We start from the raw sequence: 143,492 nt of genomic DNA, 5'->3' as shown, positions 1-143,492 counted from the left end.
ACAGGGAAAACATGACAAGAAATTTTGAAGGAACATTATGTGCAAAGATCTGAAAAAATAAAAAATAAAAATAAAAAAGGTGTGTGCCACAAGATGCGTGAGGCTGTCTTTAGGAGGCCTTTTTTCTTTAATTTGTTGTTTTTTGTTTTAACTTTTAATAGGAACCACAAGAAAAACAAAAGGAAGAGGAAAAGCAAACAAACAATAACAAAAGTGACCACCAATGTGCTAGTTCGATTGGTATGAATTGATATGTTAAGATGATAGGAGTTTGGAAGGATATAAGTTTTATGATAGTAAAACTTGATATTTGAATTATGAGATGAGTTTTAGATTGATTGGATATTTTGAGAGTGTCGTGATGACGAGATCACCCTTAAGACAATAGTTATAACTTAAATCGGATATTTTATAGTGTGAATAAATTTCTATAATCACAGTTAAAAAAAATTATTACATTGGTCATCTCGACCTCTTGAAAAAATAATAATAATAATAATAATAATAATAAAATTAAAAAAATTGGTTGTTGGAGAAAAGCACATGATGATCCAGTTATAAGTTGAAAACCACTGCAAAAGTACTGAAATCAATGAGTCCTGATGGGGAATGTGAAAGTTTTCGAGTGTCAAAAGTCAACTCTTGATTGCATCGCAATTTCCCACATGTAGTAAGTTCCAAATCCTTTCGTCTCTACAAGGTTTGATGTTTTCCTGTAATTTAGAGCATGCGGTTTTTTAATTATTTTTTTCCTTTTAATAATCTTAACATTAAATGCTAATTTTAGGAATAAAGTATTCTTAAAATAAAACCTATCTCTCCTGTTAAAAATATAATTTAATTAATTAATTTAAATTTTTTAAACTAATAGTGATTCTACCGTGAAAAAAAAAAACAAATAGATGATTATTGATGAATAATAATAAATAACAAACCGAAATCCTATTTTTTTTTTCCATAAAAAAATATTATGATACTGATGATGATGATGATGAGTTGATTTTAAGCTCAACTTGCAAGTGTAATCCCTCGGCAATGTTGAAGTCATGCTTTGAGTAAGATATGATTGAAAACCTCATGCATGCAAGAGTTGAATAATAATGAAACAAAAAATTTACGTAACTTCTTATTATTTACACAATTTCTACATATCATATTTTTTTTAATTTTTATTATTTTTTTTTTATCAAATATTTAATATATGAATAATGAATAGAAAAATTGAATTAGTTTAAAAAGAATAAATTTAAAAAAATATTAAAAAATTTTAAAATTTTAAAAAAATTAGTGGATGGAGGTGGGAGGTTATGTAGCATTCCTTTGTTCTAGAGTAAAACATGATAGATTCTCATTTTTTTTTTTTACATAAATTTCTATACCTTTTTTCTACCGAGTAGTATAAATTTTTTTTTTCTATTTTTTTCAAACATTTTAAAATCCATTTAAACATTTTTTAAAATAAAAAAAAATCACAAAATCATTAAAAAATACTTTTTTAATCATTAAGTAAAAAAAAATAGGTATACACTTTTTCGGTGGAACTATCATTTCTTTCTCTTTTTTTAAGTGAGTACTCGAGATCTGTATACTTTAAGATTGCATGTAATATTACTCTTTTGCCATTACGTAATCCAGCATTCCACACAAAAACTTGAGACATTATTTCTAAGACAAAATTTATATTCTCTATTATAAAGATGAGAGAAAGTGAGTTTCTGATCAAATTCTAAGATCTACATTAAAAGAGAGATAGATATATAAAATAGATCTTATAATATTTATATGAATAATGAATTAAATGAGTATGAAGTTTTTTTTTGTTTTGTTTTTGTGATATTAATAAATCTTAAGTGGAGTGCATGATCATTGATGCCGAAAAGTGGGGCCGGGTTTGCTAAATTCGGTACACGTGGTTTCCGGTCTGGTTGAGAGGGACAGTAGGAATTTGTGCAGAAGTTGTAAATTACGTGATCCAGCTAGCTAGGGTTTATCTTCTTCTTCATCATCATCATCTGTAAACGCCTCCGCCCTTTATATATATACCACAAAGCTTGATCACACCATGCACGTGCCTTTAACTTTAAGTGGCTGTCCATTGAAATAAGCAAAAGGCCAAAAGGGATAGGAATTACGATACTCCTTTTCTGTTTTGGTTTCCATCAATCCAAACAAACAAACAAAAAAATATATATTTTTTTTAAAATTTTCTGAGTTTCAGAATTGTCCAATTGCTCTACAGCTCCTCTGAATTTGGCCTCTTTTGATAATATAATATAATATAAATAATTAAATTTATTTATTTTTATTATGATGATTTTAGATGATAAAAAAATATAAATCTTAAATTTGAACCATAACTCTACATTCTATTCTTATTTAATTAAATATTTCACGTCTTAAACTCACTCTTTAAAAGGAGAAATGATACTTACAGTTGTGAGTATGCAAGCGCCGTACAGTCGCTTTAAAAAAAGTGAAAAAAATATGAGACCCACATGAAAAGAAATTAATTTTTTAATAATAGACCTCATTTTTTTTAAAATAACTGCACGACGTTTATATATTTCACGACTGTATATAGCATTGCTCTTAAAAAAGAATATAACTGCTTAAGTTTTTGATACAAACAGTAACTTCGCATCTGATTTATTTTCTTTTTTATTCTATGGGATGTGTGGTAATTATTAGAAGCTAAAAATGGCTTTAGTGGCTTATTATTGAAAGGATAAAAGATAATCACGACAGTAATGGGTTCTGACATTGATGAATTTTATAAGATATGGTGGAGTGTTATTTTATTAGTGGAAATAATATGGTAAGGATGGATGGATTGTGACTTTATCTACTCCTAGATTTTATTATTTTCTTTTCCCTCTTGTCTTAAAATATATGTATTTTCTTTGTCTCTTTCTAATTTATTGTTTTCTTTTCTCTGATCCACAACTTCCGTTGGTCCACATTTTTAGGAATTTTTTTTAAAGATTTTTCCTATTTTTCTCTTTGATTTATTGTTTTTGTATTTATTAACTGTATTTAATTAGCATATTACAGATAAAAAAAAAAAGACTTTTGGATGGACTTGGTTGAACTCTTTAAGGATAGATCAGCTATGGCTAGATCCGTCCTAGAAAATGAATTTGTTTATAATCTTTAGGAAAATGAAGGTTTCTAGTAAGAATGATTACAATCTTTTTTATTTATTTATTATAATCAGTCGAATAATGTTATATACAGTCTTAGAATGAAGAAGTCATGTGCATTTTTAAAAAAAAAAAAAAACTTTACGCACTATAATATTATATGACTATAAATATCATTTTTCTAGTCCATAAACGTACATTGAGTGCAGCATGGATATTATTTTAAATAATTTCCTATTTTATTTTTATTTTCTATAACTTAATTAGTTTGCTTATATATTTTTAAAAAAAATAATTTTTATTAATCAAGTGTGACTAAAAGAATCATGTTTTGTAATTAGCAATATTTCTAGCCTTAAAAAAATAAGTGCCTTGTAAATAAATAAGTCCTAGAAAAGAAAAATGATACTTGAAAAAAATCTCATATATCAATATCCTTGCCCTTTTTCTTAGAGCATTGTTGATGGGCTAAACCTTTCGACTATACATATGACTTAAGACATTCCAATGAGGAAGAATCTGGGCCCAACAATACCTGCACGTAGTCCACCTTTGTAATTTGCAGGCCCTGGCGTTTAGATCCGAAAACTAAAAAACAAAAAAATTACCAATGAATATGGATCCTTGTTATTAGCTGTTTATAAAGCTATATTCATTCGTTACTTGTTTCAAAAGTTTAAATCGTTAATGGTCTCTGTTAGATGTAAAGGCCGCCTCGACACAAGGTACCAAAGAACTCGTCAAGGTTAGGAACGAAATGATTTATTGCTGGAGAAGTGCTACAGATACAAAACGATTTCATGAAAATAAACTCACAAATTGACTTGACTCTGTATGATACGTTAAATATATTTTAAAATAAAAATAGATTGTATTATATATATATATATATAGAAATTATATATACCACGATTAACATTGCTCTTTACTTTGAAAAAAAGCTAGATTTTTTTTTCCTTAAGCAAGCAAATTTCATTAGAAACAGAAAATATGATACATGACGAGGGGCTGGGGTTTCCCAAGAAATACCCCAATACAATAACCCCAGTATAAAAGTGATGGAAAGAAGGAAAATAAATTAGATTTTGAGACTAATTTCTTGGTCCCCACCCATGCCCTATAAAGAGGGCACCATCTTAAAAGATAGTTTTTAAGTAAGTTACCGCTGGAGATGGTGTAAACTGTGGATGCACTGTACTTTGTTGTCTTGAGATATTTTTTGAAAAGATCCGTAATCTATTTTTCAATATCATCAATTAGAAAAAACGATAACATAGTACAAAGACCAATATCGGTTGGATAGATCTGCGGTGGATCATCTGTCTTCCCGCTCCTCTGTGGTGGCGCGTGGTGGCCACGCGCCGATAGTTGGGAAATAAGGTGAGACAGATCTTAAAGATCATGATGTAGAGAATTTGCTGGTATGACGCATGTAGCCGACGGAGTCGTTGGGACGTGACGGCGCATGAGGACCACACGTGGAAGCAAGCCACGTGTGGATCACACATAGAGATTTTTTGCACAATTTTGTGTTGTCCCAGTAGATTGGGGGTAGCAGGGTTGGGTGATGGGATGCATGTCGACTGATGGTGGTCCAAATGCAATAGATCTAAAGAAAATTGAACTAATGGAGGGGAGGATAGAGAAAAAAATACTACTGAAGCATATTTACACATTAGCCGTGGAAATGAAACCGAGATAAAAAAAAATGGACATATCACAGCTAGAAGTTGCTAAGCCTGAGTATTGATTGCATGAAAGTAACAACTGAAGTACTAAGGTGACATCATAGTTCATACAAAGCACGCCAAATGTAGTACGTATCGATATGGGCACAAGAGGAAGCTCAGAAGAAAGTTTACCAAAAAGTGAAAGGAAACAGAGGAAGGTGGGAAGGGAGCAACCTCTCTTTTTGGGACCTGCGCAGGCTTTCAAATGCAGTGATCCTCAAGCAGAGATGGGTCCCAGCTGAGTATCCTTCCTAGCCACTCATCATCCAACTCCCCAACATCACACCCGTCCACATGGCTCTCCCCAAAACCTTTCTTTGCTCCCACCGGCCTGTAATTACACCCTCCACCTTCCTCTACTGAGCCCCCACGAAACCCATTCTCCGGCGAACCCATCTTGGCCGCTGGCCCAAAATACACAATGCCTGCCATCAGTGTGGACACCGGATCCGACACCGACGTCCCACAACTCTCACTCTTGCCGTTACAGTCGGCGAACGGAACTGTCAATGTAGACGACGACGAGGTCGACAAAAATGAAGAAGACAGTGTTGGTGGAGGGAAATCGTTCGCCCGTTTGTTGGGGTTGGTGGAAGTAGAGGGACACGTGATTTCCTTGTACAGCTCTTGCATGAACTTTGCTACCATTTCTTCTTTGATGAAGAACTCTGACGACAGGTCGTCATTGCCTTCAACCTCCGTCAGCAGTTCGTTGATCAACTTTCCGGCAAGGATGCCAGCTGTTGTTTCTGATTCGGGTGAGTCTGAATTTCCTTCCATGGAAGAGAGAGATAAAGATACTGATCGAGAGAATGGGCGACCGACCGACTGAAGATATAAGCACAGGCTGCGCACTGAGCGAGCTGTGCGAAGACTCAAGAGGACGTTATGAAGGGACTGAAGAGGACGTGCCACGTTCGCATGCTTGGAGGTTTGCCACGTAGGAGCGTAGCTAGGAGGATGATGACAAGTCAGATTAACGTTGGACCATATGGTCGTGAAGTAGACATAAAGCCAAAACTTAGACTGGAAGCGTTGCAGAAGATAAAAAGGTACGTTTTTTTAATCTGATTCCAAAAAAAAGAAGATTTCTTTGCAAGAAATGAGTGAGAAGTTACAGCCAAGAAAGCAATAGCTTGCCTTTTTGTAAACCTTTCTTTTAACTGATAAAATAGTTTTGGCTTTATATTCTATATAATGACAATGTTTTCAAGGGATTAAATGGAAACAAATAAAAAAATTATTCCTTTCAATAGTGGATACAAAAGGTATTATTAGAATATCTTATTATTATTTATTATTTTATTATTATTTTTTACTTACTTTTCACTATTATTTAATATTTTATTATTATTTTTTTACTATTATTCACATAATACCAGAGAATACCTCACTAATCAAACGTAACCTGATCATTAATCTTCAATAAGAAATCTTATAAAAATAGATCTTATAAAAAAAAAATTCACAAATCAAGTTTCTTTAATGCCATATAATAACTCAATAGATGCCTTATAAAGAGAACAATGCCACTTATTGTTGAAGGTAAAATGAGCATTTGTGCAAGCCCCCCCCAAAGGTCCATGAAAAACTGAAACCCACTATGTTAAAATATAAGGGAGGAAGAGGATCTAACAAAGACAAGAAGTTGATCGGACATAAAGTAAGAAAGGGACATAAAGCTGGAGGAGGGAGGACATAGGAGAGTTGTTGACTCCATTTGGATATTGAATGGAAGGGCACAACCAGAGAGAGTCCTAAACTTCTTTTTCTTGGAGAGAACTCTATAGGAGCAATTGTAGAGAGCTAGTGAGGATAGAGAGCTTGTATCAAACTCAGCTTAGAGTGGATTTCACACCACTGACTCATGGACGTAAGCCAGCTTAGTGCGAACCATGTAAATATTGATCATCTTTATTCTTGCAATATATTCTTAAGCAAGTCATGGATGAACATCTCAAACACACTACCACCAAGAACAACTATATGAGAGGAGAGGGTCATTTGACCATATCCTGTTGAGGCTGAAAAAAGCATCAACAGTACTCAGCTAGCTATGATTTCTTCGCATGCTTTTACATTTTCTACTGCATTTTACACGTAACACTCGAAGAAATTCATACATAAACATACCTCTACTGCATGCAATTGGTTACTTAGAACTAAGTTCATGCCCTTTGTAAAATATAGTACCTCAATAGATGTTCTACCTATGTGTTAGAAATCAGTACTTCGAGTAATTAGATCGCCATATCAACCAAGGCTTCAAAGCTTTCCATAGAGATGAACACTGAGATGACAGAATCTTGTGCAGGTAATTACACTATGATCTCATGCTAAAGTAAGGGCATTTAAGTTCAAAATAGGTTGTCTTGCACATACTCAGTCCATTACCAGTACATTTTGAAGGCAAAACTGAAATAAGAATGTGTGTGGTTAATTTATTCTTAGTCACCATATTCCTAGCAGTAATGTGCATCTGGAGGGCAGCAAGGGATCTATGGGGACAGAGCACCACTAGACAACAGATCATCACACTGATAGCCTCATCTTTAATTAGCATGTTCGACGTACATTAAATTAAAATGCAATTCAAAATCTGGGTTGTCATTACTGCTGTTTGTTAAGCAGAAATGTTTATCGATCAAAAGAAAGAGCGGCCTTTGTCAACCAAAATAAAATGATGCTGCATTGTTCTTGTTCTTCCGTTTGAGGATGAGACGTTATACGTACTTGGAGGCTGGAGCATCCGTATTGATGCTCTTGTCATCGTCATGAATTACAATAGGCGGCGCCAGTTTCACACAACAAACAGCAAGTTGATGAAGCAAGAGATTGTATTCTATCAGGCAAAGCAAGATGTAGCGCTCCAGATTGGAAACAATGTGGTAGCAGCCACCAACGGGGTCACGAACTAGCAAGCTCGTTGGCTTCGTAAATGAGGGCTTTCATGGCATTTGCTTTTGCTGCCGGATCAAGGTTCTTGGTCATCTTCAAGATGTTACGGATGCCAATTAATTCGTGGGCATTGAGAAAGTCATCTTGGCCATGACGCGAGGGGGAAAATGGGGCGAGAGGACAATGTGCTTCACATTTTCTGCGTTGGTATTTACATGAGGCGCATGCTTGGGTTATGGTGGGGCGATTGTGATTGCCACCACTACTGCTACTCATTTCCTTGTAGTTTTTCAAACACATCGCATGGAAAGATCGGGCCGTTTTCCGCCTCAAAGTTTGCTGGTGCTTCTGCTAAATCAGTAGCAAATCGATATGAGAAATTTGAGGGAGAGAGTGGGGAAGAAAGCATCATATGCTGCTTACATGGATATCATGCACCCAGAAAGATCAGGGACGACGTGTTGGAGACGTGTTTTTGGCAGTTCTGACTTCTGAATATATTGGAACCTACATGATTCAAAAATGGTTTTGTTTATCTTTAAAAAGTTTTCCTATCCCCTTATCAAGATTTTCTGATATGGTTTTAATTCTTGTAAACCAAGAAATCCATTCAACCAAAAAGTGTTAATTGATATGATATTCCAAGAGACTAATGAATGTATGACACCCTAAAAAATAAAAAGCTACAAACTTTGAATTTAATTGGTGGAAAATTGATATGATATCTCAAGAGATAGACTCATGATTGTTGCTCATTACCTTTTTTTTTTTAAAAAAAAGTATGATTTGATCAATTTCAAAACATATCAAATCCTTTTACTAGCTATTCATCAAACATATGTCAGTATGATATCTATAATTTTAGCACATCTTGTCCTATCGGGGTGGTTGTATTTTGTATGTTGTGTTACCTACATACATAAATACATAAATGCATATATAAATACATACACACGTGTGTGTGTGTGTGTGGCATGTAATCATGGCTTGCATTCAAGTTTTTGAGTTAAAGTTAAAAGATGCGACAATTGCATGTGATGTCAACAATTCAGAAGACAGGCGCGCATAGAGAGAACGATAAAATGAGGAGGTGTTTTTCATCTTGGGCAGATTTCAATGAAGTTGAGAGTCGAGACTATTCTCCTAAAATCCTTTTGTCATTTATCGTGCACGGCAATCATCATAGAATAAACACAAGTTAAAGTTGTGTAAAATTTGTAAAATAGTTGCGTCTATATCATTTGTGTTGTTCACATATAAGGGTCTTTTGGCTCTCCCTGCAGTTGTATGGAAAGCAAATTCAACTAAGGTCTACTTCACAATCATTCTCATTTCATCTCAGGACCATCATGCTCTCAGTACCCTCATGTTAGGATCAGTACCCTCATGTTAGGAAGTTACAGGGAAGGGTCCTTTTTTTGCAATAAGACAGGAAGCCACCACACCGTGAGCTGTAAACCTGAAGCACTTCCACTCGTTCAAGGACAGCATTAAGAACTCAACAAGGATAGTTTGGAAATTTCCAGTAGGTAGATATTTTTTGTAGAACCTAGGAAATGAAAAGCTTCAGAGTTGTCTCGATAAACAGGCTGTGTTTGGAGTGATCTCATCAATCCACTATTATTTAATATTTTATTAATATTTTTTACTATTCACTATTATTTACAGATCACCTCACTACCCGAGCCCCCTACAACAGAGCAATATCAAGTAAAGGAAGTCCAATGGTTTCTTTTTATATGACTGGAGAAATTGGATAGATCTCAGACCAAATAACAGGAAGGGGCAAATAATCAGGAACGTGGAATAACAGGATGGATAGCCTAACATGAAAGTAAAACTGATCTTAGAATGAGGTTGGAGATGAGAAATACAATATCAAGATATGCAAATCAGGAAAACAACAAAGGCCAATCTAATGATCAGATCATTGGTCTCAACGACAATGGAGTTCCAAACACAAACACAAAATAACATATTGGGAGAGACTCAAAGCCTCCTAAGAGTGATCAAATGCAAATACTTTATGAAAACACGATTACTTTTACATTCCACTAATCCCTACCTGTGGTGTTGAGAACAAACAAGGAGGGTGAGGAATAATATCGGTATTCATACAATTCCGAAAAGGGCATGAGCTGATCTCACAAACATGCAGACCGAATAATGATTGTTTGAAGCGTCTAAGAAATGATAAATATGACTATTATTCTTCCATTGAAACCAAGGATGACCAGCCTCAGATACCAATCGAAATGAAGTTATCGCACCTACTTAACACCGATGTCAAATAGGCATGAATACTGCAATGTCAAAATTCTTAGAATGCTTCAAAAGATGCCCATCTCAGATTCTCATCCTGTCATCCATGAGTGTTGACAGCTTCCCAGACCAAATTCTTTGGGACTGGATTGGCAAGATCACGAGCCTGCAGGGCTGCAGTCCGGAGCGTCCCAATTGTCATTACATTGGCCTCCCAGAATGACACACAGTTGTAAGGTAAATTATGCTTCTTGCATAGTTCCTTAACAAATGGCGAGGCTTTCCTGAGATTGCCTCGAGGTAAACGAGGAAACAGATGATGCTCAATCTGAAACTGGAGCCCACCATGAAACCAATCCATCCAAGACGCGCAAGATATATCCAGCGTGCCCATGGTCTGCTTCTCACACCAATCACTTCCACTCGGCGGGCCAACATAAACACAGGACGAGAAATGGTTCAAACAGAACTGAACATGTTGAATCCCCGTGACCGAGAAACTTGCAAGAACAAACATTATTCTCTCACCCCAATTGGGTAAGCATGAAACAAGAAAAGGGTACCAAATCCAAAACACAAGTATACCGAAGATCTCCTGACCCCTCTTGGACACCCTTCTCTTAGAAAACAACAACGAGAACGATTGCGCGAACAAGTTAAGCCTAGCAAGACACATCACAGGATAAAACGTCCAATGCTGGTAACTAACCAAGAACCTAGTAAATGAATCAAAATTCATCTTCCTTTCATAGTAGCAAGAAGTAATCGAGTTGAAGAATTTTGAAGATACCACAAAGAATGGCATGTGCTGCACATCCGGATCGAAATCAAGGCTGTTGCAAGCAATGTGATGTGCATTGTGGTTCCTCTTCCACCAGGCAATGCTAATCCCTGCAAGACAATTCCCAGTAAGAACCTGAGCGAAGCGATTGAACCGAGGGGTGGCCATTATCTGGTAGTGTCCAGAGTCATGCCCAAGCCAGCCACTCTGTATCCAGAGGAACCCCATCAAACCCCCGCAAACCAAATGCACCAACGTGCTATCAGAGCACAAAATACCGTAAACACTCGCAACAAACAATATTGCCATCAAACAAAGCGTAAAGAACACTCCGTGTCCCTTCTTTTCAAACAGACCCATCTTGGAGAATTCCGAGACAAGTTTCCTGTAATCTTTAGAAGCCTCTGAAACAGAGTAATCACGGAGGTAATACCCGGTAAAGAACTTGTCAAGATACTGCCATGCAGTACCCGGATGGTACGCAACGAACGCGTCCGTGGCATCTCGGCCAGCGAGACTGAGCAATGGAAGGTCACCGCCTGGGTGGTCTTTAAGCCAATCTGAAACATCGTAGATCTTGCCCTGGATTGAGATCCACAGATCTCCTGAATGGTCGTGCTTCCGAAGCTCTTCCTGAGAAATGTACCTCTTGGACTCTGCCATTAATGCTGAAATTGATGGGAATTGGGATAGAGAGATCTGCGAGCGAAGCCTATCCTATTTTCTCTTTCTCTTCCTTTCTGGGTTTTCGAAAGGAAGAGACTTTTTTGAAGAACGATTACAGCATGAGGGAAAAGAAGGGATCTTTCGATCTGGATATCTCTTCCAATATTTTCTCTTCTGTTTTGAATTGTTTGGTAATTGGGGACTACGAGAGGGTGGCATATATAAGGTTGAGGTTGAAAGGGGCGTGGTATTTACAGCCTGCAACATTCAAGATACGCCACATATACTTCAAAGTCCACACATTTTTCTTTCTTTCGTTTCTATCTGTATTTCCTTTTTTTGTGCCCTTTGGTTTTTCATATTTGGTAACAATGTTGTATTTTTTTACCACAACACCACTACCATTTTGGATAGAATTATTTTATTTAAAGTTTTTTATACCACACATTATTCGCGCGCCATAACACATAACACATTACACAATAATATTATAAAATAAAGATATTTTTATAAAATAATGTTACTTTTATAAGATATTTTATCAAAATACTCTTTATTTAAAATATAATTGTATAAATTATTGTGAAAAATATTATATGTAAATAATTTCCTTTATAAAAACATCAAACATCACTACTCGAAATATGTCACTTTCTTTAGGAATTATTACAAACTATGGTTATAAAAAAATCAAAAACACATTTCATGCCAACTCATGTGGTGAGTTTTCACGTCTAAAGATTGATGGATGTCTCAACTCGAATGTTGCACTTTATACTATCTATGTACACCTCGCACATGCTTAAGTCAGAGGACTTGAGGAAGATGAAGAAAGTGTGAACCATATTGAGGATACCTTCAAACAGTTTTAACTTTCCCCAAGGTATTTATACTAGGGTTGTGGACGTCATCGCGGTGGTGGTGGGGGTGGTTCTTCTCACATTGCTATTAAGTAGGCAAATTTTATGCAAGTTGCGTTATTGCTCTTCGTTAAGGTCTCGTTTGTTTTCATAAATGAAATGAGTTGAGTTAAAGATTGAATAAAATATTGTTAGAGAATTTATTTTTTTAATAAGAAATTCTATTTGTAATTTCTAAATGGAGACTGCATATGTAAACCTTTCATTAAATGAAAAAAATATATCATTTTGAAAATGATATTATTATAATTTTAAAAAATTTTAAAGAAAAAATTGACTAAGTTTACATATATAATTTTTAAATAGATATTATACGTAATATTGCTCTTTTTTAATATTATTTTTATTTTAAAATTTAAAAAAATTAAATTATTTATTTTATATAAAAATTTTAAAAAATTATAATAATTAGATAAAATGAAGTTAAACAAATTAAGTTGAACCGTTAAAAGCTAGCTCTGTATTGTCAATTCCCTGCTATCATGTGCGTTTGTTTGGTATTGCATTGTAAGCGGTCTTGTCATATTAATGTTCTGTCATATTTAATTTCTGCTTGGGAACCTTATGCAGTTAGTCAGTTATACACTCGTCCTTGTGAGATTTTGGCCTATTGCTTGCTTGCTTCCTCCCTCTCTCACCTTGTCTAGGCCTCCATCCTCCCTCCTTGCACATAGCTTTTTTTCCTTTGATTGGCTTGTCCATGGCTCGCCTCCCTCTAATTCTTCTTTGGCAAAAGGGGGAGTTGTAACTCCATTCCAAAAAACAAATAACAAATATAATATGAAGAAAAAAGGAAAGATGAAAAAAAAGTGATGGTCAGAATGTAGGGTAAATGTTAGATATGTAGAGTGTAGAGCGCAATAGAGTTGAAGGATAGAAATAAAACTCATGGCCAAGTGAGAAAGATGTGGATGAGCAGTGCATGGTTGAGAACTTGTGCATATGGATATGTAGGAAGAGAAAACTTTAGCACCGATCCGTCCAACCACTCCCAATTAACAGCCCACCAATAGTTAAGTGACATGTAGGCTTCACACCACAACTATCATGTGGATGCACAACATCATATTTACACCACCATTTAAGAACATGTGTGTGAGAGAGAGAGAGAGAGAGAGAGATTCGACCAATTGCTCACCAATGAGGGGTTAAGCGCAGTAGTGGATCTAGGTGGAGATCGAATGAGGCACAGCTAGGGTCGACGACAACGGAGCTCGAGAGAGCAACCTACGGTGGAGTCGACGGCGATGATTGAGTTAGAGGAAAGAGAACAATGTGCGTCGGAGTTGAGTTGAGAAAATGCAGATCTGAGTTTAGCATTGTTTTGGCTTCATGGCTGTGAAATCTGTGGTGTGTGGGGATCCTTTGGTGCGGTTTTTTTTGGTTATGAGAAACAAAAGAGATTTGTGTATTACGGTAGTGCTGGGTGCTATCGGTGGTGGTGTTAGAAGGTGCAGTGGTTCAACTATGGCAGTTTAATCATGCAACGAGGCCGTGGGGTTGTAGGTTTCCCGTGGGCTATAGGTAGCGGTGGCACTGTGGCAGAGAAAGCTTGCGGGATTGTCATGCATGGGAAGAAATTGTGCTCTATTTTTAAGGAGCAAAAATATAGGTTTGTTGGGCGGTTGGGACACGGCGTCTGACCTATTTTCATGGTGGTTCAAGGTTGGCTACGAAGGTTATACGTGGGGCTTCGCAGTGCACTTTCCTTGTGGTGCCATGCAGTGCTTAGTTATCTCATGGTGCAACGATTTTTTATTTTTTATTTTGTGGCAAGGGATGGTGGCGCACGGTGGGGCTTTGGGCTGCTATGATGGTGGTTATTGCTGGGTGGGTTAACGAAGGCTAAACGTAGTACACTAGTCTTTCTCTCTATGTGTGTGTGTGCACGCAATGGCTTTCGGATTCAAGATTGATGTGGAGGGGCTATTGTGGGTTCTATCATAGAAGATGAAACTCACGGCGTGGAGGAGTAGATATTGAGGGCTGGAATTGGTGTGAGTAAAGTGGCGGTTGGCAGCAGCGTTGAACAACAAATCACCATAAGGGAAAATAGAAGAGAAAGTGGTGAGAGAAGGGAACCAGAGAATCTGAGATGGTCGGCAACACCAAGGTAGGCAACGGATGGTCGGCGTCGGACTGGTGGCGGTAGAATTGAACTTACTATCGTGTGGTGGTGCAAAGAGACGAAAGTAAAGAGGGACAGATGGAAGTGTTATTGGCTTGGGCTATATTCCTTTTCTATTTTGAGAGTTATACCTTATGAATGAGGCTATTGTGGGTTTGGTGAAATTTTTGATGTGGCAGCAGATGAAATGGAGGTTGTTATATGCACAATATCGATCAGACTGCTTAGAAGCGGAACTGATATAGGAACTAACCAAAATGCAATTTTGTATGAATTTTTGTGTGAGAAAAATTCTTTATTTTTTGAATAAACACAAAAAAAAAAATATGGACCACATGTCCTTTGTTTTAATACTCTTGAGCCGCTTCGATAAAGTGATTAATGTGATGAGAATTTATATCCTACTAATTTTATTTTATTTTATTTTATTGAGGAATTGAGCATATTTAATTTTTTTAATAATATAGTAAATATAATGATCATAATAATGGGAAAAACGATAATGATGGTGATTGTGATGATAATTACGATATTAGTTACCATAAATATTAATGATAGTGACAATACTACTAGTAAGGGTATAAATGTAATAACATAGGTGGATTTTGCCCAATAACAAATTCCCCCCTCAAATATGAACTTGGAATTTGAATTTGAATGATTGAAAATTCCGTGAAATTTTCAAATTACAACTTCAATTATGAAAAACCTCATCTCAAATTTCGTCCAAATAAAACAAGAAAACCTTGTAGATTTCAATCAGATTTTGATCATTGGACTTTCTGTTATTAGATTTCAATCACCCTTTAAATATCAATTTTTCAAAATTTTTTTTTTTTGAAACTTCAAATTTTCAATTAAGTAATTGATAAATCATATTTTAAGTTTAATATTGTGATTATCTTATGCGCTAGTCTATGTACATACGATAATTATGTACTTACTTATATGAGTAAGGCGACAAATCACACTCTCATCTCATTATATAAAATGCAAAATTTTTTATCCCCTTGTATAGTACTTTATTTGTTTTAAAGAAAAGAATAGTGCTAGGCTGCCGCCCAGCATTGACTGTTGGGCGTGCCTAGCACAAATTTATCTTCTAATTTTTTTTTTACTCATATTTTTTTTTTATCATTTTAAAACATTTAAAAAAAATACAAAAAAATATAAATACACTAATAATTACTTCTTTAACTATTAAGTAAATAAAAAAATAAAAAAATAAATTAAAATATATGAGATGTCAAAATAACATTTTCCTAAAGAAAAACTCTAAAGTCGATCGATAATGGCACCTCATCATAGTATGATATAAGTTAGATAAGAGCCTGTTTTGTAGAATCTTCATAATATATAAAATATATTATAAATACAATATGATATGGCTTGTTGGGGCAAATCTCGTTTGGTGACAAAATCAAAATGTATGTGTGTGGCTTGGGATAGAAAGTTGACCCAAAAGATATATAGAGACGTGGCATGCATATTCTGATCATAATGTTCTCTAAGTACCCATCTTATTATTATTTTTTAAATAATAATACTGGATATAATTATGAATTGTATAAATATCGTACAATATTTTTAAAAAAGAGTGAAATTATTATTAAAAAATTAATTTTTTTATGTAAGTTTAATATGTACTTATTTTTTTAAAAGAAATTATACGGCATTTGTACACTTTATAACTGTAAATATGATTTCTTATTTTAAATATTAACTTCAATTTAAAGTAACTTTAATTTTAATTTTCAACTTCAAAGGGGAGAGGGAAAGAGTTTGAACGGTAGATAGCTCAAAGGAACATTAGAATGTTAGATTTTGAATGCCAAAAATAGGAAGCAACCTACATTCATTTACCTGCTTGTACCTAGGGGTGGGCAGCGGGGGCCCGCTCCCCGCTACCCCTCCCCCGTCCGCCTTGCCCTTGCATGGGCGCGCAAGCTATCCTGCACCGCATCATGCGGGTAGTACTTCTACTTGTACCCTCTACAAATCCTATTGGCCTACTTAATGATTTTAATAGTAATAATAATACGTCAACATTTTTGTACATTTGGAAGACCCACAAGAGTGTGAGTGTCACGTTAAAACCCCAACACAAATTTATGGTTCTTTATGAATATCAGAATATGCCATTTGGATATGCTATAACAGAACCAAAAATGGAAGATAATATCGAAAATTAATATCTCATCTAAATTGGGGAGCTCTAATTAGAGAGTTGAGAAGAAAATTCTAGTATGTCATCTCAGTTTATCTCTTCATTTTGATCGTTCATATATTTAATTTTTTTATTTAATGATCAAGAAAGTTATTTTTAATGTATTATTATATTTTTTATTTTTAAATAATATTTAAAAATATTAAAAATAAAAACTTTATACTAACGGGCAAGTCCAACTGTCAAAACTAGACGGCATGTTAGCACGAATGGTATTAATAATTTTAGAGTCCATAAGTTTTGTATATTTTATTTTAAAAAAATTTAATAAATTTTTGTTATATATTTTTTAATAATGGATTATTTTTTAAAAATAATAAAATTTATACACTGTAAAATTATATTACTCTTTTGTAAGTAAATATATAAGGTCGAAGAAATTCTTATTGCATTTTCCTCTTATCCGACGGAACGTGTTGTGGGGTTACAAATGAACAGAGGAGTAGGATGGGCACATGGATTATTGCGTAGGACAAGAGTGCTGTCACGTCAGATGAGTTCTATTTCTATGTATCTATCATCGTATTGGGTTGTCCATGACCAACATGTTCCAAACACATTTTGCTAAGGTTTGAAAGCTTTAGGCTTCGTTTGGAACCAAAAATCCTCTCAACTCATCTCAACTCATCATTACAACTTTTTCAAATCTCAATACAAAATATAATAAACAATTCAACTTTTTCAAATCATAAAATAATAATAATAATAATAAATAATATTCTAACAATATTTTATTATCTCAACTCAACTCACTTCAACATCCAAACGCAACCTAAATTGCAGCTTAAGCTACGTTGTATGTCAGTATGCCTGGTTTTGGAGATTAAGTACACTTTTTTTTTTTTTTTTTTGCTGGCTTGAATTAGTTTTTTCATGCAATGATGAAATCGAGTAAGATATGGTTCAACTCCTTGGGGAAAGAAAATCCAAGCCATCATGGAATTGGTAAAAGGGTACTGATATTTTAAAATTTCTACATCACATACTATTTATATAATATAATTTAATTTTAAAAATAATGTTTAAAATTTAAATCTTATAAATCGCGTCTTATAATTTAAGTTGTATAAATACTATGCTCTACACCGACTTGAGAATAAAAAAATAAAAATAAAATTGGACGTTTGAGTGGAAGTAATGATCTTGAATGAGGTAAAGAAGATGGATACAACGGTTTAGAATGTTAAGGAAGCTGTTGTTTTGTTGGCTACAAAGAAGATTCAAATATATAGGATTGCACTTTTGTAAGTTAAAGCGTGAAAAACTGCTGTAGAACTTATTTTTCTCATCCTTGACCAAGAGAGTATGAAAGCTCCTAATTTAGGAAAGGTCTTAGCATGGCAAGATGATGTTAAAAGAGAAAGTGAGCTTGAGGAGACTCTAAAGTAATTTTATGGCTAGTGAAGTGCTACAGTCATAAAGAGAGTCTATAAAATTATCTCACAAACTGACGTGATTTTATGTGATCCATTAGATTTACTTTATATAAAAATAATTTTACAATTTGATGAAACACATCAAGATACGTCAGTTTGTGAGATTAATTTTTATATAATCACTTTGTTGCTAAAGTATCTCTTATGGCTATTATAGTGAGTGGGACCCACAAGTAGGTGAAACTAGCTTGAGATGGTCAAGGTAAGTTATGAGGTGGTGCGCGAATATCACTAGTTATGCAATCTACATAACTTGAATAAAAGAGTGATGATACATACAAAACACATTTTCACAATAATGTTGGAAAATGAGAGTATTTGTGTAAAATGATATTATTTTTATAAGGTATTTTACAAACGAGTAATGATACACACATAATATATTTTCACAATAATATTGTAAGATGAAGGTATTTTTATAAAATAATATTATTTTTATAAGGTGTTTTATAAAAATACTCCTCATTTAAAACATAGTTGTGTAAAGTACTGTGAAAATATTGTATAAATCATTGTGTAAACAGAGTAATGATACACAAACAACATATTTTCACAATATATTTCACAATAATGTTATGAGATGATGATATTTTTGTAAAATGATGTTATTTTTATTAGGTGTTTTATAAAAATATCTTTTAATTTAAAACATAGTTGTGTAAAATATTGTGAAAAATATTATGTATAAATCATTTTTGTAAATAGAATACGACTCGACAATACCATGATAAAAGGTAGTAAATCGTTGATAAACTATTAAAACAAAAATTTAAAGAAACTTCTTATAGAAAATGACATAAATCTTGTAAAGGAGGAAGGGGAAAAGGAAGAAATGATCCTTCCCCTCATGGAGCTTGGGAAGAGTTTGTTTAAAGGAAAATTTTGAGAGGGAAATGCACCGTTCAAAAGAGAAAAAGCTAGATTGGTGAAAAAGGTGGAACTATATGCTAAAAAAAAGGTTGAAGTACAAGTTTTTGTGCTTTGAACCAAAACAATCTCCAAAATTTAAGAGTATTTAAATGAGAGGTAAAATGTTGACTCAATTCGTTAAATTTTTAATTACCTCAAAAATTAAGAAAAAAATGATCGTCTCTATAACTTTTTGTTCATTCTTATGTTGAGCAAGATGGTATAAATTCTCAATGACTAAATATGAAATTCTCTATCTTATTTGGTTAAAGAGAAAAATTATGATAAAAAAAAATGAGCATTTTATTTAAATTCGTGTCATATTCCTTCCCATCTAATCTTGTAGTTCATATCTTTTAAATTTATTTTTACCAATTTTACAAGCTTAAATTGCCATATTGTATTTATAGTTTTATTATTGCAATACCAATTCAAAACTCTCCTAAATCAATTTTTGCCCAATTTTTAATTAAGTAATGTTGAATAATATTATAGAGTTTGTAAGTCTCGTACATTTTTTTTTTAAAAAAAAAAGGTTAGGTTAACCATTAAAAAAATAATCTTTTCAAATAGATCGCATATTTATCTACTATTTTTTTTTTAAAGGAGAGTATATATACCTTGCACATTTTATAACTGAAAATATAATTCTTTTTCCCAACATTGAATAGATGTTGATATGGCATGTTCTGCATTGTTGATTTCCATCATAGTGGTCAAGATGCAACCCATTTTCACTTAAGAAAAAAATTTATTTATTATATATTTTTATTATCATCTTTTTAATATCTAAAGATGTGATATTAAATAATAGGTCAATGAAATATTATAAATATTTTTTAATTATTTAATACTAATGATGAGAAAATGATAACAAAAGAGATGCCTAAAAGCGCATGTTCGGTCTTAGGGCTATTCATCCGGGTTCCGACCTAAAAATTCGAGTATACTTGGATCGGAACCAGGGTTTTAAATTCAGACTGAAACTCGGATGAATCCGATTTTTTTTTCCCTTCCTATTTGGTTGTTTCAAACTTTTGTCATGTCTCGTCTAAATGAAACAAATTCATTTAAAAATACTTTCTTAATTATTAAATAAAAATAAATAAAATTAGATATATCTTCTATGAAAATAGTATTTTTCAAGTTGAAAACGTTTGTCAGACTTACAACTTATCTCCTAAGTCATGTCCATTGGATCATTGTCGCAATAGTGAAAAGTTGAAAATGTTTTACTCTGCAAACTCACTGCCCAGACCTCATTGTACAGTTTATCCTCTCGAGCCCGATATCACTACTAAACAACGATAAACAGTTATATATATATATATATATATATATATATATATATACACACGCACACACACATACATATATAGAGAGAGAGAGTCAACTACTATATATGATTCTTTATAGGACTTTCTTATGAATATACGTGGTTTTAGATTGAGGTCGTATTTCAACGCATTAAATCTTGAAAATTCTGTAATCCACATTTTATCTTACTATGATAAGGTAGCATTGTCTATCAACCTTAAAATTTTTTTTTTCGACAAAAATATGAACGATCAATGGTGATAATTAAAAGTGTCACATTTTATATAAAAATAATATTATATACAGTTATAAAGTGTACAAACATCATACAATCGTTTTAAAAAAAATATAATTTATTATTAAAAAGTTAATTTTTTTTTTTTTATATAAATTTCATATTTACTCATATTTTTAAAAAAAATTACGCGATATTTATGCACTTTATGATTACAAATTTTATTTCTTTTACGTAATATGATGATGGAGATAAGAGCTCGATTTGTAACATTACTCATATTGAACTATAGTGCGTTTGTTTTATTTTTTTTTAGAGATTGACCTATAGTACTTGAACGGACATTGGTATCGCCCTCTTATCTGCGCATTGAGATTATCTATTTGGCATAAAACGAATATACCTCCTTCCTTCCTTCCTTTAGAACGCAAAACCTGACTCTGTGCCTCGAATCCTCAAAAACCCTTCTTTCGTTCAAGCTGATACTCACTCAGTCACACCCATTTCGCCATTTCATTTGGGTTACAAGTTTTAGACCAAGCCCCGGCAGTCCTATCAAGGTGATAATTCTCTTTCAACTGCTTCCTGCAATTTTTTCTTATCTTTACGTTTTTGTTGAATTATCATCTACGTTTGCGATGCTGACTTTTAAGTAGAGCTAAAATATCTTCGAAGTTTGTAGAAATAATTGGGTTGTTTGCAAATATTTCTTTGCCTTTGTGTGTGTTAGCGCGCGGTTCACTCGTTCGTTGTGATGTTCCAGAGAAGCAAAAATGCCACTGATTCATTTGAATGTCCTATTTAGTTCATTTTAAATCTTAAGGCGGTTAAGAATCCTAAGATAGTGAATTTCAGCTCATATATAAGAAGCTTATATACGAACCTGATTGACATTGTGAACTAAATAGGACATTCAAATGAATGTCCTGAAAACTTGTAAACTTGAAATAGAATGACCAAAATGAGCACATATTCGATGATTAAGTGAAGAAGAAAGCATGGCTTTCAACTATTTTTTATATTTCATTCTGAAGATTACTCCTTTGATGGGAGTCAATTCGAAACTTAAGGCATGGCATTTTCGTAATTCTTCCTCCGTTTCAACTTTCTGGTTTCTCCCCTTTGCTTTGCAAACTCATAATCAAATCCCTAGATCTAGAATTCATTTTTTGCTCTCTGTCTCCACTCTCCACACTCCGACGACTGACATCACCTCCACACTGCTGCAGCTCCTGCTCTGTTGAAGCTCAGTCCGCTCGTGTTAGATCTGGATCTGGTTGGATATTTGCCTCTTTTTCTCTTATAGACATCTCTGCTAGCATATCTGCAGATTTCAGAAATATATAACAGTCATTATTTGTATGTTAGAGATTACTTGTGGCAAAAGTTCATATTCAAGTAAAGCTAAAAAATGGAAATAGCGATCCCATAAGATAATTTACTAACCATAGTGTGACCCGATCCCTTGGCACCTTGCCGAGAAGGCCAATGTTTCCCTTACAGTCATTTCTCCAATATGGAGATCATATTTACTGATATAAGCTGCAGTTCTTAGGTACAAACTCTCTCATGTCATGCATTATAAGTCACCCTCCCAGAAAACTGAAATGACGAGTCGCGGTTTTCTAGTTAGGGACGAGATTGAAGTGCCAAAACAGAGCTAAGAAATGAAAATCCAAGAAAGGATTGAAGCTGAAATGGTATTATTTTCACCTTTAGAGCTGGCTCAAGCTTTCGGGCCAAAGCTAGTGAGATTGTTGTCTTCCCAAAACTTGGAGGACTCAATAGCAAAGTCATTCTGTCAATTTCATGTGCACAAAATGAAACATGGGTTTCAGAAATACAGTCTTAAATCTTAATATCCAGTATCCAATTCATGATTTCATCTGAGCATGTTTTCCCACCTCCTAGGCTTTATGAACCCACTAACATCTTTAAGGATAGAAAATTTCCATCCCAATCCAAATTTTCTCCGTACAAAATCATGGATAAAAAAAATCATAGTTTATGCGGTTCCGATGGTGTAAATGTTAAGCAGAAGATTGACTGGTTCCAACTTCCAATGTTACTTGTATTTTGTCCACTCCTCCCTTTATTACGTTGCAAGTCTTTGTTTGTGTACCTGATCTCAGCCAACCTTATATATATATATATATATATATTGAAATAATTCTGGTTATGGCTTGGCTCTGCTTACTCGAAGTTAGCTTTTTTCTTTTATTTTTCTTGTGTTAATTTTTTTGTCACTTTGTAAAGAAGGATTTGAAGGGTACAAATGTTATTATAGTTTGGTGCTTGGTTGAATTTCTGAGCTCACTTTTTGCTTGCTCATTTTTTACAATGAAATATTGGCACTTTTGCATTTATACCCATAATCCATAGATAGATCATACATGGTATATCACTGTCATAAATATGACAAAAGTGAGTATGTAGATACTTAGTTTCCTCAAAGTACTCCTCCATGGATTCACGTGGCCACCAGCAACTTCGTGTAAAGTCGATTACTTGGCCCTTTGCATAAAGTCACCATGACATTGAAACTCTATTACTTGACCCTTTGCACAAAGTCACCAAGACATTGAATCTCTGCAGCTTCTACCATGCAGGTTTACGTGCATACTGGTTGGAGGAAGCTAACTTTAAGATGGCGCATTTGCTTTCAACTTCATGCTCCATAAAAGTCTCCTCTGGCTGCAGACCTTACTCTTTGCCATTGAAACAAGGCTTAAGCACATTTCCGACCTCTTTAACTTTTCAAGCATCTGAATCTCCATTTACAAGGCTTGTCTCACGAGGAGAAAAGCATCAAAGAAATTATACAGTCCATGCAACCACGCTTCCTGTAAGCAAGGAAGGCCCAACTCAACCCAGCTCTGGCTCCCATCAGACCTTGAAAGAGCCATCTAAGCCGCAGAGGGTCATGGTCATTGGTGGAGATGGCTACTGTGGTTGGGCCACTGCCCTCCACCTATCCAACAAAGGTTATGAGGTTGCCATTGTTGACAGCCTTGTACGTCGGCTTTTTGACCACCAGCTGGGCATTGACTCCCTGACTCCAATCCACTCAATTCACAACCGCCTCCGCTGTTGGAAATCTCTCACTGGAAAAACTATTGAACTCTTCATTGGTGACATTTGTGACTTTGAGTTCCTATCAGAAACCTTCAAGTTGTTTGAGCCTGATGCTGTTGTTCACTTTGGGGAACAGAGATCTGCCCCTTATTCCATGATTGACCGGTCACGAGCTGTTTATACACAGCAGAACAATGTGATTGGGACCCTCAATGTACTCTTTGCTATAAAAGAGTTTAGGGAGCAGTGTCATTTAGTGAAGCTAGGGACCATGGGAGAATATGGGACTCCAAATATCGACATCGAGGAGGGTTACATTACAATTACTCATAATGGAAGAACAGATACTCTGCCTTACCCCAAGCAAGCTAGCTCGTTCTATCATCTGAGCAAGGTTCACGATTCAAATAACATAGCCTTCACTTGCAAGGCTTGGGGGATCAGAGCCACAGATCTGAATCAAGGAGTGGTTTATGGGGTGAGGACGGATGAGACTGAGATGCATGAAGAGCTCTGCAACAGGTTTGATTATGATGGTGTGTTTGGAACTGCACTGAACCGATTCTGTGTTCAGGCTGCTGTGGGTCATCCACTTACTGTTTATGGCAAAGGGGGCCAGGTAAGAATCATGTACTCAATATAACCATAGTATTGCTGCATCTCCCAAATACAAAAGTGAATACTTGGAAGCAATTATGAGAAAGATGATATATTATGGTAGTTATGCACAAGAATATCTCCGGACTGATAATCTGTAGAACCAGCAATTTACCGAATGCTTCTTCTTTTTGACATTTAAACTGTCGCATTAAAGCTTCTTTAGGAATTTCTTATGTAAAAAATTTTAGTGATGAATCTTTCTGCAAAGTTGCTTTTATGTAAAGCTTTTGGATGGAAATTGGGTAAATAGGAACCGCAGAAGGTTAATGTTTCCTGTTCATCATGATATGGTGAAACATGCTAAGGTCAAGAAGAATCTACAATCATATGCAGCAATTTTCTTGTTATTCATGCTATTCTGGCTTATAAATGTGCATGACTTTCTTTCATGTATTAATTGGTTTTTTTAATGTGTTCAGACCAGGGCATTCCTTGACATAAGAGACACAGTTCAGTGTGTTGAGCTTGCCATTGCAAATCCCGCACAGCCTGGTGAGTTTCGGGTCTTCAATCAATTCACTGAGCGGTTTTCTATCAATGACCTTGCGACCCTTGTTACAAAAGCTGGAGAGAAGCTTGGCCTTAATGTTCAAAGCATTTCTGTGCCAAACCCAAGAGTAGAGGCAGAGGAACATTACTACAACCCCAAGCACACTAAACTTGTTGAATTGGGACTTAAACCTCACATTCTTTCTGACTCACTTCTGGACTCATTGCTCAATTTTGCTATCAAGTATAAGGATCGTGTTGACACAAAGCAGATAATGCCCAGTGTTTCATGGAGGAAAATTGGTGTCAAGACAAGGACCATTACAGCGTGATCAAATACTTGTGATTTGTAGTAGAAGACACGATAATGTCTCATCAATAGAAACTTGGAGAAACAACCTTGTATCTACCTCCTTGTTCTCTCTCTTTTGGCAGGTTGTGTTACACCTTTTTGAACTCTCAAATTAAAGGTAGGCTGTGATTGCTTTGCTTAGATGCAATCTTGGAAATGGATAATCTACTGTCACATATGCTTTAGGTATCTAGTCGAAGTGCGACTAAACTCAACCCAATATTTAGATGATAAGGGTGTGAAAAGCGCTATCCAATGCTCGAAGTAGTCGAGTTCAGCGTATCATCACGCACCGTTTCTTCCTGGCGCAGCATCGCAATCCCAGTCGGAATGCATATTTCTTAGCCAATGAATATGTACCCAAAACCATGATAATTTTATTTATTTGTTTTTTTAACAATCGTGTAGTTTCAAAGCTCACTGCCAACTGGTTGGATGATTGAGAGGACAGCTCAGCCCAATGAAAATGTGGTTGGATGATTGAGAGCTGGAGTTTTTAGTGATTATTTTTATGATTTTTATGAACATTTAATTCATTTACTAGATTTTGGGATTATGTTTTTTTCTTTTTTTCCGAGCTTTCATATTGTTTTAATGAATCACACTTCTTATAATACAATTTTAAGACCGAATTCAACAACTTCCAATTCCAGATGAGTGGCCAAGTAAGAAACCCTGCACACAACGTAGGGTAATCCTTACTTATACACAGGCATTCTCCCAATGTATTTCAACCACCAATCCCTTGTATTGTCCTGAAGTTCTGTATTTTCATTATATTAATGAAAATGTATCACAATCGAGAATTAACCGATCTGTCAAGTTTTGCGGGTGACGGTGATCGCACGGATGTATCTCTGTCCCGATGAAAATGTTCTCTGATAAAATCAAGCACAACTGCAGCCAACTCATCTTGATGTGAAGTGTATTCATGATCGGCTCCTTGTATAATGTGTAGTTTATGATTAGGTATGAACTTGGCAAACTCCACGGCATCCTCTACCGGTACAATTTTATCCTTGGATCCATGGATTGTCAATACCCTGAAATAGAGACCATCAGTAACTGTTCTAGATGTTGGTGAGAATGTAACATGTGCGTAGAAGCGTATTTTTAATCAAGTTTAAGTCCATCAGGATGATATTTTACATACTCCACAAGATGGCAAAGCAAAATTCTATATGCTGCATACCTTCACATACATAATTTTCTACAGTATATTCTACCCCATAAAAGTACATGGCCTATGAACAGCCACGTTAGGGGGGTAAAAGAGGTTTGTAGAGATATCGAAGTACCATATTCCACTAAAAAGTCGAGGAAGAAAATCTGTAACTGCGTTTTGCACTCAAATATCGAAAGTTTACTCCATCACTAGAACATCAGAGTAATTAACTCTACTTATAAAAAAAGATCAGAGTGATTAATTCCATCCTTGGAAGCTTTTCTACATTCAGCAAGAATCTGGTAACTAATTGAAGAATAAAACACATATGCACACAGAAACACAACCATGTAACATATGTTAGAAGAAAGAGCATTAGTAAACCCATGCTCATGAGTCAAGGACTGACATGCCTGACCCATCTAAAAAAAAATCCTACATTTCCAGTTGGTCGTATGCTGGCAGCTCAAGCAAAAGCTGGTTGTTTTCCCCATAAACAGACTGATATAAATTGAAATAAACTAGGCACATTATATACAATATCAAGAGCACTGCGACTGACATTTATTTTTCAAACTTGATGGAAATGATTATGCAACATCACAAACATTGCAGATATGATCCATTGAAGCAATTGTATTCACTGACCTGCAGTTTTGTTGAATCATAAGGCAGGCTGCACGAGTATCTGTACTCAGACGGTCCATCAAACTTTCTTCAGTCACACGATACTCAAAAATCCCTGGGAATAGGAAAATGTCAACCAAGAAGCTGCAATAATCTGAATCAATAAAACCTAGGTACCTCTAAATTCATAACTTCTGAAAAATTAGTTATTGTAGTTATGAAGAAGGCATGCTTGTAAGTTTTAGATCAACACTCAAATTTTGAAATCCAAGGTAATAATGAAATTCCAAGCAATGTAGAACAATGAAGATAAAATAAAACTGGACATCACTAAATGATGGACAAAAGATAATGATGTCTACGACAAAACCGTCAGATTAATCGCATTTGATTGCTTACCTCTTTTATTCCTAACATCAATAAATCCATTTTTCTTGATTCTTTGTAAATAGTCTTTACCCAAGCGGCCTTCAATGCCTCTCTCAAGATCAAAACGGCCAGAAATATTGACAATTATCGAAACATCATTAAACATTGAAGCATACAAGAGCACCACATTGCCCCCTGCCAGAACATTTGAAGCATAAAGGAATTGATACACCAATCCAAAAATTGATCATTAAAATAGACTCTATTATAGCAAAAACCAATGAGGCACCACAGAGAAGCAACGACAGTTATTATATTTTTCTTTGCTAATCAACAAACGTTCTCTAGGCAAACCCTTTCAAATGCATTGCCTAGGGAATGTCAAGTGATTTCCTTCGACTAGGTTTGTCATTGCACGAGAAGAAATCAGAGGCATAAATTAAAGTTTTCAGTACTAACATATGGTAGTAACCAAGAAACCCTTGCATCCCTAAAACTAAAGGAAAATTATAGGCAAACAAAAGAAACAAAAAAACCATTAGCAATGACAAGATGATATCCGTTTCAGCAGGGCAAAAAAGAAATAAGCATCTTGGTATCACCTGAACATGCAATAAGATCGGATTGGAGTGAGTGTTAAGAAATTCCCCATCTTCAGATATGGTTTATTAGGTTTCACTCTTTATACAGCAGTTATTAGATAGATTCGATAGATTTCATATGTATTACTAACAGACCTTTACTGTGCCCAACAATTGCAGTTATTACATATTTCTTCCTTTGGAAGTGTTGGATTACTGCTCGTAAATCATCAGCTTCTCTACGGTAGTTACCATACTGGAAGGAACCTTCACTTTCCCTGGGACAGGCAGCTTCATTTAATCAGAATTGATTTTTAAATTTCTTTCCAAAATTCCACATTTATAATTTGAAAAGAAGTATATATATGACCTGTCATAGAAAGCATATCCATTAATTGACCTCACAAGTACTTGGGACATACCCAAGAACCAAAAAAAGTAAATTCAAGCTTGAAGAAAAGAGACATTACAAAATTCTTAATTACACAAATTTTATGTAATTCTTTAACTAACAAATGTACAAAATTAAGTAAATGCAAATATTAAGTAAACAGTTTACCCATTGCCAGCAAAGTCAAAACGGAAGGCACTGGTTCCTTCATTTTCTAGAGCAGCAGCAAGGTTCACCATGGGAATGCGTTCCTATCAACAAACCACTAATCTATCAGATAAACCACCCAAGTATTGACGGGAGAAATCGTACACTTCCATGAGAAAAAGGAAAAAAGAAAAAGTGGAAAAAAGGTCTAACACCATAGTTCTAAAGATGTATGATTTCTACGATATTTTAATTGTGAAACAGAGTTCAATCCCACAATGGAAAACTTGTTTTCCCGAAGACATTCATAAATTAGAATATCACAAATTATATTCTTTGAAGTGTAACAACCTTCAAGGATTGAAATCCATGGCACAATATAACCAGCTCCTTTTGATCTGTGTCATGTAATATTCCCACAAGCTTCTCTCCATGCTGGTTTTTTATTAAAATTCTCCGATGATGGGTCTCTGTAGAGATATTACAGAACAAGACGAGGGTGTAATTCAAATTGAATTATTATAATAATATGCAAAGACTAAAAACAGGGAGAAAAAGACTATTGGTAAAACATATGCTTTGTTGTTCCGGTAACAAAAATGCGTTAACGTGCATGGATTAATTACGCCAAATTCCAAAACAGCAAACCCATCGACCAGATACCTCTGTTTCCTTGATAAGTTATTTACAGGGGAAAAGCATGCATACACAAGCAAATTCTTAAGCTTCTTTACTCCAAACTCCTGGTTTGGCTAATGAGAGTACCTCAAGTACTCTCAAACATTCTCACTAACACTAATTTTCAATCGAGCATCTGATAATGAGTAAATTCAACAATTTCTATGGGCCATCCGACTGGAGAATTTCCTCTTATATTATTCGAGATGTACTTGTGGAAACTTCTTTCCGTTGCCGATGCCGAGGGGCTGTGCATCCCGAGATTAAAAAATGACTTTGTTCCGGACACCCAGTGCCCAATGAAAAAAATGGAGTATATCCACCGCTAAAATTCTTTAACTTGGGTAACTAACCATAGAAACCACCGATGTACTATAAAAATCCATATCCATCATGCATATCACAAAACTCAAAAGCAAGTCCTTCGATCACCTAAAAAGACCGTGAATTTGGGATATTCCGTCTGATGGGTATAAGTCTTGGCAAATATCAAAGCCTTATCAATCTTGTATACCAGATGATAGCTAAAAGAATTTTGGATTGTGAGAAGAAGAGAAATATGGCTCACCAAAGTGTTGGGCTCCTTCTTCCTGATTCGGACTCGGCCGAGTTATCGACATGGGTTCGCCTTGGGCTTGTTAATGGCGTGACGGAAGGGAGGACGAATGCGACCGGGTAACGGAAAAACGCAGTGGTGTTTTGCGTCTCAGTTTCGATACTGCCTAAATATTGCGCTGCGTTAACTGAAGAGGTCCCCTTGCGCGGATTTTAGCCCACGAATCAAAGGTGAAAGGGCGACAATTTTTTAATTAAATGAATTGGGTTAAAATTAGAAGTCCATCGCGTATCCAACCAAAAATTAGTATTCAGACCAATGTTTTGAATACCGTACCGGTCAAGACACTGGAACGAAATATTTCAGTACTGGTACCGTTTCGTGTACCGTTTCGGGATAGTCGATATATGAATAAATTATATATATAAATATATATAACAATTATATTCTAAAATAATAGTTTATATATGAATAAATTATATATAAATACATACATACATATAAATTATAAATAGTCTAATCTAAATTGGGGGTCAAAAAATAAACTTGTAGTTTGAAAAAACGAAAAAAAAAAAAAAAACACAGGCCGAAATATCGGCCGGTACCGGCCGAAATATAGGCCGGTACAGGCCGAAATTTAGGCCGAAACGGCCGGTATTTTGGCCGGTACGGTATATATCTAGTACCTGTACCGGCCGGACGGCCGAAACGAAAAATTTCGACCGTACCGGCCGGTACGGTACGAAATTAAAAACATTGATTCAGACTAATTTTTCTTGGAGTTATAGAGTATGCAAGTATCGTATAATCATTTAAAAAAAAAATGAGATCTATTATTAAAAAATTAACTTTTTTTTTTCATGTGGTTCCTGTATTTACTCATTTTTTTTTAAAGGATTAGGCGGCATTTACTCACTCACGATTGTAAATATTATTTCTTAGAAAAAATTATTATTAAAAATAAATTTTACTATTTAAATTAGGGCTGTACAAAACTTGGAGAAACTGGCCGGTGCCGACTCAGATAGGCCGTCGGAGCAACGAATCGATCGGCAGGCGGCAACATTTTATTAAAACCGACGTCAACCGATTAGGCGCTAGTTCGAACCAAGGATAAACCGCTGAACCGGCCAACATCGATTTTCCTTTTTTTTTTAATCCCTATACAAAAACGATGTCGTTTCACTTAAATGAATGAAACAACGTCAACGTTTTAGGGCTTGGAAACAGAAGGGAAAAAAAAAATTAATGGGATTAATAAACACCCTTCCTTTTCTTCTTCTTTCTAACTCCTCTATTTTCTCCTTTGCAACTCTTATTCTTAGACTCATGGCAGACAACGCGGCTTCCCTCCTCCGTCACAGAGATGCCGATGGTAGACCGAAGAACCGCACTGATGCATGTCGAGACTGAGACTATCGTTTTTCTCTCCCCTAGTTGGCCGATTTCGAGTATCACCCAATGACGTCGATGCTGCGTCGATTTGGCACCGAAACTGCGCCGATTCCATTGATTTTCACTCCTAATTTAAATGATGTGAATGGTATATATAAAATAAAAAATTAATTAGTATTTTGGAGTATCTGACTTGCTTAATTAAATAGATCGGATAAAAATTAACCTATATATTATGACACATGAAATTTTACTACTCACTACAAAACGATTATCTTTAACCCTAATAGTAAGTCTTGATCTTGAAAGTATGTTCTCTTAGATCTAAAATTCAAATACGATTTCTTAAAAAGCTATGTTCCATTGGTAAAAAACTAATAATTTACATTATTTAACCATAATAAAGGTACGTTGTACAGTACTTGCATGATTTTTGAAATTTCTCATCATAAAAAATAAAAATAAAAATTCTATATTGATCATAACGTCTTCAAACTTGTATTCATGTAGCGAAAGCTAGAAGCAAAACCGACACAAATGGGGAGCAAAACAGAAAAAGAGCTCTAATATAAGGCCTTTTTTGATTACGCAGTTTAAATGAGATGAGATACTTTATTAAAAATTAAATAAAATATTGTTAGAATATAATTTTTTAATACAATTTTTATTTTAAAATTTAAAAAAATTGAATTATTTTTAAAAAATTTAAATTGATTATTATATTTTGTATGAGAGTATACTGATAAGATAATATAATTTTGAGTGTCCAAACCGGTCCTTTCTCAAGAAAAGGGATTATCATTACTAATTGTATAATATGCAATGAGAACAAAAACAAAGACTAAAAACAAGAAATATTATTTTGGAAAAACAAAAACAGCAGATTACTTCCAGTCATCTTTCTTCTTAATCATAACTGCTAGACTCACTCCCAATTGATTCCTTCAATAGTATTCAGTCAATTTGAGTCACAGTGATACAAGAATAAAACCTCACGGTGCACCAAACAGACTACAGTACTCCACGGAAGGCTGGTAAGTTAATTACTATATGCACATTGAATCTGACAATTAGGCACTTGGCAAAGGATCAGAGACCCAACTTCCGTCATGCTATGATCCCACGGGAGCAATGCCCTTAGACTTGGCTGCGGCAGTTGCGGCAGCAGCGGCTGCAGCTGCCGCTGCAGCAGCAGATGCAGCTGGATTGGGTGGTGAGGGCGGCACTGGGTTGGACTGTGAGTTACTACTCTGTGTCGTAACCAGTTGTTGCTGTTGCTGCTGCTGTTGCAGCTGAGAGTTGACTTGGGCAAGCAAAGCCTTGATCTGACTTCCCGAAAGTGTCTCGTGCTCAAGCAAGGCACTTGCAAGTGCATGAAGCTCCTTGCTATGGGTGGTAAGAATGGTTTTCGCATTGTTGTAAGCCCTTTCCAAAAAGTTCTTCACTTCTTTCTCGATAAGGAGCCTAGTCTCCGTGCTCATGCTCTTCCCGTTGTCATCATAGTTGTGAGAAACAAGCCCAACTTCTTTGCTCATACCATACTTCGTAACCATTGCTCTTGCGAGTGAAGTTGCTTGCTGGAGGTCCGAAGATGCACCAGAAGTAACTTCACTTTCTCCAAATATGAGCTCTTCTGCAACCCGTCCTCCCATGCAAACATCAAGTCGGGCAAGCATCTGCTTAAGAGAGATACTTGTCTCATCCTTGTCGGGCAATTGGGCAACCATGCCAAGCGACATCCCACGGGGAACTATTGTTGCCTTGTGAACTGGAAGAGCCCCATCGGTATGGATAGCTACGAGGGCATGGCCTCCCTCATGGAAAGCTGTCAGCCTTCGTGATTCATCAGATATCACAGCAGATTTACGTTCACTTCCCATCATAATCTTGTCCTTTGCATACTCTAGATCGGCCATGCTCACTGCTTTAGCACCATCCATAGCAGCCTTTAGAGCAGCAATGTTGACCAAGTTTGCCAGATCAGCACCTGAGAACCCGGGAGTTCCCCTAGCAATAATCATCAAATCAACATCGTCTGCCTTGAGAACCTGCAAAAGAAGCAAAATTGAAAACTTATTATAAATTTGAATTACTACTAGTTTGGAATATTTTTCATAAAGAAGAACCAGATGCCTCTGTATTGGCATCCAACAAAAATTGAGGATGCCATTTTATATCATATATCTGACTCCTAAGAATATAGATAATGCTACTATCAAAAGTATTGAAGGGGGGCTCCTCTGTAGAGATTCATAAATCTACCCTCTTGTTGTGGTGAATGGATCATAAGATTAACTTGCTGGAAAGCCTTTACCTGCTGACTGCCACTTCATTTTTGCCTAGGTAACATAATGATATAAGTGGGTTAGACATGCCAATGTGACTGCCACTGGCTTGATAGGCATTTTCAAACGCTATACACGTAATTCTTCTGGTGCAGCAAAAACCTTTTAACCAATGAAGTTAAAATAAAACAAGACAAAACAGTTGGACTAGTTGGCAACTTGCAGAGGGAAACGGCTTCCCATTACATTTTATGGCATATTCTTGTATGCATCTGTATACCTGGATTGCGCCTTTTGCGCTTTTTATTGAAATTTAGTACTTTAAAAAAACATTTTTGAGTGCCATCAAAACCTAGTCCAGAGGTCTCATCACAAAGATTAGGATATCATAGGGTCAAAAAAACTTCTTTTTTCAGTATAATAGAGGCTAAAAAACTTACCATGACACCAAATCTTATATGGTCATCCCAAGCATGTAAATGTGAGTAACAGAATACAATTTCATGTGGGCGTGTGCTTTATCAATTTCATGTCCAGCCCAAATTTCTAAGAGGACTAAAAAGATTTAGACCATGTTCAAAAGTGTGCAAAAGAACAGAGAAGGATAAGATTGAACTTAAAGGGAATAAGAAAAATGGGATGGATACTGAATTTCTCAACAAACATGTCTCCTCACCCTCCAGATCTACCAATACGAGAACTGGAGGGATAAAGCTGTTGGTCCTCATTTCTTTCACCTCCCACCCAACTCCTTCCACTAATAGAGGAAGTTGATTTGGGGGTGCATGGACATGGTGACAACAAAAGACCACGACAAGACAGGACTGCTTATCAATACCAACCAAGCTTAGTCTTCAAGAATAGATATCTTAAATTCCTTCAAGTGTGAAAAAAGAATACCTTTGACATGTGGGATTCCATAATCTGCCTTCGTCCTTCAACATCTGGATTAGGAACAACAATGTGACGATCAAAACGTCCAGGTCTCACCAATGCCTTATCTAATGACTCCGGGAAATTAGTGGCAGCAATCACTATAATTCCCTCATTTTGTTTGAAGCCATCCAGTTCAACAAGCAACTGATTCAAAGTCATTTTCATGTACTGCTGGTCTTTTGGGTTACGACTTCCTCCTATGGCATCTATCTCGTCGATGAATATTATGCAAGGTGACCGCTTCTTTGCAGCAGAAAAAAGATCCCTTACTCTTCGAGCTCCAACGCCAACAAACATTTCTTCAAACTCACTGCCACTACAGGAGAAGAAAGGTACCCCAGCTTCTCCAGCTATAGCTCTAGCTAACATCGTTTTGCCAGTGCCAGGTGGGCCAACAAGCAAAACACCTTTTGGGAGCTTGCCACCTAAACGAGTAAAGCGCTGGCACAAGAAAAAATAATTTAAAATACAAAAAAATACATTTTTTTTATAAGTTAAAATACAAAAAAATACATTGCAGATATAAACAAGGGCCACAAGATACCCAAGTTGAAGAAAATCTAAATCAGTAGTCATTGTGGAATAAGAACAGCAACATTAGGCTAGAAAATATTAGGTTCCAAGGGTCATTCAGGACATGTGATACTGAATAAGCAACAGAGTCACACTTACTGAATTATAAAAGCATAGGAAGAAGGGACTACTTTTGACATCCTAAAAAATACTTGACTATGAGTGCAATGTAATGAGATTTATATCGCATGGACTCAGTTACCAACACTTTTCAAGGAGTGAAAAACTATTAATCAACTAGCATTGGTGAAATCCAGGTACATGGATAAAATGGAAAAAAAAAATCATTTTTTGGTAAACGATTAAATTGGAAAAAGGGGCATATGGTGAACAACTTGCATGCCCAACATGTATTTCATACCATCCTAGCATGAAGTTCATCTCCAACACAAATGCGCACGTGTACTGAAGTAACATCACCAAAAAAATTGCAGATATAAAGAGAAAAGAGAGGCAATTAATACAAATGGTAAAATAATGCATTTAACCTTGGGGTCTCGGAGATAGTGAACAATTTCTTCAAGCTCTGCCTTTGCCTCATCAACCCCTTTTACATCGTTGAATTTTGTATTAGATTCCAAGCTAGGTTGCACTTCTTCATGTAGGCCAAGCCCTGAAAATTGGAAACAAGAAAAAAAAATATTTTCAACAAATTTTTAACATGGAGAAGCACCTGTAGTATCAAGACATAGTAATACCTTTACTGATTCCCCTATCCTCAATGAGTGCTCCTGCACCAGATATCAAGAGAAAGGCAAGTGCGATAGTGCGAATTGTACGCCACAACTGCTCTTTGAATTGCCCTCCTTCAGTAGCTACCATATGAATAGGAGCACTTGCAGTTCCAAGAATACCATCTTTTGTAGCTTTTCCCACATTCCTAAAAGCTGAAAGACCGCCAATACTTTCTTCCTCCTTACCTTTGTTTGCAATGCCTGCAAATTTAAAGATGTGTTTTGCTCATCAGTTCAAAAGCACAAGACAGACAAACAAGGGTGAGAATGGTGATCTACATATTACTGAAAAAGTGCTAGGGGCACAACCCAAGTACACTAGGGATATACAAAGAACACCTAATCTAAGGAATGGTAACCTATCAGAACTCTTTAGAATCTGTTGAGATATAAAAGGATAAGGAGTCCAAAACTAAGTTTTAGATTAGAGCACCACTCATGTTCAAGCAATGCATGCAATGGGCTTTCAAGAAGAAACATGAGCTTCTAAGAAGATATCTTCATTTCTGCCACTGCTTTCTGCCACTGCAGAAATGGGGGAAGAATAAACCATACACAATTTGATCTTATATTCGTTTATCTACAAGACAAATGTAAATCATTACAACAGCATCCTTATTTTCCTAAAACTAACATAACTCAGAATCTCCTCAAACCATGAATGAATATGTTTTCTACAGTAGAAAGGACAGGCAGCCACACAAAATGATATTTAAATTTACCATCCGGATAAATAAGGCCATCAGGTTAACAAAACAACATTAACAGGAAATACAGCACAGAAAAAGGAGGGTAGAAGTCATTACAAGGAAAGGAGTCACTCTATTCCTATGCCTACCTCTCTGCAATGTCTTGAGTAACTCACTTTCATTCAACCGATCAACCTTGACCAATGCCTTAACATATTCGGAAAGTGCCGAAGGGTTAGAATGTAAAGATGGTTGACTTTCAAATAGTCTTATTACTGCTTCAGGATCATTTCTATGGTAAAGTTCTTTAAGATGTGCAACCTCGCTAGCTTCATCTACATCACGTACCCTGCGAGCTAGACTACCAACATAGCTAGACTGGCACCTCTCTTGAGCACTTAAAAACCTATTCCCTGCACATAAAAGAAACGACCAGAAGATTTCATCAACTACTAAAAACCTAACTGTAGAAAATAGGCTTGACTCCTTCAAAGAAAAATGCTCCATTTTTTTCTTGGCAATAGATGAAATACTTGTTCCAATATTTTGGGTATTCTATTCCGTTTTAAGATGCCAAAAATATTATCTTTTTACAAAATCAATGGACCAATTAACCCTTACTTTATTTGAAAAGTAAAATCCCTTTTCCACTTGTGTTCTTTGAGTTTAATTTAATAACAGTTATTGTGGGAATTGGCAACTTTTCCTTTCAAATGGCATCCTCTTAAGATGTTGAATTTATCTTAACAAGGCCAACAATATGGAACAGAAGGGTCTTATTTTAGGTTAAAACGTTTATGTACTCTTCTCGTTGAAACCTCAAAAAGACATATTGACTACAGCAAAGCTACTTCGCAATCAATAACAGAATTTCTTAACACATGCAAACTCGTATTTGCATGTATATTTGGGAAAAAAAACATTACGATATAAAAGGTGCACAAACCTCCACCACGTCCAAACTTATTGACAGGGAAATAAGTTCTCACAAACAAATTCTTAACTTGTCCCAACTCAGATTGGTGCCTTGAAACCTGTTGCAAACAAGGAATATCAATTTTAATAGATTTCGACACTTTACATGAAGACCAACAGAAAGAATTCACTAGAATTCAGCAAATAGTGCAGAATTATATCATGCTTTAATAAGAAATCAATAATTTTATTGGAAAGAATAAAAGACATAGCCCAAGAACACAGGTACATGAGTAGATGTATGAAACTATATGTTGGTATTCGTTAACAAGGAGACACTATATAGCTGTGTCCTAGTGTTTAGATTGTGGAACAGACATCCAGAAAACCCATGTCCATGTCATTAAACGACAGAGAGATAGACAGCATATAAAATTGCACGAGCATCTAGGTAATAGAAACAGCCTGACAAAGAAAAACTGCTAGTACACGAGCAAACTAATCTCAACTCCAGCAACCAACAGCAATACAAGTCCTCTTTTAGACACATGTTTATATATGCAAAAGGGAGGGAGAGAGAGAGAGAGAGAGATGAAAAATTTTCCCCTGGGATTCTACTTTAACACTATAGCAAGTCTTTTCACCATTAATGAGGTAAAAACAAAATTTTGTGGTAACACTTCTTCTTAGGACCTGGGATCTCACCAAAGGCAGGGCATTTAGGACCCACCCCTATCGAATAAGCCCCGGATACACAACCAGCTAGAAATGTCTTATATATAATCTAGGCCCTCCTTTTTTTGAAAGGTAATATACTCTAGGCCAACTCTTTTTTTTTTTTTTTGAAAGGTAATATAATCTAGGCCAACTGTTTGTGAAGAATCAAATCCAGGATGTCTGCAGCTCAACCCAAGTCCGCTGCCCTAGGCCAACTCTTCTTTGCATGGACAGCTTCACTGGGAAAGATCTTGATGACGGAGAGTTTGCGAAGACGTGGGGGTGATCATAATAGATTGGTGCAGCATGTGCAAGAAGAGCGGTGAAACTGTGGATCATCTTCTACTGCATTGTGATGTTGCTAAAGCGTTATGGATTGAGGTTTTTCGCAGATTAGAGTTAGTGTAGGTTATGCCCGCCACAGTGGAGGTGCTCTTAACTTGTTGGACAAATCTAGGAAGTATTCCACAAATCAAAGTTGTGTGGAAGATGATTCATATTTGTATTCTATGGTGCTTATGGAAGAAGCGAAATGACAGGACGTTTGAAGACAAGGAGCAATCATTTGAGGATCTTAGATCTTTTTTTGTTAGAACGTTATTCCTATGGGCCATAGCAATAGATTTTAATGGTTTAGACCTTCATGATTTCTTGTTTCTTTTTCTCCATCCTAGATAGGTGTTTCCTCTTGTATACCATCTTGTGTACTTGGGCTATGCCTATTCTATTAATACAATCGTTTACTTATTAAAAAGAAAGTAATACTACAAGAGAACTGAGAAATTCAATGACAACAAGTAAAAAACTCGCAATGTAACTTAAAGGCTTATAAGACTGCTGCAAAAAGCTAAAATCTTCATACATGTAACGAACCTTCAGCTGTAAAGCCAAGTAAATCATATACTGAACACGATTAGTGATGAAAAACATTCCAATTTAACTGAAAGAAGCCACCCTCCCTCGGGCCCTCACCCCCCCCCCCCCAAAAAAAAAAAAAATAATAATAATAGACTCATCTTTGCATTCAAGCAGCCAGAGATTTCAGCTAACCCACTGTTCAGTTCCTATGAAATCCAGCAAAATTTTTTAAAAACAGGGATTTAAAAAATGAATGTTTCAATCTCCTACGTATTCCGAGCACTTAACGAGAACATAGAGCTCCCGAATCAAATACACAAGGACTCCATTAGATTCCTAGTAAAACAAAACACACCAGGACTCGATTTAAAAAAGAACCACATGCTGCAACAGATATATGTTCAGATGGTGCAATCATAAAAAAGCGATCTAAAACAATAAATATTAATTAGAAGACTCGTTTTAACAAACAGAAAAACTATATCGAAATTAGGGTTTTGCAAATCCCCAAAAGGGGTTTGATTATGGATAACCCAGTCAAACGAATGGTTTCGGAACTATACGGAAAACGGAAAAAAAAAAAAAAAAAAGCATTAGGATTTCCGAGCCGCGCAAGGATTCAAGAAACCTGAGTGATGAGGCGCCTCCATGCCATATCTTCTTCAGAGACCAACAAGGTCCTACCTTTTACCTCTCGGGAACCTCCTCTCTCTCTCTCTCTCCCCCTCTAAAGGTTTTATGCGTGGTATAACTCTGCTTCGGCTAGGAAGAAATCGAGGAGGAAATGAGCGACGGAGAGGGTGCGTACGTTGGAGTTGGGAGGAATAATCGAACGGTGTGTAAGACCGTGTGATGCTGAGCGCTCTCTCTCTCTCTCTCTCCACCATCACTATCCCAGTTGAAAAGTTGTAATTTTTTTTTCCAGTAATTCTACGATAGAATCAATAGAAATATGAAATACGTAAATACGTATAATCGCTTTAAAAATATTTGTATCCATGTTAAAAATTTATTTTTTTTTTATATAATATCATATTTGATTTATTTTGTTTATAATAATTACGCTGCAATTATATAATTTACGATCGTAAATATTTTTTTTCTTTTTTTATAATACTCTCTTCATTCTATTATGTGGCATTAGATGATAGTTTACAAATAAAATATAATGCCACATCATGAGATGATAAAAATTAAAATAATAAATAGTATTATTCTTAATAAAATGTCAATATTGCCCCTTCGTTAAAGGATATTTTGACCGACTTCTAAGAAAATTATCACAAGACACAAATCCATTATATTTTTTAAAATTATTAAAATAACAATACTTTTTTTTTATGTAAATTGATGTAACAGATTTACACATCAAGATATATTTGGCATATTCAGATAGAAAATATTTGGTCTATAAAACATTTTATAGAATTTAACTTATAAATTAATATGACTTAATATGTTACGTCAGATTTTAAAATTTATTTTATTCTAAAGTAAATGTAATATCTCACATTGAGTCACATTAATTTATAAATTTATTTTTGTAATATTTATTTTAAGAGTTAGCACTTCTCTATATAGATTTATTCTATTTTAAGTTTAAACCATTTAATTTGATTAAACAATTAAAAAAATCTGTTTCCTAAAATTAATATGGAAAATGAGATTGGATGGAACAACATTAGACCATCTTGATTCTTTTACTACTACTTTGTCTTTTTTGTTTTCATTTTTTCATTATCCACCTCCTTCGGCTATTGTTTTGTTGCATGCAACATGCAGCGCGCAGCCCAACACGTCCCTCAACTAGTCACCACCCCTTTCTTTGCTGCATCCAAAATGTCAAGAAATAGGATTAGAATGAGAGTGTAATTTCTTGGTTCGATCAAGAAATGGCTCTCTACATCAATGCATTATGCATGATGGGATTATGATGATAATGATGATGCTCGAGTCGAAAGGAGTAAAAAATGATTATTTTTTTAGTTTTGCTATATATAAGTCGGTGTGTTAACACATCACTTACAATGATACCGATTGCAACTTTAAAAACAAAAAAAAAAAAATCAAAACATCAATTATTTTTTAGCATATGGGATGTGAAAAGCCTCCATTTTCACATAGGAAGTTTTTTTCTATTTTGCTCATTGAATAGTCTTTGACCCATGACTCAATTATTGCCACTACAAGAAAAATGGGCTTTTGTGGCCATTTAATTGCGGCGAAAAGATTATTTGTGACCAAAACAGACTCATTTTGACTGTAAATAGTCATTTCGCTAGAATTAAATGGCCACAAATAAGCAGTTTTCTTGTAGTGTGCAACATTTTCTTGCGTACATTAGAATCTTCCAATAAACTCAGTCTTTAGCCCAATGTTCAAGGTTAGGACACATAGATTTTTCTTCTTTCCTATTCTGATGACTATTAAAAGACTTGGGACTAATTTTCCAGGACAGGAAGATATATAGCCATCATCATCAAGCTCTGGACTTGATCATGGATAGAGGAGTTCTTTGGGGTGTTGGTTTATGCATTTTGCTGGTTGGCTATGGAGTTGAAGTGAAAGCTTCTCATCACCCTTATAGGAATCTTCAGTCACTTCCAACAGATGATCAAGAGCAGCCTTACAGGACGGCTTACCACTTCCAGCCTCTTGAAAACTGGATGAATGGTTTGTCTGTCTGTTTGTCTTCATCTCTTTGTTGATCCCTATATGCATTTTATTCTTCTTTCTGTTGTATTGTTTTTGTTGTTGACATGGTTCTTTGTTCCTGTAACTTGGAAAATGGCTGCGGTTGGCACACGGATCCTAATGGTATGTTTCCCAATTTTCCGTTTGTTATGATGCATTGTTTATACCTTTCTTTTTTCCTCAAGCTAGATTCATGTTTAAGATATTCTTGAACTTTCTTTTCTCGTTGAAAAAAATGGACAAACGACTCAGCTTAAACAGGGATAGGATTGAGCATAATAAAATAGCTACTCGAGTCATTTTAGGTTATTCAGGTCATGGGTTAGATGAGTCCATAACCCAATTGACTTGCTATATATATTTTTACAATAAATTAAATTTCACAAATTATTTACTAATATTTTTCTACTATTCATAAATTATTTCATTATTATCCACAGATGATCTGAGATATTCTTAACATCCAAATTTACCCTTAAGTGTGAAGATTGGTGCCATGACAATTATTTTTCATTCATTTCATCAACCATAATTGAATTAAAGTGCAAAGTGTCAAATTTTGATAGTTTGAGATTACAATCTATCAATTTTGATAGTACGGAATGCACCATGTAAAACTTTGGACAATTTAGGTCAATATTTGAAAATGATCTCAACTCATCTCAAAACTTATCATAATTTTTCGAGTTTCGTTTTTGAGTGGTCCATCCGTTGTTGAGGCATAAACAACCAACAATAAATGTGCGCCATATCAGCAATTCTAGAGAAACTACAATAAGCTCATTACACTGAATTTCCTCTTAAATCATTTCCTCACCCCTTCATAAATTGTTTTTGAACCCAAATAAAAGCTTTCGAACAACACCTTCTCCTCACCGCCGCAGCGAACCCAACGCCAGTTTGGACAAAGTGAACCCATCTCCCCTGTCGTTCACATGGCCCATCACCCCGTGGTGTTTTTTTTTTTTTTTCTACTATTGCCCATCTCCCATCTGGAGTCACCATGGGCGTCTTGCCTAGTGGTAATTTGCAAGTCACACTGGTTCGATCTAGACATACAAAATAGAAGTCAACCTAAAACTTACTTCTTTCTATTAATAAACTTGATATATTCATTCAATTTTAATACTTTAGGTAATCTCACTTGTAGCATCCAGGAAAATCTCATTTGTATGCATGAGATTTTTCCTACTATGAAAAATCAAACCTACATTTTAAGAAATCTCATGGTACGAAATAAGGCCAACTCTTCCAATTCAGAAAATTTAACTGGAGCAAGAAGAAAGAAAAACTGGGCAAATGAAAGAAGGCAAAGACACACTCGAGAAGAACTCCGGTCAAAATGGTTGCAGCAATTCGAGATCTGCGAAATGATTGGGGGTGGGTTTCATGCGAGAGGAAGGGAGAGGGGGGAGGGGGGGAGAGGATTTCGGCAGATTCCGTGGATTTTGATGTAGGGTCAGTGGTGACGGCTTTCATGCGAGAGGATGAGACGGGAGGAGGGGGAGAGGGGAGAGGATGGTTATGTGGGTGCAAGTTTTCGCGTGAGGTGCAAGCATATCAAAATTAAAATGGAGATTCTACTTGTCAATAGCCCATTAGAGGGCTGTTATTTGAGAATTATTAGATGGACTGGTCTAAAGTTATTCTCTAATTTCTTTCTCAAATATCACTCAAATATAAAATATTTTTCAATTTTAAATCTTCAACTTTATCATCTAATCATTACCTCATTACAACTTTCTTAAATTTCCAAACAAAACACAAAATACAATATAATTTTTTCAAATTTTATAAACAAAAAAATTATATTAAAAAATTATATTCAAATAATTTTTCAATTTTATAATTTTTTTTTATCGCGGCAGCCCACTAGACGTTTTAACACTACCTTACTAAAATCAATGTCTTACTACAAGACCAGTGTATTACAAGGGAGTTTACCACTTGTCTCATGGGGTCATCCGTCATTCAATATAATCTCGTTGATTGGATCAGCTTGAGCCTGCACTTAACCCCTCGGAGCCTTATGACAACAATGGCTGCTAGTCGGGCTCAACTACACTCCTTCCTGGAGAAATACCAGCCATTTTGTACACTGGGATCAACCTAGAAAACCGCCAAGTCCAAAACTTGGCAGTCCCTAAGAATCTCTCTGACCCACTGCTGAGAGAATGGGTGAAATCGTCCTATAATCCTCTAATGACTCCCGTTGATGGCATTGAACCTAGTAATTTCAGAGACCCAACAACTGCTTGGAAAGGCCTAGATGGATTATGGAGGGTCATCATTGGGGGATTCATAAATGGCAGTGGAATGGCAATTCTATATCGAAGCAAAGGCTTTGTTAGCTGGACTAAGAGTGACAGTCCGCTCAAAAATTGGCATGTGGGAGTGTCCTGATTTTTACCCTGTTAGTGTCTATTATTAAGGAACTACCTTCCAAAACAGATGACAGCAAGAGTAAGTCAACAGATGACAGCAAGCTTGCCTCCAGTCCGTGATCTAAGGAATCGCATTCATTCTCTTCTTTCCTTTTATGTACTCATTGTAATTATAGCTATATGGTTGTCCTTCCTATAGTTGTGTCAATTCCTGTAATTACTCTAGGACACAAGTTTGGTAATTCTTACAACATCTGTAAACTGCTATATATATATATATATATATATAAATCATCTCGACAGAAGAGGACGGTGAAGTTTACATCATTTGATTATTCTTTTATGGTAATTAGAGCCAAATTGTGACCTCTATCCATTTTTTTTTTCTCAAAGCTCGATCCCATGGCCTCCCTCAATACTCCTACTATCCCTGCAAGTGTCCACAACCTAGTTACAATCAAACTCACCAAAGACAACTACCTCCTTTGGAAAACACAAATCGTTCCCTACTTGCGTGACCAGCACTTATTTGGATATGTTGATGGAACCATATTTGCACCCCCGCCATTCATACCCAACCCTGATACAGCCAACTCCACCTCTGCCCCTACAGAAATTCCCAACCCAAAATTCCACTCCTGGTATGACCAAGACCAGGTTGTTCTCAGTACCTTGGTTTCCTCCTTGTCCGAAGGAATCTTAGCTCAGATGGTAGGTCTCTCAACTTCTAGAGAAGTAAGTATGGGTTTCCCTTGAGAAAATGTTCTCCTCCATCTCTTCGGCTCGAGCGATTCAGACTCGCCAATTCTTGGCTCTCACCAAGAAAGGAAATATGTCCATATCTGACTATTTCCAGAAAATGAAATCATACTCAGACACTCTTGCTGCCATTGGACAGCCTCTACAAAGTCATCAGTTCACTGCCTACCTTCTTGGAGGCCTCGACACATCATATGATGCCATTGGAATAAATAGGTGGACTCTACCTTATAATGTATCATGTATCTGAAAAAACCCATGTCATTTTTCCGCAATGAAAAATAACATGAAAGTAATAATTAAGTAATAAGAGTACTCTACCTTAAAGTTGAATTACCCAGTGCAAGAGACGGTTTTGATTGATTGTATAGAGGTGTGCAAAAGGTAGGTGCAGGTATTACTTTCTGATGTTTATCATCCTAGGATACATCTGAAAATGATTAAAAGATGGGGCTTCTGGAAATCAAATATTTGGTATTCTGATCCCCATTTGAGTTCTCTATTAGTTTGGGTTACTTAATTGGGTGTGTTAGGTAAGCATTTTGGGTTTTGCTGGATTATCTTTCTAATTATTGGTATGTTTATAGTTGCATTTGGAGTACTCTAAATAATGGAGCTTTCTATTGTCTAAAATTCTAAATGCAAGTTGGATATAGAAAGTATTTATTAATCTCCTTTCAGTAATAAAAATGCAGAACAAATGAATTATACAAAAATAATCTCATAAATTGATGTGGCTTCATCTGATCCGTTATATCTACTTTACAATAAAAGTAACTTTATAATCTGACGAACCACATTAAGCCACATCAATTTGTGGGATTGTTTTTGTATAATCCCTTTGTGGCTAGAGTATTTCTCAAACAAATTAATAGAACAAAACGTAGATCAATTTCTACTTAGAAAAAACTTCATTCATTATGAGGCATGCCCAAGTGAAGCTAACAGCCATTACTGAGCTTCGAACCTGATGGATATATGTGTTCTTTGGGCTGTAGCTTCATGCGTTTTGAGTTACAGTACTGCCTACCACTTTCAACCTCCCAAAGGCTGAATGAACACCATGCCTGCATAACCTTCTTTTTGCTTCAGACTTATCTCTATTCGCTCCGTAGGCTTTTCTTGTTCTTTCAATTTTACAATAACTATTTACATATTTCAATATCCTTTGTTCCTCTAATTTGACATGTTGTAAGTAGAAAATGGCTACAGTTGACACAAAGATCTGAATGGTTTGTTTTCCGCAATTTCTTTTTGTTATGCTGAACTATTTGTCCTTTTTTTTTCCTACTTTCTCAGCACCTTGCTAGATTCATGTTTCAGTCACCAGAAAATCCAGGGTAGTTTCAGATACTCACGAACTTGGTCATAAAATAGTATCAAGGCCCGCCAAATAAAAGCTTTGGAACGATATCTTCTGCTAGATCGAAAAAGTGTTGATTTCCATATAAAATGCTTGTTGATATGACCAATTGGAAAATATACTTTATATTGGCACTTAGAAACGTTTCCTTGGAGGGTGAAAGGACTCTTCTTTTGGTGGGTTGTTAGGTTTATGGGCTATTTGAAGTATGGCAAACGAATTTTCAGTGAAAAACAAGGTGAATTGCCACTCAAATTTGAAGCTTCAGGATTGTGGGCAACAATTTAAAAATTATGATACACTAATATCTCTTCATTTTACTGCAGGGCCAATTATATATATTATATGGGTTTATTCAATATCAAATGATCTTGTTCATTGGGTTCATCTTGACTAGCCCTTAATCCTTCGGAGCCGTCCGACATCAATGGTTACTGGTCTGGTTCAACTACATTCCTTTCTGGGAAAAACCTTCCATTTGTGCACTGAAGATGACCTCAAGAACCGTCAAGTTCAAAACTTGGTAGTACCAAGAATACTTCTGACCAACTGCTCTATGAGAATGGCATGAACGAAGGCTGCAATCACCTCATAATCCCCTACTGACTCCAATGGGATCTTTTGTTGGTTTTGGCTTATAAAGATTATCAAAATAGACAACAGTCTTCTTTTGCATATTTAGTAGGCCAGCAGGACAAGTGAGCTGTGCTCATGTGTAGTGATCAAACCAGGGCAGAATAGTTTTCATTTTGGTTCTATTTGGTTTTTTATGAGGTTCATTACAGGGCAGGAATGCCTTTATGTCTCTTTGGTTATCTTATTTTGTACTCTCACTAAACAAGCTGTATTGAGTTAGTGCTAGAAAGATGGTATAGATCTTTCACGTTTCGAAAAGACTTATCTAGAGTACCTCATAAGCTCTATGGTTTGGTGAATTGCTTACCAGATAAAGGTGGAAGAAGTTTCCATTTCTCTTTCGTGTTAAATAATCTTTATTCTTTATAGAAATGCAGATATAAGATTTTGGATCAATTTATCTATAACTTTTTTCTGTCTATGTGTGCATTTTATCTTAAGATTGATTTTGAGAGCTTTGGCAGCCGGTGGGGATGGGGAGGCTTGCATCACTGCTAGAGTATATCCAATCTTGGCTATTGATAGAGAAGCTCACATATCTGGCATATGTCCAACAATGGAACTCAAGATTGTTGGAATTTCAAGCTCTTAATGCTTGGATCATGAAGATTCAAATATAGACGAAGGCCACCAATCAAATAGAAGTAAACGTTGAGCTGGAATATGATAAACAGCTCAACATCTCCTCTTTGATTTATCTTTCTCTCTTTATTTTACAGAAGCCAACCAATATGTGTTCAACAATGGAACTCAGAGCTGGTGTTTTCTGGTCTTCATTTTCTACACAGATAACAACTACTGAGTCTTGATTTAGTCTCTTTGAAGAAAAAAACACAAGGATCGCTACAGGATCATGTTAAGACGTGGAAACTTTGAAGAGGGTCATTTTCTGTGCATCTGCCAATTCTATTTCTAGGGCTGCAGCCAATTGTACCACATTGATCTTAATATATCCTGTTTATATTGCACATTAGTTCATAAAGCTTGACGCATATACCATTTTCTAGACTAGCATACACAACAGAGATGGATTTCAAGGGATACTGTCACGGAAGAATCAAAGGCTGAGTTTGCATTAATGTGGAAGCGATGGGTGGTGGCTGGGGCAGTCATAACATCTGTGCTAGACTGTAGTCATATCCGATGCATACAACATGCAGGAGGATGATGATCAAGCAATCTGGCTCAGAACAGCTCATGACGAGTTTAGATTTTCTAGAGTTTTTACCTGAATTCTAATCTCTAAGTGAGAGGGAGATTGACAAAAGACAGATACAAAGTGAAATAAACAGATATAGGATCCACTTCATATATATCTCTCATGCCAAGTCTTAAGGCCTCAACTGTTCTCAAATATTCTTAGACTACTTCGCTTCTATTTACAAACTATTTACTACTATTTATAAATTATTTTACTATTATTCACGGATCATCTGAGGTACTTTTAGTATCCAAACGAAGTCAGCTCGGATAGGGCAAGCAGCCTATACTACCATGTTAGAAAGCTTGCCTTGATCAATGTCGGTCACATGGCTGAACAAGGCATTTCCCATAAATCTTAGTTCTGTTTGGTTGCCGAACCAATCTCAACTCATCTCAAACCAATCATTGATGAGACCCATTATTTTTTCAACTTCTCATAAAAAAGTTAAACTCATATCAACCTAGTTCATACATTTTAACTTAAAAAGTTAAAATCACCTCAACTTAAAAAAGTTAAACACGTCTCAATGAGACCCAATAAATACTACTATTTTCAATTCAACTGATCAATTCATCTCAATATCCAAACGTAGCCTAAATCTGTACCAAGGCACCCTTTACAGCTTGAGGAAGATTTAAAACAAGGCAGAGGAGGGGTACTTAAAGCTTCATTTTATGGTGTGGCACTTTCAAATATGTTTAGGACTACTGTTGCAGCCGCCATTTTGGTCATATATTGGGGTCAACTGTAGGAGGAAACTAGTTTTGGTCAGTCACATATGATCTTTGACAAAAACAGAACAACTTGGAAGTAGTTGATTACAATGACGCAATGATGAGAACTACATTCACTCAGAGAACCTTATATTACCTTAGAGAAATGCAGTTACTGTATCACATCCACTAATGACATTCATTTGCCACTTGTTTTTTGAGGCTCTTGTATTTTGCACGTTTTCACTTCATTCATGTCTTCTTTATGGATTAGGTGTATCATACATGGGTGGATGTTTTTTATGCCTTCGTGTGCTGAGTAGCTTCTTGTTACGTCCATGACACGTGTACTTAGCAGTGAATCACGTCATATGTCTATCTCTCTCATTTTAGGCAAACTCGTGACCATTGTCCTCTTATAGGTAACTTCAGTGCTACAAGATGTCAAGCCAACCTTAAGAACAAGAGTCTTCATTTAGTTTTTTTTTCAAAGAGAATTACTATAAACATAAAGGAATTATATAAAAATAAATTCATAAATTGACGTATCTTCTTATGATATGTTAAATTTATTGTAACTTTACAATCTAACGTACTACATCAAATCACGTTATTGGGTAAGTTTATTTTGATATAACTCCTTTATATTAAAGTATTTTTCTTCAAATAGATAAAGTCGAATAATAAGTAAAGACTAATCATTTTTTCTTCTACGCAACAAGATTAGCACATCTAAAAGGAGGGATCTTGATGGCCACATAAATAGAGTGAGTCGCGCGCAGACGTTCCTTCAAGTCCGGGTCAAGCGAACCCAAAACATAATTAATCACACTAAAAACCTAATGATGATGATAAGAAGTCAAACGTCATGAATACAAAGAATATTCCATGCTTTTTACTTAGCAAAAGAATTTCATGATAAATACTTTTTTTTTTTTTAAATAATAATTGAAGACCCACATTAAAGGAGATCGCATTTACTACTGGACAATACCCGACCATTATCACCAATAATATTCACCATACGTCATGCTAGTTTGCAATAATACCATGATGTGGGGGATCAGATCAGACACTCCGTCCACTGTCTTTCCCCCATTAAAGACTTTTGATGCAATTAAAAAGATGAGGAACTGAAAAAGAAACAAAAGGACAGAGACATAGAGACAAGAAGAAGAAGAAGAAGAAGAAGAAGAAGGAGGAGGAGGAGGAGAAGAAAGAAGAATTCTTGAGCAGCTGCTGCTTCTGCTGCTTGTTTTCTTTTAAAGTGATGTAAGCTTAACTCCATACTGCTATCCGTTGACATGGCGTTGAAACAATTTATATGGGGGAGGTGTTTACTGAGGGGATCTAAAGCTTTAATAAATAGGATTTTAACTCCGCTTCAAGTGGCTTCCCTTAGTGGAAAATGGGTGGGAGTTAATTTTTGGCACGCTAATGATCGATGTAATAGTCTATCGCATCAAATAGCATAAAAAATTATTTATATTTAAAATATTTTGTATAACTATAGATATTCTAGATTCCTTGTACAGCAACAGCCAAAATTTTATAGAAATGAAAACCCCACCAAGGAAGAAAGTTCATGATTCAAAGTAATTTACTCACCAAGTTTTTTTAAAAGAGGCTTTTGGAACTTTTTAAGCAGAAACGTCACCTAAATACTCTGCCCCTAAGCAATTTTCAGTGGGCCACTTTGGTTGCCCAACTACTATATATATATATATATATATATATATATATATATATACATACTAGCGGTTGGGCAATGTGCGATGCACATTTGTCCGGTTGAATGAAAAATAAGTTATTTTATAAAATATAAATATGTTTTGTGTTAAAAAAAAAATGTAATCATAAGCAAAATAAGTGATATATGAAGAATTTTTTATGACCTCGATTTCTGTACCTAACAAGTGAAAAAAGATACGGAAAATCTATGTGATGATGACAGTACTTTACTGCATAAATCGAAACAATCCAACTGAAGAAAAAAATGAGAAGTGGTAAAATGAAATTTAAAATTAACAAAACCAAAGCATGGTCTTGGTCTCAAAATATAAAATTCTGAATCAATTTAATTGGAGTGTAAAAGAATATGTATCAATAGAGAAAAACACATTATAGCTAGGAAACGAAAAAGAACTCAATCATAAAATTCTAAGTCAATTCCTCCAAAGTAGCAGTCTATATGTAAAGCCAAAAAAACTCCTACGGAAATTGTAAAAATAAATGTTACAGTAATATGAATTATTTTAAATTAATTTAATCAGTATTTAAATTTTTACCATTGGATCAAATTTAGAGATTATGATGAACGGCTGGATTTAAATCCAAAAACCTTCATTGTCTCCTCACTTTCTATTTCTCCCTCTCTCTCCTTTCGCTCAGTCGCGTCATCGCGTCTCTCTCACACGATCTGCTCCCTCAAGCAACCGTGCGCCACCATGCCGTGTCACCGACCACATTATCAGCTTTCCCTCACGCCGACGATCGAAACCCACCGTCGAAGCCCCTTGGCAGCTCCTCCCTTCCCTGTGCATCTTCCCTCTCTCTCTCTCTCACCTGATCTCCTCCCTCAAGTAGCCCAACATCGTCGTGCGCCACCCTGCGGCGTAACCTACCACCTCACCGGCTTCCCCTCATGCCAACGAGGAAACCCTATCGTCGAAACCCCTTGGCAGCTCCTCCCTCAACCGCACGTGACCAACCCGAAATGGGTCTCGAAGCACGGATTTCTCCCCATAGCGCCACTGTTGGCCACCCCTACGCCACCGCACCACCACCACCAGCCTCGTCCTTCACCGATGACCCATCCTCTTCCTCCACCTGAAGCTTCAGCTCCTGCCTTCTCTCTTCACGGATCTGTTGGTTTGGGATTTGTGTGTTGATTTTGTGATTTAAGTGAAAATTTGTTCCATAATTTTGTAATTTTGTGGAGAATTGTGATCTGTGTGGAAATTTGTTTAGTAATTTTGTGATTTGTGTGGTTATTTTGTGGTGAATTTTCAAAGAGGGACGAAGGGGAAACGGTGATTTTGCTGTGAGGTAGAGAGGGACGTGAGGGGAGGAAGAAAACGTAAAATAAGTTACTGTTCATTACTGTTCATCTCACTGTTCACGGGACAATAGACACTTTTAAGTATAAGGAGATATATAGTTTTTTTATATATTACTCCAAAACATGATACATTTTATATATTAAATGATAGTTGCAGTTATGTGTGTGTAAGTATTGTGTAGTCGTTTTAAAATAAATAAATACGAGATATATATGAAAAAAAAATTAATTTTTTTAATAATAGACTCTCACTCTTTTTTAAAATGAGTACACGATACTTTCACACTACACAACTATACATAATATTACTCTTTTATAATATATAATTTTTTTTTTCAAACTCCATGTTCATAAATTGATTGCAAAGAAAAAGCTGGCACTTAATTTCTCATTATGATAAGATACGGTTAATTACATTCTCCTTCTTTGCACTATCACCTTTTTCCCACTTGTACACGTGGATTTGACTCGATGTAATTTTAGCCTTTTTATCGTGCATCTGAAAAAAATATATATATAATCAATCCATAAAATAAACTTAAATTAATTTTTTTCTAACCAAAAATCAAAAATCTTTTAATCTTATATTTATTTATTTTTTAAAAAATATAATACTTACGCATTGATTACGCACTAATCTATTGCTGTAAAATATCATTTCTCTTTCAATATATATATATATATATATATATATATAATTATAATGAAAACTTGCTTGGTCACCATCCATTCAATGCTACAAATAGATTGATGATATCATTGACCTGATAACCTTTTTTTAGCATCCAAATACTCTATTTTTTAAAGTCGTCTCGAAGTTTTTTTAATGTGCTTGTGGGAAAGAATCTCATGGAGATTCTCCCTCTTCCATCCTGGCTGCAAAGGGTTGCAATGTATGAGTGGAGGGAGGTGTAAATAGAAGCCAATGCATGTGTGCCACGTCTGATTATAAATGAAATGAAGAAATAATAAATTATTATATTAAAAAATAAATGGAAGGTGGAGAAGGAAGCACTCTTTGGACTGTGGTTGTGGTGGGTTGACGTGATTGCCATCACCAAGCTGTCTTTTCCAAATCTAAAGGAGAATGGGTCCATTGATGTAAAGTGGGGAGGATTGGACTCTTACCCTTAATTATCACACACTTCACATCTATCATCTTTTCTTTAATTGGTAAAGTTTATTATTTAATTACTCAATTTTATTTTCTTGTGCCATAAAATTAGAATCAACACCAATAAATGGGAAAAAGAAATAAGATAAATGGGTAATTTTTGAAAACTATGCTCTCATTTTCTATTTGTCCCACTTGAGTTTATTTGGTTTAAGATCAATCTTGATTAAAAAAAAATTAAAGACTAAAAATATCTTAATAAATAAGGCAAATGAGGTGAAAATATAACCTCAATGATTCTAAGCATAAGTTCATAAGTTCACTTGGTTAGATAATCTCTTATTTGACATCCATTGTAATATAATTTTATCGCTTACAAGTCGGTATGCAAACACTGAATTTAATATGGGACTTAGTATTATTATAAAAAAGTCAAAATACGAATATTTTTTTATACTGGCTGGTTTTACAAATTCCCGCAATATTTATGTATTTAGCATGTCAATAAACAAGCTTAATTAACATTTTCTTGTTATAAATTTATCACTACATGAAATAGAATAGAAAGTGACTTTTTAATCTCTTTTTTCCATTTTCCAATACATTACATTAAAATCTATGCAAAATAGAAGAAAAATAATAAGATCCATAACTTTTTCATGAGCATTGTCATAGGGTTAAGTTTAAGATTGCGTTTGGATGTTGAGTTGAATTGAGTTCTCTATGAATAGTAGTGAGTTAAGATGGTGGAGTGAGTTCTGTATGACCCACCTAAGATGAGTTTAGATATATTTATGTTGAGTTGAAAAAATTTGTGGGTTCCATATATAAAGAGATTTTGAGTTGAGATTAATTTAATGATTTGAGAGTTGGATGATTGAATATTAAAAGAGATCTAAATCTGAACCGAAGTGCAGTCAAGGAACCAAACTAACCCAAAATCTACCAAATTAGATGCAATAAATGGCAAGTTGCATTTAATTAACTCTCAATATTACACTACAAAATTGTAGTGTAAATTATTTGTATAATTCACATTCACATGACTGATTTATATGGTAATATTTGAACCAAAAGTGAGCAAAATTCTAGCCGGCCCTCTGATCCCACATGTACTGCCCACTCATTCAAAGAAAAAGAAAGAAAAGTCAAAACCTGTTTGGAGACAGGGACATTAAACTTGAACAAAAAGTGTGAAAGTGGTAGCCTTAGGTTGTATTTTGTGAGTGGGTTTCTTATTACATTCTCTTATCATGTGCAAGTGTCTATGTCTAAACCTATATATATATATATATATATATATATATATGTATGTATGTATAGATGCCTTGATAATTGATGCACCTATCAAGAGAAGAGATGGCTGCTCTCATTTTGTTTGTTTTTCTTTTGATAATAACAACAAATAGTTACAACAATAAGTAAGGTGGTTGAGTACTGTCTGATGGGAAGGTGACAAATTTGGTCTTGTCTTTGCAGCCACTTTTTAGGTGCTAGCCTTTTCTACCCCAATTCTCCTCATCATTCCATCCCCATATCATGAATTACTACTTCCTATTAACTTCTATTCTATATTAATTCCATCTCCATAATGTAATTCAATATAATTAATAGTAATTCCATGATTTGTATTGAGCACCAATATCTCTTGTAACACGATTGATGTGACAAATATGCATTCGAGCTTATGGTTTCTTTTAATTTTTTATAAATTTCAATTTTTTAATGGTTTCATACATTCCTACCACATCGATGATGTTCCTACCACATTGTATTATTTGTAAGTAGCATCACTCATATGATGATAATACTTATCCTCGATTTTGTTGTTACAAAAATGTAAATATTTACCTTATAACATGGTGTGAAGACTATAAAAAAATTATTTATTTGCTACCAGTTATTTTATGCTAGAATGATTATTTTCTATCAAAATGAGTTAATTTTCGTCATAAATAATCATTTTCGTCGTAAATAATTCGTCATAAATGCTCATCTTTTTGTACTGAACCTAGTTAAACTTTTTAGGATAGAAAAGCAATTGGGCCCTCCACCATTATGAATATGTAGAAGTGGGTAAATTTTCTTTTATAATGTATAAGAATTTAACCATCTCATATTTTCTTTTCCAAGAAAATAAAAACAGAAATGGTGTAAATTAATTAGTACCTTATTATTATTATTATTATTTTTTTGAATATATTTGGGGAGAGGGTTTCAAACTCTAGACCTCCCTTTTAGAGACTGTGAATTATATCAATCAGACCATAAGCCTTCAACTTATAGTACCTTAATTAAAACAAAATTCAATCGTGAAATCAATCAAAATTCTAGATTTATCATATTTGTTAAGCTTTTAACTTTGCTAAAAAACTTTACACAGTCGGTAACAAAAATTGTAAATCTCACTTCATATATTCATTTTTTTCTGATTCTTCAAGATCTTTAATGACTTTTGAAGTTTATAAAAGATCTTAATCCGATTAAATCATCACTAATTTTGAATTAAAAGGCGTTAATAATCAATTACTCTAAGAGAAAATCTTAAAATTTAAAGCCTCAATTCTTCATAGTATTAGTTGGAGTGCACAAATGAAATTGATTAAATTCTTAGAACATTTATTTGCAATTTGAGATTAATTGCAATAATTGGAGGAATTTTGGCAGTCTGTCTTTTTGACATCATCACTCTTTTGTTTTTTGTTTTTTTAATTTTTGTTGTCCCCACAAAGTAGACTCGACCTAACATCATCATACATCAATCAGATCAACAAGATTAACGGTCATGATCTTCCCATGATTGCTCCTCGGTCCCACACAAACCTGCTGATTCTTTGGACATAAAGAAATGTATATATTTTAGAGTAGAAGAAAAGAACAGAAAAATACAGTAAAATAAACACTTAATATAACCAGACTATTATTACAGATGGACCGTCCTGATTGCTTAATGAGTGGCGAGCGGCCCCACGTGGTGGGATCCCCCCCAGTCTACCGACTATTGTAGTTAAACAGATCAAGACTCGGTAAACGAAAAGAAACGTCGACGTATTTTAAAGAGTACACGTGTTGCATCTAAGAGGGCGAGTATCCCTCACGCAAAGGAACACCAGAAGAAAGGAAACTCGCAGATATTCTTCTTCTTCTTCTTCTTCGTCGTCGTCGTCTTCCTTCTTCTGCTACTGCGTTTTTTTTTTATCAGTATTGACCGTCAAACCGAGAGCAAATAAAATACTAAAGAAAGAGGAAAAATCATTTCCTTAAAAAGAGGTTGTTTTCGATTACAAAACAACGAGAAGGGAGGCAACCCAGAGATTCGGAGAACCGAATATTATTCCCAGAGAACACCGACTTCGCGGAGCTTGGGAGCGAGGTGGCCACTGAGGTGGAGGGCTACGAGGGACTCCAAGCCGCCGACGCAGGTGCCACCAATGAAGACGGAGGGAGCCGGAGGAGTACGGGGGGAGTCGGAGTCGGCTTCGGTATCATGGGGTGGGGGAGGGAGGGCGGCGATCTCGTCGTCATCCAATTCGATGACGGTGGGGTGGACGCCGATATTGACGAGGAGCCTCTTCATGACATGACACATGCAGCAGGAAGACCGGCTGAAGATGATGACAGGGTGCTCGGATATGAGGCGGCGGATTCGATCCTCGGCGGACTCGGCGACGTCGATGGATAGGGAAGAGGCGGAGGGCGTGGCTGAAGTAATGGAAAGGTCGAGACTGAAGATGTCGTTGGAGCAACTTCGGAGGCCTTGCATCGCCGGAGAAAGAGAGATTCAGAGCAACAGAGAGAGATGATGGTGGGATTGATGTCAACGGGTAGGGCTGGGGGGAAGAAGAAGAAGTGGGTGTGCGTGTGAGGGTGGAAGGGGTGTTGATGGTTTTATAAAAGAGAGAGAGAGAGAGAGGAAGTGAGAAGGGGGAGAGATGGTGTCACGGTGAGGTTGCTTACATCACACACTACTGTGCTTACTTAACTTAACTCACTGTATTCTACTTACTTTGGTTCCATTCTTTGTTGCCAGTTCATTACTTTTGTGTCTCAGATACACACAAACTCTGAGATATTCCCCACTCCCACGCGCCCTTGTTTATTCTTCTTTGTGTGGTTATTATTAAGACTAGTGATACATATACCCATAATTTTATGTACAATGTTATACATATAATTATGTGCATAAAATTATAAGTTTATATAGCATTATTTTATTAATGTATATTTTTATCTATACATTTAGAGTTTCATTTTCATACAACAAAATCAGGGTTACTCAATTGGCTTAATCATAACTTGCTCTTAAGATAACAGGAAAAAAAGAAAAGTGTTACAACCACAAAGAAATCTCGTAAAAATAAATTTACAAACTGACATGATTTCATGTGATACATTAGATCTATTTTATAATAGAAGTATGTTTACAATGTAATGTATCATATCAAGATATGTAAGTTTGTGAGTTTATTTTTATGAGATTTCTTTGTGATTAAAATATTTTTTTAAGAACAGTTGTATGTGAAGAAAATGCTAAGCTTAAATTATATTAAGCAAAGTATAGTTAGGACTAAAGGTGGTTGCTCAATGTTAAATGGGCTACTCAAATATACTTTGCCATGTTCTATTTTGAATTCGAACATTAATTCACATCACATATAGTTATTGTGAGGGGAGTAATTCCCAGGATCGGGTCTGGGTCTAAGGATAAGGTCTGGCCTGGGTCGAGTCGGCCTAGGAGGCCCAAGAAGAGAAGTAACTGGACAAGGTACATTGACAAAAGGATGAAAGGCAGGATAGTTTAATATCATTATTGGCCGACAACTCGGGACATCCTCTGACCCCGAATCCTGGCGTTCAGACGGGTTAGAGAAATGGACGTGAGTGACTAGGACCACGCTGCATTAATCTACATTAATGGGATAAAGGTGGGCATGCCAGAAAGGGGAGTCATGCAGCATTTAATGCATCCTGAGGCTCAGCACGCTACGACGTGCCTCTTAGGGTATCAGGGACACTCGCGATCAGATTAGACTAGTCTGCAGTACAGCAGGCAAGTGGCAGGGACATCCGACCTCGTACGGAATGGCGCACCACCTCCACCTCGAGGACCAACCCAGCCGGGTATAAATAGCCCCTTTCATGGCTTGGGAAGAGATTCACACTCTTCACTCACATCTTCTTTGATTGATTATTTCTTTTTCTCTCCTACATCGAAACTAACTTAAGAATCAAATGTACCACAGCCTCCAAGCCTCCCATTCTCTTGAAACCAGGTCCTAAATCAATTGTGTGGAGTTGTCTAGGTTGCAAAACACGACATTAATATTTTTATTATGATCACGTTAAGTATGATGACCACTTTTCCATTTCTCTTATTCTCTTGTAAAGAACAAAGAAAAGTAGAGTTTTGATTTATATCTAGAAAAAAAAAATAGGACTGCGGTTTAAATCCATTAAATTTTTATCATTGTATTTTTTTTTAACCTTGAAACACAAACTGTTATTTATTAAAAGAAAAAAAAGACGGAAATAATATTAGAGAGAGAGAGAGAATGATTGGAGCGTAGATAGGACGAAGAGGTGAGGTGCGTGAAGAGGTAACAGCTAAGAGTCTCACATCAAAAATAAAATAGAGTTAAGAGTTCGGGAATCGTGGATATTTGCCGGTGGAGTGGCGCGCGTGGGGGCAATCACATGGCCCTGTAAAACAAAACTAAAGTAAATAAATCACCCCCGTTGCGTCACATTGACTTCGACGTCGAACGAACGGTAAAAAATTAAAAATTAAAAAAAAAAAAGAAAAAGAAATTATAATTATGAAAATTAAAAATTAAAAATTAATCTCCCCTGACGTCACCGAAAGCAAAGGCTCCAGTGTCGTGGAAAACAAAAATACAAAAAAAAGAAAGCAAGACTTTCTGACGTGGCAAAAGGCCCCACGGCAAGATGACATAATCATCGGAGAGAAGGTACGCTTTCCTCGTCATCGTGACGTTCCCAGAGCGACACGTGGTGTAGCCTTTTGCTTTCCCTTGAGGCTGGGGGCGAGATCGTGGGAGGGACCAATGACGGAGGTCCACTTGGCATGTCAGTGTGCTGCTGTGACGGTAATGGAGTTGGGGGAAGGGGGAGGGAGTGTGGGAAGTGGGACCCACCGTCCATGATGAATGATGGAAGTGTTGGGAGGAGTCCGCACCGTCGATGGTGGCACGTATGGTGTCTGCCACATGTTTTTTTAGATGAATAGGGATTGATTGCATCACCCACTTTATACCTATTATTTTTTCATATTTATATATATATATATATACACAATTATTTATAGATTTCCACCGGATTTAGGACAGCACAAGGAAGACAACCCACAGTTTGGAAGGTCCAACTTTTTAGCGTATTTCCGAAAAAAAGAAAGGGAGATCCACGATCAAAAGAAAGAGAATATAAATTTACTTTCGTAGAATCTCTTTATGGTTAAAATTAAAACTTTCAAATTGAATAATTCTTTTAAAAAATTATTATATTTTTAAGTTGATATGCAGAGCACACCATACACATCACTTAAATAATAATATTTAATTTGTAATATTCAAATTTTAAAATTTATCTTTCTAATTGAATGATGTGATCATATAAGTACTTTCTTAAATGTGCTCTCACACCGAAGCAATATGACACTGGCTTGAAAATAGAATCTTTTTTTTTTCAAACAGTCTGTACGAAATTTGCACAAATAATTTTTCATTTAAGTATCTCCTCACAAATGTTTAGTAAATAAGAACATCATTATTGTTGTGCTTAGTAGAATCCAACCTTCATAATTCAATCCATCGTTGTCTTTTCTTTTTGGGAAAAAAAAAACTCAAAATTTATGTTGTAAAACTTGACTCGATCCCAACATTTGCAAGTTCATTATATATCTATCAAAGTGATCTCTCTCAATAGATGCTTAGTTGCAATTTAGATTTTCTGATCTAATGTCAATCCCAATCGTCATTTTGAAGAATATGGCCATATTTTGTAAGTAATGAGATTTAGACATATTTTGTTCGAATCTTATCATTTAAGTGATTTTTTAGACGAAGAACATGATTATGTTAAAAATACAAACTTATGTACTTTATACTGATCATTAATGGAAAAAAAACATCTATATCTATGATGTAATCAAATTTCAAACCTATCAAATGTATAACCAAAGATCTATATCAAAATTAATAATTAGCCATATTAAATGTTTCAATAGGAAAATTAATTACAATAATACTAACAATGCTATATGATGTTGCCATTAATTATGCTATCATAATCTAATAATCTTTATGATCTAGATTTCCCAATGAACATTGGCACTATTAAAACTATACGTTATGTCTATCTCTCTTCGAAACCAATTCCGACCATAAAATTAAGTGGATTTCTATACTTATTTGGTTTGACACAAGCTAATCAAAGTGGGGAAAACAGACAAAAAGTATTGTTCTTAACCATCTATATATGTTTTTTTAGTTGGATCCCTTTGGCTATCATTCACCATTTCTACAGATCGATCAGAAACCAAACAAAAGGAGAAAAGAAAATAGAATGGAAAAGAGAACATGTGTGTATGTGTTTTTATTTAGAGAAATATTAGATATAATTTCTAAATAGACAGGCCATTAATAAAAAAATAGATTTCAATAATAAAGAGTTTTTTTTATATTTTTACAAAGACTTATATGGGATTTATTTATTTAAAATTTATACGAATAATTTATCTTTTATTAACCACCCAGAAAATTAGAGATGTTTGCAGTACTAAATACTAATCATAATTAACACTTAATTTTCTAATTTCTTGTTTCTACCAGGTGACAAACAGTTAAGAAAATTGACTTATCTGACGATCGAGCAACCTGTACGTTGAAAAACATGATCATGACGACATGAAGATGCCATGGTGAATTAAGTATACATTGAAACCCAATTGCCTAGCTATGCTTGATGAAAGAATATCAGTCAGAAATGAACCCCACGAGGTAAATCGAAACATCCTGAAATAGTTTTCACGCTTTCGGTGCTGATTTGCATGAATTGATGGCCATGGAGGATCAATATAATGGAGGAGAATTAACCCTCTCACACAGATCAAAATCAATGTCAAATCAGAAACATGCGCACACACAAACATATAATGTATATATATATGTACGTACGAAGCCTGCAATTGATTGGATGCGAGTTGCAAATTAGATTACACAGGTAAAAGCTGCTAGCTAGGGTTAATGTGACGTCGACGATGATGCTGCCATGGAAGCGTGGACCTGCAGATTTCTGTCTGTCTTTTTATTTATGGAAGGAAAGGAAAGTGGTACTCGTGGTCACCATGCACAAGGTCAAATCACTTTAAAATCAATATCCGTGTTTCGGTGGTCGTCATGTTCAACATCAGCCTTTCAGAAAGACCAGAGAGAGAGAGAGAGAGAGATGGAAAGAGAGAAACCCTAGTACTTTTTTTTAAAGTCTGTTGGTGCCAGGCATTACTACTGAATCTTCTATCTTCTCCTATATGTACAGTACGTCCAAAGTAAAATTCAATTTGATGCTACAGAAACAGGCAAAAGCTGCTATATAATATATAATTATATTGCAGCAGACAACTATATATACATATATATATATATATATATATATGTATGTGAACCATCTTAATTCCTGAGCTGTTTCTCCCTCCTCTTTCATGTTTTTGCCTTCGGTCGATCGTCTTGGATACTGGTTGTGGGGCCCTTGATTTACAGGGTTCGAAGCTGAGACTTGTATCGATGATCATGTATGGGAGGGAGGGCCACTTCCACTGGTTCACGCACTGGTACTGTCAACACTTAGCAACCCCATTAATAAACACATCGACGTTGGAATATTAAGTATAATTCCTATCATTTCATGATTTAGTCAAAAGCATGATTTTGACAATGACTAATATTGAGAAAATAAGATTCTTTATGGAGTTCTTATTTGATTTCTAAAAACATACTAGAAAGTGCAAGATATATATATATATATATATATATATATATTATTTTAGTAAGGTTTCGTTTGGTTGATTAATTTCTCTCAATTCATAATTACAATTTTTTCAAATTCTAACACAAAATATAATAAACAATTCAACTTTTTCAAATTTTAAAATAATAATAATATTAAAAAATAATATTCTAACAATATTTTATCATCTCAACTCAACTCACTTCAACATCCAAATACAACCTAAATGAATTATGCTATTTATTAGAAATATAAATAAAATTTGTAATTCTAAAGTGTATAAATCTTGTGTACTTTTATTGAAGAGTGATCAATAAATCTAGAATCTATATAAAAAATTATTTTAAAAATAGTGGACCTAAATTTTTTTAAATAGAATATGCGAGACTTGTACATATTAATATTGTATTTAGTATTATTCATAATGAATTAAAAATAAATGATATTTATAGTTTTAGTGTATATAAGCTCTATGCACAACCACACATCCTTTGAAAAAAAATGAGATCCCTATTAAAAAAATGATTTTTTTCATGTGGATATAAAATTTATCCATTCTTTTTTTAAAGGAAGTATACAAAATTTACATACTCTAAAATTATATCTACCATTATTTTGGATTAAAATACCAATATTTTTATGTCAGCTGATGTAACATATTCCCACGTAACAGTGTGGTTGGTGTGTTAATAAACAAATTTACAACTAGATTTGATAAATATAAGGCGTCTTGATAATGATGAATTTCAAAAGGGTAATGCAATTTGAAGACATTTATACATCACATACCATTCAAATTAAATTTTTTAAATCAAATTATATCACGTGGATGATATGTGATGTAAAAATATTCAAAAAAAATTACTCATTTCAAACTACGCATTGTTATCTGTGTGGATAATCTTCCCGACAATATTAAATACTAAATAACGCTTGAATAACTTGCTTTACACACACACATAGTATCTCCTAGTATAGATCTAGTATGAATTTTAGGCATTCCAAATCAAATCATAAATAAATAAATATATGGAAGATTATACTCTACACGTTCCAAATCTATCACCCCCTTTTTTTTTTTTATAAATATAATGTAGTTTATCGATACCAATTAATCAGCATTTTTAACACATTATACTTAAAAGAAAATATTAAAACTTTCAAAGTTGATTGGAGGACCTACCTAATTAAGTAGAGATGGAAGCCTTTGTTTATGGCCCCCCACCCAACCCCCCCATTTTCTATGATCCCGTCGGCGCCGCTGGGTTTATATATATATTTATTTATTTATTTGTTTAAAAGTTTTTATATTTATTAGTGTTTGTTTGTTTGTTTGTGCGAGGGCGTCAACTCGGGGGTGAGAGTGACACGTGGGTGACGATATCAGATGTGACGGTCACTGGTCATTGGCAGGGTATTATTGACGTCATGATATGAGTCACTGTCGGGTGATAAGTGTGTAAAGTAAGATCCCGAGTGATCCTTAAAGCAGGTGTCCTTTTCATCTACGTCAAAAACGCATCTCCTTTCTTTCCCTACCCTTGGTGGCCGAAATACCTTTTTTTTTTTTTTTAACCTTTCATATGATAAAAAATAATAAAATTAGAGTAATATTTCCTTAATTCTTTTTATAATTATATTTTAAAATTAAAAAAATAATATTATTTTTATAAGTTATTTTATAAAAATATTCTTAATTTAAAACAGATTTATGTAAAAGATTGTATGTGTATCACATTATATTAATTTGATATTTTATTCAACTAAGATACAAATCTCAGTTAGGATAGTAGTTTATAAGTCGAATCGATCACTTGAATAAATAATTGTTTAAAATTTATTATATTAATAATTTAATAGAGAATGGTAAATTTCATATAAAGAACAAAATTTTTCTTTGACAAATGGTATTATTTAAAAAAAATAGTTGGAATATGTGTATGTTTGCAATTTTTTTTCGCTTCTTATTTCTTTATAATTTGTTTTAAAGGAGAGATTAGATCTTGAAGGTGAGATGTAAGCATAGTTTAATATTGACTTATCACATGTTCCATAGATTCATACCTCATTCTTATTCTTTTTTCACCCTTTTGAGTTCGTATTATGTGGAGAGAGAGAGAGAGAGAGAGGGCAATTTGTTTTTATCCCTTAGAAAAATGATAGAGATCCTGCTGGGGGATCTTGTTGGGGCATCCTGCTCCAAATAAAATTCACATTATTTAATATTTAAAAGTGTTAAAAAAATAATGTGAAAAAAAACATTTTTAAATATTTTTTTTCGTAAAATTTTTAACACTTTTTAAATATTTTTAAAAAAAGAAAAAAATTCATAATATTATTGAACAACATTTTCTTAATCGCTACATAAAAAAAACTAAAAAACAATGGAGCGGGATGCTCCATCAGGATCCCTAGCATTGCCCTATCCTTTAATATCCAGACAAAATAAAAATGAACACATAGACTTTACCCAATTGTAGTGTTGAAGCGTGTTTTGTACCCGCCCACTACGAAGGTGCTCCTGTACCTGCGAGGATGGAAGAAAGGTCGGCGGGGTGGTGGTTGTGTCACTTCCAATGCCAAAATCAGAATTTTCCAAGGGAGCAAATGAAGCAAGTTATCTAGAGTGATCGAATGTGTAACTTGCCTTTTCTCAGTCTCCAATTCCCCTTCGTAGGGTCATATCCCCCCAGGCTGCCATGCTATAGAATTTAATGAGCCAGCCCCTTGTCAACAACTGAATCTCTTGCCAGGATTTCCGCTCGCATACCATGCCAGTGCATTATTGCGACAGTCCCTCCTCACGTATAGTTCAGGCTAGGGCACTGTCCATATCTATCGTGACCCAATCATTCCTTACAGGAGGTTGGACTAGGCTGGGCTTACTCAACTCTTAGGCGCGGAGGCTCTTCAGCCAAAAGCCAGGCCACTGAATAGGGAGAAATACCCCTTCCATGCAGCCCACTTTTTCAGAAAAATTGATGTGAATGCTTGGTCATCAAACCTGCAAAAGATATAATTTCCCACGTGTGTGTGAGAGAGAATAATGATAATAGAAATACTACGAGGATGCGTTACACTACACACTTTCATCAAACAAACATGATTTATCATTTTTATCATTCTATTTAAACACACATATTTAAGCATTAATATAGAAGAATAAAAATAACAAATGACATATTGATAAGATAAAAAAAGTGAGTTGGTGACATGTACAGCCACATATAATATCAGACATCTTGCACCTCTAAAATGGCCGGTTTTTTCTTTTTTTTTTTTGGGTACGTAAAGGTTTAGGTCCAATCACCAGTAAATACGTATGGGCCTTGCATGCATGACAATGTAATTCCTTAGGCCTTCACTAACTTTAAAGGCTCAAATCCCCCGCCCATCCGAGGCCTCAACATTCTTGATTTTCAGACCCTAATTGATTTCCATTCTAACCTTCTTCTTCTTCTTTTTTTTTTTATTTTTTATTTTGGTAGTCAAATATTTTTTTTCCTGCTATATGCTCCACCATTATTCCATTTTCATTCTACTTTGTAAATGATTCAAAAACTGATAGACAATATTACCTAATCATAATGAGATGACGGTGTAGTATATAGAACTTTTTTATTAAATACAGTGATGTGTAAACATATATATATCAAGACAAATGTAGATCTTCATCATAAACTTGTCATTCTTAGCCTCACCTAGTATCTGACATATTTTAAGCATTTATCATTTGAGTGTTTAATCCGATGTTTTAATTTTATTTTGATGATCATTTTGATTTAAGTATTGGAACAAAATATTTCGGTATCGATATGTATGTGTCATACAGTGTGTGCCTATATATGAAAGAATTGAAGATTTTTAGAATGAATATAAGTTGGAAACATTAAAAAAAGTACTGATATTGGTGTCAAAAAATAATATTACAAATAAATACAGACTTGAGTTGAGATCGAAAAAAAAAAACGAAAAAGAAAAAAGAGGTCGACAAATTATTAAAAATAATGAAATTTGAAAAAGAAGTAATGATGTTACATATTTAAAGTTACAAACAAATTAAATTATATAAATCTCTTTTAGGTTTTAAAATTAAATGAATGCCCACTAGATTTGAATCGCTTCAAGCACCAGAGGTGCTGCGATGGAAGAGCCATAACGGCATAACCCACCCGTGAAAGCTTTTGCATGTGGTGTAGTGCGTACTACAACAGTACGTAGTGCTACGTGCACCAAAGAGGTGGTGCAGCGCCACCTAGTTTCTGGACAAAGTCGTGTCTCAACGGCTGAAGGTGAGGGTGCAGCTATGGTAGAGGTTGAGGCTGCGACTGCTTGTGATGGCAGCAATTACCTTGCTGTGAAGAGGCACTGTTCACGTGGAAAGTGCCCTAGCTAAAAGTAGAAGATGAGTCAAAGTCATCTAGGCTTGGGCCATTCCCACTTTGTTTTAAAAAAAAAAAAAAAATGGGCTGGACTGTTTTTCTGGCCCAGCACTAAAGAAGCCCATATTTTGTTAACATAAAATAAGACATCAAAATAGCACACCTGAGTTTTGAACCCAGGACCACCTAATAAAACCAGGGCATACCATTGGGCTGCGAGTTTCTTTTGGTTTAAAAGGGGATTACAAATGTATTTATTATACATTTATTTTATAAATAATAATAATTTTTTTTGCATGATTTACATGCTTTGATACATGCTATATTTTTTATTCTATAATGTTATATTACATGTAATTTTTTGTAATATTTTAAATTGTGATTACATGTATGCGTGAATGAAACATATGGATATATGCTCATTTTATCAACTATGTATATTAGGCTTGAATGTTTAGACATTAATCAATTATGTATATCTTTTAGATTTTAAAATTAAATGAATGCCAACTAGATTTGAATCGCTTCAAGCGCCAGAGGTGCTGCGACGGAAGAGCCATAATGGCATAACCCACCCGTGAAAGCTTTTGCGTGTGGTGGAGTGCGCACCACAACGGTACGTAGTGCTGCGCACACCAAAGAGGTGGTGCAACGCCACCTAGTTTCTGGACAGCCGTGTCTCGACGCCTAAGGGCAAGGGTGCAGCTATGGCTGAGGTTGAGGCTGCGACTGCTTGTGGCGGCGGCAGTTACCTTGCTGCGAAGAGGCACTGTTCAAGTGAACAGTGCCCTAGCTGAAGGTAGAAGATGACTCAAAGTCATCTAGGCTTGGGCCATTCCCACTCTGTTTTTAAAAAAAAAAAAATGGGTTAGGCTGTTTTTGTGGCCCAGCACTAAAGGAGCCCATATTTTTTTAATACAAAATAAGACATCAAAATGGCACACCTGGATTTTGAACCCAAGACCACCTAATTAAACCAGGGCGCACCACTAGACTGCGAGTTTCTTTTAATTTAAATGGGGATTATAAATGTATTTATTATACATTTATTTTATAAATAATAATAATTTTTTTTGCATGATTTATATGCTTTGATGCATGCTATATTTTTTATTCCATAATGTTATATTACATGTAAGTTTTTGTAATATCTTAGATTGTGATTACATGTATGCGTAAATTAAGCATGTGGATATATGCTTATTTTATCAACTATGTATATTAGGCTTGAATGTTTAGACATTAGTCTTAATTTTTTTTTAGTGATAAAATGGAAAGTTCCCATTAAATAGTCTTAGTTAGTATTGTCAGTGTGAATGACAGGATCAATGAATTACAGTGACCCCAGTAAGAACTGTAAATGCACACTATAGCCAAAAGACTACCGGTGGCCCTAGTAAAATTTGTAAATGCACTGATAGAACAAGAAAAGTAGATTATAATAGTCTTAAAAGAACCATCTTCGTAGACTGACCCAACATGTTGCTGTAGTCTGTGTAATTGTCTTTGTAGACTAGCCCAAAATGTTACTGCAATTTTAGTGGGTTCTGTCTTTAAATGTGACTAAGGCTAAATGATTATTTAAGATAGTAGAAGTATGGTTGAGATAAAGGAGAATTTGATCTCCCATATAATTTTTTAGATTTGCACAAAAATCAAGTTAGAAATTAATAATTAGACATTGTGGCGCCAGAGATGATTATAAAGCTTAGCAAATTTTCGATCTTGTGACATGTTAGTATTATTTTGTCTTCTAGCTTGGATGGATGCGTAGATTTTGTTGGTGCAAAGGGGCTGCAAAACAATAAATAGTGAGAGAAAGTTTGCTTCAAGGCGCGTTATAATATCGTTTTCCTTAAGACAATATTCGCCCCCACCAATAACGGTATGCACACGGGTTACAAGCGAATTTGCCTTCAAGATAAAATGAAGCCTAGAACAAGTCTGTTTGTCAAAATGCATTTTGCACACACGAAATTAAACCCCGAATACACTTAAATTTTGTTATTCAACCAAGAAATTAAAAATATGTTCTCTCGAGAATAAACAGATTTTAACAAGTATTGAAGAAGTGAAAATTTTTGGGAGAGAGAGAATTCGAAATTATTTTTCTGTGATACTCAAATGGCAGGCCAATGAGTCTATTTATAGATGACCAAAGGTTGTGAACGAAAAGTTATTACTTTTCGTAATTCTAAAAACTGTTCGAAATAGGTACATATATTATGCCTGTTGCCATATGACACCATAGTTGGACTTAGTCCAATGGTTGCCTTGCTTCCGTTTCAACTGGATGGCACCAATTTGAATCACTGCGTGCGAGTGCATTGGGAGTTTAATTTTTCTTTCCTATGTGTTGCAGCGCCTCGCGCATGAAGACCCTCGTTGCAGCGCCTCGTGCATGCCCGCATGCAGTGCGTCGCAATGCTTCAGCGCCCAGGCATGCGGTGCGTCCCTTGAGCCATGCGATGCAGTGCTTCACGCATGTGCTTGCCCTTGGTGCTTTGCTTCTCGCATGAAGTGAAATTAAAAACCGCATTGTGAAAGAAGTGACTTGAACTCAATCCTTCAGAATAAACCAATGGCACTAACACCATCAAGCCAGTGATTGCCTTATGAAGGCTTATAGACCCAATAATATTATAACCATAAGCTATTGCTTATAAACTTTCCTTAATTTATCTATTTCCAAAATAATTCACAACTTTCAAAAATAAATCTCTAAAATATTATTAATAATAAATATTATATATATTATTTTGAAAATATTCCCAACAGATTTCTTATGTGTGTATGTAATATCCATTTTTTGCTCGTTTTGTAGTGAAATGACATTTAAGAATATAATTATCGATTTAAACAAGGGGAGAAATTGGATGGGAAGAATATGATATTTGGTATCGTAAGATACAATATGTCTTAGATGAGAAAGAGGTCTTGGAGGCCTTAACTCACTCCCTTAATGAGCCTAAGCAAGGGGACTCGGACCAGCAATAGAGAGATCATGAAGCCTACATTGAATGGGCTAAGAAGAACCGTTGTGCACTGCACGCGTTATCATGTTAAGCAGCATACATAATGATCTCATGTGTAAGTTCGAAAGCTATAACACTGCCCAGAATATATGGCAAGCACTGAAAATGAAATTTGGAGGAACTTCAACAACGAGGTTGCGTGGATTGACTATGAGCTTTAACTCCTATAAGATGCGCTCTGACTACACGATTAAGTAGCATCTTAGGGCAATGTCGACCATGATCCGCAAACTCAAGATAGTAAGAAACAACCTGAATGATGAGTAACAAGTCCAGTGATACACTCACCATCAAATTCTTGGGAGACAATGAGTCAAAATAGGACGCACAATGAGAACATCAAGGACTTTGATGATGTCTCACGTCACTTGGAGCCTGAGGTTGATGCCTAGAGGCTGCAAAGCTGTGACTCCCCCAACCTCTGCTTGGCATGAAACAGAGATTTAGAGCGTCGGGACTTGTAACACAAGGTTATATACCCACGTACACGACAATTAATATGCAATGCAATCCTAGTATGCAACTAGTAGTATACAAAAATTCTAGCGAAAATAAAATGTGTAAGTATAAAATACGCCAGAATAACAAAAAACATCCAAACTTTATTAGAAATCATTAAGTTCAAAATACCAACGTCACATAGACTTAGTACAACTAAGGCTTAAAGTCAAGTAATTCTTTTCATGTGATCTAAAGTATGAACGAATTGGGCTATAAGCATCAAGATTAAATCCAGTCTCCTCTTACGGTCTAGCTCCTCTTCAATTAGTTGAATCCAGCACTCCATCTAGCTCGATTGCCTCAAGATCTAGCACAACTTCTATCATTCCACTTTGGTCCCACAATGGGTGATATTTACTCGAAATCTCAGTAAGTTAAACAACCAACGTGCACAAAGATAAATTAAGCATGAAAAATTATAAATATGTAATGCACGAAATGTAGGAAGAAAATCAATATGCATGTCTCCCATATAAATTCTTCAATATTTCAGAAAAATGGAGACACATGGTTTTTTCACTAGACATTTTTGTCATCATTTTTTAAAACATAACTTCATTAGAACTTTCATCATTATTAGCAATTCAGAATTATAATGTGTAGTAACATTACAGTTCCCCACATGCATTGTGAGTACCTATTAGTGACCGTAGTACAACTCACGTTGAAACAACGTTATCTATTGGCTCGTTCTCAATCTATTGGTAATATAACCTAACATCATAAAATTCATAACGTGTACACCCACCAGCATTAGGTATCATAACATGTTGATTTCACTCCGGTGTTCTTTAAAAAGAACTCATTCAAAGCATGTTGGCTATTTTTTGTCAACCCAGAGATTATCACTCCATTATTAAACACTCCAAAGTGGACATAAGAGTTCAACTAGAATAATTTCTCATCTTAACCTTTAGAGTCGTGACAAAAATTATTTTTATACTATACTTGAAAAATGCATGAAATGTGCATAGGTAGCAAGTTATTATGTGAAAATGACATTTATATGCAATATGCTAAAAATGGTGAAAATCTCACATGTTATGTAAGTATGTACTCAATGTATCATATAACATGATATTTTATACTCAAAATGATAAATGAAATATAAATGAAACATTTATCAATGTGTAAGTTAGAGGCCAACTTATAAACTTTCGGTGAAATTCAAAAATAACGTCATAGCTGCATAAATCATTTGTATACTTAGTTAGGCTTAATTTTCTATGGTTGAGGTTCAAAATCGGCTTTCAAAAATTGCCATTTAGATCCTAAATTTTCGCTAATCACAAACGAACTCCAAATTTAACTAAATTTCATGGACTTCATATTTTTGACATTCTAAAACCAATTGTCTCCTTGTATTTTCAAAATTCAAAGTGGAACATGCCCAAACAGTCCCAACCCATGGCATGCATCCTAGTTGATGCCTAAGTGTGTTTTCAACTATTGATCTCTATGAATGCAAGCATATAAGATTTTCTTTAATCACAAATGATCACTAACATATTTATTGACATAATGAATGCTAGTTCTTAAATAATCAAGTTCATTCTAACACTTAATCATGACTAGGAAATCTTTAATCACCAATATGTTCAAAATCGATACATGTTTGATGATCAAAACAAAATAGATTCAAAACCTATCATGACATGCTTCTAACCACAATTTAAATATTTCATAATCATGTTAAGACAATGATAAATCATATCAAATCATACTTAAGACATGCCATAGCTAAATTCCCATTTAAAATCATTTAATCATTCAAATAATCTCTTAATTGACCTGATTTTGAACTAAGCATGATAACATTCTCAAAACTCAACCAAATTTCGTACCAACAATTGAAAACAAAACTTGACATGCTAACTAAGATCAAAAGTAAGAAAAATTACAAATTTAGTGGCCTTCCAAACACTCAAGATAACCTTACACAAGAATACTCAAGAAGTAACCAAGAACTCACTTGGTTTCACTCTTTTGGTCTCTAAGAGGGAGAAGTTCTCTCAAGGCTCAAGAAGAAGCTTGGAGTTGAGGTGTAGAAGATATGAGGAGGTGAGGGAGGTATTTATAGGGTTCAAAAGGGGTGGAGACGTTGGCCTTGGTGCAAGGTGATTGGGTGAAGTAGGAGGTGCACAAGCTTGAAAATTTTCCAGATTGCTTCCATGGGCTTATGTCACATTGTGCAGGGGGAATAGTAGCCTGAAACACTATGATTCGCTCTCCATAATAGCTGAAAAGGGTCCTATAGAGATTTCCAGTTGTGGGGCATCATTTGGGTGACAGAAAATCCCTCAAACCACTCTTGGAAACCTGCAGATGGAGATGGTTTTAAGGTTGCAGAAATTCAGTTCGGCTTTGCATGGTTTTGGGCAGCAAAACTAAGTCAAAATCCTTCATGATGGTCATGAGACCCATTGGGGATTGGGTGGTGAAGGATGTGGCATGGGGTGGTGGTGCAAACTATGGCAAGAGATTGGTTCAAAATCAACCCAACCGGTTCCTACACAAACTAGACCAATGGGCACTCGGTTTGGTTCTTTGAATTGGTTTGTGCAACTAAATTTGTCCAAAGCTTAAACTGGGTTTGAGAGGGTCTTATGAGGTGTTTAAGGACCATATTACCATTGAAAACAAACCAAAAAAATGTTGGACCCAAGGGCAAAACAGTCCAAGCATTACAAGGGATAATGCATAAAACTATTTGATGCAAGGTTTTGGCTTGTTATGTTATTTTCCTTAATAACATGTGGGGTGGTTTAGTTAGGGTATTAACAGGGTCTAATCATGAGGTAATGAAACATTAATTCAAGAAAATTTGAATTAAAATGTTTATGAAAAGATTAAACTCAATTAAACTTCAAAGTATGGATTAAAGTTCACTAACCTCAAATATGATGGTTAATAGTCTTAGCCAACTTTCAAAACTTAATTTGTGTACTTAGGATATGATTTAGGCTTAAGGAAATCAATGGTATGGTGTATTGGACTTTCAAGTTGAATTGTGAAATAAATTGAAACATGGCTTTAGAACTTGTGGGCTTAAAAAGGCCAAGTGTGTGGATTCATGGCTTATGGGCTCTTGAGTTTGAATGAGATGAGTCTTATTTCCAGATATTTAGGGTTGAAAAGAAACCTCAAAATCCACTAAGATGGGCTTAAAAATATTTGACTTGGCCTAATTGGGTCATGGGTCCATTCTGCACTAAGTTTGACCCAAAGGCCTTACTTATATTGATTTCCTAAGAGCTTGGTTCAAGTCTTCTTGGACTAGGCTCATAAATGTTTTAAGGTCTTAAAAAGCCTTATTAAGATCACTATTGGGCTTGCCTCTCAAATCCTTAACTTAATGACACTATGTACCAAGATTAAGATCAAACTCACTATCTACTTTAATATAAGTAACTAACCCAAGATTAATGCCTATTTTAGATTAAGGGTTAATCAAGAGTTAATTAAAATGGGTGTTACAAAAGCCCAAACATTCGGCCTATATGAATGAGTCTGGTTCGCGAAAGGCATCTAGGCCTAAGCGCAAGAAGTCCAAGATAGGGGTAACTACTGGACAAGTGAAGAAAGTATCAGGAACTTCTCAGTGCAGCAAGAGAGGCAAGTGCATAAAGAACAGGTCAAAGATAGAGTATTTCAACTGCAGAAAGAAATGTCACTTTGATCGTGACTGCACTAAACCGAAGAAGGTGCATTCTGACTATTCTAGCATTGTTTTAGTAACTAGCCAAGTGATGGTTGCTCATTCCTATCATGTGTAGACCGTTGATTCAGGAGCAACCGAGCACATAGCACGAGATCGGGTTGGTTTTGTGGAGTATCACTGGATTCCAGCTGGGAGTCGTGATATCAAGATGGGGGGAATGAACCTAGTGTGGAGGTGTTGGGACTTGGTACCTACAAATTGAACTGGCAGAATGGCCGCACTCTATTTTTCCATGATGAGCTATACGCTCCCGAGATTTAACGAAACTTATTTTCTGTAGTTACTTTATCAAGATGTGGTTTTTGGATTGTATTTGAAAATAATGGTGTTTCCTTATATTTGGACAATATTTTTTTATGGTTATGCTTTTCTATCAGACGGTTTTATGATAATGGATTTAGATTATTCAAGTATGAATGATTCTATTGTTTTTCTTTCTACATTTGATAATTTGGATTCATATAAATGGCATACTAGGTTTGGCCATATATGGTAAGAAAGAATGACTAGGTTAGATGGAGAAGGCCTAATAGGCAATCTAATTAACGTCACGTTGTCCACATATGAACATTGTCTTATGAGAAAAACTAAGAGAAAATAGTTTGGAAAAGCCACTAGGCATCTTTTCCCTTGCAATTAGTCCACTTACACATCTGTAGTCCAATGAGTGTGAGAACAAGATACAGAGGTCTCTACTTCATCACATTTATAGATGATTTTTCACGTTATGGCCATGTCTACTTAGGTTAGGTTTGAATAGTGAGTTGAAATGAAAGTTAAAAGTTGAATAAAATATTATTAGAATATTATTTTTTAATATTATTATAGTTTTGATATTTGAAAATTTTGAATTGTTTATTGTATTTTATGTGAAAATCTGTGAAAGTTGTAATGATAAGATGAGATGGATTGAGAGTGTTTCTTAATCCAAACTTAGCCTTAATCTCCCAAAAGTCTGAAGCATTTAAGTGCTTTAAGCGATATCTTAGAATGGTCGAGAATCAGTTAGACAATAACTTAAAAACTTTGAGAATTGATCGCAAATGTGAATATTTCTCTGAGCAATTTAAAAGGCTCTTTAATGAAAAAAGAATAAAAAGACAGTTGGCTATGTCAAGTACGCCACAACAAAATGACGTGGCAAAAAAGACAAATTGAAAACTGCTTGAGATAGTTAGGTCAATGATGGCGCAAGCAAGCCAAACAATTTCATTTTGGGGAGATGCACTTTTAATTGCTATGTACATTTTTAACCGAGTGCCCTCCAAATCAGTATCTTCCACCTTATATGAGCTATGGACCGGCGAGAATTCCAATTTGAGTAACTTGCAGCCATGGAGTTTAACGAATTTTGTTCGCGATATTTCTCATAAATATGGGAAGTTAGGCACTAGAGGAAATAAATGTATCTTTATAAGGTACTCAGAAAACTCAAAAGGGTATGTGCTAATAGGGGAAAAATCTTATGGAATTATTATTGAGATTGAGTCACGAGATGTGGATTTCATAGAAGATGAGTTTCGAAGTAGGGGTGAGGTTTATAGGAGTTTGGAACTCCATGAGATTATGAGTCAAGAGGAATGCGCTCCAAGAGGTTTAGTTGAGAGTGAGGAAGAAATTCATCAATCTCCTACAAATTGTGTGAGTGACTTGTCTCTGAGTAGGAGCACACCACTTGTAAATCAAACACAACAACCTCAGCCGCGTAGAAGCACACGTGAAAGTGTTCCCCATCGTCGTTTTAAGATTGAATGAGAAACTTTCATGCTAGCTTCACAAGATGATGATGAGCATAGGATAATTCATGAGACTCTTTCATCTTCTACCAAAGATGAGTGGATAAAAGTACTAAATGATGGGATAGAGTCTATGAGGGCTAACCAGATCTGGGATCTGGTAGATCTACCGTCAAGGCACTAGGCTATTGGGAACAAATAGATTCTAAAGGTGAAGCGTAAGTTGGATGGATCAATAGAAATGTACAAAACTTGCTTAGTGGCGAAATGATATATTCAACAAGAGGGTATAGATTATGAGAAACTTTTTTACCAGTGCTGAGGTTTGCCTCAATTTACTTGATTCTAGCTATAGTAGCGTACATAGATTTGGAATTCTATCAGATGGACTTTAAGACATCATTTCTCAATGGAAAACTAGATGAGAAGATCTATATGGATCAACCCACAGGCTTTGTGGTCAAAGGTCAAGAGCGCAAGGTGTACAAGCTCAAACGATCTATATATGGCCTAAAGCAATCATCTAGACAATGGTATCTTAGATTCCATCAAGTCATTGTTTCAAATGGGTTTATGATGATCATGAAGGACAATTAGGTCTATATCAAAAGGTCTATGAATAACTTCATTATGTTATCATTGTATGTCGATGACATACTACTAGCTGGAAATGACAAATGGTTGATAGTCGCCACAAAAGAGTGGTTATCCTTCAATTTTGAGATGAAGGATATGAATGAGACATAATACATTTTGGGAGTTAGATCTACAGAGATCAATCAAAGAAACTTTTGTATTTGTCCCAACAGACTTAATAAAAAAAGTTTTCGAGTGCTTTCAAAATAGTGAATGTAAAACCCATTGACACCCCTATTGCTAGAAGTAAGAGCTTGTCCAAAGATATGTGTCGTAACTCGTAAGACTTAAAGAGAAATAGAAAAAATGGCTCATGTCCCTTATGCTAATGCTGTGGGCAGCCTATTGTACGCAATTATGTGTATTAGCTATATATATGCCATGTAATTGGCTGAGGGAGTAGATTTCAATCTAATCCCGGACTAGCTCACTAGAAAGTAGTCAAGAGAATTTTGAGATATCTCAAGGGAACTGCGAACTATGTGTTGTGCTATCAAGGTTCGGATTTGCAACTGAGAGGTTACAATGATGCTGATTGAGGCAGTGACCTAGATGATCACAAATCAACCACTGAGTATGTCTTTCTGCACAACAATGATGTCATTACATGGAGCAGTAAGAAACAATCTTGTATAGCCTTATCCACCATGGAGGTGGAATACATAACTTGTTGAACAGTAGTTCAAGAAGTTGTTTGGTTACGAAAGTTCCTTAAACATTTAGACATTGGCACGAATACTTTAGATTTGGTGACAATATTCTATGATAGCATGACAACTTTCGCATATGCTAAGAATTCAAAGTATCATGGAAGAACCAAACATATAAATATCAGAAACCACTACATCAGATACATGATAGCATAAAAGGAAGTGAATCTGAAACACCTTTCTACGAGTCACATGGTTGTTGATTCCTTGACAAAGCTTATAGCAATAAATGTTTTTGTGGCTCGTGTTAGAAAGTTAAGATTGCGTAAATTGTGAATGTAATTTGTGTTTCAATTTAGATGTAAACATTCATTTCGGATATTAATGCAATATGATTTTATTCAGTTCTTGTCTTTATAATATTGTTTTCTGGATACACACACAAATTATGTCAACATGCTTAGATCGGCTCACTCACACGAGCGATTGCCTCTGGCTCTTGAGTAGCAAATGGAGATGAGACATTGTGTCCCTAGGTACTTATCCAAGGGAATAAGTTGGTTGACACAAAAATATGTCGCCTTAGTAAGAGCTAAGATGAGATTTATTGTATTGAGATGACCATGCATGGGTACCCCACAATCCATGTAGCCTGTAGTTAGCCAGATGCAAGATTCTCTTTGATGCATTGGAAGTGAGTAAATAGAGGAATTTGTGTTAGACGCTTAAGTAGTGGCTAGACTAAGATCTGTACGGTGTTGATATAGACATATGCTCTTCAAGGAAGAGAAATCCACCGTAACATGTATTTCATATTACATGTGCTTATTCGACCAAATGAGTAGGTGAGTAAATGATTCCATTCTTTCTCACTGTGGGAGTCTCATATTTTATCAATTGTCATTTATTTACCTTTGACTATTTCATAAGATGGAGGTTGTGACGTGATATGAACCCACAGGAATGGAATCCCTTGAACGCACAATCAATTTGAAAACTCTCTAAAAAAGTCAAAATCAAGTCAAAGATGGAGAATCTAGACCCGATGAGAACTATAGTTTCAAGAACCTAGATTGTCTTCTACTTTGTCATGCTTTTATAGCCATGATTGATACTATCTAAAGAAGTATTGCTGAGAAAGCGAATTGACCAAAATTGAATAACATGAGGGCAAATGGAAGACTATTCGACATCGTATTCGATAGCGTTTAACGACGTCGAACTATGATGCTACACATTGGTAGCGACTAAGGTTGTGACCACATCAAAATGATTTGGAAGTAGTCAAGCATTGTTCTGTTTTTTTTTTTTAAAGATTCAAGAGGGTTCGAAAATATTTGATCTGATCCGATTGAATGAGTCTAGGACATGACAAGACATTTTAGGGATGTTGCTATGCTTGTCTTCTCTGAGAGAGATTTGGTATAGTGCTCCCACATTTTTTTTTGCAAATTTGCTTGTGGTCGCATATCCTATTTGCGTGTATGAACAAGATTGAGAATATTAGAGAGATGCAGGCTTGAGGTCATGCTCACTGTGTACGAGTGAGAAATGTAAGATGGAGAGGGCGCCCGCATAGGCAAACCCCTCTTGGGCCGTAACAGCATGTTTATATGCTTAAAAATTAAAGTGGCAAACGACCACTTTATTGCATGGCTTAAAAGGCTAGCTTTTAAGGCCAACTGTATGAGATGCACAAAGAAGGCTATATATAACTCCCCACAAATGGTTCTCAGATTATTCCAAACAGAGTATATAATCTCTTTATTTTTGTTCTTTCTTGTGAAAGTATCTAGATTGTGGATTTATTGAGTGTTATTCTAATTTATTCTATGTAGTATACTTCACCACAAGATGAGATGCTTGAGACTTACTGGATTATTTGTTTAGGCTGTATAAACTTGTGGAGCAACTCAATAAGCTGTGCTTGAGGTATTCTGATGTATTCTCTAATAAAAACAATCCAGAACGGAATGTAGTCTAGAATGAATCAAAATTTGACGTGAAGCAGAATGAAGATATATAATGTACTAGGTACTATGTACATCGAAACGAAAAATCTCAACCAAAACGGATCAAAATTCAAAATTATAATTTAATCTATGAAATTATTTAAAATGATTGAAATTAATAAATTAAAATTAAAATGACTCGATAATATTACATTTATCAAAAAATCTAATCCTTGTCTGGGGACGGTTTGATCCATATCATATGATTTTAATGTGGATAAGATGTTTGAACTACACCATTAACTTTGTGTCACGTGTTCCATATCTGTAATTCTCATAGTTGATCAATTCCTTTCCATCATTATCTCCAGTTAGAAAAACACGTTTCCAAAATCACATCAACGAGACTATTTGGTTACTTGATAAATTCATCTAACTCATTTTAAATTAATTATTTATAAATTTTAAAAAATTAAATCCATTTTCAATAAAATTTATAGAATATTATTATTCATAACTCAACTCAACTCAACTCGTTGACCTTGTTTGGAAGTTAGACTGAACTGAGATAAACTCAATTCAATCTAATTTTAAGTTGAATTTAAAATTTAAATACTCAACTCTCAAATCACTAAATTCATTTCAACTCAAAACTTTTTTATACGTAGGACTCACAATCTTTTTCAACTCAACACACTTATTTACACAAAGAACCCACGATATTTTTTAACTTTTCATAAATACATCTAAATTTAACATCTCAACTCATTATTATTTATAAAAAATTTAACTCATTTCAATTTAATTTAATTTAATTTAACATATAAATGGGCCGAGTCTAACCTTTTACTATAAAGACGATGCTACTTCCATCGCTCCAGGAGAGCTATTGTTAATTATAATTTATATTTTTTTTATTATTTTTATTATACTTTTTAATACTTTTAAATATTTTTTTAAAAATATTTATAATATCATCAAGTTAAAAAAACTAAAAAATTCTAACAGCAGCATTTAGCGATAAGAAGTCAGAGCATCATTTTCGTAATTTTAAAACAAAAAATCTACTCAACCTCTTACTATTCACACAACCTCCACACTCCACATTATTTTTAATTTTTATTATTTTTTTCTTTTATTAAATATTTATTATCTGAATAATGAATAAAAAATTTGAAATAATTTAAAAAGAATAAATTCAAAAAAAAATTTAAAAAAAATATTAAAAATTTAAAAAATATGAAGTGTGAAGTGTGGTGGAAGTTGGGTAACAAAGCTCATTGTAAAACCAAGATATCCCAGGGGCATATCCATCCATCCAACGATATTCTTTTCTCTCAGAGACCGAACACCGACGGTTGTAAATTTAATACGTGGCAAACAAAGGGCCCCACAGAACAGTGACACTCTAATCAGTGAACGGCCACAGATTTCAGAAAAGTAGAGAAGTTTCTAGAATCTATGGTAATCTTCCGACCAGTGGCAAGCGACAAAACATCAGAAACTTCTTTCGAACTTCCGAAATAAAAACCGACACCAACAAAATATCTCCATTCCTATCTAGAAGTTTCTGCTCCACCTCCATAAGTAGTCCTTCAACTTCCCCTATCTGCTTCAGAAAACTGCTTCACACACATTCTCAAAGCTTCAGTCTTTACGCATTATTACGTCTTTTATCACTGTAAGGAGGAAGTTATGGAAGGAGTGATGGTTAAGGAGGAAACGGTGACATGTGCTTTGGGATCATCGTCGTCGTCTTCGTCTTCCAGCTTCTCGCCTCAGCCAATGGAGGGGCTGCACGATGTGGGTCCGCCTCCGTTTCTGACCAAGACCTTTGAAATGGTGGAGGACCCTTCGACGGACTCGATTGTATCGTGGAGCAGAGGTCGCAACAGCTTCGTCGTTTGGGACTCCGGCAAGTTCTCCACCACCCTTCTTCCTCGGTACTTTAAGCACAGTAACTTCTCCAGCTTCATTCGCCAACTCAATACATATGTAAGTACCCACTCTCCTAATAATCGGGATCATTCATGCATTCTTTTGTTGATGATTTTGCTGAATTCTATGATTTTGCACGTAGCACGTTATCATTTGAGTAATCTGAAGTTGTTCTGTAGGGTATTACTATTTTGTGTTTGTTTCGATCAATTCGAGTTTTTACTGGGTTTACAAAAGTTGAATGTTTCTTTGCATCAGTAGTAGTCAATCCGTCTTTTGTTCTTTTGGCTGCATGCTGTGATTCTGATCAGATCATTTTCCCTGAAAACGTTTGTCATGTTTACACTTATTCGATTTCCATCGACTATAGGTTAATTAGCTTCGAAGACTCTAAAACATCTCCTTAATGTTAAAATTGGATGCAGGGTTTCAGAAAGGTTGATCCTGATCGATGGGAATTCGCAAATGAAGGGTTTCTAGGAGGGCAGAGGCATTTATTGAAGACCATCAAGCGGAGAAGACATGTCGGCCAAGGTCTACAACAAGAAGGAGGAGGGGGAGGAGGAGCTTGTGTCGAATTGGGAGAATATGGCTTGGAAGGCGATCTTGAAAGATTAAGGAGAGATAGAAGCTGGTTAATGGCGGAGATTCTGAAGTTGAGACAGGAGCAACAGAATTCGAGGGATGAAATCATTTCCATGGAGGATAGGTTGCAAGCCACTGAGAGGAAACAACAACAGATGATGACTTTTCTTGCTAAAGCACTCAGTAACCCGACCTTTATCCAGCAATTTGCTCAGAGAAGAGAATTGGGAGGTGTTGAAATAGGACGAAAGCGGAGGCTGACTGCACGCCCCAGTGCGGAGGATTTGCAAGAAGAAGTGTTTTCTGTGACGGCAGGCAGTGGTCTGGATGTGGACCACACAAGCCAAGAACATGAAGAATTGTCAACAATGGAGTCAGAAATAGAGACGTTTCTCTTATCTTCCTGGGACAATGAATCGAGCAGTGATATCAAGGACCCAATTGCAAGTTCGATACCCGCAAGAAGTGGCGGCAATTTGGATTTTGTTAACGAGACAATATGGGAGGAGCTACTGAATGGCGATATGATTGCTGGAAATGCAGAGGAAGAAGCTGTGGTGGATTATCAATCAGAAATCGATGCAGAAATATTAGAGGATTTGGTTGCACAACCAGCCAACTGGGGTGAGGATTTGCAAGATCTTGTAGATCAAATGGGTGATCTCAGGTCGAAGACACGACCAAACTCATAAATGATATATTGATTGATGTTGTGGTGTTTTATTTGTTGGGTTGGTCTCTGAAACTCCATTCCTATATCTCATTTAGGTATATGATTTTCAAGAAACTTGGTTTGGTCATTTTGTTGCTTTCCATTGTTTAATTTCTGGGTAATTGAGGATGATTTATGGTTTCTCGTGCAGCAGGGATGGTGAGAGTTGCTAAGAGGCCAACATATCCAGCTTTCCTGTATCCTTTATTAAGTTTTGCAAGTATTGTTAAACTCTTCTACTGCACTTGAATTAGTTCACAAATTTGTGATTTGTTGTTTCTTTTTCTGCATTTTACAGGCGGACTGGCCATTGGAAATTTCCAAGGAGGGGTTTCCTTCACTGATTCTCATCTCGAAGATTTAGTTACAGTCTGCAGCTTATATATGAATGATTTGATCCATTACTCCAAACTTTAGTAGTTTACAGTTCTGATTCGTTTGATATCTATGCGTGGCAGACCAAAGATTTCACATTGCAGTCAAAGCGTGCTTGCGCACCGGCACAGCAGAATTAGAATCCGCTGGCTCACTTCCTTGAGAAGGGAGAATGACCTTTGAATAAGCAAGCTAATAACAGAGTTTCATAGATAACGGAGATGTAGATATCAGCTGCTATGTATATAAAGTACTAAGAACTTCTGGTTTAAATTCGTAATATTGCTTTTATAATCATTTATCCTTGTTTTAAATTAACTAATTTTGGTTTCTGAGTATGGCCTGTTGTTGCTGCATTGATGATCATTTCACTCTCTTACAGCCATATGTTTCAGCTCATTGGCTACAATAGCCGCACCTACCTCAATTTGAGTAAGATTTTTCTAGGTAATGGTCAAGCTGCTGCAGGATATGATATTCTTCTTTGCAGCTACTCAGAATGGACAAGCCATGGAAGTTCCAAAGAGAAACAGAGATTCAAGTTTGGGATACCTCTTCTCTTCAACTTCTTTGCAATGAACAGGGAAAATGAGAAGGATGGAGAATAAGTAAAGCCTGGCCTATTTAATTGGCAAATGACACCCCACCATGATAGGATTGTTGTGAATGAATATCTTCTCAAGATATGAGTGGTAGATGGGGATTTTCATAAGTTTTTACACAAAGAAGTCCCGTTTCTGCCATATCATAGGCTGCTAGTTTAAAAAAGCAAGGAGTTTCTTGAAAGTCCTATTACTGTGCTCAGAATGGACATGGAGTCAACAACTTAGAATGGGTATCCATGGCTTTTTCTTGGTGATAGCAACTGTTAAAGAAGATAAGTCCGATGGGGATGATGATAAAGCAGTGTATTGGTCTTTTTTTTAGCCCAATATGAGTTGAATAAGATCGAAAAAATGGAGTCTTGGGAGTTTCTTTGATCTTAGAAAAGTAGGCATATATCAATGTTGGTAAGCACCAAGGCTTGAAATGACCAATTAATCTTAAGATGCAACTATGGTGGTGACTGAATGTTATCTAGGAAAAACACTTTGTTTTTATGCCACTCTTTGGATTTCATTTCTTGTTTATTGATAGTACCAAAAAAAAAAAAAAAATGACTCACTGCTTGAGAATTTTCTTTTGTTGGATTATTACTAGTTATTAAATATGTATATACAAATAAAAAGAACTATTTTATTTCATAGAAAAATAGAAATGAACGAATGCTATTTGTTTAAGAGTTTTTTTATTCATGGTCACTACACATCATATTTTTAAAAAAAAAATTTAAAATTTTATTTTTTTAAAATTTATTTAATTTATTATCTATATATTACATATTAAATAAGAGAAAAAAATAAATATAAAAAAAATAAATAAATATAATACGTGATGAATGAAGATAATGAATATATAGAATTTTTCTTTCTTTAAAAGATCAGGAAACTAATATATACACTTTTACATTTTATTTTCGCATGTATACAATATTTTTTCCTTGTCATTTTTGGTTTAGTTTTAAGTATTTTTTAATCAAATTATATTTTTCTTTAAAAATTAATATTTATAGTTTTAAAATATACAAATCTAACGTACTTTTTAAAAGAAATAGATAAATTTAAAAATTTAAATAAAATAAATTATTTTTTAATAATATAACTTACTTGTATGAAAAAAGAGTCGACTTACAAACTATTTCCAGTATTCTTTTTTTTTTTTTTTTCTTTTTTCTTAGCTAAGTTGGTATCACATATCCAATACAAATTAAAAATATACTGCTTAATTTATAATAATTATAAATCTTTTGAGGTTCATTGAATGAGCACTATTCAAGAGGCCACGACTGAAACACTAGAGGATGCGCATGTTTCCCCAATACAATCATTGGTATTCAGACAAAAGACCAAGTTCTACCCATCCAAGAGGCCGATGGAGACACCCAATCCTCCCCCCACTTCCCTTCCCGCTCGCCTCTCAACCCGGACCCCTCTTTATATAACTCAGCTAAGAGCTTCCTGCAACAGCCAAGAACCTCGCTTTTCTCTCTCAAGAAATGGTTTTTTTGGATGAATACCTTCAAAGATTTGTGGGTTTGGGATGGTTCTGCAGTACAAGTGCTCCTATGGTATCCACCATCTTCACAGTGTTGGCTGTGGCAGTAGTATTTGGGTACTTTTATGGACCTTACTGGGGTGTGAGAAGGGTACCTGGCCCACCGGCCGTGCCTTTTGTAGGGCACCTCCCCTTGCTGGCTAAGTATGGCCCTGATGTCTTCTCAGTCCTTGCAAAACGATACGGTCCTATTTTCAGGTCAGTATAGATATTTGATGCTTAGCATTTTCCTACATATTTTACAGAGTTATTGCTTCAAACCAAAAGACTATTTGGATGGTAAGGTAAGATGGAGTGATTTTCGATTAAAGTTTAAAATTGGATAAAATATTAATAAAATATTATTTTTTAATATTATTATTATTTAAAATTAAAAAAAATAAATTATTTATTATATTTTTAGGTCAGTATAGATATTTGATGTTTAGCATTTTCCTAGATATTTTACAGAGTTCTTACCTTAGACTAAAGAAAAATTATTTTCATTAATAACTATTTACCGTTTCACACTATATTTTATAAAAATACCACATATCGTATAAAAAATATTCTCATATCTTATGAAAAAGTTGAGAGTAATTTTATATATAATTGTAAATTACATAAATACTGCGTAATCGTTTTAAAAAGAGTGAAATTTATTATTAAAAGATTAATTTTTTTATGTGAATCTTATATTTTATTCATTTTTTTAAAGAAATTACGTGGTGGTTACATAATTTACTGTTGTAAATATCTTTTCTCAAAAGATATAGGTGTGGAGTGTGAGAATGAATAATAACTGATACATATCAAATCTCCAGACCAAAAATCTAAGTTTTTTCTGCAAAGATCATGGGGGAAATAAAAAAAAAAGTCGGAAAATTAATATATTTGATGCTTAAACTATCAATTAGTACTGTTTATGACCCGTGTGCTCTCCCGTAAGTTTAGCATTAGTGTTATGTTAATACATAAAAGAACCAAAATATTTTATATTTACTAAATATTATCAATTTTAAGTGACATGGAGTTACTCCTTTCCATTGCTATTTGCTACAATTAGGTGGAATGCTATTTTTGAAATAAAGATTTTTCTCATCATCAGTTACTTTCACTACCTCACATCCTATGAAAATTCACTACCTCACATCTTATGAAAAACACCTCCACAATTATAAAGAAAAAAAAAAAAAAATTGAAGATGTGGAGTGTGAAAGTCAATAGGAGATGATGCATTGCATTACTCGAAAGGTTGCTTTATATAGAAAGACAATATGTTTTCCATCACATTCTGATTTTTCTACCTTTATAATAAATTTTATGTTTAGAGCAGGTTTCACATGGGTAGACAGCCACTGATAATTGTTGCAGATCCGGAGCTTTGTAGGGAGGTAGGAATAAAGAAATTCAAGGACATTCCAAACAGAAGCATACCTTCTCCCATTTCGGCCTCCCCTCTTCATCAGAAAGGACTCTTCTTCACCAGGTACTTCTTGCAGTACTTAATAAAGTTGACAGTGCACGCAGCAAAATAAAAGTATGCTATGATTGTGTAAATCTCACACAACATCTTTGACATTATTCCATAAGGTGAATAACTCTTAATTCAGAATTTCACAGCTGCTGTAAAGTGGTGAATCTTGTATCGGTAATGTCCTCAGTGAGCTTATTAGGCTAAAGTAAAACTGACCCATGCAATGGGGTAGGGAGCACCAGAGCCTAGAGCTGTCTCTGGTTTTCTGAATTGGTAACTTGAATACTCTTGTTTGTATAAACTACAGAGAAGTTCGGAGGCAGCACACCAAAAATGTCATTTAAGATACTGATGGAACTTGAATTTGCAGGGATGCAAGATGGTCAACCATGCGAAACACAATATTATCAGTCTATCAGCCATCACACCTTGCCAGCCTAATACCCAAAATGCAAGCATTTATTGTATCTGCAACTCAAAATCTTCACTCGTTTAAAGAAGAAGATATCACCTTCTCAAACCTTTCCCTCAAGTTGGCCACTGATGTCATTGGACAAGCAGCCTTCGGTGTTGATTTTAGCCTCTGTAAACCGCAGACAATCGGTGATTCAGTTGACATTGTGGAAAACAGGAGTGATGATAAGGAAGTCTCCGACTTTATTAATCAACACATCTACTCCACAACACAACTTAAAATGGACTTGTCTGGCTCATTTTCAATCATACTGGGTCTACTTATCCCCATACTTCAGGAACCATTCAGGCAGATCCTGAAGAGACTACCTGGCACTATGGACTGGAAAGTTGAGCGCACTAATCAGAAACTGAGCGGCCGGCTGAATGAGATTGTGGCAAAGCGAATGAAAGAGAGGGATATAAACTCAAAGGACTTATTGTCACTCATATTGAATGCGAGGGAGTCACAGCCGATTTCAAAGAATGTCTTCACCACAGACTACATTAGTGCAGTTACTTATGAGCACTTGCTTGCTGGATCAGCCACCACAGCCTTCACATTGTCTTCAGTTGTCTACTTAGTTGCCGGACATCCAGAAGTCGAGAAGAAGATGCTTGCAGAGATTGACGGATTTAGTCCACCTGATCAGATGCCAAGTAGTCACGATCTCCAAAACAAATTCCCTTACCTTGAACAGGCAAGGTTCTTAAAACTCTTTTTTGGCAGTCAAGTTTGAAGTCGTATATGCTAACCAAAGAGCAATATTGGCATATTGCTTGTTGTATCCATGTCAGAGTTTTTCTCAATATATCTCACCTGCAGTGAACAAGATTAGTCAATTAGGTCAACTTTCCCTTTCCAACACCTCCCAGATGAGACCTTCCCAACGATTGACTCTTATTGTTCTCTTGATTTTCTAAGTGCAGATCATTAAGGAGGCAATGAGGTATTACACCGTTTCCCCGCTAGTTGCAAGAGAAACATCTAAGGAAGTAGAGATAGGAGGTTATCTTCTCCCGAAGGTATATTTATATATGCTTGAATGTCATACATGGCCTTTATGTATGTCTGCGTACCATGTGTATAGACTGGAACTTTGTACATGTGCTTAATTTAATGAAATTCATATTCTGATAACAGGGGACATGGGTCTGGTTAGCACTCGGAGTTCTAGCAAAAGATCCGAAGAACTTCTCAGAGCCAGAGAAGTTCACACCAGAGAGGTTTGACCCAAACTGTGAAGAAGAGAAACGAAGGCATCCCTATTCTTTCATACCCTTTGGGCTCGGGCCACGATCATGCATCGGCCAGAAATTCTCCCTTCAGGAAATAAAGCTCTCTTTGATTCATTTGTACCGGAAATACCTTTTCCGACGTTCACCCAACATGGAAGAACCACTGGATCTTGAGTATGGCATCATTCTCAACTTCAAGCATGGGGTAAAGCTTAGAGTCATAGAGCGAACGTGAAATTTGTTCAGACATTGCTTAGCAAACTTCAAGCATGGGGTAAAGCTTAGAGTGATGCACCCAATAAGAAAGTTTAGATTGTCTTTGTTCATACGATTGTAACCTCGTATTACCAAAAGATTTATCATGCAGCCATACCATCTACATGAGCTACCTACTTTTATACTGTGACTTCTGCTAAACAAAGATAGGGTATTAATGGAAAGGTCATGTTGTCGACCGGCATTCTATGGCCATGTCTTTGGACAATTCCACACTGTAATGCCCTTCATATTCTAACTGATGTCAAGGTAACCCTAATTTTGAATCCAAGCTACCTGATCGAAAAGACTTGCTTACGTCGGTGGAAATGGTGTATTTCTTTGGTCTCTGGGTTTTTATTCAATTAGGAAAAATCTATTCATATTCCGATCTACTGATCACACGTCACGTGAAACCTACGTGACAAACCGGTCCACCTTCTTCCTCCTCTCTCCCTCCCCGAAATAGATTTTTCTCGTCTCTTGAATTTCGACTTTCCCTCCCCGACACTCCCTCTCGCCTCTCTCTCCTTGAATCAACTCACACATAAATCAACTTCTTTCTCTCTTAAGCCTCTCCCTCCCTGAATCTCGAGATTACCACAACTTCCCTTCAGAAATAAGATGAAATTCACAAGATAAAAAACTCCATTACAAACCCATAAGACTGCAATCATGTCATCTTCAAGTTTCTCATCTCCTTCTAAAGAGAGTAGAACATGAACAAATTCTGGGTTATCAAAGAGCTTGCTCGAGTCAACATGCCGATGCTCATTTATTAGTCTCTTCACAAGCTTTCTGACACGAGGAACAAGTGCTGAGCAGCTTTCGTTGATATGAAAAGGGTCGTAAATGTAGTTGAGCCATGGGAGATAATCAGACCAATTAAAAGCACCTAAGAGCTCAAATCCTTCTCTGACAATCTCTTGCAACTCTCTAGCCTCAGCGCTATTGCATGTTAGATTGTATCTTTTTTCAAGTACGGTGCTCATAATGTTGTCAAGCACCGCAACTTGAAGGTAGTTTCGTAAGAAAATAACACCTTGAAGTGATTGCTCTTTGGCGATGGCACGCAACATGTTGTCACAATCCATCTGGCGTCCAACTTCGTGGGTAGCAATCCTCTTTGATGAAAAGAGGTGGGCTGAAGAGACCCGCCAGTATTCTGTGAGGTTGAACATGGAAGCGAAGGGGATGATGAATGGATGAGTACTGCATGGTGGAGGGGAACTGGGAAGTAAGGGTACTGCATGGCTCAAAGTTTTAAAAAAAAAAAGAAAAAAAAGAGGTAAAAAATCTCAAAATCTATGAGATTGAACGTGGAGGCGAAGGTTCATGGATGCGAGCTGTATTGGGTGTGTGGTTGAGTGTGGAGGTGAAGATTCATGGATGCGAGCTAATGTGGCGGTGGGTCGGTCGTGCCTAGGTTCTTGTCGGCTGTCCCAGACGGTGGCAAACATGAAGAGGCCGCTGGTAGAGGAAGAAGAGGCTGCTGGCGAAGAAAGAACGTGAGCGTAGAGGGGAGGGAAGAAAATTCAAAACGGAGGATTTGGATATAATTTTACACTATTTAAGTTTATCTAAACACTAGTTTAACTCAGAAAATAAACAAATAAAAACACGCTTCGTGTGGTGTATGAAGGAAAGAGAGATGAATACAAGTACTCATTCAATTAAGTTCTACTCAACCACTCAACCAATCTTCCAAAGCCAAATTCTGAAAGTAAACGGCATAATCGATTGTGTTTTTAACTTTTTCCTTCTAAATTCCCATCAACAAAAGCAACAAACTGAAAGCTATTTGCTTAACACATTGATCATCTCTCTAGACTGCCGTCTAAATCAATCAATCTCACCTTAGCAACTAATAGCATAAAAAAGAAGTAATAACTACTTTACAAACAAAGCACCATTTGAAATCAAACCAGGGCTCGTTGGGTGTTTCAATACAAAACAGTTATAGCAGAACGGCTTTTAACTTGAATATACATTCTCAAATAAACAGAATTGCTAGGAACCAACAAGCTGTTGAACTTCTTGAACCAACAGAGACGAATCCCTCTATTTATGGAGGTATGTCAACTTAATCTCAATGAGTGCTTATCTGATCGGCTTGGCAGGTAAAGTGGCTTGGAAAAGTTAATTGAAGAAAGCTCAGAATCAGCACTGCTTTTGGAATCAACAATAGGGAAAGCTGCTGACCTTTCAAGAAATTGGAATTCATCCATGGACTGCCTTTTAACTCTCTCAGATGAATGACTGCATGTTTTCTGCTTTGCCTTAGTTGACTCAGTCAGGTTCATGTAATTTGGCTTACTGTTGCTGCTATCTTCAGTTCTCTCTGAGGTCAATCCAGTGTTGCCAGAAATTGGTGTTGTCGATGTGAAGATTGAAGATGAAGCAGAGCTCTCATCATAACAAAAATCAGAACTCGGGCTTGAAGATGAGCGAGTAACTTGCCCAATATGGGGAGGTTTTCCTGAAATCCTGGTGGTGACATTATTCTTTCTGACTTTCACAGAGCATGGTTTGGAAGATTTCGAATGAGTGACCACATGGGAATCTCCGCAACTCTTTGGAGGTGGAGTTGTCACAGAGGGCTCAGGGTGCGATTGTTCCATCAATCTAGTTTCCCATGGCTTGGCTGCCATCCAACGTTCTAACCAGCTCCATCCCCAGCTGTTCTTGTCAATTTCATGATTTTTGAGAAAGCACATAGAACCACTTGAATGGGAATTCGAATTGGGGTTTGATCTCCATTCCTGACAAAACTTGAATTGACTTGCTCAGGTGGAGAGAATTTTTTTTTTTTTTTTAAATCATTTAGTGTTCATTTTAATACCTTTTGAGCAAGAGAGTATGCAATTGCTCTCTCCCTCCTGATTGCACCTCTTTGAGTCATGCAATTGCTCTCTCCCTCCTGATTGCACCTCTTTGCCTCATTTGTAACTTTGCCTTGACATCTTCCAATGTTCCTTGGCTATCACACCATCCTTCCTGAAATTCATGAGGTTCAAAATTGAGAAATCTTTTAAAGAATGCCTTTCTATGAACATATGGTACAAATCAGTTAATATTTCTTAACCAGTAAAATGAATTTGCAGAAGGATTGATTTCTCTTTAAGATGAAACCAACAGGAAATGGATCAGATACTTGATAGTTTATGGTACGGTACCTCAGCTTGTTTCAGGAGATCAGCCTTGCTGCGGTGCTCATTGAGCATTTCCTGCACAGCTTGTCCCTCTATGGACATTCGGACATGACGAGCCCTAACTCGGGCCTGAACTCGAACCAGGGCCTGCATGCACCTCAGTGTCACTGCAGCTTGCTTCCTCACCTGCCGACCCCGAACTAGAGCTTGAAGCCTCACCACTCCTTTCAAGGCCCTCAAAGCCCTTCTTGCCTGCAAGTTTTACAGAACGCCCACAAAAAGAAAACCATCTTCTAAGTACAAAAAGATTTAGATCGCAATAACATACTGCTGACCCTTTAACATCGTACAAAAGGACTTCAAATGATTAAAACATGCAGCTGAGAATTTTACATCAAGCTGAACAGTCAAACGAATCAAACGATTACTAGTCAAAGTGGTACTTAAGGAGCTGAAGTAAACATAACAAAGAACACTAGACAGGACCACAGTCCGGTTCAGATTTAAGAAATAATGCTGGCTGCTAATTCAGGTTTAGGGTTCATTTTGGGCTCTTAATAGAATAACTTTATGGTGCACATATCATACCATACTGATCTTACAATACAACTTTGTAATAAAAGCTAAAAATACATCGAATTTCCTTCCATTAAAGCTTGAAATCTGTTAGATAACATATGGTCTTAAATTTGTTTTGTGGGAGAGGCAAACCTTTTCTTCATTCCCACTTGCGCTATGATGCATTGTTGAATGTTAGCTTGAAGTTTGGCCAAAAAAAAAAGCTTGAAATCTGTTGTCCCTTTCCTTCTGGGATTTGAACCGAAGACTATATAGTAGTCTAAAATAAAACCTAAATTTAAAACATGAACATATGATACTATATTTCAGCTTCATGGTGCGTCGCTTCAGGTAAACTATTTTCCACTTTTATATATCAAAGGAGTGCAGATATATCAGTTATCCAACCAAAAAACAAAGAAAAAGAAAACCTCCAAGGAATTTTTTGGAACTGAAAGAGTCGAACTCATTGTATTTTCAACATTCTTTTCCTTCCCTACATTTTTTCAGAAACCAAAGGTAGAACGAAGGGGCGAAAAGCAGATAGATCCATTTACCAAGAAGCCGCGAAAAGCAGTTTGGATCCGTATGGCCGCCCATTCTTGCCTTACAGCCCTAAAATCCTTAGGAGGCGCACGAACAAGTGTGGCCACCGCAGCCATAAAAGCATCAGCCACCGGAGGAGAATCAGAACTCTCAGAAGCCGCTTTGTGGTTTCCTTTGAAACCCTTCCACGAAGACACCAAGTCCCCAGAAGAACTCCTCCATAGCTTCCATTTCTTGCTCTTACCACCTCCCTTCTCCTAGAAAGAGAGAAAGTTTCAACCTTTGTGCATCCCAGAAACACATTAGTGTAAAAGAGAAAAGAAAGAAAGAGCTTACATGGTCTTCTTTCTCGGGCTTTTTGAGACCTATGAGAGACTTCACCCATTTCCCCGAAGCACCCATTAGATTTAGTGGAAAGGTCTTTGCTTCAGCAGAACAAGAGTTCAAGAACCTTGTGATCCCCGGGCAAACTGAGCTCCCAAAAGCTCAAAAACTAAAGCTTGCTTAGAAAGAGAAGGTGGTGCAATCAATATGAAGATGGATAGGAGAAAGTGGCTAATGACCATGCAAAATATTAAAAAAAGAAAACAGAAGAGAGAGAAGAAATTGCTGAAGTCAGAATGAAAGAAAGAGCCAGAGATCAGTGGATTTCTCTTTGGGTGCTGGGTTTTGTGGCCAATGAAATGAGTGAAGCAATGAAGGTTTGAATTTCAAAAGGAACCAACGGACAAAAGGGGGCTCATCCCGCTCGAACCAAAGTCTCAGGTGGAGTGTGAATGGCACTTTGGCCTGTGAGATTGCTATAATAATACAGAATTAGATTTATAGATCCCACTGTTTTACCAGTTTAATGGGAAAAAAAGAGTAAAAAACAAAAAGAAAAGAAAATTCATGAAAAGTCACAACCTTTAGAAAAGTACGTGAAAAAAAGGCCAAAAAGCAAAGAGACAAAGGATCTTCCCAAGTCAGTGCGGTTAAAGATCTGTCTGCTGCTGTTTTCCACTTTTCACCTGCTTCATACTACAATATCACGGTCCCGTGATGCCTGTTTTTGAAATCTCTGCCTTTTTTATTCCATGTGGGATCAGTTAAAGTTTGATGCTGTTTGATGTAAAGATTTGTATTTGATGAAAGTCTTTGAAAGAAAGTGATAAGACCTAGAAAAATTTGTATGGATTTAGATGTCATTTGGATTTAAAGATGAGTTGAAATGAATTATGAATAATAATGAGATGAATTATAAATAGTAATAAAATTTGTAAATTAAAATTGTTGAATAATAATGAAACGAGTTGAAATAAACTATAAATACAAACGAAGCCTAGAGATCTTTTAAAAGATATTTCTATTGGAGCTTGAAAAAGTCGAGTATGAAAAAAAACTGTAAATTTTGTGAAATTGTTTTTGTTTTTGTTGATTAGAACTAAAGTATTTTGATGATTATAATTGTGTGTGTAAAGATTGTTAGATCTAAAGTAAGAAAATTTTGAGAAAAATCCTCAAAAATTAATGTGTTTTCAAACATGACACTTTGATTAATGCAAGAGTTTCAAATCTTACTACCCTTTCTAATGGATAATTAAATTTAATGAGAATTTGGTATATTACAAATGTTAAAAAAAAAAAATAGAATTCGCATTACCTTTTTTTTTTAGAATTTTTTTTTTCTATCCTTTAGCCAACGAATACAAATTTATTTATCTTCTACTCCACTCGCCAGCAGTCAGCAAAAAATCCAAAAACAGTTTAAAACATTGAAGAGATTTTTCTTTTTCCTTTTTCTTTTTTTATAAATTTTTTGGTTTGGGAATAGCATTTTTCTACAGTTAAAAACGTGAGATACATGAAACTAGAAAAGAAAGCATCTATTTACAGACACAAACAAGTCGGTCTGTAATAATTAATTAATTTTACCGAGGTATGAACTGGCCTTTACGTTGTTTGTTAGCTGCTGACTTTGAGGTTGGGACATTTTGAGAGACAGCTATGTTGTGGTTTTGTCTGCTTCCTCCCGACTCCAGAAATTAAAGAATGGCTTAGCCTTAATTCAGGTTGGATTACTCTTCAAATTTCAAAGTGACATTTCCTTTTCATTTTTTTTTTTTTTCTTTTGTCTTTCTTCCGCTTCCCCTTTTTGGCATTTTGTCCAATGATACAGCAAGGATGATTTAGATCTGGGATTTGAATTTGTGGACAAAAGTTTCAATTAGAAGGGATGGAATGGAACGTGGATAGATGACATTTGACAAGGATTGATGTTAGAAAATCAAATAAAAGAAGTGTAATGTTACTCTCTCGATTCTCGATTTTATTATCTTTAATTATACCAATTGATGTACATTTTAAGTGAGAGTACAGGAAGTGACTATTGGGTTTGTGTAGTCTGATTTTGTTGGTGTATCAGCCCAAATTGATGACTCGACCCGACAAAAATACGTTATGATTTTTTGACAAATTTTCAATAGCATTATTTACAATTAGAAAAAATATCAGGCAAAAAATTTGTTCAACAAGTCACTCAAGCAAAGCTCGAATAAAGAGTTCACTCAACACTCCGCTCGAATGAATAATGCAGAAAAGTAAAAATTAATATTTTTGCCATGTTACACTATAAATATGAGGGTTCTACGTGTTTTGAATAGTGAGATTTCACTCCAAAGTATATTTGGTATTTTCCAACATAATAAAATTCTCTACAACTCTGTAGACGTAGACACATTATCGAACTACATTAATTTTATATCTTGTGATTGTTTGCTTTTATTTTGTTTGCCGTCATTGGTTTCTCAACAGTGAATAACTAGCTGATAATACTAATAAAAGAAATAGAACAAATAAGTTGATCATCCAATTCCATGATTCTTTTGGTCATAAAGCCAGGAAAAGTGACCTGTTGTAGCCTAGAGAATGAACATCTCGAGCTTCTGTTACAGTGGCAATGAGGACACTTGGTGTAGTCATCTACTATATTGTAAGAAGATTTGGCTAGTCCCTAAATCGCAATAGTCATAAGACCGACGCATTCTTCAGGCAGCAGATATTGCTCGAGTCTTCGATCGAGGTGGAATTTGGAGCCAAAATTTCATCATGTCGTATGCGGTGAAACCAATTGCAACGGAAGGAACAATCTAGGAAGTAGGAACATTGCATAATTTGTGTTAGCAAGACATTATGAATCATGATTCAAGTAAAAAAATAGTTCCGTGAGCAAGGTGACCTTGAACTCTAAGTACGTTTTTATATATATATTTTTTTTATAAACCATACTGCATTCATTAATAACGGATATTACAACTTTGACCTGAAACATACATAACAAGCCAACTACAACATTAATAGCTCTCCAGTATACAACTGTAACTGACATGATCTAGTTCATGCTGTAAAAGTTCAATGAAGGGCAAAAGTTCGTATTGTTGTGGTGTTTTTATGAGAAATGCTTCAGAGTCGTAAATACTCATCTTGCTCACATTATTTTTACTTTATTGCAATCTCAGGAATAATCTTATGTTCTTTAGCTTATAACAAGTATCAAATAACCACTTAGACCAACTGAAGCCCTAGAAAACTTCAATGTAAACCCAATGTCAGGTATATTCAAAAGCACCGATCAGAAATTCAGCTAGAGTAGGTTGATTCAATAATTATAAACAATTACCTTCATGTAGTTAATGCTCAGCCCAGCAAACAACTGTCGCCATCCTTGATTATGAACAATAACAGTAAGACCTTCTAATGTGTTTCTGTATCTGACATTTCCATGTACTGAAGGTTGCAGATTTTCAACCTGTAATAGCATCCCACAAGTATTGTAAAACACCAATCCATGTAATTCCGGTCTCAACTTCATTTAACAACTACAACTGCATCACAATTTCTGTGAATTTCAAATCAATGGGCAGCAACAGCTTTAATGCAAGTTGCTTCTTTGCTTGTTGCTTTTGAGTTCAAGCAAACCCATGCATACAGAGTAAGCTCGAGCTGCATAATTATTAATTTCGAATACTCCACAACGTAACAGGTCAATTTACCAAGTACGTTGTATCTTGTAAGTAAATTATGTACACCCAATGGCACTCTTTTAAGCTGAAACAGGATTGGGCTCATCTCACCATCCCTTAACGACAGTGATGGGTACTAAGATGAACCTAGTCTTAAAGATCCTTCGCAAGTTTCAAATTGGCCAATTACAAGATCAAGAGCCTAGAAGATAAATGAGGCAATGTAAAGATTGGTGCAATCCACTTAGGACGAGTCTAGCAAGAGCCGAATATTCAAAATGGGCTTGAGAGAAGGAGATCTAGTGATCATCCACGTGATACAAGCTATGGAAGAGTGTTTATTATGTTTATGTGATTGAAACCCTTGAACTTGTTTATTTAATTAAATGGGCTTATTTTATTAGTTATAGGAATTAGTTTAGAATAATTGGGTTTGAGGATGCTTGGCTCACATACGTCTTATTTCTTATGAACTAAGATTTTTGGGAAGGCCTTGTATTTTGGCCAAGGGCTTATTTGGAAAGTTATTTTTTACGAATTAGGATTTAAAGAGGTACTGTAGCTGCTGTACTGTAGAGGCACTATTCATCCAATGGTGTTTTTGGAAGAAAATGTTTTATTTTGGCTAGAGTTTTAATTAGGTTTTGGTTTAAATACTCTTGGTAGCCTCATTTTAAAGAGTTTATGAAATTTGATAAATTTATTCATTGTGTGTTGAATTTATTTCTCTTGTTCTTGATTGAACTTTTGAACTTATTAAACGTAAATCACAACCTTTGTGGCGTTCATCTTTATAATCTGAGTTCTTGAGACAGGTTTTTCAACGGATCTAGATTTTAATATAATTTAGGTTCTTGAAACGAATTCTCAATGGGTTTAAGTTCTCCATTCATTGACTTGATTTTGGTTTTTTTGGGTGAGTGTTCAAATTGATTGTGGATTCAAGGGATTCCATTCCCACGGTTTCATATCATTTGACAGTAATATAAATGAGAAAGTCCCGGTCTAGTAGCCCAAGCTCTTAATCTACCAAGAATGTTTCAGATTTGAAACTTATGGCATGGATTGAAATCAGTCCACTACCACTTAAATGAATTGGAAAACCTAAACTAAACTAGTCCATTACTACTTTGTCACCAGTGAACTTCTATGTGAGTTGCGTACCATCCACTCTGGTCAGTCACAATGAAAACAATTTTGATTGTGAATAATATGACCCAATGCATTTAATTAACATGTCAATTCTAGGTGCCTACCCAAGCTTTGATATGTTGCTTACAATCTAATCAAGATGTAGCTAATGCAATAATTTAAACCCAGAGCGAGGGAGCTATTAACCAGCATCCTTGGCAAGTTCATTACTGAAAAAACTTGAGCCTTACGATGGATATAAATTTTCTCACCAGCCTAAGGCAACCCTAAATGAGCAGTAAGGTAGCCAGTACGAAAAATATACTAGGATTTTAGAACCAGAAAAAATAAATAAATAAAAATAAAAAATAAAAATCTCTACTCTGCTGCTAGTCAGTATAGCGATCGTAATGGGGAGCAATACCTGCATCTGTCTCCTAACAACATCTAGTGGGTATGTGAAGGTCTGCCCGAATAAACCAGCTAGAGCTCCACAAGAAAGACGCATCACAATGGACTTTTGATGCTCTTCGGGAACATGCCTCTTGAGTTCCTCGTATATGTAGAACTTTAACCCAGCATAAGGAAGGATTCCAGTGAGTGTTGGGCCTGCTTAAACAAAGGAAACTTGAAATGAATATTAGTGCACTCAATTTGTTTTGATAAGTTAGTGCGCTCAATATATGGTAGCACATACGGGAAGAGGAACCCCCTCCCCCTCCCCCCCAAAAAAAAAAAACCCAAAAAAAAAATGAAACAACTAGGTGCCTTTATTAAAACATCAAAACATCTGATGCCGTGCAAATAGCAATAAGATTGAGAGCCCATACATACCTACACCTCGATAAAGTGCACGCATTCCTCCCTCCTTGTACACGCTTCTGAGTACATCTCTTAGGCCATTATATGCAGGTTGAGCATGATTACTCTTCATACCATAAGAGTCAACAACCTACAAAATCATGAAGTAAATAGGAAGATAAGGTATCATGCAATGAAAAAATTTTAACCAAGCAAAAATCACCCAGAAGAGGAAAAGGAGTAGTAAAACCAGCACGAAGTTCCTTGATAGCTTAATCTTACATGGATCATTAATAATGGTTTGGACTTCAAGCAATGAGTTTCTAAGGCATCTAAAGTAGATACTGCTCAGAAAGGACAACATGATAGGTTAGATTCTGTTCAACAACCATCCCGATTCCCATTCAATTGAATCGGTATGCCCTGGTCCTTCTGAAGCATTTTACAAGGGGGGGAGGCCAGAACTTCAAGATTGGAGGGGGGCAAAACCAATGGGTGATGGTTCAAACAGCTTAAGGATTGGAGAAGGGATATGAAAAATGTGTATTTGGGGAGCACCTATATAATTTATCTGAAATTACCTTAAAAATTCAGTGTAAAACGAAAAATTATTATGAAGCTCCTAGGGGCCAAGGAATCATATATGTAGGTCCTCCCCCTAATTAACAAAAATTTTGGAATGTTTTGGTGGTAGAAGGATCAATAATTAGTAAGTAATTTTTTTGAAGTCAGTAAGTACAACTAAGCCAACACCATAAATACTCCTCCTTAGAGAAGACAAAATGTTTCATTACTATGCAAGATAAATACCTGATAAGCAAGTTTGGTACGAGCCAGATCTAAAGGATATGTGCATAAAACTGCTGTTCCTCCAGCTGCAGCACCAGCTAAAAGATCAATAAGGGGCCCTGATCCTAATGCATAATAGTTGTTCAAGATCAAACATCGATACTGCTCATACGCCATGAAATGTAAGGCTGCGTAAGGAACAATCCGAATAACACTAGCTCCATTTCCTCTAAAACACCAACAAACATAAGTTAAAATAAATTAAAGGGGAGCATAGACATAATAAATGATTGAATTTAATGTGTAAAAGCTTACTTGTAGAATCCTTTAACACCTTCGTGCTTCAGTAACTTCTTCAAAGATTGGAACACCCCAAGAGAATGGAACCCTCCCGTTCTTGTCTGGAGAAATCCACATAGATACAAAAATAGAAAATGAGGGTGAATAAAAAAATATATATGGTAAACATATATCCAGAAATGGATATGATTTTAATATGTATATCCAGAATGGATATGTAAAGTAAGTATTAATAAAAAGTAGAAGTATGTATGCAACAGTCCTGAAGCATCATACTTAATATTTTAGACAATGAACAAAAAGGGCCATCAAATGCAGCAAATATTTTTTTGAGGATGGCAAACTTAGGCCTTGTTTGGATGTTGAGATGAAAAGAAAAATTTGTGAATAGTAGTGAAATGGTTTGAGTTAAGATGTTTTATGTGATTTTGGAAAAGGAGAGAGAAAAAAGTTCAATAAAAATATTATATAGTTAGAATATTGTTAGAATATTATTTTTGTTTTGAAATTTGAAAAAGTTGAATTTTTTTCTTTTGTGTTTTGTTTGGAAGTTTGGAAAAGTTATAATGATTAGGTAATGATGAGATGAAAAAGTTGAAGATTTGAAATTGAAAAATATTTGTATTTGAGTGAGGTTTATGAGATGAGATTTCTTGCCCTTTCAGCCAAGCAGGCCTTCCCAAATACCAGGTGAACTATAACAAAATCCAAATGAAACCCCAAGAATGAGTAGATCCTATGCTGCTCATGAGAGTCAATACGACAAATGCCAAACCACAAACAAGCTTTTTATATTATTCAAATAATTATACATATGCACCATTTCTTTCTTATATTATTTGCACACACCAATTCTTTGCATATGTCCCTTATACTTGGGCATTTGCCTATTTTTATGATCAATAAAATTTTGTTTACCGATAAAAGAAAAAGTATATTCTTCATATGACTCATTCTTTCAAAATTATTCCACTTCCTAATAACTTCAGAACCTCATATAACTATATACTTAAATCCTCTCCAAAACCACTTAAAAACTCTATCCAGAATGCTAATGTGGAAACCCGACTCATGGCATAGCCTAAGTTGCATTCTCTAAACTTGTTTTTTTCCTTTCCATCTAAGAATGATCCTTTAGAACATAATTCCATCAGATTACATAAGCCTATTGTTACAAAGTAAAGCATATCTATAAGAACCAGAAAATAATCTCGAGGTCATTATGTCCAATTAAATTAGAAATAATGAAAAAACAAGGGCTTAGAAGAAGGGGAAATTTTTACTAATGCTTCACCTGCAAGAGTATTTTGATCCGTTCCAGGGGTGCAACAGCAGTTTTAGCGAATGCTCCCGCTGCGCCTCCAGCAATCAGCTCCTTAACATAAACAGGCATACTGTCAAGATATGAAATCTCTTTCCGAGCCGATGAACCATCGACAAGCCCTGCGACATTTGATGATAACGTGGAACCTTGCGAAGAACCCATCTTAAATCACTTAAAACCAATTGACTAACAGCCTTTGTAGATTCGACAAGTTCTTATCAGCCACCCTGCAGCTTAAAGAACTCCTTATCCCATCTATCTCTAGGAATACAAAAGGAAAAGGCTTTCTGTTCGAAGGGCAGATAAAGTGGCCTGAGAACACCCAGAAACCAAGCGGGCAGGTTCGCAAGCCAATCTTCCTCTTCAATGACGGCAAGATACATTAACAATGCACAGAGCAACTCGCTTAGGTAGATCAAATATCCAAAAGCCCACCTTCAATTATAACAAAGCTCCACAAACACCATTACCCACTTTAAATTGATCAATACCAACCGATTTTCTACAGAAAAACGAAAACTGATATTTCGATCAACACCCGCTTGAGAACAACCAATCTAAAGAATACCCACTTGAATTAAATACCAAAGGATCAATCCCCACTTGTAACCAATCAAAAATTATCGATGACTAGGATTGGTAAAGGACGAGAGCGATCGATAATGTCAAGAAAACCCACCAGGAGGAAATTCTTAGGTAGGAGGAGAACAGGTCTGTATAAATATACCTTATAGAAACTTGGAGAAAAAACAAGTACCCGTTCTCCTTCGCCGCCCGAAGGAGGAGGTTTCCTTGAGCTTCCTCAACGAATGGCGTTGTAAACTTGTACTCGTCCTCTGTTTCTGTTTCGGTTTCATCGACCTGAAACGCGCCTATTTTTTCGAATTTAAAGTCTTTTCTGTTTTTCATCCCTTAGGAGACGTTTTACGGTACAGCACTGGTGCAGCTACTTCAGTAGACCGTCAATGAAAGACCATCGATCATCTTGACTCGTGGCATTCGTACGAAACTTAAACCATACAATTTAAATAATATAAATTATTTTTTTGAAAAAATAGAAAATATAAAACTTAGAAATAATATGAAAAATAAAATAAAATAAAGATTGTCTACTCATGGCCTTTATAAGCCACGTAAACCATCCAATTTAGATATTTGAGATCTCTTTTTTTCTTTTTAAGTTTTTTTCATTTTTAAATATGTTTAATTTTGTTGTTTTTTTAGGATTATTTTATGTTGTTTTTTTTTGGGGATTATATATAAAATTTATCATATATATATATATATATATATATATATACTAGCGGTGACTAACGTGCAAAGCACGTTTGCCATGTCCGCTTAATTGAGAAAATAAATAAATAATAATTTTTAATATTAAAATAATTTAATATATATGAATAAAATTATTATTTATTTATATTCATCATTTATTATGGAATTTAGATTATATTCAGTAATTTATTAAATTATATTCATCATCTATTAAAAATATTCAGTAAAACTTTATCATTTATTTAATGATGAAAAAATAATATTTTATAAATTAAAATTGATTTTAAGTGTATGATATAATATTATTCTCTTAAAAATATTCAGTAAAATTTTATCTTTTACTTAATGATGAAAAATTAATATTTTATAAATTAAAGTTAATTTTAAGTGTATGGTAAAATATTTATATTTTAGTTATTTGTTTTATGTTAGTTTAAATCAATATTTAAACTTCTATCGTTAGATTAAATCTGAAGAATAAAGATGAAGGGTTGTAATTTAAAACCTAAAAACTAACATTTTCCCCACGCACGTTTGTCTAATTTCTTAAAAATATTTAATAAAATTTTATTATTTTTTTAATTTATTTCAATATTTTTAATTAAATTAATATTTATGTATATTTTAATCAGTATTTTAATTTTTTATTGTTAAATCATTTTGAAGATCCCAAAATGAAAGAAGTGAATAAATTCCTATAATGATGAAAAATTAATATTTTATAAATTAAAGTTAATTTTAAGTGTATGGTAAAATATTTATATTTTAGTTATTTGTTTTATGTTAGTTTAAATCAATATTTAAATTTCTATCGTTAGATTAAATCTGAAGAATAAAGATGAAGGGTTGTAATTTAAAACCTAAAAACTAACATTTTCCCGTGCACGTTTGTCTAATTTAATTAATTAAGAATATTATCATATTTAAATTATGTTAAAATTTTAATTATTTACATAATTTTAATGTCTTAAAAATATTTAGTAAAATTTTATTATTGTTTACATTTTATTATTTAGTAAATTAGTTTAAATTAATGTTTAAATTTCTATTGTTAGATCAAATCTAAAAATTTAAAATGAAGAATTGAAATTAATTTCTTAAAAATATTTAATAAAATTTTATTATTTATTTAATTTATTTCAATATTTTTAATTAAATTAATATTTATGTATATTTTAATCAGTATTTTAATTTTTTATTGTTAAATCATTTTGAAGATCCCAAAATGAAAGAAGTGAATAAATTCCTATATATTTTCTTTTCTCCCACACTTTTCCCTCCCCTCTCTCTCTCCTCCCTCGGCTCACGCGTACGCGGTACGCTGCCTCTCCTCCCAGCCGAATCTTCGGCTGCCCAGCCCGACGCCGCCGTGCGTCGGTGAGCCTCACCGCCTCTTCCACCGGCACCACCTCACTCCGGCGAGTCTTCCCACACCGGTCTCCCTCTCTCATGCTCTCTCTTCCTCTCTCTCGGCTGTGCACAGCGCGAATGGGTTTGATACTGCTGCGCCGCCGTACGCCATCGTCCGGCGCCACCACCTCCATGGTAGTCTCGTCTCCCACCGGCCATCCCCCTCCAGCGAGCTCGGCCTCCATCTCCGTGCCGTTTGCTCCCACGAACGCCCATATCCTCCGGCCTCACGGACGCCCATATCTCCTTGTGGTATTTTTGTTTTGTCTCTGTGGTTTTCGTTCGAGGATGCAGAGAGGGGCGAGATTTGCGGTTTTGTGATTTTGCTTTGTGGTGATTTTGTTAATTTGTGGTATTTTTGTGAAGATTTTACGATGATTTTATGATTTTACCGTGTATTTTTGTGATGATTTTACGAAGGATTTGCTGTGGTTTTGCTTCGGTTTGTGATTTGTGATTTGTGATGTGACGAGATTTGTGATTTTCCCGTGTGATTTTGCGATTTTCCCGTGTGATTTTGCGATTTTGCCGTGTGAGAGAGGACGCGGTCTTGCGATTTTGCCGTGTGAGAGAGGACGCGGTTTTGCGGTTTTGGACGGCACTATTCACTCCTGTTCATCTTTATACACGCTTTTAAGATAAAGGAGATATATATATATAATCGCAAATCTTTATAATAGATAGAGTTGACTTGATTTTCAAAGGATATCATTCAATCTTACTTAACAATTCAAGTTTTTATTTATCTTCTTCTCTTTTTTTATATTGAGAAATGATTTGTACAAGTTCCAAATAGATAAGCCTCATATAAATTTGAGCAATGCTACTCATAAGCCTCACATCTTACACACTCATTTAAAAACATATCATTTTACATTTTTATCCTATTTTACTTACAAACATGTCTGAATCATTTTCATTACGTGGGTAAAAAAATAAAATAACATGTTTTTAAATGGGTATGTAAGGTGTGAAGCTTATGTCTAGAATTTTTTTATAAATTTTTATAAAATAATAGATCCCACATTAAAAAAATGTAAAAAAAACTATTCTTTATTAGTGGAACTCATTGTTTTACAAAAAGCCTGTATGAGGCTTGTCTATTTGAAATTTGTATATAGCATTACTCTTTTATATTTGATTTTTAAGCAATATTAAAACATCTAATTAAAACAAATTTGAAGCCTTCTTTAAAGAAAATTCTATACATAACACTATCATCTAATCATGTACGATGTGATACATTTATCACTATTAAATAATTTTTTTTTATCATTTATTAATAATAAATATGTCACATATTACATAATTGAATGAAAACGAGATAAAACTAGTGTATGACATTACTCATTCTCTTAATATGTTTTTAATTCAACTTTCAATCATTTTTCAATCATCTTTTAGTTAATTTCCTTCTTGATACATTTCCACTACTTAAAAGACGCCATCTCAAGCGAGAATGGATTATTTTTAGTAAAATTCTTCTTTTTATAATGAAAAAAAAAATCACATATAACGTACTTTTATGTGATCAATGTATTTAGATGATTGAATAAATAGATATATTTTTTCTAATTATATAATGAAATTAAAAAAAAATCAAGCATTCTTACGCGTAGTCTTTACAATAATATATAAAACATGTTATCTTCATCATTGAAAAGGAAAAAGCATCACGTGACACGTAGGATGAAATGAAGGCACCACTCTATGATTTTAGAATTTTATAATTGGCTATGAATATTAACTAAATCAAAATAGTAACAAATTCAACTTTTTTTAATTTTAAAATAATAATAATATTAAAAGGCTTACAATATTTTAACAATATTTCAATTTCAGCAATATTTTATTAAATTTTTATATTTTATCTAAGGATAATAATGATAGATTTACTACTTTACTATTTTACTACTCTCTTTATTTTTTTTAATTTATTATTATTATTTTCTTTTACTTAATAATTAAAAAAGTGACTATTACTGAAATTGTATATTTTTTAAATTTTTTCTTAATAATTAAGGATGTTAAAAAAATACTTATAAGAAAAATAAAAATAAAAATAAAAATACACTATAAAATAGTAAATGAGTGATACAAAATTGTAAGGCTATCATTATCTTTCATCTAAAACAATCTCATCTCAATATCTAAACCGCACGAATCAAAATAACAACATCATGATGCAACAGAATCTAATTACAGATTGTTGTTGTGCATAAGTCAAATCCAACGGCTAAAGTAAACTTGTCTTCTCTTTGCCGAGTCCTTTACTCCTAACAAATCTATATTCCCTTATGTAGACTAACCAAAAAAAAAAACACTACTTTGGATGGAGAGAAACAAAGAAATATGGTTTTTAATTGATGTATAATAATATTTATTTGTTGTTTTTGTACCTATTTATACCTATTTATCATTTTATGTTTTGTGGGATATTGAGTTATAAAGCCGACAGAGAGAAGTTGGATTGGAAAGGAAATGTGTACATGTCGGCTTCTCCTGCTCCCATTCGACAAATATATAAGACCCATTTACTTATCGAATTCAGTTCCTGTTTTTATCAATTTAAAACCAATCCAAATAGCCTTCTTTTGAAGTTCTTCTTCTTTTTTGTGTTTGGGTGACATTGATTTTGATGAGTTCTGGGTCTTTGCAATTGAAGTAATATATGTTACTGCATAACAAATTTTGCCTTTTTGTTTTGATTTTGTTATTTTAATTGTTTGGGACTGGATTTGGAGAAAATCAATCGTGAATGGAAGAAGGCAACGAGAGAAGCAAGTTCAAGAGGGTTTGTGTCTTCTGTGGGAGCAACTCTGGCCACAGAAAAGTCTTCAGTGATGCTGCTCTTGAATTGGGCAATGAACTGGTTGGTTTCCCTTTTTCTCTTTCATCGCTTAAGCTTAATGTAGTCTCAAGCTTTGACGTATGTGTCTAAAACGTGTTCGTTTTGATGATATTGTATTCATCTTTAGGTGCTGTGTACCGGGTGTTTGATGTTTTGAACTGGGATTGTTTTTCCTGTGATAATGGAAGTTATGGAACTCTACTTTGGTCTTGGCCTTAAAATGGCGTCTGATGATTTCAGGTTTTCATTGGGAGTTGAAAAATCAAAGTTCCATATGGTGGTTGTTTGTTTTTGGTAATGAGATTAGTATTGGGTTCTGGGTTCTGGGTTCTGGCTATACAGATCATTAATTTGTCCAACAGAGTGATGAATTTGTGGATTTTGCATTTCACGTACCAAACTGTGTATTTCCTGTCTGATCATATATATGGGCATGTTCTTAACCACTATCCTTGATTGGGTTACTCTTGAAGGATTATTTGTGGTCGGTGTTAAGCTGATGGGCATCTAATAACAGGTGCAGAGGAAGATAGACTTGGTGTACGGTGGGGGAAGTGTCGGGTTGATGGGTTTGATTTCCCAGAGAGTGTATGATGGAGGTTGCCACGTTCTCGGGTATAAATGAAACCTTCAGTATTACATTGTCTGTGTCTGTCATCTATAGTCCCATCATTAAATGCAAGATGGGTGTTGATCACATTGGGATCTATTGATGAAATTCTTAATTTCATTTCATGTGCAGGATCATTCCAAGAGCTCTCATGCCTCTCGAGGTATCATCTGTTAATGCATTGAATCAGATTTCAATTTTTAGCAGCCCTGTAGGGGGAGAAATTTTTATCACGTCCTACCTGATCTAAGCTCTAGTCACCTGCTATGAAAAGTACTTACATATGTTGGTAGTTGAAAAACATGTTCGCATGGTCATTAGTATGTTGTTGGTTAACACTGACAGATATCTGGTCAAACTGTTGGAGAAGTAAGAACTGTTTCAGACATGCATGAGCGGAAAGCTGCAATGGCTCGAGAAGCTGATGCCTTTATTGCTCTTCCTGGTAAATCATCACCTGGAAAATTCTCATCAATAGTCAAAAGAAAACAAACAATCACCTTGAGTGTTTTGTTCCATGAAACCTTTGAGATCTTCCTTCACAAATCAAAATGGTTATTCTCTTAGTGCTTAATACCCACATATCTTTTCATTTGGTGGTTTTAGGAGGATATGGGACAATGGAAGAGCTGTTGGAGATGATAACATGGGCCCAACTTGGAATTCATAAAAAAACGGTAACCTACCAATTTGGTGTTTGAAGATATAGAAGAATTGGAAAATTACCATTGTAACTGGATGTTGATTGCTATAGGTTGCTCTGCTAAATGTTGATGGGTACTATAATTCCTTGCTGGCATTATTTGACAATGGGGTCAAAGAAGGATTCATCAAGCCAGGTGCTCGGCATATAGTCCTCTCTGCTCCAACTGCTAAAGAACTAATGATTAAGATGGAGGTATAATTACCTAAATCATCTTCTCCCCATAATTAATTAGGCTTATTGGATGGAAATAAACCCCTCCCTTATTATTTTCTTCTCGAAAACAAAAGGAAAAAATAATAGAGACAGTGGTAAATTTAAATGCAAGGTTAGCTTCAAAACCTAGTTGTACTCATAGACTGCTTGAAATCATTATTGTAAAAGGCACACCTGACTAATACATGGATTTGAGTCATGTTATTTAATTGGGTCACCATGTGAAACACAAATTTCAGATGAGTTAGGACATATAGAGCCTCCAGATGACATGGCCTCCTCTTATTCATTGTCTATATGTATGAAGAATAGATGCAGCATATTTCATTGATCTCCCCTTCCTTTTTGGCTCTCTCTCTCTCATTCATTTTTTAGGCTTATTGGCATGGTAAACATCCTCTTATTAGGGAGACTTGCATGAAATGTTGTTTCAATTCTCTGACAACACCAAAGGTCTGTAGTCTGATTGCATAACCTCCTATCTTCAAAATAGAGGTCTGGATTTCGAAACCCCGCTCTCAAATATATTAAAAAATTCTCTGACAGAGAAATGATATTGAGGGAGCTGAAGTCTATTTATTATATCCATACTCTAATTTTTTTTTTCCTTTTTATATATATGCTTTTGCAGCAATACACTCCTTTCAATGAACATGTTGCTTCTCATGAAAGCTGGCAGATGGAACAGCTTGGTAATTATCCCGGGCAAGAAAACCCACAGTGACTGTTGGTGGTAGGTCTTTCTGCTAAATTGATTCCTGATGTGATTCATCATCATTTATGTGGAAGAATCTATATAGATGGGACCATTTATTGTTTATTACTATGGTACTTTTGTCGTTCTTTGTGACCTGAATTGTACTAAAATTTTCCTTAATGTTTTATTACAAAACCATGGTTTATGGTCGGTTGAAAGTGGAAAGTTGAAACACTATTCTCTAGTCATATCTGGTCGTTACCACTTGTTAAAGGGGCAAAGATACTTTGAAATGGGGAAGAGATGGTATGCAGTAGTACAGAATCTTCTCTTAAGTGGTGATCAGAGGTCCCACTATAATGGGCTAATTGGACTGGACACTTGATTTGAGGACAACTTGGACTTTTTGGGGGGAGCTATTGAGTTCGAGCAACTCAAAGATGACTTCATCCTGAGGTCTGCTGATGATAACATAAAAGGAACGACAGTTCTTAAGCACACCCTGTCGGTAACTTCAAAATAATTTCATTCTAGGAGCATTTTTGGTGCGTTTTTTCTCTGACTATTTGCAACTTGATCCTACAGCATCCTTCCAGCCTTGAAATAATGAGAGTTACATGCAGCAAAATCCCGATCATGGCCCTTTAAAAAGTGCTGCTCATAAAGTTAGATTTTGCTGCCTTTCTTAAAACTTAAAAAGAATCAGAAAACCTTGAGAGAGCAGTCACTCATTTAGGTATAAAAGTTTAGGCCTCGTTCGGTTCTGCAGTTCAGATGAGATATTTTGTTGGAAGTTGAATAAAATATTGTTATAATATTATTTTTATTTTAAAATTTGAAAAAATTAAATTATTTATTATATTTTGTGTGAAAGTTTAAAAAAATTATAATGATTATACGATATAGGATGAGATAGTTTGATTTTATGTAACCAAACCAACCCATAGTCGTGGACGTTTTCGTTTTGAGTTCATATCTGGCTCATATCATAATTCAAGCAATAAGATGGTGACACCCACGAATTGGTATAGGGTAAGTTAAGAGAGAACTGACATAAGAATTTAGGGCAGGTTTGGTAACCAAAATAAAACACAAAATTTTTATCTCATCTCATCTCATTATTACACATTTTTCAAATTTCCATACAAAATATAATAAACAATTCAACTTTTTCAAGGTTAAATACATTTTTTTCAAATTTCAAAACAATAATAATATTAAAACATAATATTTTAAACTTCAAAACAAAACATAAAATTCTCATCTCATTCCCTAAACATACCCTAAATTCTCCAGGGATTCATCCTCCAGTGACACCCATGCACACAATCCTTTTTACAACTTCTTATTTTTATAATTCTCTTTTAAACGGAAGATAATTATGCAAAATTTAAAACTTGAACAAAAAAAAACTTGTATGTTTGATGAAGTGGGGCTATTATATTGGTTTATGTAAAAGGGTTATAAAAGAGTTGTATGAGTATAACTGTTTACCGACCGTCGAAGAAAATTGAACAGCTCACCTAAAATCAATTTAACTTATCACTGATGACTAAAATTCTGTTTGGATATAAGAAGTGTTTCATTTCATTTTATCTTATCATTATAATTTTTCTAAATTCTCATACAAAATATAATAAATAATTCAACTTTTTTAAATTTTAAAATAATAATAATATTAAAACATAATATTCTAAAAATATTTTATTCAATTTTTCACTTCCACGTCATCTCATCTCAATTCACTATACAAACGACATCTAAACAAGGTAGTGGGGAAGTTTCAGCTTGTTGGGAAGTCGTTAAATATGAAGTTTCTTTGTTACATATAGCCAGTATTTTCCTGAAAGTAAGAAGCAATAACAATCTAGATAGTGAAAACTTTGGAGTCCAGACCATAAAACTTTCATCTATAAATAGTATTCACGATAATTAAAACTCGTCCCGGGTCATAGGGACCCTACTGATCTGTCACTTTTGGAAGTCCCTACTCTTGGTCGTTTATGTACCTTTTTCTCTGAGCTTGGCCATACATGTAAGGGTAGTGATAGGGTACTAACCCTATCCTTATTCTATATGCCAAGCTGCGACTCACGTGGATCTCTCAAGGAATCACCAACTGAGGGGTCCTGATGTCATGGCCATCTTCTCTCTTACGAGTCAGGACAGTCTGGTTTTAAACTTCTAGGGCCCTACAATTATTTTTTTAAGAATAACTTTTACTCTATTTACAAAGTGACTATACAAAATCAATCTCATAGATTGACATAATTAGATTGATTCGTTAGATTATAAAATTATTTTTATTATAAAATAGATCTAATGAATCAGATAAAATCACGTCAGTTTATATGATTATTTTTATATAATTCTTTTGTAGATATACTAATCCTTTTTTTTCAAAAGATATTATGGCTTGTATAAATTAGGTACAAATTCACTCGACAAGTTGTAATGGTATATAAGTGTAACGTGTGATTTCCACCAATTTTGTACTTTACACATTCATAAGCCTAGTTCGGTTATAGAAACGGTTTCATTTTATTTCATCTAAACAATAATAATATTAAAAAATAATATTATAATAATATTTTATTCAACTTTCATCTAAAATCATCTCATCTTACTATCCGAACGTGGCCTAGAGTTTGAAAATGTGATACAAGGGACCCGATTGAAAAATTATAATTCGATCTATAATAAATTATCTTATAGACCAAATCCAATCATGTTAACGCTTGCAAATTGAAGAATTCCACCAAATAAAACAATAATCACATTGACTTGTAACATAATTATAGTAAATAATGCACAAATCCATCATCTAATCTTTTGCAGAATGGTTTGGTTCCATATTACCTTGATGTGTCCCATCAAAATCATGAATTTTTTTAGGATAGCCATACGATTTGGATTAATATGGCATTTTGTTCTGCATTGTGGATTTTTTGACGCTAGTGGTAGGATTTTATTTTATTTTATTTTATTTTCCTGGTGATTGGTGGACCTCTAAATCTGGTTCATCATGAATCTGAGGTGCAGGTGGAAATGGCTGTAACTTCTCTATTGGCCCCCCCACCCTCTCTGTTCTTTCCTTATCCCAAGTGGTTTCTTTTTAACGTTCGAAATCCATTAACTGTTTGGTAGATATATACCATGAAGTGACTGCAGAGGTATATGTCCATTAATGTTTTGGTTTTTTGGGTGGAGGGGAGGGGCCCCTCCATAACTTTTATTAACTTAAAATCAGGTCTTGTTTGCCTCAAAATAAGTCAAATAATAAAAGGTCTTGTTTCCCTCCTAGTCTTTGTCCTTGTCGTTCTTGTCATTGTTACCATCATTTTGCTGCCTGTCATGGAAATGACTAAAGCCCCGTTTGGAGTTAAATTTAATTTTAAATTAATTTTAATATTTAAATATTTAATATTTAAATTATAAAATTTATCTCAATTTAAAATTTCTTTATACGTGAGACCCATAATTTCTTTTCAATTCAATACTTTCTTTACATGCAGGATTCACTCTTTTTAAACTTTTTATAAATACATCTAAACTCATCTTAATAATCAAATACGTTTAAATTTATCTTAAGTAGATTCTACAAAACTCATTTCATCATATTAATTTATTACTATTCATAAAAAATTCAACTCAACTCAATATTCAAATGCAGCTTAAATGCCTCAAGAGAGAGAAGTAAAAGGAAAAACAAAGAGAGAGCATTTAGTTTGGATATTGAGGTGTAAATTAAAAATATCTCACTATTATTTATTATTTTATTATTATTTAATATCTTATCATTATTTTTTTCTATTATTTACATAATAACTAAAAATATCTTACTGTTTAAATGCAATCTTAAAAAAGTTGAAAACGTGGAGCTTTTTGTACTATCAAGGACAAAAGATTAAACATGGAGGAGAGAGAGAGAGAGAAAGGGGGGTGAAAACATGAAAAACTTGGGACTGTCAAGGACTAATGATAGAGCCACCCTTCTGAAGTGGTGTCCGCGGCATAACTTCTCCAACAACCATACATGATTACGCTTTGTAGCTTAAAATTGGAGAGAATGAAAAAGGGGATTGTGAATGCTTGATGAATTTCTTCATTTTGTTCTGGCAGATTAGGGCTCTTTCATTTAAAAGTACTGCTTGTAAAAGGGAATATCATATCTACAAGCTAATGTAAAGATACATCCTCCACATTTTGACATGATAATATTTAATTTGTAAAATATTTATGATATCACCATCCCAAGTAACACAAAATAATTGAGACTAAGGCGTATTCTCAGAATACCTCACTACTATTCATTATTTTATTATTATTTTTCACCTACTTTTCACTGTTATTCAATATTTTATCATTACTTTTTCATTACTATGCACAGAACACCTGAGAATAACAACTCACTACCCAAATGCAACCTAAATGGAATGGAAAAGAAAAGGATACGAGTTTCAAGATACAAGGATTTTAAATCAGGCAAAGCATGTCAAGGAGAAGGAATGACCCACAAAATTACATGCCCTCTAAGATCAGTAAGCAGGATCGTACTATACACCCCACCCTCAATAAAGAACAACTCAATGTCATCTACAAGCCCATCAACAAGAGTCTTAACATACACACGTGATAATCTTCTTACTATTGTCACTTCAAGTCTTCTTCAGGAAGAGGTTATGCCAAATGATGCAATGTTGCCGCCTAGATAACAGCACTTGGGGTTTGTATCCCTAATATTGGCTATTGTCAATTCAAGCCTTCTCTTTAGGAGATGATATCAAATGATGCAATGTTGCTGCCTGGATGACAGCACTTGGGTTTGAATCCCTAACACGGACAGATCCAGATCTTCTAGCATTGAAATTCCTCTCAACACCACTTGGTATGAGATGTCGTAATGGCCATGGAAGGTGTCTCACGACTCTCACCAGCCGCGATGAACTCACGAGTAAAACCACACCAATAATGATAAGGAACCTGCAGTAAAGAAATGAAAACAGAAAATAATAAACATAATGGCACCCAGATACGGAATACAAGGACTCAGATCCCCATATCACCTCAATCCACAAGAACCAGGTGCTGCAAATTGAGAATAAGGGTTTGTATTATTAAAGGATCCTTCGAATAATGAGTATATGACAAGTAATTAATGACCAAATGTTTCAAACTGCATATTTTTACCTAATTAATTTTGACTGATAACTATGACATTGAGAAAGTGCCAGGCATAAATTGAGATAAATTGATATTCACCGTGTATCATTAAGCTTTAAGAAGGTTTGGTTTTAGAAGGTTTCTTCTGTAAGCACATTGAATTACAAAATAGTGCAGTATTTTAAATTACCATCCAAGCAGAAGTGAAACACGAGCTGTTGGTGCTTCAGGTAATTGTTCGCCTAATGCAAGCATACCAGCAAGAACACCAGTCACAATTGATGCCACAGCAGCACACGTGGCTACTACAATTGCTCTCCCATGCTTTAGACCCCGAGTCTGTAAAACTTGAACGAAGAAGTATGTTATGATAACGACTGTTTGTGTCAATTTTTTACAGAACCCCACTAGTTTCAATTAAAATGGTTCCTCCTCGGCAAATACAGCAATATGGACAGTCAAACATATGAGAGAACATTCAACCAATTCTCTCCCCAAAACAAAATAAAAGGTACACACATGATAGTATGTTGTAGAAAGTATCAATTTGGCTAAAAAAGATTAAATAGCTCAGATGCAGGTCCATCAACATACCAAAATTAAATTGTAAATTTGTCAACCATTTGAAGTACCTGATAATAAAATCCTGTACCACTACAAGAAACACTGATTGAAATGCATATAGGTACCAGCATCCTGTGGAAGCCCTGCTCCAAAAATACAAAGCCCATCTTTGAAATTACAGATGCCATCCTGCAATCAGATGTATTAAAATTGCTTGATAGGTTTTAAACAAATGAATTTGCTTAAGAAATCCAGTTCTGCTTCTGATATAAATTCAATTTCATGTCAGAAAATGATTTGAACACAAATTATTGCCTCAAATGGAAAACTATATAATGTGTTTTATGATCTTTCAATAAAAGAATGTACTATTTGATTTAACAAACATCACAAGAGAAAGTGACAAGACACTATTTGTAAGTTGTAAGATGAAAAATTGTCAATGGTTCAATCATGCTTTACCATGTTAGCTCTGTCAGAAATCACACAAAAATATGAGCAGGAAAAAAAATAGTGCAAAAATTTAGTTCAAGAGGATATAGTACCCGAACAAAATGCCAGATTCCAAACCATATATAATTTCTTCAACAACTTCATATTCCATCTGGATCAAAAGAGTGTCAATAATGAGACAAGGGGTGGGAGTAGGAGAGTGGTGCTAATAGTAAAAGAAAATAAAAGAAATAGCATATCTTGCTTAATGCGTACATCACTAAAGGGGAATTTTTACCATCTCCTGTTCTTTTCGTTGTCGTTTGTAGATACGAAGCCACCCGTTAAGAAGTACCTAAGAAAAAGAGTTCTACAACGTTTACAATGATCCCATAATTGAAAAATCCTACCATGCTTACAATGATCGCATAATTGATAACAAAACCACATCCCAAGTATCAGCATTATTACGGCAAACCTCGCCCCACTGCTATGTTACAGATAAATATACCATCAATTGAGCTCTTCCAAGCAAAGAGTAATGCATAAAACTAATTATGTCCGTCAAGTCCAAGTAGCCAAACACTAGTAACACAACTAAAGTATTCACAACACTGCACTTTGCATCAAGTCAGTAACATTTAAAGCAATGAAACTAGGCCTCATTATGGAATGGACTACAGCAATCACTCATTCTGAATCTTGTAGTGTGGTTGATTTCCAAATGAAGTAAACATCATCATTTAATGTATTGATACACCTACAACCATTTTTACAACCCTTTACACAAAGATGTTTTAAAATGAGGGTATTTTTTGTAAAATGATGTTACTTGTATCAGTTATTTTACCAAAATACCCCTCATTTAAAACATGGTTGTGTAAAGGGTTGTATAAAAGGTTGTGTGTCTATCATTTTCCAAGAGGGAATAAAAACAGAATAAAGGGACAGCCTAGTGACAACATAGGCCAATGTCATTGGCAACTGTACATCTTAAGGTTATAGCAGTCTAAATGCATGGACAATTGTTGCCACACTTATTATTAGCATAATTTCTAACGATCTGAGGAAAGCCCATGCTACATATCACTTCAAAAGGACTGGTCAAACTGGAGCTCATTGGAATCATTATAAAAGCCAAAAAAAAGCTCTCTCAGATAATGTGGAAACCCATTTACTACCCTTCTATACTCAACCCTGGACCTTACAACCTACCTCACTCAAATCTCTGATGTCCTCGTCAGACCATTCAGCTCAAGTCCCACAACTCTAGCTGGGATTTACTGTAATATCATTTGTAATCATCCAAGGAAAGTTCAAGCCACATCAAGGTCACAATTGGAGCTTTATTGAAACCATTATAAAGGCTAAGAACTTCTCCATCCTAGACAATGTAAAATCTCATCAGCACCCTTCTGTACTCAATCTAGAGTGTTGCAAACCTTACTGTTGGTCCTACTAAAAAAAGATATCATTAAGGAAACATATACTACATGTTACTACTCTAATTTCACTTATAAAAAAAAAATGTTACTACTCTAATTTCATACTAGGTATCTGCAATAGAGTTCATGAACAAAAATTAAAATCTAGTTTATACTTTATATTGAATGCTGAAAAGGGTCTGTGCAGACAACACTAAGTACTTTGGATTCGAGGTTTTGTTTGGTTGCAAAAAGCATCACATCTTCAAATTCCAAATGTAATGAATAAACTACCATGTCTGGCATGATTTTTTTAGAGGTCCATGAGCCAGGTACCTAAGACACATGTACAGTTGGCAGCAATTGCATGCAAATTGCACCAACAATGAATTGAGGCAATACATTGACATGAGACCTTACAACAACTTCATCCAAACAGGATTCTTATGAAATCCAGAAGAAAATCCTCTTCAATTTCAAGTTTTGATACCATAATCTTGTCACATGAACAGGAGTTGACGAATTTTTTTTTTTTTTTTATCAATGAGTTGACAAACTCTTAAATGTCTATATAGTATACTTAGCTCAGATCGTGCATAGGATAAGGTACCTACAAACAAGATGGCAACAATGAATGCCAGCCATGGTAAATGAAAAATAGATATGGCAGTAGCCTCTTGCTCCTCACCTCCAGCGCCAACTCCTGTAAATCCAAAAAAAGCATATACAACTTAGAAATGCTTAATGGGACGGTAACTTGGAATGTCACTTTTACTAGAAATGCTCAGGATTGGGAACTTGATGAGATGGCAGCCTTTTTTAGCCACTTGTATTCAGCAAAGGAAGGAGGAAATGGGGGAGACTGTATGTTGTGGATTCACATGGGGAGAAAATTTTTTACCATTAAATCTTTTTACAAGGCTTTGATGGTACAACAACCCACCTTTTTTCCGTGGAAGAGTATTTGGAAAGCACAAGTTCCGCCTAAAGTTGCATTTTTTATTTGGAGAACCGCGCTTGGAAAGATATTGACGGTTGATAACTTAAGGAAGCGGGGTATGGTGGTCATGGAGTGGTGCTACATGTGCAAAAGGAATGGAGAATTGATAGATCGTTTGCTTTTACATTGTGAGGTGGCGGGAGAATTATGGGCTGGTATCCTTGATAGAGCCGGACTGAGTTGGGTAATGCCTAAGAGTGTGGTGGAATTACTAGCGTGCTGGAACATGAGGCATAACAGTGCATAATTGGCAGCAGAGTGGTGTATGATACCTTTGTGCTTAATGTGGTGTCTATGGTCAGAAATGAATGATAGGTGCTTTAACAACAAGGAGCGTGCAGTGGGAGAAATCTGGAATTTTTTCGTATTGTATTGAAGGGTGAGAGTGTCCATGAGTTTCTATCTTCTTTTCAACTCGCTAGAATGTAATTAGGTGTTTTACTTTGTATACTTTCTGTGTACTTGAGCATTTACCTAATTTTAGTCTATTCAATAAAGCTATCTATTTACTTATAAAAAAAAAAAAAAAAAAAACGTATACCATACAGGTAAAATCAATAAAATAAACCAAATAAAAAAAATTATAAGTTGGTAATATTATTCATGAAAAGCTGTGAGGTTGATGCACAAGTTTATATTGATCTAAGACTTCCTTACTTATAAAAGAAAAAGTACATATGTAGCATATAGGAGATACTCCTAAGAGCACTCTCATTGGATTAGTTAAAAACTAAATCCATTGAGTATTTAGCTATTAGAGAGTAACTTTCAAAAGTTTTTCCAAATTTGAAAGTTACTGTACATATATCAAATACATATTTTATTAATTATTTCTCTCTCCCTTTCTTTCTATCATATATTTTATCACAATTGGTATATTAATTTGAGTTAGTGATATATTAATTTAATAAGAATATAATTATTAATTAATATATAATAGGTAGAATAGTAAAATATGATAAAATAAAATAAATTAATAATTAAAAAAATTAAATATTTTTGAAATTATTAGTTATTCATTACTATATAATGAACAAATGTATAATCTAATATGGAGATTTGATGTGAATAACCAAAACCAAATTTATCTCATATTGTTTTATTGTTATATAATGAAAAAATAGTTATTCCAATGTGGAGATTTAAGTGAATGGAACGGCCAAAAGTCAAATTTATCTTACATTCTTAAAAAATATCCTTTAACTTTGGCTAATCCAATGAGAGTGCTCTAAACAAAAGAAAAAAGACCAAGAAAGTCCTGTAAACTAGAAACATGAACATTCATCCGAAGATAAATAGTATTAGATACTAGAAACATGAACATTTAGGGATGTTGAAAGCATTAGATAATTATATCACCTATTTTTTTAGACGCTTTTGGTGACAAGCAGGAAAAAACTTGGTGGGAAAAGCACATATTTGTCTCTCTGTTTCTCTCTTTACCAAAACCCTCTCCCCATTCCTTAAAAGTCCTCCCACTGAAGGGAGGAGAACTACACTAGATCCGGCCCCCTCCCTGCTCCTCCCTCCTTCCCCTTTCCATCTTCCCCTTGCTCTTTTACCCCATTTCTCGTACTCTTTCAACCTTTCTCTTGGATACCTAGAGGATAGATCTACGGCTTTCCACCCACCAAACCACCACGCGATCACTAAGATTAAAGTTGCTGCCCTTTTCTCCACCATCACCAGCCATCAACTACCCCAAACCACCGGCGTGTGGCTGCCACGCATCATCAACGGCGCGCATTGTTGCCACGCGCCACCTCCAAACTGTGGTTTCTAAACCTCCTCTGACCATGATTTTCGTCACTAGCCTCTACTAGATAGTCCTCGGCTCGTTTGTTGGCCTATTACCCTTTTTCTCCCTTTCTCCTCCATTTAAACCCTTTGCCATTTTTAAAACGTCTGATTTGCTATCGTCTACTTGCCCACAACCACCAAACACCCCTCCTCTAGTTTGGCCATAAGCTCTTCCATCACTCACCATTGCTAGTCATTTTATTTCAATGTGTGCATGGTCCACACCCAGTCTATTTGGTGGCATGAAGGGCCCACAGACCTCCTTCTTTGATAGTAGTTCAACAATTTTAGTTCTCCTTCAAGGGACAGTCCTTTGTTTCTCTTTTGCAGAAAGCAAGTAATTGTAAAAGGAGGAATTCGCCTGAGGAGGGGCTCGCGTCTGATTAGCTAATTGGTGAGGCAATAGCTTACCAAGGCAATGATCAGTAGCTGGTCCAGGAGGATGATCAACCAAACTGGGACTAAGACATGGCCCAGACTCCTATGGGAGGCAGTAGTGGAGAATTTTCCGCAAGGACCAATGCCGCGTGGAGGTAGAAGGCTATCATGAACTTCTTTTCCTGGAGAATAAGCAATGACGGTATCTGGGCATGCTTTCTATTCCAAGGATATGGAAAATTAAGGCGTGGGAAGCTCCACCGAAATCTCCGAAGCAATAAAGTCCAGTGCATCAATATCTGTTGCGGCTTTCAATCATAGTATCACAATCCTCCAATGAAATTAAGTAAAAAACCACCTTTTTATGACTAATCTTTTCTTGGCTCCACCAAGAATAAGACCCAGACCATATTTTTTGCCTCCATTGCCCTTCTCTAATTGTATTTCTACGCATTGTATTCATTGTAGTGAGACAATTGTTGGGTCCCCCATCCCCTCCTTTTGTATTTCTCTTGTTAATTTAACGAAATGTTGGTTATAATAAATTAAAAAAAAATATTAGAAAAAATATGATGGCTTAGGGATAATAAAAAAAAATGAAACCAAAAGGAACAAGAAATCATCAATATTCACACACTAAAGCATCATGTTGCAAAATATATTTACATATTAATTTGAAAAAGGAATATATCCTTTAACATTTACTTGATATAATTGTCATCAGGTCATGATTCTAATAAATATGAGAACCAGAGACCAATTATGTTTTTTAATATGTGTTTAACAAAAACAAAATTAAAAAGCATGATATTTTAATATGTTTTTTTAATATGTTTTTAACTAGGCACATTCTCGGTTCAATCTTTCTATAAGTCTCTCACACAGGTGCAGAACACTCAGTTTCCATGGAGGAGGATCTGGGGTAATAAGGCACCTCTCAAAGTGATTTTCTTTGCCTGGACAGCTTCTCTGGGTAAGATATTGATGATGGATAATTTGCGGAAACGCGGGGTGATTGTATAGATTGGTGTTGTGCAAGAAGAGTGGTGAGACCGAGGATAATCTTCTACTGCATTATGAAGTTGGTAGAGTACTATGGGATGAGGTGTTTAGCAGATTAGAGTTAGCGTAGGTTATGCCCGCCATAGTGGAGGTGCTTTTGGCTAGTTGGACAAATCTATGAGGTATTCCACAAATCACAGTTGTGTGGAGATGGTTCCTATTTGTATTATGTGGTACTTATGGCAGGAGCGAAATGACAGGACGTTCGAAGACAAGGGGCAATCATTTGAGGATCCTAGATCTCTTTTTGTTAGAACATTATTCCTATGGGCCATACCTGTAGATTTTAATGGTCTAGGCCTTCATGATTTTCTCGTTTCCTTTTCTTCATCCTAGATAGGTGTTTCCTTTTGTATATCATTTTGTATACTTGGGTTATGCCTATTCTATTAATATAATCGTTTACTTATAAAAAAATATATGTTTTTACTACTATAACCATAAAGAGCTTAAATTACCGATAGTACCGATGCCCGCCAAAGTAATGCCCACCCAGTCAATAGCATTCATGACTTCCTTCAAATAAAAATGGGAAAAGACAGAAAGAATAGCAAGTCCGCAGCCAGAAACTGGTTGGATAACAGATACCTGAGAAGACATCATAAAGAACGAAGCCAAGGTTAAAAAATCGTCCAAGAGCAGCATAATATGCATCCAGAAGTTCAACTGCAGCAGCACCGGTGGAAAAGAAATCATCTTTGATATGTGGTAATTGGATGTGTGCATCCTTAACTTCATCCTCAACAAAATAACAAAAGCATTGGCAGCTTTCTATTTATATAGTTATTTATTTTTCTGTTGGGAATACTGAACAGTGTCATAACGTAAATGATAAAGATACGAAAGCTTGATGTAGATGCACTTACAGGGGCTTGAGATAGTGCCCTCAACATCAACAGTGCTCCAAATATATCCATTAGAAAACCAACCGCCCAAGTTTTGTTGAAAGCATATGCCCTTATTACCTATAAACACAAACAAATGTACATTTACACCAGCACCAATTATCAATCAATAAGAGGGCGTGCAGGACGCTGTGTTTGGTTGCATGGATTCAGAATTGAATCTCGATTCCACAAAATAGGACATGAAATCAAACTGTAATCATGCATCAGATTTTTACAAAATTGCATCTTTTCACATTCATCTTGGTTGAATTTTTTACCAGGATTTAACATTACCCACCATAACTCAGATCAATTAAAAGAAAATAAATACAGAATCACAGAAATCAATAATGGGGTGGTCAGAAAATCTAAATAAAGCAAAGAAAAAAAGGAGCAAAGGTTGCGGGCGTGCCTTGAACTTGAAAGAGAGGGGGGGAAGAATGAGAGTGCCCTTTTTCTGGAGGACTTTGCCGATGTTGTTACCGGCGGTCGCAGCTAACGTTAAAAAGATCGATTCCCACATCTCTCTCACTCTGAAGAATCACCGACAAAGGTTTCCAATTGGGTCTATAGCAAGCGATGGCTTTTCTATTCGGTTGTTGGTTACTGCGCTATCTGTGTAACGGCACATGCTTGTTTCTCACGTATTGATGTGCATAGTATTTGAAGCTTGAATGGAAGGCATTTTATTTGAATTTCTTTGACGGTGCGTTTGTTTGCAACACTCACATGAGATCAGTTAAATTCAATTTAATTTTAAATCGGCTTTAACATCTAAATACTTAATTATTAAATTATTAAACTCATATATATTCAAAACTTTTTTATACATGAGATTCACAATTATTTTTTAACTTAATACGTCTTTATACGTGGAACTCATAATTTTTTTAAATTTTCTATAAAAAGTATTAAATTTATCTTAACATCCATACACACTTTAAACTCAATTTAGATAAACTCCACATAACTCATTTCATTACTCAACTCAATATTATTTATAAAAAATTGAATTCAGCTGAACTCATCTCAGCATCCAAACGCAGCAACGAGTTTTATTGTATTTTTCCAAACAATATAAATTTTTGTGAGAGGATTTAACTTAGAAATAAAGATCTTTATCGAAGCGTTACAAATTAATGTTCATTGATCTATATTTTGACATCATATTATTAAAAAAGAAATTATTTACGGGTCCATTTTTTTCGTGCACTCAACATAACGCTGATATGAAAATCAGTCATGTTAACAAATTATTAGCAGTTTAACTTTTTAAAATTATAATAATTAACATAACAAATGTTGTGTTAACAAGTCCACTTATGTAACAATACTTTTATTATTATTATTATTATTTCTTACCACTAGTATGTATGTGCACAGTTTTGTACTACAAAGAATAATGGTTGATATTGCAACAAACCCAGATGGAAATTAAGTGGATTGTAACAATGTTAATATAAATAAATATATTTACATACACAAATATACAGAAAGATCATGCTAGCGGACTGCTCAGTGTTTATTGCTGGGCATACCACTAGTTATAAATTTTTTATTTTTTAATTTTTAATTTTTTTTTAAGTATTCTTTTAATATTTTTAATTATTAAGAAAAAAAATATACAATTTTATTAATAATCATTTCTTTAACTATTAAATAAAAAAAAAATTAAAATACATCAACCGTAAGTTTGAGGCACAACTCCACTAACATTTTCAATACAAAAATGCTATTTGCACGGACGGATGCTGCAGTGCCACGTTTGTATAATCAATGGTTAAAATCAATATTGACCTAGAATAATAGGTCAGGATATTTTTTTCATATATGTCCGTGGCATGACACATGTCATCGTTTATAGTCACCTTCGTTTAAATATTAAGTTGAGTTAAATTATTTATAAATATCAATAAATTGATATAATAGAGTAAATTTTATGGGATTATTTGAGATAAATTTAGATATATTTAAATATTAAAATAAATTTAGATGTATTTATAAAAAATTAAAAAATATTCTGAGTTTCGCATATAAAAAGAGATATTGAGTTGAAAAATATTATAAGTCTCACGTGTAAAGAATTTTTAAGTTAAGATGAACTTTATGATTTGAGAATTAAGCGTTTAGATATTAGACTCAATTTAAAATATTTCAATTCAATCCTAATTCCAAACGAGATTACGAACTCTACATGTTTATATTTGTCTCTAAAGTATAAACTGTAAAAGGAACTTGAGGCATAGAATTATTCGAAATTCTTCCAATTCGAACTTTGTCATTGTATTTCAACAATTTTTTTTCATTTTATCGTAAGGTTCTAGATTTACATAGAATTTAATGAACATTAAAGCCTTTAATTAATGCATCTTCCACCGCCTCGACATTACAAAAAACTGACTTTTGGTACCAAAGTCATTAAAGCTTAAACAATAAAAAAGAGGGAAAAATGGGATCTTACAATTAGGGGTGGCAATATGTGACACGACCCGTTAACCCAACACGAACACGACACGATAAAAGCGGGTTAGGGTTTAGGCTTAACGGGTTCGGGTCAAAACGGGTTGACCCGTTAAGACACGATACCTTAACGGGTCACTAACGGGTTAACCCGTTATAACCAGTTATGACCCGTTGAGAAAGTTAAAATTACCCTTATACCCTTTACCCTTATAACCTAAAGGCTATAACTAAAAGTATAAAAACTAATTAAAAAAAAAACCCTAACTATCAGCCCGATTCAGCCGCCCCCCCTGTTTCAAACTTTCGTGTTTCACTTTCGTCGTTCTGCCTTCTTCAGAAACGCGATCCGAAGGTCGAACTCCTCGGCTCCTCAGTCCTCGCGACGACGACGCCGCCCTCCTGGCTCGCCGCTCCACTCATCTTCACGGTGACGTCGCGTCGCCTCCAGGCCCTCCACTCCAGTTTGCTTCAGTCTTCGCGCCTCACGGTGAAGCCGCCCCCCTCTAGTTTCACGGTGACGCCGAGTCGCCTACAAAGATTTCAACCACGGATTCGCGTTTGCCGCCGCCAGCGCCCCGTCGCCCACGCTTGTCGCCCACGCCCGTCGCCCACGCCGCGCCTTCCACTGTAAGAAAATGTGATTTTCGAGTTGTTAAATCTGTTGTACAAACTTTCTATTGTTTTTCTCGGCATCCAAACAAGGGTAACCCGTGATTCCAGTTGTTCTATACTTTTTCTCGGCATCCAAACAGGCCCGTAACACCCATGATGAGCGATTGAATTATTTATGCTTCTTCTGAATGTAAAATCGTAATGTTCTTCTGTATGTAATTGTACAGTTGTTATATAGATTTTCTCGGCATCCAAACAGGCTCGTAACACCATGATTCTCGATTGAATTTTTTATGCTTCTTCTGTATGTAAAATCGTAATGTTCTTCTGTATGTAATTGTATTTGGGATTAAGCGCAGATCATGAATAATTATTTCACTGGCCGGTTTAATTGAGGGAAAGGTTGATTTAATTATTTCACTGGCCAGTTTAAAAGAGAGAAGGAAGTTAAGGAACTCATTTGAGAGAAATGTTGATTTAATTATTTCAGCTTTGTTGTGGTTTGTTGAGATGACGGAGAATTCTTCCTAACAAGAATAAATTATTAAATTTGGATCCAAGAATAGATGATTATATATTGCTACATGAATAGATGGCGGAGAAAATTTAATAAATTTGGTGTGTATGTGACATATGTCATCCCAAAGTGAAGAAAAATAAAACAAGAAAAAAAAATTAAAATACAAAAATTATTGAAGGTAACTTAGGTAAGTCATGCTTTACTATTGTCATTAACTCAACTAAAACTCTAATAAATTCAGTTAAAGAGTTCATTTATTTTATTTTACCCAAAGTCTCTTGAAATGTAATCTACACGATTGTATTACGAGTCTATCTTTCTCCTACTCAATCGGGCATATTCTAGATGATCTTAATCAAGAATTCTAGAAGATATATATATATATATATATATATATATATCAATCTCGTAATAAATTTTATAATTAATTATAAAATCGGGCAAATAATCTACACGATTGCTGCTTTCGTTTTTTACGCGTAAATTGGTCCCCTACAATTAATGTCATACTCTTACATTTGTTCTTGTTGTTTATTGTCAGATGAGTTCAGCAGCAAGTGAAAATGATGAGATGATTGATTTGGACCCGTTTGACTCAGAAAGTATTCAAAATGAGGAAGTTAAAACAAAAAGAAGGAAGCGGTCAAACGTGTGGGCTTTTTTTGAAATGGTTCCTGATTCTGAGAACAATGATGGCAAACCACGAGCCAAGTGTAAGATGTGTGGAGTTATTTATATGGCAGCAAGCAAATATGGAACCGGCAATATGAGGCGTCACATTGAGACATGCCCTAGGAGAAGTTCACAAGATATTGGTCTGATGATGTTATCACAAAATAGTGGAAATATTTCGGTAAGCGCTCATAAATTTGACACTGAACAATATAGAGAAATTTTCGTATCTGCTATTGTGAAGCATGAATTGCCTTTTCGGTTTTTTGAATATTCGGGAGTGAGATCTTTATTACAATATTTACGTCTAGATGTTCCAATTATTTCTAGGAATACTGCCAAGGCTGATTTGGTTAAGATGTATCATCGAGAAAAAAAAAGGATTAAATGCATGTTAAATGATTCTCCTGGTAGAATTAGTCTAACATCTGACTTATGGACTTCTATAACCACTGATGGTTATATGTGCATTACAGCACATTTTCTGGATAAGAATTGGGTTCTGCAGAAAAGAGTTTTGAACTTTTCTTTTATGTCACCACCACATAATGGCATATCTTTATCTGAAAAAATTTATAATTTGCTATGTTAGTGGGGAATTCAACACAAGATTTTTTCATTGACTTTAGACAATGCTTCTTCTAATGATGTTTCAGTAGAGTTGTTAAAAACTCAATTGAACATTAAGAAAGCTCTTCTTTGTGATGGTGAGTTCTTTCATCTTCGTTGTTGTGCCCATATTCTGAATTTGGTAGTACAAGATGGATTAAAAGAGATTGATGTTGCTATCCAAAAAGTTCGTGAAAGTATCAAGTATGTCAAAGGATCACAAACAAGGAAAATAAAATTTATGGATTCAACAAATCAAATGTCTTTGGATAGCAAGAAAGGGTTGAGACAGGATGTCCCCACTAGATGGAATTCTACTTATCTTATGCTTGAGAGTGCTCTTTTCTATCGCCGTGCCTTTACTCATTTGGAGTTGACTGATTCCAATTTTAAGCATTGTCCATCAATATCTGAGTGGGAACGAGTACAGAAGATTAACGATTTATTGAGAGTTTTTTATAGAGACACCTGTAATTTTTCTGGGATTAAATACCCTACAGCCAATCTCTACTTTCCATCAGTGTTTTCGATTTATTTTACATTAAAGAGGCACTCTGAGGGTGAAGATGACTACATGAAGAGAATGTGTTGTAAAATGCTTGCTAAGTTTGAGAAATATTGGTCCGAGTTCAATGTGTTGTTGGCTATAGCAGTTATATTGGATCCTCGATACAAACTTCATTTTGTTGATTTTTCTTATACAAAGCTTTATGGAGAATGTTCTATAGAGTATATGAATGTTCGGAGCAAAATGTCATCTCTTTTCATGGAATATGGTTCTTCTAGTGCTCCTACAACGACATGTTCTACCACGACTTCTGATAGCACTGTTATTAGAGAGGAAAGTCAATCTTCATATGATAATTTTTTATTGGAGGTAATATCAAATAATCTTTTTTGTTTAATGATTATATATTATATTGTTGTTTCATATCACATATTGGCTTGAAAATATTTTTATTTGTTTTTTGTATACAGGAATTTGATACATTTAGACCTGATGAACTTTCTGGCTATATGAAAAAAAGTCAATTGGATCTTTACTTGGATGAACCTAGGGCAGAAAGAAATGCAAAGATTGATATTCTTTCCTTTTGGAAAGGAAATGAATTTCGTTATCCTGATCTTGCTCATATGGCTCGTGACATTTTGAGTGTTCCAGTTTCTACAGTTGCATCTGAATCTACTTTTAGTATTGGTGGGCGTATCATTGATCAGTTTAGAAGTGCACTAAAAGCAGATATTGTTGAAGCATTAGTTTGCACTAGAGATTGGTTATATGGTGAAGAGCAAGGTAATATTATAGTATTTTATTAAATAAATGACTGTAATTTTTCTATAATATAAAACTTTACTGATGTCTTTTTTTTAATAGAAATACAAGAAGAAGTTAAATTGGACGAGTTAACTGAAGATGTAATGGAGTTGGAGAACAACAAGGGCAAGGGCTTGGAGGACGCTCCACCTCATTCTTCATCTTCTAGATTTGTTTAGATTTGTGTTTTTAATTTATATTATATTTGGGATTGTAATATTAATATATTTACTATGTGTGTTTTGTTTATCATATTTGAGATGTAATTTTAATATATTGTTACAATGTGTGTGGATATTTGTTTGGATTGTAATTTTAGTCTTTAGACTTGTAGTTTTTTTTTTAGATATTATTTATATTTAAAATTTATAATGGGATAAAACGGGTCGTGTCGGATCGTGTCATATCGTGTCAGTTCAATCCATTAATGTAAACGGGTTGAAACGGGTCTAATCGTGTCGTGTCAATTTATTTCCTAATGTGTCATAACGGGTCGTGTCGTGTCAACCCGTTATCAAACCGTGTCGTGTTCGTGTTTAGAATTTTGACACGAAACCCTTAACGGGTCGTGTTCGTGTTGACCCATTAACTGTAATGTATATACTCTGACACGACACGAACACGACCCATTAACACGATTTGACACCCCTACTTACAATAGATTAGAGATGGCTTTCTCATGAAAGGAAGCAGGTGGAGTGATTGGGCACACCTACTCCTCTCGAGTAGGTACACCGGACAGGTGGTATGATCGAGTCCAATCACTCTTATCTGATATCGATTCGAATATTGCTGATGAACAAAATCAAATCATTTATTGTAATATTTATTATAATTACAAAAAATAAAAAATAAAACATAACAATCATTTTTGTGTTAATTTGGCTTATATATTAGCGGTGTATTGAGTGAATAATCAACAATAGTGTTAAAAATGGATTTTTTTCAATTATTTTCTTAGGAGTGGTTTGAATTTAGAGATGAGTTAATATGATTTATGAATAGTAGAATAAAAGTTGAATTATTTATTATATTTTGTGTGGGAATCTGATAAAATTGTTTTGAAATTTAAAAAAGTTGAATTGTTTATTATATTTTATGTGGAAATTTAGAAAAATTGTAATGATGAGATGAGATGAGTTGAGGTGGGTTTTGAATGTAAATCTCAAGAAAAAAAAAAACCAAAAAGGTTTTAGTGACATAATCCACCAAAAAATGATTTGTATAAGTCTTAATAGACAAGCTCTGTGTAGGTCTTTTGTAAAAAAATAGACCCTATTATAAAAAAAATTATTTTTATTCTTATTTAATAAGACTTATATTTTTACAAAAACTAATATAAAATTTATTTATTTAAAACTTATACTTAACGTTACTTTAAACCACCCATTATATGCCGTGTCATGAACTTTCAGCACAAGGGTGTAAAGCTTTGAAGGTGGCATGACATGGAGACAACTGAAGTGTTTGACTGATGCAGCCTGCAAATGTCGTTGACATGACTAATCAGAGTATCTAGATCATATGGTTAAGTTGTTTCCACATTCTACGAAATTTCTAGGTGACAATTGTAAAGGCAAAGACTATGGACAGTTGTTTGAGACAGACGTGTTAGACCCCAAAGCACGGAAGGAATCTATTCAAACTCCGATAATATACCGTTTACTTGATCGGTACACCAACCATATAGAAGGAAACTCCAGCAAAAGCCTCTTCTATCATTTGTGATTTGGCCAAATAAAATAGAAGAAAAAGAAACGCCAACTATGAAAATACCATAGCTGATAGTTGCAAATTCAGTGGCAGCTAACTTGATTTTAACATGAATGATGCGAGCTGACACAAAAGATCCCACCTATACATACACACAAATCATTTTCTTCGGCTAAAGATGTGCTCAATCTCAAAGAATCTTTTTTTTTTTTTTAATGACGGGAGAACCTTCCCACAGCAGAGTCCTTAGGACTCACATGGAACCTAAATTCTCGGGGAGGCTAGCACAAAAACTCACCGCCATGACCTTCTATTTAAATCGCAATTTGATTCCAAAAAGAATTGAACCAGTGACATGGAGCTCATGCACACAAGTTCGCCGGCTACCCACGGGTGGGTGGTGCTCAAACTCAAGTCAAACACAAAACTTGAGAAGAGAAGATAAAGTTTTTAAGATTCTCGAACTCAAAAATGTTACTACACTAGAACCTCAGATTCTATTCATTGCTTATTGTTACTCTCAATAGAACGAGAGAGAAGTTCAGGGGAGAAAATAGCATGAAGAAATTTGAGGCAATTACCACATAGAGTGCACAGTCGGATTAAAAGAAAAAAATCAACAATTTAATCAGTTTCGTGTAAAAAAATTTTTGAGGATACGGTACACGGACCGAGGTTTATTCTACAAGAGTGGGTTCGAAGGATCCTATCTTAGGACAGGTTTGAGGGGTGAGATGAGAATTCTGTGTTTTGTTTTAGTGTTTAAAATATTCTGTTTTAATATTATTATTGTTTTAAGATTTGAAAAAGTTGAATTGAGATTTGAAAAAGTTGAATTGTTTATTATATTTTGTATGGAGATTTAAAAAAAGTGTAATGATGAGATGAGATGAGAATTTTGTGTCTCATCCCACCCCCAAACCTGCCCTTAGAGAGTTAAAGACCCAGTTTGGTCAACATATATTTGCTACCTAGAGTAATACCAAAGGAGGAGTGATCACGTTAGAAATTTAGAACTTTGAGGGTATAGGGAAAGGGGTGTTTTTCTTATGCTCAAAACAAAAACAAAAAGCACAGAACAGAGGAGATTCCATGCTCTTAATGCTATGCAATGACTGCAACAAAGCCATCCTACATACTAATCCTCCTCGCTGAACCCAACACATCAAATGTTAGAGTCCCGTTGAAAGTAATTTTTTTATCAACAAGATACGAACGCAACCTCTTTCTTTAGAAAGAAAACAAACCAGCATTATATTTTGTATACATGACAAAAATTGAAGAACTAACAGTCGCTAAGGTTGCTCACCAATCTCAAAGGACATAAATAGCTTTTGATCAAACCCGCATCAATAACTATAAAAGACTTACAAATAAATTTTGAAGCCCAAGAGAAGATCCCAAGGAGCAAATTATGGTATATACTATTATAGAAATTCTGTTGATGACACAAAATTTGAGAATGCCAAACACAACTTTTAACATACAGTAAGAAAGAAGAAAACTTCCATGCCCACAGAATCATCCCCAGCCATAGAGCACCTGGGTGTACTTATCTTTAAGCCACCTGAAGCTCCTCCTCAAGGACCCTTTCATTTTTCCCTCCACAGAATACATTTTATAGCTAGCAACCCTCTTCTTCCTCTGGAACTCACGGTCACCAAAAGCCGAAGACTTTGAAGAAAACCCAGCAGTGCTCTTTCCCTTCTTGAGCTTTAAGTCCCTGTTGTTGCCCATCTGGGTCTGTGCATAGGAGGAGCTGTAGCACCTGAGGTCATAGGAAGTGGGTTGTGTGGATGGCGGCGGCCCGTAATAGCTCTCCATCTGCATCGTCCAGTCCCCATATCGCCTCGATCCGTTGTAATCTTCCATGAGAGGGTGGCAGGGAGCTAGAGACGTTGGGTTTTTGCCGGACTTTTGGGAGAGGAAAGAGAAGTATATAATGGAACGTGGGGACCAATAAAGAGGAAGCATCTCTGACCGAATAATCCTAAAAATTCATTATAATAATGCACATTTTATACTCATTATATAACTGTTTCAAGTTAATTATTTTTAATATTTACTTAAAAAAATATGTGATACTATATTATTTATACAAAATAAATATTTTAAAAATAACTTTTATCTATATTTATTTTTTTAATTTTAGTTTTGATTCATGTTGGCGTGTACGGTGGGCAATCATTTTGTCCAAGTCAAGTTCTTGTTGGTTTTTCTTTTAATTTTGCATTGACTCGTAAAAAGAAGGTCTGCGTGGTTAGCTTTCATAGACTATAGCTGATTCTATCTTTGAAAAAAAAGAAATGATGCTTGTAATTTTAAAATATATAAATTTTACGTATTTTTTTTTTTTTTAAATGGATAAGTTTAAAATTTATATGAAAAAATTAATAGATAGGAAAATTACTTGAGTCTGTCTATCTTCTTCCATTTCCAATGGCTATGGCTCCATTTCATACACGAATATATGAGTATTCTTATTCCAAAGGAAATGAGAATGCCCATTTCTATTTAAGAGGATGAGAGAGAGATATTCTTATTATTTTCTTTGGTTACAACCTATTATGTAATGATGGGAATTAGATCAAAGTTCCCAAAATACCCTAGCTCTATTTTTTTTTCCCCAAACAAAAAAACCATCCAAATTATTTGGAAGAGAAAAAACAGAAAAATTAAGCTCGAGATTAAAGTCAAACAGGTTCGTTTAGATAGTGAGATGAGACGATATGATTTTAAATGAATTAAATAAAATATTATTAAAATATTATTTTTTAATATTATTATTATTTTAAAATTTAAAAAAATTAAATTATTTATTATATTTTATATGAGAATTTGAAAAAATTATAATAATGAGATGAAATGAAATGAAATAAATTGAAGAAACTGGGGTAACCCATGAGAGAGAGAGAGCATGAACACCGAAGACCATTGATAATCCCTCCACTAAATAGCATGTACCACACGTTTTATAAAGACTGATGCAATCTCTAGGGGTAAAACGAGGAAAAACAGATGGGGATATCTACCACAAACGAATCAAATTTGATCTTTGAAAAGGAAACAACAGTTGAAACATAGAAACGCATTCATCCTCCAGTTTGAGCACAGAAGAAATAGAAATCTTCAAACAGACAGAGAGATTAGCAAACAGCTTGAAGAGATACTAGACCAAGCTCAGTATCCCAACATAGTCATATCATGATTCAAATCTACATAACATTCCCTCTCACACATAAACCTAATTAATATTAGATCAAGACGAGGCCAATCCAAATTACAATCTGCAATTCTTTTTTAAATAAGAATACATAGCAAACTCAACAAAATTTGCAACTATGGATGATTCGTTTAGACCCAAAATGGGAATAGGCGCCCATATCACCATGCAGAAGAGCCAAAAACCCTGATTTCAACCCATGAAAGAACCAAAAAAGGCCCTAGTCCCAGGAAAAAGACTTATCAATAATGGCTTCCAGATAAATAGCCATTAACAAGGCCAAGCTAAAACTGCCTCAAAGGAGATCGGCAACATTTGCTGGCAGCTCCTCAATCACCACATTGTAGAACCTCTGGATGTCAAAGAGCATCCTCTCATCATCTGCGGTCACAAAATTGATGGCAACACCCTTCCTTCCAAACCGCCCACTACGACCAATTCGATGGAGGTAGTTCTCTGGCTGAGTAGGAAGATCATAATTGATCACGAGAGAGACTTGCTGGACATCAATACCCCTGGCCAAGAGATCAGTAGTGATGAGAACACGAGAGGACCCAGACCTGAATTCCCGCATGATGATGTCTCTTGTATTTTGATCCATGTCTCCGTGGGTGGCAGAAACTGTATGGTCACGGCCGCGCATCTTGTCTGTCAGCCAATCAACCTTGCGCCTTGTGTTCACAAAGATAACACTTTGGGTGATTGCCAAGGTTTCATAAAGATCACAAAGTGTCTCAAGCTTCCATTCCTCCTTGTCTACATTAACATGGAATTGCTTAATACCCTCAAGGGTGAGCTCATCACGTTTAACCAGAATCCTTACAGGTTTATTCATGAATTTCCTGGTAATCTCAAGAGCCTCAGGCGGCATTGTGGCAGAGAAAACCCCAACTTGAATTTTAGGTGGCAGCAGCTGGAAGATATCATAGATCTAGAAGACACCAACCGAGAATGTTAGAAAAAGAAATTACCAAACCAGCTAGCATTTATACCAAGTAAAAACTGATCTTTTAATACAGTGGTACAAAGTTCAGCTTGAAAGGGCCCTGCACACATGCCTAAAATGAATAAGAGTACCAAATGCCAACATAAGTTAATTCTGAAAACTAGCATGTAATGGTAAAATATTTTCCCTCTATCATGAATGAAGAAGGATCCCTGAATACTGTATGAACCAATACAATTATTAAAACCTTAAGACTCAGATTTCTATCTAATAATTCAAGAAAGCACAAAAAGAAGAGATTTATATGAAAATAAAGCAAGGACCTGATCCTTGAAGCCTCGTGAAAGCATTTCATCCGCTTCGTCTAACACAAACATCCTAATGTAATCAGGGCGCAGTGATTGCCTGCGAAGCATGTCAAAGACACGACCAGGGGTACCAACAACAACATGGACCCCAGCAGAAAGAATTCGTTGATCCTCACGAACACTCGTTCCACCAACACAGGCATGAACCTTGACACCCAAATAGTCACCAAGGGCCCGCATGACCTTCTCAATCTGTTGTGCAAGCTCCCTAGTGGGAGCAAGAACCAAGGCCTGGCATTCGACCAAGCCATAATCAAGCTGCTGCAAGATACCGGAGCAAAAAGTAGCAGTTTTCCCAGTTCCAGACTGTGCTTGTTGAATCACATCAAGTCCTTTACAGAAAGGAACAATCCCCCTTTGCTGAATTGCAGAGGGCTTCTCAAAACCTACAAAGAAGTTTGATCCATATATCAGCTTGCTATGTCACCACAAGATTGAAGTCAAGTCTCAGAGTACACATTAGAGAAAAGAAGTTTCAAATATAGCATAAACTTCACTTCACATGAAGCTCGCATCACCCATTGCATGTATAATTATATACACCATGACCTAATAAAACAAATCCTGAAGAAGTTCTAGGCAAGAACAAGGCAAATCAGAGGATATTGCCAGACAAACTGAATGTACTCACAGAGATGTTATAAACAAAAGAAATAGGAATGCAGTGAGTACAAGTATAACAGCCCGAAGAAAACCCAACCACATCTAGGCTCATACTCCAAAAGAATTTGTCGAAGCTACAATTAATGCTCCTTGAAATCATTATAAAACCAAGTTCTACCCGGTAAGGAACCAATGTGGGACTTGACAATAAATGCACCTTTATCATACTCCTTCCCCTTAATAATACTTCACATACTCAATGTGAAATGTAGCAGGGCACTATAATAAGTGTGTGTACATGTGTGTGCCTGCGCATGCGCATGCGCATACACATCTTCAAATGTTTAAAAACTAAAATCACTTGATGATTTTTTTTTTTTTTTGGCCAGGCTAATCCATAGACATGGACAATAGACAAGTTGCATGTACTGCCTATTCAATAAAGACAGACTTGATAAGTTTGAATTTCAGAGAGGAAAATATATCTTATCTGACATACCATAAGCATAGATTCCTCTAAGGAGGTTCTCTTGCAATCCCATCACATCAAAACTCTCATAAACCTCATCATATGATGTGAAGAAATCTTGCCCATCTGCTCCAAGTCTGCTCCAACCAAATTAACAAACCAAGCATGAAGTATTTATTGCGGGCATCATATAACAAAAGTGTGACATGAAAAAATGCTAATATCTCACCAATGACGTGGAGGATGAACAAAAAGAGAACCAATTACCATCAGTGCATGGGCAGTATATTTCTTTAAAGTGAAAACTGAATAGAAAGAACTTACAACTCGCTCATTTTAGCATCAAATTGACGGGCATCAAATTGGGAACCCTCCGGTGCCGCACCAGACATGACTGCAAAGAGTCAGAGGTAAGTGACTAACTTGTAATCATATATCAGTAAACAGGGAATTATTTTATGTACAGCCACATATATACTAATTACATTTCTCTATGCATGCAAGAAACGAAATATTTCTCTTTTTTTTTATAAGCAAGAAACAACAGATTTCTTATGCAATATAAAATACTACTAGGTCAAGGTTTTGCACACTTATACACGCACAGTTACACAAAGATGATTCCTTCTCTGTCTCTCACCAAGAAGCCAATCAGTTTGAAAAGATGAACCCAACACTAAAAAAAGGATAGTGTATGATGCCAACATGGTCAGCACAATTGAATCACTCAAGGTGTTGGATGATAGAAAGTGCAGAAAAAAGTACATACAAGTTAATAGGGTTAAGAAATCGCCAAAAAAAAAAAACAATCATTTAGATTGCTTGGAACCCTAGGTGTGCAATTTGTATAGCACTGTATTGTACATGCCACATCTGCACCAAGAAACAGTCCCCATCTAATATGAATATCTCTTCTCTTTTATTTTTATTTATTTGGAAGGAGATTCACATCTTGCCCATACACAACAAACCCCCCCCCCCCCCCCCCCCCCCCCCCCCCCCCCCCCCCCCCCCTCTACCCCCCGAGGGGCCAAAAAATCTCAACCATATGAGCTAAATCATACTACCAACCAAAATCATGAAACCACTGTAATCAAGTTGTAGAAAATATTTTAAAAATTAATTAATAGGAAGCGACATAATCACAGATTCAAACAGGAATGATTTATTACAAATACAAACCAATCAAACAACCTACTCGACACATTACCACATATTTGATGAACTAAACCACAGCTGATATCCCGCATACGATACTTAAAATCAAAATATATGGAAATCATACAAAGGAGTTCTATACATAAATTTAAGAATTTCCGTTAAAATATGTAGAATATTTCCTAATTTTTCAATGCATCTTGCGCTATACCAAGCAAACTAAACATGGGCATCATAGAATTGATATAAAAAATGGGGAAGAAAAAAATTAGCAGAAAATAAAAGAGAGAAATTATAATTCACATGTATTTGGTCGTTTATGTTTCACATGTACAGATATTCCATCTCGTTTTCTCGGAAACCAAACAAAGCCCAAAAATTTAACGATCTACTCGCGATGAAATCAATCTAGAACCAAATACATAGAAACAAGGAATCTATAAGAAAAGATAAAAGAGAACGCAATAAGATTCCCATCTATACAGTGTAAGGCGAAAAAATAACAGGAGAAAAGAAAGCGAGCACCTGAAAGCGATAGAGATAGCTCGACGAAGAGAAAGAGAGGTAGAGTTTCGGTATGGGGGTCTCTAGGGTTAGGGTCTCCCAAACTCCTCGGATCTTTGATTGGAGGAGTTAAAGGGAAAGCAACGAAACACAGAGAGATAAGAGAAGGCTGTGGGTAGTGGGAAGAGACTACAACAAAGAGAAGGACTCTGGGTGAAAGAAACGTGAGGGATTTTGTGATGCCTCTCGCTTTTCTGAGTTGCCGGTTTTGCCCCTGTTCTTCGTTCTTATTTTCTAGCTTTGTCTCCACGCCGAAGGTCTCGCACCGCCCAATTACGTCATTGTCTCTGTTTGATTGTACTCTTGAAGGTTTTTGTTCATGGTTCCAAAAAAACGGTTCGAGTTTAAATAATTCACAACCGATTTTAGTGTATTATTATTCATTTATTTTGATTCCTTGCAATTTTTTAGATTTTTATTCACAAAAATATAAAAAAAACTAACAAATCTAAAAACAAAAATATGAAAGCTTTTAGGCAGGTTTGGGACATCAAACAAAACACAAAATTCTCATCTCATCATTACACATTTTTTAAATCTCCATACAAAATATAATAAACAATTCAATTTTTTTAAATCTCAATACACATTTTTCAAATCTCAAAACAATAATAATATTAAAACTTAATATTTTAAACTTCAAAACAATACATAAAATTATCATCTCACCCCCCAAATCTACCAATTTAGTTGAAGGGACAAATGCTGAATTTATAAAATGGTAATGAATAATCCTATTTGATTATTTAAAACTTATCGCCCAGATAATTTTCTTGACGTAACACTAATATGTGATGGCACTTGATTTATTAAAAACATTTAAAAACACAAACACAAAAGGAATAAAGAGAACTTAGAGTTTCATTCTTCATTTCATTGTATTTTTTTATGCTCTTTTGGTTTGAATATAATTTTTTATATTTTTTTAATAAATCACATGGTATTACGTGATGGTGTCATCATTGCCGCATCAAGAGGGCTATATGAGCGATAAGTTTCAGATGACCTAGTAGCATTACTATTGAGTAATGCTAGAAAGAGTATTAAGGTATTTAAGACTTGCAAGGTTCACTATTAAAAATAAGTTTTTTAATGTAGATTTTAGATTTATTCATTTTTTTTAAAGAGAATACGCGATGCTTGCATACCATAAAAATGTACAAATCAATTTCCTTTAAAAAAATATACAAATATAAAAAAATTAGAATTAAAATTTAATAATATCTTTCAAATATGTTTTCCCGTGGAGAAAAGTGCATTTTCGCATCAAGTTGACAAAAACATCAATTCGATGAGATAGCAATGGATAAAACCAATTAAATCATAATGGGTTTGAAATTTGAGTAAAAGACGGTCTCACCATAATCATTAATATATATATATATATATGTTGCTGATAATAATCTTGGGCCAGGACACGGGCTTTATATTGTTGGGCCTCGATCTTTATTTGCAACCAATGAGGTTTATATTGTTGGACTTTGGGTGAAATTAGGGCCCAGGTGGGTGGAAATGAAGTGGGCTTAGTTAAAAAAGGCCCGGAAAGAGATACAGTAAGGGCCTTAACGTGACAAGACAATCAGAATACTTGCTGGGCTTGAAGATGTTGTTGGGAGCGAGAGCCCTTCTGTTTGCATGGGATCGATGATGATGTGTACAGCTGATATTGCATGCATGCGAACTCCACACACTTTGTGAAATGTGACCTTTACTACGAATTAATTAAAGCTTTATATAGGCCAGCATGCATGCATAAATGCGCAGACCAGGATCGATCGTCATCTTTGCATGCATGAACACATGACGAAGAACGTAATTAAGCTGGTTGATCATGTAATATATGTTGAAGTATAGCTTCACATATTCAAAATATGGAGTTAAAGTCAAAAGAAGAAAAAATCAAATTAGAGAAGAATTAATATTCTGTTAATTATGTTATTCTGGTATTAAGTTCCTATTCTAGTATAAATACAGTACATACCTTGTAAATATGATTCATTAATTTTTTTACGTTCAGTTAATTTTTATGATTCATCAAGTTCTTCACATGGTATCAGATTGAGAACTTTTCTTGCTTCCACAAACTCATTTGTTCATTTCATTTTCTCTTATTTCTTGAACTTTCTATGCATTACAAGATTTTCTTCGAGATTTTGTAATGATCTTCAATAAAGATTCTTGTATTTTTCCTACAGCTATTTGGTATGGATTTTGTCAATTCTACCAATTCTACTATTGTAAACCCTTCAGATGATTCTTCTAGCCCATATTATCTTCATCCAAGTGATAACTCTAGTTACCTCTTAGTCTCAGAGATATTCAATGGAGATAATTATGTAGCTTGGAGCCGATCGATTGTCATAGCCTTGATTGTAAAAAACAAGGTTGCTTTTGTTGATGGTTTGATTATTTCTCCTCCAGCTACTCAACTTGTTGCTCATACAGCTTGGTTACGTGCAAATAATCTAGTACTTTCTTGGCTGATGAATTCCATTTTTAAAGAAATTAGAAATAGCTTGCTATATGTTGTCTCGGCTGTTAATCTTTGGAATGAGCTGAAGATTATATATCTAAGAAGTGATGGACCAAGAGTTTTTCATCTTGAAAAATCTCTAAAGTGCTTAAACCAGGGTTCTTCATCTATCATTGAATATTTTAGTGTTTTTAAAACTCTTGAGATAAATATGTTTGCTATCAGCCATTTCCAACATGTACTTGTGGAAAGATGTCAACCTGCACTTGTGATCTTTTCAATTTCTTGTTACTTCGGCAACAATCTTACTATGTTTTGAAGTTTCTTGTTGGATTAAATGACTCATATGCCTCTGTTAGGAGTCAATTACTTATTGTTGTCCCATTACCTGTATGGCTAAAGTCTTTTCACTGTTACTCCAAGAGAAGAGTCAAAGATAACTCACCAATTCTGCATGTAATAAAACACATGCTTTAATGGCCAAGAAGTTCAATAAGCCAGCTATTCAACCTAAGTTCTCAAAAGACAAGTCCAATAAGTCTTCTTTGCATTGTACTCACTGTGAGTATAATGGACATACAATTGACAAGTACTTTCAACTTCATGGGTACCATTCTGAATGGACTGGACCAAAAGGAAGATGAATTCTGCCTTTTGCACATTCTGCTATTTCAACAGGAGAGGTCTATATTCAAAATAGTAATGAGCAACAAATGTTTTCTTTAGCTGTTAAAGAATTCAATAAACTCTTAGCACTTGCTAATTCACCTCAACCTCTTTTATCCACTCAGAATAATACCTCAGCAACAGTTGTAAATCTTGTTACCTCTTCTCAATTTTGTAGTAAAGTAAATCATCGTATTTCTTGCAATTCTGCTTCTTATACTCTAAAATCTAGTCTTTCTTGGATTCTTGACACTGGTGCAACATATCATATGATCTGTTCACCCCTATTATATTCTTCTCCTCCCAAATCAATTTGCGCCTCTATTAATCTACCTGATGGCCATACTGTTCCAGCCACACATGTTGGCACTATATGTCTTTCTAACACATTACTCTTACATAATGTTTTGTGTGTTCCTACATTTTCTTTCAATCTATTATTTGTTTCTAACCTAACTAGAAAATTTAATCTTCACTTATCATTCTTTGGTTCTTATTGCCTTTTACAAGACCAATCAGTGAAGAAGATGATTGGGATTGCATTTGAGAAGCAAGGCCTTTATCATTTGTCTCAAGCTTCTTCCTGCATTCAATCTAAGTCTAATTCTATACCTTTTGTTTCAGCTATTACTCAAAAACAAATAGATATTTGGCATAATAGGCTGGGTCATGTTTCAAGTTCAAGGTTGTCTTCTCTTAAATAGTTAGAATCTTCTATAACTCTTGATTGTAAAACTGTCTATGACATATGACCTTTACCAAAGCAAAGAAAGCTTTATTTTCCTGTATCTCAAAACAATTCTAACAAAATGATTGATTTGATTCATTGTGACATATGGAGTCCATTTGCTATTATTTCTTATGATTTGATTCATTGTGATATATGTGGTCCATTTGCTACTATTTCTTACTTTGGTTTTAGATATTTTCTAACCATAGTTGATGATTGCGTACGATGTGCTTGGGTATACATGCTTTAGGCAAAGTCTGAAGCGTCACTTTTACTTAAATTTTTTTTGAAAAATGGTAGCAACACAATTTAATGTTTTTGTCAAAACTATAAGCTCAGACAATGGACCAGAGTTTTTTCTCACTAAATTCTATAATGAAAATGGTATTTTACATCAAAGAAATTGTGTAGAAACTTCACAACAAAATAAAGTAGTTAAAAAAAAAACATCAACACTTACTAAGCACAACTAAAGCCTTAATGTTTCAAGTAAATATTCCTTTAATTTTTTGGAGTGATTGTGTATTAGCTGCAACACATATTATAAACATAATTCCAACTCCTATTCTTAAAAATAAAACACCTTATAAAATGATTTTTAATAAAACACATAATCTTTCTCATCTCAAGGTTTTTGGTTTCCTTAATTGTTTTGCATCTACACTTCAAACTCACAAACATAAATTTGATCCAAGAGCTACCAAATCCATATTTCTAGGTTAAAACTTTGATGTTAAAGGTTACAAACTAATGGACCTTAACACCAACAAAATATTCATATCTAGGAATGTTATATTCCATGAAACTATCTTTCCCTTTGCAGCTTTTCCTACCAAATATGAAAATCACTCATTCGTATTTCCTCCTTCAGAATTTTCTTATGACTCTTCTCATATCAACCCACCTGCAGTTTCTGATCAGAGTTCATCATTAACTTCATCCATTGATGAACATATTTCATCTAACGATCAAATTATCCCACAAACTTCATCTTATGATCAATACCTTTTAAGTACTGACCGGACTGTTCATCCTAACACTTTAAATAGCCCACACATAAGAAAATCCTCTCGAATTAGACAAACACCTACTTTTCTGCAGGACTATTATTGTGGCAATGTTTCTTCAAATGAAAACCATTCATCTCCTTCTACTGGTTGCTCTTCTACCAAAGGTAATCTTTATCATATTTCCTCTTTTCTCTCTGCTAGTCGATTGTCAGCTTCAGATAAAGCCTTTCTTGCTTTAATTTCAAATTTTCCAGAACCTAAAACTTACAGACACACTACAACATATACCCCTTTTGTCGTCCAAAAAAATCGCTGCAATAGCATAAATTGTAGCCGCAAATTCTTTTTAACGTCCAACAAATTTCGCTGCTACGTGGTCGATAAAGATTCGTCTCAAAAAGTTTGTAACGGCGCAAGAGATTTTGCACGCAAAAGTGCTTCTCTTTACAGCGAAATCGGGTGCCGCAAAAGTTTCCCAAATACGACGCAAAAAAAAAACTGATTTAAAGAAATAATAGACATTAGCGTCCAAATGTATGGGTCACAAATAGTCATAATTAGCCGCAACATATATTTTACAATGGTACACTTAACGTCACAAAAGCTCACATTTTGCGCCACAAATGCGAAGTTCGAAAAACATTAATTATTGCGGCGAAAATCATCATGGACACTAATATGGAATTGTTGCGGCGAATATTTTACCAGCGGTAGTCGTGCAGCAAATAGCCAAATTATCATCCAGTTTTTGTGTCGCAAATAACTCATCCACTGCCGCAACTAATACACCATAGGTCGTGACGCAAAAAGAAATTGACAATGACGCAAATGGTGAGTGTAACCAACGCTCAGTCATGTGTCACAAAAAAGTTTGTGTCGTAAAGAATGTAGCTTTTGTGGCCCAGGCCTAGGGACGCAAATAAGTTCAAGTTGGCCCATTTATATGAATATTAGCGGTGATATTCATTTTCCATTACATTAGAGCCTTTGACACAAATGGACTGGTTAATGGCCTTCTCCCTTGTGTCCATACAAATATTTTTGCAGCAAATAATTATTGCAATTATAAAGAATCATACTTTACATAATTTGCCCTCTTTTATAAGCTATAAATATTAGTATAAAGAATGAGGTTAAGCAAATTAAAGTGTACACTTTAATTTGCTTAAAGTGTACATGTATGAAAAAAATTCATACACATGATTTTTCATGACCATAACCCTGAGTATTAACCCAAGCCGCATTGTTTTGTAAAACCTGAAAATCATCAAGCTGCCATCCCAGTGATACACGTAAACTCTATGGCCACTTACTAATCTTTATACATATAGGCCAATGTACTTACAATTTTAAAATTTAAATAGATCCAATGTCAACTAATAATATATATCCATCAATATTTCATGCAGAGGCCAACCATCAAAGTGTGCACATAAATTATAATATTTCTTGTAGTTTGTATTTTGTCATCCAAGTGAGTGATTTTGTACCAATCACTCACTTGGAAATGTTCAACAGCTACAAAATACATGCAAGAAAATCCCAATACATTTGCACACGTTTAACATGTAACTAATACTCAAGTAACGACAACTGGAAACATTTAATATATACAAGGGCAACATTAATATATTCTATAGTCATGTGGCAGACAACATATTTGTCCTCTCTATCCTGGAAGCATGGTGAGATAGAAATTAGCCCAGAACTTGTGCATCCCATCTCTTTAGCAATGACCCATCATATATGGCAGTAGTGTAATATACCATTTTCTGCATCCATGTTTTCTAAGAATTAAAGAAACCAAGTAACATTAAATGGGAATGAAAGAAAAATAATCCAAGTTTAAATAAATTATAAGACTAATGAAATAGATGGCATCAACAGCAGCGCCTATCATCACAGCTTCCAACCAGTTAAATAAACTGACATCAAATTTAACCCCATGTCTATGTTAAAACTAATAGCTACCGCAAATCTAATTCATCATGTAGTGGGCAGATGGCATCAACAGCAGCGCCTATCATCACTTCCAACCAGTTAAATAAATTGACATATCAAATTTAACCCCATCTCTATATTATTACTAATAAATACTGTCGGTTCTAATTCATCATATAGTGGACATAGCTCTGCACCCAAGAACATTCTACTTAGGCCATATTAATGAAATATATGACATTTCATTACTAAATCCCAGAATAGTTCATTCCAACCATCATTATACAAAATGCTAATTAAAAGAAAAAGACCATCACACCATCAGAAAATTAAAATAGCTCAATTCCAAATAAACATACTACAAGTATCAAACAATTTACAGATAAATATGTTGTTCCCAACTTATATCTATATATCATTGAACCACTATAATGAACTAATGAAGATGCCTTTATATTTAAGTTATCTAAAGCTGAGTTAAGGCCAATACTTACAAGAGTAAATTATATTCATGCCTACCCATTACGAAAGGCCACCAAAGGATATAATAAATATCAAATATAAGTCATCCATGTCACTAGAGTTTTGAGGAGATACCTGTTTCAAAAGCTGTCAGCCCCACAACAGTACACTTCATAGTATCTCCATGTAGTACATGCAATACCCCACAAGTTATCCCTCTTGAGTGACACCAAGGCTACAAAGGCATCTCATAGAACTTACATTGCACATTACTAATATATGAAAGCATCTGGACGTTGCAGAAGCAATACTTAGTTTCCAATCCGATTTC

General features: G+C 35.0%; 13 protein-coding genes and 1 pseudogene across 25 annotated transcripts; 5 read left to right on the top strand and 9 right to left on the bottom strand.

The window, feature by feature from the left end:
* Positions 1-9,654: 9,654 nt before the first annotated feature.
* Positions 9,655-11,745, bottom strand: LOC109021249 (acyl-lipid (9-3)-desaturase-like). Its single transcript, XM_019003847.2, has one exon. It carries the CDS (start codon positions 11,472-11,474, stop codon positions 10,131-10,133), a length of 1,344 nt encoding a protein of 447 aa, XP_018859392.2. The 5' UTR covers positions 11,475-11,745; the 3' UTR covers positions 9,655-10,130.
* A 9,252-nt stretch (positions 11,746-20,997) lies between these two features.
* Positions 20,998-25,418, top strand: LOC109020494 (UDP-sulfoquinovose synthase, chloroplastic). 3 transcript variants are annotated; one of them, XM_035691311.1, is made up of 4 exons: positions 21,004-21,209; positions 21,879-21,925; positions 23,259-24,343; positions 24,804-25,418. In XM_035691311.1, the coding sequence occupies exons 3-4, from the start codon at positions 23,297-23,299 to the stop codon at positions 25,203-25,205; spliced, it is 1,449 nt and encodes a 482-aa protein (XP_035547204.1). In that variant the 5' UTR covers positions 21,004-21,209; positions 21,879-21,925; positions 23,259-23,296; the 3' UTR covers positions 25,206-25,418. The 3 variants fall into 3 exon arrangements, with proteins under 3 accessions (XP_018858503.1, XP_035547204.1, XP_018858504.1); XM_019002958.2 differs by lacking the exon at positions 21,879-21,925 and having other exon boundaries at positions 20,998-21,209; XM_019002959.2 differs by lacking the exon at positions 21,879-21,925 and having other exon boundaries at positions 23,245-24,343.
* Positions 25,419-25,811: 393 nt separating this feature from the next.
* Positions 25,812-29,949, bottom strand: LOC109020495. 2 transcript variants are annotated; one of them, XM_019002960.2, is made up of 7 exons: positions 29,752-29,948; positions 28,857-28,975; positions 28,527-28,609; positions 28,124-28,245; positions 27,417-27,581; positions 27,039-27,132; positions 25,812-26,268 (listed from the first exon to the last, which is right to left on the bottom strand). In XM_019002960.2, exons 1-7 carry the CDS (start codon positions 29,801-29,803, stop codon positions 26,019-26,021), a joined length of 885 nt encoding a protein of 294 aa, XP_018858505.1. In that variant the 5' UTR covers positions 29,804-29,948; the 3' UTR covers positions 25,812-26,018. The 2 variants fall into 2 exon arrangements, with proteins under 2 accessions (XP_018858505.1, XP_018858506.1); XM_019002961.2 differs by lacking the exon at positions 27,417-27,581 and having other exon boundaries at positions 29,752-29,949.
* Positions 29,950-31,971: 2,022 nt separating this feature from the next.
* LOC109020493 (ATP-dependent zinc metalloprotease FTSH 4, mitochondrial-like) lies at positions 31,972-39,709 on the bottom strand. Its single transcript, XM_019002957.2, has 7 exons — positions 39,470-39,709; positions 37,298-37,385; positions 36,501-36,764; positions 35,627-35,863; positions 35,417-35,541; positions 34,320-34,796; positions 31,972-33,182 (listed from the first exon to the last, which is right to left on the bottom strand). The coding sequence occupies exons 1-7, from the start codon at positions 39,494-39,496 to the stop codon at positions 32,247-32,249; spliced, it is 2,154 nt and encodes a 717-aa protein (XP_018858502.1). The 5' UTR covers positions 39,497-39,709; the 3' UTR covers positions 31,972-32,246.
* Positions 39,710-41,339: 1,630 nt separating this feature from the next.
* LOC108982237 lies at positions 41,340-47,269 on the top strand (annotated as a pseudogene).
* An 8,330-nt stretch (positions 47,270-55,599) lies between these two features.
* Positions 55,600-56,696, bottom strand: LOC109020507 (glutaredoxin-C6-like). The gene has a single exon (XM_019002978.2). The coding sequence runs from the start codon at positions 56,530-56,532 to the stop codon at positions 56,101-56,103; it is 432 nt and encodes a 143-aa protein (XP_018858523.1). The 5' UTR covers positions 56,533-56,696; the 3' UTR covers positions 55,600-56,100.
* A 23,303-nt stretch (positions 56,697-79,999) lies between these two features.
* On the top strand, positions 80,000-83,170 carry LOC109020508 (heat shock factor protein HSF30). 7 transcript variants are annotated; one of them, XR_004801790.1, is made up of 4 exons: positions 80,001-80,398; positions 80,767-81,694; positions 81,793-81,835; positions 81,937-82,050. XR_004801790.1 is itself a non-coding variant. In XM_019002979.2 (3 exons), exons 1-3 carry the CDS (start codon positions 80,099-80,101, stop codon positions 82,053-82,055), a joined length of 1,203 nt encoding a protein of 400 aa, XP_018858524.1. In that variant the 5' UTR covers positions 80,000-80,098; the 3' UTR covers positions 82,056-83,170. The 7 variants fall into 7 exon arrangements, 3 of the variants coding, with proteins under 3 accessions (XP_018858524.1, XP_018858525.1, XP_018858526.1); XR_004801789.1 differs by having other exon boundaries at positions 81,790-81,835; XM_019002979.2 differs by lacking the exon at positions 81,793-81,835 and having other exon boundaries at positions 80,000-80,398; positions 80,767-81,550; positions 81,937-83,170.
* A 687-nt stretch (positions 83,171-83,857) lies between these two features.
* On the top strand, positions 83,858-87,862 carry LOC109020509 (cytochrome P450 711A1-like). 2 transcript variants are annotated; one of them, XM_019002982.2, is made up of 5 exons: positions 83,858-84,365; positions 85,483-85,635; positions 85,994-86,777; positions 87,007-87,102; positions 87,221-87,862. In XM_019002982.2, the coding sequence occupies exons 1-5, from the start codon at positions 84,109-84,111 to the stop codon at positions 87,548-87,550; spliced, it is 1,620 nt and encodes a 539-aa protein (XP_018858527.1). In that variant the 5' UTR covers positions 83,858-84,108; the 3' UTR covers positions 87,551-87,862. The 2 variants fall into 2 exon arrangements, with proteins under 2 accessions (XP_018858527.1, XP_018858528.1); XM_019002983.2 differs by having other exon boundaries at positions 84,277-84,365; positions 85,478-85,635.
* Positions 87,863-89,323: 1,461 nt separating this feature from the next.
* Positions 89,324-92,608, bottom strand: LOC108979267 (protein IQ-DOMAIN 1-like). 2 transcript variants are annotated; one of them, XM_035691309.1, is made up of 6 exons: positions 92,163-92,608; positions 91,838-92,083; positions 90,747-90,974; positions 90,501-90,567; positions 90,413-90,459; positions 89,324-90,341 (listed from the first exon to the last, which is right to left on the bottom strand). In XM_035691309.1, exons 1-6 carry the CDS (start codon positions 92,226-92,228, stop codon positions 89,649-89,651), a joined length of 1,347 nt encoding a protein of 448 aa, XP_035547202.1. In that variant the 5' UTR covers positions 92,229-92,608; the 3' UTR covers positions 89,324-89,648. The 2 variants fall into 2 exon arrangements, with proteins under 2 accessions (XP_035547202.1, XP_035547203.1); XM_035691310.1 differs by having other exon boundaries at positions 89,328-90,332.
* A 1,999-nt stretch (positions 92,609-94,607) lies between these two features.
* On the bottom strand, positions 94,608-101,030 carry LOC109007820 (mitochondrial carrier protein CoAc1-like). The gene is made up of 7 exons (XM_035691308.1): positions 100,143-101,030; positions 98,864-98,949; positions 98,570-98,777; positions 97,793-97,910; positions 97,383-97,567; positions 95,485-95,613; positions 94,608-94,954 (listed from the first exon to the last, which is right to left on the bottom strand). The coding sequence occupies exons 1-7, from the start codon at positions 100,332-100,334 to the stop codon at positions 94,853-94,855; spliced, it is 1,020 nt and encodes a 339-aa protein (XP_035547201.1). The 5' UTR covers positions 100,335-101,030; the 3' UTR covers positions 94,608-94,852.
* Positions 101,031-105,184: 4,154 nt separating this feature from the next.
* Positions 105,185-108,200, top strand: LOC109007902 (cytokinin riboside 5'-monophosphate phosphoribohydrolase LOG8-like). Of its 2 annotated transcripts, none has more exons than XM_018987796.2 (7): positions 105,185-105,729; positions 106,226-106,323; positions 106,451-106,481; positions 106,664-106,763; positions 106,925-106,995; positions 107,073-107,216; positions 107,869-108,200. In XM_018987796.2, exons 1-7 carry the CDS (start codon positions 105,616-105,618, stop codon positions 107,959-107,961), a joined length of 651 nt encoding a protein of 216 aa, XP_018843341.1. In that variant the 5' UTR covers positions 105,185-105,615; the 3' UTR covers positions 107,962-108,200. The 2 variants fall into 2 exon arrangements, with proteins under 2 accessions (XP_018843341.1, XP_018843342.1); XM_018987797.2 differs by having other exon boundaries at positions 105,186-105,729; positions 106,182-106,323.
* A 4,166-nt stretch (positions 108,201-112,366) lies between these two features.
* Positions 112,367-121,302, bottom strand: LOC109007904 (probable magnesium transporter NIPA9). The gene is made up of 9 exons (XM_018987799.2): positions 121,057-121,302; positions 120,624-120,722; positions 120,216-120,345; positions 116,132-116,220; positions 114,392-114,448; positions 114,207-114,265; positions 113,730-113,850; positions 113,288-113,436; positions 112,367-112,917 (listed from the first exon to the last, which is right to left on the bottom strand). Exons 1-9 carry the CDS (start codon positions 121,165-121,167, stop codon positions 112,692-112,694), a joined length of 1,041 nt encoding a protein of 346 aa, XP_018843344.2. The 5' UTR covers positions 121,168-121,302; the 3' UTR covers positions 112,367-112,691.
* An 8,523-nt stretch (positions 121,303-129,825) lies between these two features.
* Positions 129,826-130,512, bottom strand: LOC108980739. The gene has a single exon (XM_018951739.2). It carries the CDS (start codon positions 130,418-130,420, stop codon positions 130,070-130,072), a length of 351 nt encoding a protein of 116 aa, XP_018807284.2. The 5' UTR covers positions 130,421-130,512; the 3' UTR covers positions 129,826-130,069.
* A 1,156-nt stretch (positions 130,513-131,668) lies between these two features.
* LOC108980740 (eukaryotic initiation factor 4A-15-like) lies at positions 131,669-136,067 on the bottom strand. Its single transcript, XM_018951740.2, has 5 exons — positions 135,841-136,067; positions 134,482-134,551; positions 134,188-134,294; positions 133,041-133,471; positions 131,669-132,702 (listed from the first exon to the last, which is right to left on the bottom strand). Exons 2-5 carry the CDS (start codon positions 134,547-134,549, stop codon positions 132,067-132,069), a joined length of 1,242 nt encoding a protein of 413 aa, XP_018807285.1. The 5' UTR covers positions 134,550-134,551; positions 135,841-136,067; the 3' UTR covers positions 131,669-132,066.
* Between the last annotated feature and the right edge of the window lie 7,425 nt (positions 136,068-143,492).

The sequence above is a fragment of the Juglans regia genome, chromosome 6 (assembly GCF_001411555.2).
Source record: "Juglans regia cultivar Chandler chromosome 6, Walnut 2.0, whole genome shotgun sequence".
In the NCBI taxonomy this organism is placed as follows: Eukaryota; Viridiplantae; Streptophyta; class Magnoliopsida; order Fagales; family Juglandaceae; genus Juglans; species Juglans regia.
This window is presented reverse-complemented; position numbering and strand designations above follow the sequence as displayed.

Coding starts and splice junctions, on each gene's coding strand:
- LOC108979267 (XM_035691309.1), bottom strand. CDS start 92,228: ATGGGTGCTTCGGGGAAATGGGTGAAGTCTCTCATAGGTCTCAAAAAG. Junction 90,975..91,837: donor CTGCTTTTCGCGGCTTCTTG/GTAAATGGATCT, acceptor TAAAACTTGCAG/GCAAGAAGGGCTTTGAGGGC. Junction 90,568..90,746: donor ATCTCCTGAAACAAGCTGAG/GTACCGTACCAT, acceptor CATGAATTTCAG/GAAGGATGGTGTGATAGCCA.
- LOC109020509 (XM_019002982.2), top strand. CDS start 84,109: ATGGTTTTTTTGGATGAATACCTTCAAAGATTTGTGGGTTTGGGATGG. Junction 84,366..85,482: donor CGATACGGTCCTATTTTCAG/GTCAGTATAGAT, acceptor TGTTTAGAGCAG/GTTTCACATGGGTAGACAGC. Junction 85,636..85,993: donor AAAGGACTCTTCTTCACCAG/GTACTTCTTGCA, acceptor TTGAATTTGCAG/GGATGCAAGATGGTCAACCA.
- LOC109021249 (XM_019003847.2), bottom strand. CDS start 11,474: ATGGCAGAGTCCAAGAGGTACATTTCTCAGGAAGAGCTTCGGAAGCAC.
- LOC109020508 (XM_019002979.2), top strand. CDS start 80,099: ATGGAAGGAGTGATGGTTAAGGAGGAAACGGTGACATGTGCTTTGGGA. Junction 80,399..80,766: donor TTCGCCAACTCAATACATAT/GTAAGTACCCAC, acceptor AATTGGATGCAG/GGTTTCAGAAAGGTTGATCC. Junction 81,551..81,936: donor TGCACAACCAGCCAACTGGG/GTGAGGATTTGC, acceptor TGCATTTTACAG/GCGGACTGGCCATTGGAAAT.
- LOC109020494 (XM_019002958.2), top strand. CDS start 23,297: ATGGCGCATTTGCTTTCAACTTCATGCTCCATAAAAGTCTCCTCTGGC. Junction 24,344..24,803: donor TTTATGGCAAAGGGGGCCAG/GTAAGAATCATG, acceptor TAATGTGTTCAG/ACCAGGGCATTCCTTGACAT.
- LOC109007820 (XM_035691308.1), bottom strand. CDS start 100,334: ATGGGTTCTTCGCAAGGTTCCACGTTATCATCAAATGTCGCAGGGCTT. Junction 98,950..100,142: donor GGATCAAAATACTCTTGCAG/GTGAAGCATTAG, acceptor GGATTTCTCCAG/ACAAGAACGGGAGGGTTCCA. Junction 95,614..97,382: donor TTGTTAGGAGACAGATGCAG/GTATTGCTCCCC, acceptor ATGCTATTACAG/GTTGAAAATCTGCAACCTTC.
- LOC109020493 (XM_019002957.2), bottom strand. CDS start 39,496: ATGGCATGGAGGCGCCTCATCACTCAG. Junction 36,765..37,297: donor TAAGTTTGGACGTGGTGGAG/GTTTGTGCACCT, acceptor TTTTATGTGCAG/GGAATAGGTTTTTAAGTGCT. Junction 35,864..36,500: donor ACTCAAGACATTGCAGAGAG/GTAGGCATAGGA, acceptor TTAAATTTGCAG/GCATTGCAAACAAAGGTAAG.
- LOC109020495 (XM_019002960.2), bottom strand. CDS start 29,803: ATGTCGATAACTCGGCCGAGTCCGAATCAGGAAGAAGGAGCCCAACAC. Junction 28,610..28,856: donor ATGGATTTCAATCCTTGAAG/GTTGTTACACTT, acceptor GTTTGTTGATAG/GAACGCATTCCCATGGTGAA. Junction 27,133..27,416: donor TGATGTTAGGAATAAAAGAG/GTAAGCAATCAA, acceptor TCCTATTCCCAG/GGATTTTTGAGTATCGTGTG.
- LOC108980740 (XM_018951740.2), bottom strand. CDS start 134,549: ATGTCTGGTGCGGCACCGGAGGGTTCCCAATTTGATGCCCGTCAATTT. Junction 134,295..134,481: donor GATGCTAAAATGAGCGAGTT/GTAAGTTCTTTC, acceptor TGGTTGGAGCAG/ACTTGGAGCAGATGGGCAAG. Junction 133,472..134,187: donor TAGAGGAATCTATGCTTATG/GTATGTCAGATA, acceptor ACTTCTTTGTAG/GTTTTGAGAAGCCCTCTGCA.
- LOC108980739 (XM_018951739.2), bottom strand. CDS start 130,420: ATGGAAGATTACAACGGATCGAGGCGATATGGGGACTGGACGATGCAG.
- LOC109007902 (XM_018987796.2), top strand. CDS start 105,616: ATGGAAGAAGGCAACGAGAGAAGCAAGTTCAAGAGGGTTTGTGTCTTC. Junction 105,730..106,225: donor TTGAATTGGGCAATGAACTG/GTTGGTTTCCCT, acceptor ATCTAATAACAG/GTGCAGAGGAAGATAGACTT. Junction 106,764..106,924: donor TGCCTTTATTGCTCTTCCTG/GTAAATCATCAC, acceptor TGGTGGTTTTAG/GAGGATATGGGACAATGGAA.
- LOC109020507 (XM_019002978.2), bottom strand. CDS start 56,532: ATGCAAGGCCTCCGAAGTTGCTCCAACGACATCTTCAGTCTCGACCTT.
- LOC109007904 (XM_018987799.2), bottom strand. CDS start 121,167: ATGTGGGAATCGATCTTTTTAACGTTAGCTGCGACCGCCGGTAACAAC. Junction 114,266..114,391: donor AACGAAAAGAACAGGAGATG/GTAAAAATTCCC, acceptor CTTTTGATCCAG/ATGGAATATGAAGTTGTTGA. Junction 112,918..113,287: donor GTTTCACTTCTGCTTGGATG/GTAATTTAAAAT, acceptor TCTTTACTGCAG/GTTCCTTATCATTATTGGTG.